This window comes from Sus scrofa, chromosome 17, assembly GCF_054392235.1.
Source record: "Sus scrofa isolate SSC_HxYL_T2T_F1_AM1 chromosome 17, Sscrofa_HxYL_maternal_Yorkshire_Landrace_v2.0, whole genome shotgun sequence".
Taxonomy (NCBI): Eukaryota; Metazoa; Chordata; class Mammalia; order Artiodactyla; family Suidae; genus Sus; species Sus scrofa.
Genome location: NC_139399.1, coordinates 69372090 through 69490047, shown reverse-complemented (window position 1 = coordinate 69490047; position 117958 = coordinate 69372090). Strand labels below are relative to the sequence as shown.

General features: G+C 63.5%; 3 protein-coding genes and 1 long non-coding RNA gene across 12 annotated transcripts; 2 read left to right on the top strand and 2 right to left on the bottom strand.

Annotated features, from left to right (window-relative positions):
- The first annotated feature begins 5246 nt into the window (after positions 1 to 5246).
- Positions 5247 to 54563, top strand: LAMA5 (laminin subunit alpha 5). Of its 2 annotated transcripts, XM_021078218.2 has the most exons (80): positions 5247 to 5595; positions 9869 to 10021; positions 18358 to 18475; positions 19177 to 19295; positions 19380 to 19550; positions 19701 to 19798; positions 23578 to 23693; positions 24038 to 24156; positions 24282 to 24372; positions 24591 to 24725; positions 24924 to 24983; positions 30124 to 30264; positions 30341 to 30478; positions 30573 to 30707; positions 30786 to 30920; positions 30995 to 31132; positions 31542 to 31594; positions 32121 to 32220; positions 32367 to 32419; positions 32509 to 32614; positions 32957 to 33056; positions 33179 to 33335; positions 33486 to 33624; positions 33831 to 33973; positions 34083 to 34189; positions 34284 to 34437; positions 34842 to 35002; positions 35091 to 35199; positions 37016 to 37113; positions 37198 to 37399; positions 37492 to 37618; positions 38155 to 38294; positions 38830 to 38945; positions 39061 to 39272; positions 39609 to 39813; positions 40023 to 40167; positions 40361 to 40501; positions 40611 to 40772; positions 40962 to 41063; positions 41153 to 41236; positions 42086 to 42316; positions 42840 to 42953; positions 43129 to 43256; positions 43500 to 43580; positions 43654 to 43868; positions 44081 to 44181; positions 44305 to 44485; positions 44560 to 44712; positions 45056 to 45207; positions 45287 to 45397; positions 45535 to 45646; positions 46257 to 46427; positions 46591 to 46787; positions 47328 to 47444; positions 47558 to 47712; positions 47959 to 48100; positions 48189 to 48291; positions 48734 to 48844; positions 49072 to 49251; positions 49342 to 49490; positions 49580 to 49750; positions 49849 to 49985; positions 50101 to 50254; positions 50388 to 50521; positions 50593 to 50755; positions 50835 to 50957; positions 51043 to 51191; positions 51263 to 51395; positions 51473 to 51619; positions 51705 to 51835; positions 51945 to 52115; positions 52199 to 52337; positions 52425 to 52573; positions 52645 to 52837; positions 52914 to 53078; positions 53172 to 53331; positions 53453 to 53586; positions 53666 to 53759; positions 53949 to 54068; positions 54174 to 54563. In XM_021078218.2, exons 1-80 carry the CDS (start codon positions 5302 to 5304, stop codon positions 54311 to 54313), a joined length of 11088 nt encoding a protein of 3695 aa, XP_020933877.2. In that variant the 5' UTR covers positions 5247 to 5301; the 3' UTR covers positions 54314 to 54563. The 2 variants fall into 2 exon arrangements, 1 of the variants encoding a protein (XP_020933877.2); XR_014832032.1 differs by lacking the exon at positions 52425 to 52573.
- A 232-nt stretch (positions 54564 to 54795) lies between these two features.
- Positions 54796 to 59994, bottom strand: ADRM1 (ADRM1 26S proteasome ubiquitin receptor). Of its 2 annotated transcripts, XM_021078219.2 has the most exons (11): positions 59912 to 59994; positions 59432 to 59541; positions 58955 to 59168; positions 58170 to 58286; positions 57001 to 57124; positions 56650 to 56736; positions 56121 to 56202; positions 55727 to 55959; positions 55391 to 55548; positions 55192 to 55294; positions 54796 to 55029 (listed from the first exon to the last, which is right to left on the bottom strand). In XM_021078219.2, exons 2-11 carry the CDS (start codon positions 59440 to 59442, stop codon positions 54923 to 54925), a joined length of 1236 nt encoding a protein of 411 aa, XP_020933878.2. In that variant the 5' UTR covers positions 59443 to 59541; positions 59912 to 59994; the 3' UTR covers positions 54796 to 54922. The 2 variants fall into 2 exon arrangements, with proteins under 2 accessions (XP_020933878.2, XP_020933879.2); XM_021078220.2 differs by lacking the exon at positions 59432 to 59541.
- A 10002-nt stretch (positions 59995 to 69996) lies between these two features.
- Positions 69997 to 115097, bottom strand: OSBPL2 (oxysterol binding protein like 2). Of its 7 annotated transcripts, none has more exons than XM_085003331.1 (14): positions 115068 to 115097; positions 95393 to 95597; positions 91066 to 91210; positions 89130 to 89205; positions 84352 to 84486; positions 83661 to 83758; positions 80954 to 81136; positions 79200 to 79307; positions 77842 to 77931; positions 75876 to 75999; positions 74136 to 74264; positions 72505 to 72628; positions 71458 to 71548; positions 69997 to 71198 (listed from the first exon to the last, which is right to left on the bottom strand). In XM_085003331.1, the coding sequence occupies exons 2-14, from the start codon at positions 95427 to 95429 to the stop codon at positions 71096 to 71098; spliced, it is 1443 nt and encodes a 480-aa protein (XP_084859457.1). In that variant the 5' UTR covers positions 95430 to 95597; positions 115068 to 115097; the 3' UTR covers positions 69997 to 71095. The 7 variants fall into 7 exon arrangements, with proteins under 7 accessions (XP_084859457.1, XP_020933873.1, XP_020933874.1 ...); XM_021078214.2 differs by lacking the exon at positions 115068 to 115097 and adding an exon at positions 109701 to 109779 and having other exon boundaries at positions 95393 to 95556; XM_021078215.2 differs by lacking the exon at positions 115068 to 115097 and adding an exon at positions 109701 to 109779 and having other exon boundaries at positions 91066 to 91174; positions 95393 to 95556.
- On the top strand, positions 109042 to 115249 carry LOC146395422 (uncharacterized). The gene is made up of 3 exons (XR_014832038.1): positions 109042 to 109092; positions 111155 to 112750; positions 113421 to 115249. It is a non-coding gene; the product is annotated as an uncharacterized LOC146395422 (long non-coding RNA).
- The last annotated feature ends 2709 nt before the right edge of the window (positions 115250 to 117958 follow it).

Genomic DNA, 117958 nt, shown 5'->3' with positions numbered 1-117958 from the left:
ATGACGCCACGGAAACGTCGGCCCCCCCTACCCCCCCTCAGCCTCCAATCCTGTGCAGGGAACGCAGAGACTGGTGTAAATTTGGCTCTTGGGTCACCCCACGTGCTCCCCACAGACCTGGGATCCGAGACCTGGACCCCCCCCACCCCTCCCACCCCGCAAGGTGCCAGGCGGTGCCTGGATCTGGGGTCCTAAGAGCAGCCCCGTTACTGAACCACCCCCCCTTGCTCTCTGGAGATGGCTGGATTGCCCCCGAGGTTCCAGACCCCTTCCCAGGGGCTCCCAAGGCCCCCTGCCCTGTACCCCAAGGATGGGGTCTGAGATTTGTCCCCAAGCTAAGGGCGGGGTGCAGGGCAGGTGTCTAATGAGCCAGGGAGGAAGGTGACTCTCTGCCAGGAAGCTGATGCCTGGGCCCCGCACAGGCCACGGCCTCTCTCTGCAGCCCCCTCCCCAGCCCGCGCTGCCCCTTCTTCCTGCTCACAGACCCTGGGCTGGGAGGGGGCCCCGGGGCCCAGCAGCCAGGCTTCTCCTGGGAGCTGGAGGCTTCCTCTAAACTGCTCCACAACCTGGACGGACCTGCCCCTGCAGCCGGTCCACAGAGGGTGTCTGTTCCTTCATGCAGGGAGCACTCTGGGCGCCTCCTCGCCAGGCCTGGGGGTGAGGGTTCGGCAGGGTGGGCAAGAGGGCCGCAGGCGGGCTTTCATTCACAACACGAACCCATCCAAGAAATCAGGGCAGGTGCACCACCGCTGGCTCTCTGGGGCGGTGCCTAGAGGCCCAGATGGTCAGGCCAGGGGACAGAGGGGCTCTGTCCCCTCCTGAGGGAAGGTGACAAGGCCAAAGGAGGTCTCCACGCGACAGAGGGGGAGGCAGCGCCTGGAGGGTGTGCCAACTGACCAGAGAGCCCCCCCCCGCCGCCACCCCGGGGCTTGGCGCTGCAGTCAGGGGTCTGGCTTTTATCCTCGGACAGGCAGAAGCCCTGTTTGGCCTGGGAGGAGACGGGCTGAGGCGCGTGTGCCAGCCCGGGCCCCGGGGCCCAGGGCCCAGGGCCCAGCAGGTACAGCACCCATAGCTATCATTGCGAGGGTTCCAGCCCTCAAAGTGACCTGGTCTGGCACCCCCATATCAGCGGGGGAGGGGATCCCCAACACTCAGCTGGCGATGAGGAGGCTGCTGGAGGGGGCATTCAAGCTGGACCCTAGACTCTGGACTCCTGCCCGGTCCAGGCTCTGCGTTCTGTGTTCATTGAAAGCACGCCGCCCGCCCCGTGGGAGAGTCGCTGAGCCCCGTTTCCGAGCATCCTGGCTCCGTGTGCTTTTTCTAGGCCTGCCGGTCAACACCAGTTGGGAGGGAGGCGAGCTGAGCAGGAGGAAAGAGCTTTGGGGAACCTCTGCGGAGAGCCCAGGACCTGGGGGCCCGGCAGCTCAGGTCCATGCCCCCAATATGCAGTGTCCCCATAGGACGCCTGTGAGGGGCAGGCCTGCGATGGGCACCCTGGGGCCTGTGCCCTAATAGCCGGGCACAGAGCAGACAGAGGCAGACCCTCCGGAGCTCCGGGCAGAGGGCTCCCGAGGAGGGGACTTGGCTGGCAGGATGTGGCTCAAAACCATCTGTTGCTGGTTGGGACCAACCCAATGCCTGGCATCCCTGAGGGTTCCCAGGGCCACATACCCTGGAGGCCAGGAAGTGCCCAGAGGTGGTCCAGCAGCCTGACCCAGATGCTCCCTGTGCTGGAAATGCTGGGACTCCAGCCTGGCCCTACCCTTCTGGTGCCCGCTGGCCTCCAGCCCCTCAGCTCCCAGCGCTGGGCCGGCCGCACAGTGGACCATGCGAGCCCAAGGCCAGGGGAGGGCTCCGGGCTGAGCAAGGGCTGAGAGCCTGGGAGCTCCGGGGCCAGACCTGCTGGGTCTACCACCTCAGGAGGCCTCCCCTCAGCTGTGAGAGCTCAGAGCACCCAGCTGGTCTGCATCCTGCCCCACGCACTGGGCTGGACCAAGGCTGACGCAGCAGCCACCGGCATCAGCCCTGCGCCTGCGCCCCGCCCCTCTGTCCGATGAACGGCCCACGTTCTCGCCAGTCAGGCCTGGAAGGCCATGGGGGCAGCCCTGGGGGAGGGAAAGCCACCCCACATATTCCAAACCACAGCCTGGCTTCTCTGAAACCTCATCCTGCTCAAACACTCCCAGCAAAGAGCAGCTGAGAGTGTGCAGCCTCCCTTGCACGCAGGCCGAGGCGCGGGCCTCCTCCGCCTCATGCAGCACTGCTCACACCCACTTCAACTGTGGGCTTCTCCCAAGGGTACAGCGCCCAGCCGGCCTGAGAGCTGGGCTCCGGGACAGGCAGTCCAGTATCCATGACCCATTCTGATGCACGGATGCTACAGAGGGAGCACAGAGTAAGGGGCGCCCCACACGGCTGCTCCTGGGGCCGCTGGGGCAGGTGTGTCCCTCGTGGCCTGGCCTGCTGGTCTCCACAGCTGTCCCGCAGATGGGGCACCCCTGGGGATACCGTCGGAGTCGGCAGGGGGCAGCTCAGGTGAGGGTTGCTGTCCTGAGGGCAGGCTCCCTGGTCCAGGCCCCACGGCAGAGGCCACATCCTGGGGGCTGAGAGGGAATTGGCTGGATGCCCACCAGGGGCCTGGAGCATCTGCTCCCCACTGAGGCTGCCACCTGCTGACTTCCCTCAGGTCCTGGGGCTCCTGCTGCCCTGGGGCTGTGTGGGGAAGGGCTCTGAGCCTGGGGTCAGCCCGTGGGGGATGGCCAGAGCCTAATGGGACAGAGAACAGGCCACCTCTACGGCCCTCTAACCACCTCCCGGCTCCCAGGGCCAGGCACCTCTCTCCTGTGGGGCAGCGCTGGGAAGCGGGCACTACATCAGGGACCCGAATATCCCCCAAAGGTGCCCAATACACGTGGGGGGGAGAAAGTGAAGGACAGACCGACTCCCTCCCCCTGTGCTCTTGACTGACCCTGGACCTTCGTTCCCAGTGTCCCGGTTCATAAGCAGGATGGGCGGCTGGGTGCCCAGGAGTCGGAGCAAACACGCCCTGGGCCGTTTGGAAAGGAGTGGCTGGACATGGGACATGGGCAGCAGGGGTGAAGGTGGGCAGAGATGGGCTCCCTCCCATGAGGCCACTGGGTAGCCCTCCTCCCTCCTGCCCAGCTGGGGCACAGCAGCTGGCACGGGGCGGGGGCAGAGAGCGGGGACTTCACCCAGCCCCTTTCGCCACATTCTCCTCCTCTGCCCACTCCTCCCACGCCCCCCGCCCCCCCAGGCCTAGGCCACCAGTTGCTCTGGGGCAGCTGTCAGCCGGGGAGAAGCTAGCCCGGGATTAACCCTCCTGCTGGGTTGACTCAGCGCATTCTCGGCAGCCGCCCTCCCTCCCGCCTGCTCTGTGTCCTGGACGGTGGAGGCCCAGAGGGTTCCCACTCTCACCTCAGCCCGCTGGCCCCTCCCTCGACCTGGGGGGTGGAGGGTGGGAGGGTTCCCAGCTATCAAGGGGGTGCCAGGGCCAGAGGGCCCTGCCATGGTATGTTTGCAGGGGACCTCCGGGCAGTACGAAGGGCTGAGGGCCGGCAGGTCAAATCCCCCGTCTGGGGACCCAGCAGCTCTGCGTCTGGTCTGTCCCTCCCAAGGGATCATAAATTAGCTGGAGAGCTGACCTGTCTGCACATTCCTGCTGGTGTCCCCCTGCCCCCCCACCCCCATCCCCCGCCTGTCCCCCCTGCCAGTCCCTCCCCCACTCAGGAGCTTCCCTGTCTTGGGGAGCCCCCTCTTCTTGCCCGCCTCCAGGTGGAGGGAGAGGGGAGGGAGGGGCCCCCATTGCTTATTTCTCAGCTCCCGAGAGAAGCGGCCCTCCAGCCCCTTGAGACTCAGGATCTGCAGGAGGCCAGGGACAGCCAGGAAGCTGTGGCCTGTGGTGCAACCTTCTGGGAACAGCTGCTGGAGCAGGACCCCCACTGCCGGGACCAGCTGGCTGCCACTCCAGGCACTTACTCGGCTCCAGGACTGTCCAGGGGGTCCCACGTGGGACAGACACCCGGCTGGCCTGGCTCACAGAATGGGGGCAGCCGCCAGCCCAGCAGCTGCGCCCGCCCCACCCCATCAGGGCTTCCCTTGAGGACAGCGTGGGCCAGGAGCCGGAGGGGAGGAGACCCAGTGGCCGAAGTCACCCAGACGCAGAAACAGCTGGGCCTCAGGCCTCTAGGTCCAGTCCCATCTCCCCAGTGTCCTTGAGCTCCTGTCCAGAGTGGGAGGGTTTGACTGGCAAACAGAGATGGTGGAGTCCAGTGCCCCAAAGCAGGGCACCCCCCAACCGCCCTGCAAACCATAGGTACTTAATAATTGTCCTCCTTCGCACCCGTGGGGCTCTGAGCATCCTCCCTTCAGCTGCAGGGGGCCCCACAGGTCTGATCCCTCCTGATCCATTTCCCAATTTCAGAGTATTTATACGCCGAACCCTGGGTAGGGGGGAGCCAGGTGGGGTTGAATCTGACCTGGCCTCCTCAGGGAAGCGTGGAGACCCCAATCCAGGTGTCCCTGTCCCTCCGCAGATGGGATCTCCTGCAGGGCCCCCACCCTCCAGCACCGGCAGAGCACATCTTCGCGCACACCTGCCAGATGGGGCAGAAGCGGGGGCCAGTCTGAGGGGAGAAAACCCGAAATCTGCGAGGGGAGAGGGGGCAGCGAGGCTGCGCTCGCAGCTCACCCCCTCAGTCCCGGGGACCCAGGTCTCCAGGGTCTGAGATCGCTCGGGACTCTGGGCTGGTTCTGGGGTTGCGGGTGGGGACGGCTGGGCCGTAGATGCGGCCGACGCCAGGGCTGGACCCCGCGCTGGACTCTGGGCGAGCGTCTCCGACTCCTGCCCGCGGCGCCTGGGCCGGAGCCGCCGGGGGCGCTCGGCCGCCGAGGTGCCCGAAGTTCGGAAAACAAAGAGCGGAGCCTCGAGACCGCGGAGAGCGGGCGGTCGCGCCGGGGGCCCGGGACCGGAGGGCGCGAGGAGCCGCCCGCAGCCAGGACCACGCCCTGGGGGCCGCCGCCGGGCCCCGTTCCCACGGCCTGGCCCGAGGCCAGCAGGTGTCCCTTCCGGGCGGCCGGCCGGGCCGGGGTCCCAAGGGTTAAGGCCGCCGGCCGCCCCTCCCCCCTGGCCTCCCCCGCCCCCTCCCCGGGGCGCGGGGCTCGGGCGCCCGGGCGGCCCGGGGCGGGGCCTGACGTCCGCGGGCGGAGCGAGCCGAGCCGGGCCGGCCGCCGCGCGCAGACCCGCCGGGCTCCCGCCGCGCCCGCCGTCCCTGGAGTTGGAAGATGGCGAAGCTGGGCGCGCGGCCCCGCGGCCCCCGGAGCCCCGCGCCGCCGCCGCCGCTGCTGCTGCTGGCCGGGCTGGCGCTGCTGGGCGCGGCGCGGGCGCGGGCGGCGCAGGGCGGCGGCTTCAGCCTGCACCCGCCCTACTTCAACCTGGCCGAGGGCGCCCGCATCGCCGCCTCGGCCACCTGCGGCGAGGAGGCCCCGGCGCGCGGCGCCCCGCGCCCCACCGAGGACCTCTACTGCAAGTTGGTGGGGGGCCCCGTGGCCGGCGGGGACCCCAACCAGACCATCCAGGTGAGCGCGGGCCGGGGGCAGGGGCGCGGGCGGGCGGGCGGGGACGCCGGCGCGGGGGACGCGTCGGGCTCGCGCTGCGAACTCCAGCCCGACTCGTCGGGGGGCCCCACGCGCCGCGGAGAGCCCGGACGCCGACCGCAGCGCCCGCGTCCCGCCCCGCCGCGGGTTCCGCATTTCGTGGGACCGAAGGGACCCCAGCTCAGCCGTTCTGGCTCAACCAAGGAAGTGCGCGTCGCTCCCGGCGGGCGCAACGCGGCGGCCCCGGGCGAGTTCGGCGGCGGCGGCGGCGGCGGGCCGGTGGGGGGGCGGGGCGGGGAGGGTGCCTGGTCCCTGGCGGCCCCGAGTCCCGGGATCCCGGCGAGGGCGGAACTTGGCCTCCGCGGCCGGCTGCCTGTGGGGAGGGGGCGGACCCGCTCCGCCTTCCCCCGGGACAGGCTGGAACCTGCTGGCGACCGGCTGGGACGGGGATGGGGGCGGGAGGGGCCAGGGCGCTGCTCTTTGGGGCCAGATTTAGGAGACTCCCTCCTGAAGGGGAGGCTGGAAGCTGTGCTCGGTGGGGGTTTAGCCAGTGGGTGGGACCCTCAAGGTGGGAGGGGGACAAACGGATTTTGACCTGGGGAATCAGGGGCAGCCTCTCCGCCGCCCCGCAGGTCAGCCGTGGGGACATCCAGGGTGTCCAGGAGCTCTGCTTAGCCCATGCTAGGCCCTTCTTCCCACTCCTGCCAAAGCTTAGGGAGAGTCTGGGGGCCCCAGGGCTGTTGTAACCTGAGCCTCAGCCTCCAGGGACCTGCCCGGCTGCCACCTTCCTGGTAGGAGAGGCTGGGGGAGGGAGGAGGGAGTTGGTGAGTGGAGTGATGGGCTGGGTGATGAATGGGGCCGCCTCAGCTGGGGCCCCTTCCCTGCCCTCAGCCTCTGCCTGGCCTGCCTCTTTCCCTGGGCCCTGGGGGGAGGCGGAGGGGCTGGTGCTGAAGAGCCATCTGGGACAGCAGGTCCTCTCCCTTGGGCTCCTGGACACACCTGGACTCTCCTCAAAGCTCTGCACAGCTGAGCAGCAGGTCTCAAGCCCACACTTCAGATGGAGAAGCTGAAGCCTGGGAAGCCCTAAAGCCAGGCCAGGATCTGGCTGGGGTCAGAGGGGGACCTGGGTTCCCCAGCAGCAGCCCTCAGTGCACCTGGGCCAGGTCAGGGGAAGGGGCGGGGTGGGGGGCTCTGGCTGAGCCCCCCAACCCCCACTTCCCGGCCCAGGATGCTCAGCTGGGATTCTGCTGCTCAGCAGCCCAGGCTCCAGGCTCCAGCTCCGGGTCACTGCCTAATTGCCCCCCTGTGCTGCCCGCCCAGGCCCTTGAGTAGGGGCAGCTGCGTGGATCCCTGAGGGAGGGGCCGGTCCTTGCCCCCTCGTGGTGCTTAAAGGAGCAGCGCAGGAGCTGGTGGCCCGGGATCAGAGCCCCTCTCCTTCGCTGTGTGGCTTCCCTTCCTGAGCCTTGGGCTCCTCATCTGTAACATGGGCACAACGCCATGCCCGCCTCGCCTGAAGTTCCGAGCTTTTGACCTGAGGAGCCTGGGGAGCCCTCTGCCACACAGGGACCTCTTGGCAAGTGGCTGTGGCCATGGCGTTGTGGGAGCCCTGAGTGAGAACGTCAGCCCTGCCCCGACCCCCCAGCGCACAGACTAGCAAGTCAGAGGCAAGACATCCCTTTGAAAGTCTGCACCCTCGGTCCTTAGCACCCTGTGCTGGGGCTGCCCATGTGGCAGAAGGACCAGCCAGAAAGACTGATGGCCAACAGACATGACCTGAACAGTCTGGTGACCTCGGGCGAGTTGCTGTACCCCCTGGAGCCTCTGCCGTCTCCTCTGGGGGCAGCCAGTCTGCACACCGCCCTGGCCGCCCCCGGGGTTGGTGATAGGGCTCTGTCTGGGGCCGAGTGGCCGGGCACAGCTTCCCGTCCCAAGACCCAGTCTTGTGACAGCAGGATGAGTGGGCCAGGGAGGATGGGGCGGAGGCCCAAGGCTGCAGGCTAGCAGCTCCCAGGGGTCCCGTGGGGTTTGGCTGGGGGGTGTGCCAGCCGGGGCCTGGGGTGAGCCCTGCTGGGCCTCTGGGCCAGGTGGTCCTGTGGGCAGCTGGGGTGGGCAGAGGGCTGCTTGGGAATCTGGCCCTGCGACTTCAGGTGGGCATCAGGGGAATTCTGAGCAGGCTGCAGCCCTCGGGGCAATTGGGGGCTCGGCTGCCAGCATGGTGACTCACTGGGAGGGGAAGTCCTTATCACCCCTCCTTGTTTCCTGGCTCTGTTCCCAGCAGGACCCTCTGCAGCCCAGGGCGGAAGGAGTCGGGTTTCCCGCCCTGTCCACTGCGAGCCCAAGTCAGGCAGAGAGGGCGGCAGGGCCCACGTCACCGAGGGGCCCTGCTGAGGCCACGCGGGGCGTTGACCTTTGGCGCCTTTGACCCTTGACCCAGGCAGCCTTTGGAAGTCCCCACCCCAACCAGGTGGCCCTCCCCACCTCCTCCGAGAAGCCTCCCAGCCCCTCCAGCCCCAGGCGGCCCACCCCCATGTGGCCATGCTTCCCGTGCGCCTCTCGGACCCCACCTCTGCCCTCCCTGGGAGCTCCCACAGGTCTGCGCGCCAGACCCCGGTTCCAGTTTGGGGGTCACCATTTGACCTTGGTGGCGTGGCCTGTACAGATGGTGTCCTTTTCTGGGTGTCCTCTTGCGGTAGCCCCTTAGTATGATGGCTCTGGAGGGTGGCCTCAAAGACACAGTTAAGAATTAGGCAGGTGCACCCCCCCCAGGGAGGCGGTAAATGGAGCCGATTCCCCAGCTCGTGTGGTGGAATAAACACAGGGGGGTTGTCAGGTCAGCTTCTTGGGTGGTCTAGAGCTGGGGGGTGCTTGCTGAGAAAGTGACATCTGAACTGAGATGGAAGGCAAGAGGCCAGGGTGCCAGGGCCCCAGGCAGGAGCCGGGTCCGCAGGGGTCCTGGCAGCTGGATGGGCGGCGTGGTGCCTGGGCAGCCGCCTCCTGGCCTCGCCATCCAGGTGCCCTGTGGAAACCTGCGCAGAGGAGCCAGGGAGGGGGCACATCCTGGTGTGGGGAGGCCTGGGGCTCTGAGCTGCCGTCCTGGGGGTGGGGGGCAGGGCAGTTCCCACGCTCCCACCTCCAGCTCCTAGGAGAGGTCTGGCCCCCTGGGAGGCTGGAGCCCCATGTCCCAGACACGGCCTCTCTTGGCCTCAGTCAATGCCAAGTCTCGAGGGCCTTTGTGCGCCTCTGTGTGCCAAGGGAGGGCAGGTCTGGTTTCCTCTGGGTGGGGGGTTGGGCCTCCACTGAGCCAGCAGCCAGGGCCCAGCTCTGACCCCCGCCGCCCCCCGCTTCCAGCACCTGCTCCTTCCTCAGGGGGACAGCAGGCTGGGAGATGCTGGGAGCCTCCTCTGTCTCCTCAGAGGAGAGGCCCCTGGCAGGTGGCTGGACCGTGACAGAAGCAGCTGCCGAGCTCCACAAAGCAGGTGGCAGCATTGCCCCCACTCTGCAGATGGGGACACTGAGACTCAGCGGCTGCTGTGACTTGGCCATGTCCCAGACTCAGAAGCGGCAGAGCCAGGAGATCCAGGCCTCGTCTGCCCACACGTGCTTACTCTGGGGCCTGTCCCCACAGGCTGCCGGAATGGCTTAATTCCATCTCTCAGGAGACCTTAATCCAGCTGGCTCTGGGCGAGCCTGGCTCTGGGCGAGCCTGGCAGGGAGGTGTGGGGGATAGGCTGGTGGAGGCGGGAGGAGTCTTCCGTCTACAGCCCCACCTCACTCCTCAGGTCCTGCCTGGCTCCATCCTTCCCGAGCCCTCTGAAGCCCCTGCAGCGGCCGTGGGGGTGGGGGAGTAACGTGTGCCCTGCCCCCTCAGCTCCTGGCCTTCTTGCTGTTTACGCCTCGGCTCTTCCTGCCCCAGGGCCTTTGCACAGGCAGCCCCTCTGCCTGGGGAACCAGCCCACGCCTTACTGGGGAGTCCTCAGATGCCACCTCCTCAGAGAGGCCCCTCGTGCTTCTCCCGCCTAAAGTGGGTGCCCCTCTGCCTCCCCCCTCCTTTCCTCCGTAACGGGTGCGGCTGTCTCTCACACGAGCCACGTCCCGGGTTGAGGATGCTGTAGGCACTCTCCCGCCCTGAGAATGAGTGAATGGTGGGCCAGGGTCCTGGATGGGAGGTGGGGCCAGCGGGGGCGGGAGGTGACGGGGCAGGGGTAGCGTTCCCAGCCCTTCCCTGCCATCTGACCGCCTCTCCCTCCCCCCACAGGGCCAGTACTGTGACATCTGCACGGCAGCAAACAGCAACAGGGCACACCCCGCGAGCAACGCCATCGACGGCACGGAGCGCTGGTGGCAGAGCCCACCGCTGTCCCGTGGCCTGGAGTACAACGAGGTCAACGTCACGCTGGACTTGGGCCAGGTAGAGTCCCTTTTGTGCCTGCCGCAGCCCGACCCCCCTGTGCCTGGAAGAAGGGCCCCCCTGGGGCCCGGACTGGAAGCTGAGGTCTCCAGCCGGCGGCCCGGAGGCTGGGAGCAGAGGCTGGGGCAGAAGGCGCGGCAGTGAGCACCTCGTGTTTGTTTCTCAACGTCCTTGCTGTGCGCGGGGACGGGGGGCTGCATGGGGGGCCAGGAGAGGTCACAGGGAGGGCGAGGGCGAGGGCGCCGAGCCAGGAGGACACCGCACGAGGGGGGACCACATGCTGCGAGCCCCTGGGGCCCCTGGCCAGGCGCCCTGGTGTTTGCTCAGGAATCCTCTGCGGGCGGGAGGGGAGGGGCCCGGGAATGCGGGGGAGGCCGCGGAAGTGGACATTCCTGGGATACCTGTGCTGCACCGGGGAGGCCACCGAGGGGTTGGGTGTGCGCAGGCAGGAGCGGGCTGGACGCCCACGGGCCGTCTCGCGCCCCAGGTGATGTCGTGAGGGCCTGGCCTTGGTCTCCCGGCCTGTGAAATGGGCCCGCAGGCCCGTCGCCTCCCTGGGTGGGGCGGGGCGGGGGCAGGTAGATGGGCCGGCCTGGGAGTCGGCTGCGAGGTCCATCCTGCCCACCCCATCCCTGTTCCCAGGGGCCCGGTGGGGGCGCTGGACGGCAGGTCCAGGCAGGCCTTGCCACTATGCTGGCGTGCCACCTGGTGGGGTCTCTCCCCCTCGCTGAGCCTCTGTCCCGCTGTCTGAGGAGAGGTGGCCGGAGGAGCAGGCCCTGCGGGGAGGTGCAGGGACAGTCTTGGGTGCTTCCTGACCCTGGAGGGCAGCTGGGCGGGGGGGTGGGGAGTGGGTTCAAGTCCCAGTGAGAGACCTGGGACTTCCGGGGGGGCATGGGTTAGCTGTTAGGGCCCGGGGCTGGCGGGGCCGCCTGGCCCACGTCTGGGTGGGCCTGGGTCTCCTTCCCTTCGGCTCACAGGGCTTGCCCCACGTCTGTGCTCTCCTGTCCCTGGAGCCTGGGCACGACCTCAGGGACAACCCTGTGTGCCCTCTGCCCAGGTGCGGCCACGGGGCTGCCGAGCTGCTGGGCTCTTCTCGCGCCACCTCTGGGGACAAGCCTGGCCAGACGAGGGTGGGGCAAGGGCCCTCGCTGGGTGCACGATGGCCAGGTCTCCATGAGTGGCCTGGGCTGGGTGGGGCTGGCGGCGGGGGAACTCGGCGGCCCTGGGCTGTGGCCCCACCTCCCAGCCTCGGCGTCCACACGTGTGAAGTGGGCCGGCGGCTGGGCCTGGGCTGTGTGTGCATCCTGCCGCTCCAAGCCTCAGTTTCCCCAACTGAGACGTGACACAAAAGGGGACGGGGCCACCCCCAGCGCTGTTTGTGGGGAGATGGACCAGCCCGTAAGCTGGCCATTCTCTTTCTCCCTTCCCCGCCCTTCCTTCCTTTGGGGCCTGCCCACCGCTACCCAGCTACCCAGGCTCCGGCTCCCCACCCCACCCAGCCAGCCACCCACCCACCCAGTTCCCAGCCGCCCACGGGAGGGGGGTGAGGGGGCAGCCCACCTGAGCGCCGTGGAGCTGGCTCGGGCAGAAGAACACGGGTCCCAGCTCCTTGCGCAAGGGCACCCGCTTCCCCGCCTGTTTCTGAGCCCCGGTGGAATTCCACAGGAAGCGCCCGCCTTCACCGCGGGCCCCTTCAGAGAGCGGCTCAGCGCCCCGTCCTCCCCCGGCCGCTGCGCAGTGACTGGGTCCTTTTGGGGTGCCCTGCTTGAGGGGGTAGGGGACAGAGGCCTGGACCTGCATTGGCAAGGGAGCCCCACGTGGGGTCGGAAGTGGGGACTCTGGAGGATGGAGGTGACACGGCTAGAGTGCTGGGGGGCCTCGTGGAGTGGGCCTGAGATGCGTCCAGCCGACCTTCACAGTGACGCTGGGCTCTGTGCCCTCAAGTCCCCCCAGGTCAGGGGATGGGAACGGCTGGGGTCCCAGTCAGGCGGAGGGTGTCCCCAGGGCGGGGCCCTCTGGGCACACTCCCTGGTGCGGGTGGGAGGGGCCTGGCGCAGCTAGCCCGGCCCTGGGGGCGGGGGTCCTTTGAGGCGCAGGTCCTGGGGCCGAGAGGGCAGTGGGGCTGGGCATTCCCCCTGCGGTGGCTGCCAGTGGCCTTTGTTCTGGGACCTGGAGCGGATGCCCCAGGAAAGGGGGGTGCAGCCGGCCCTGGGCATCAGGACTTCCTGGCCTGCAGCCCTTCTCCTGCCCAGGGGTGGAGCCTGCCTGTCCCGCTGTCCTCGGCTCACCCTCATCCCCTCTGACCTCCCTTGCCCAGGGTGGAGTGGGCACCGTCGCACCCTCTTCCTCCCATTTTGCAGATAGAGAAACTGAGACCCAGGAGCTGAGTCCTGGCCGGGGGGCGGGGGGGATATGGAGACGCCCAGCCCTTTGCTCCCTGCCCCGCACGCCACGTGGGCCTCGACCAGGAGCCCTCAGACCCGCGAGAACGAGCTGTAGGACTGACCCCTGTGGGCTGCTCGCCTCAGCTGGGGTCCTCTAGAGTGGGCAGCCCCCCCCCATAGCTGGGGACTAAGGGGACAGTTTCTGGATCCCCAGCAGGGATCCCCCCCTCCCCACCTGCACGCTCTTGCCTGCTTCCTGCCGGAGGAGCCTCACCCAGCCCTGTGCCCAGGTGGTCTCACGGAGCTGGGCAGGGCGAGTCCCCCACCCTCTCCAGGCACCCCCGGTGGCCTGGCCTTGGGGATGGGCTCTCCCCGCAGCCCCCGCCCCAACCTGCAGGCTGTGCCCTTGTTCCCCAGATGCAGCTGCAGATAAGGAATGCGATTCCCTCCTGGGCCCTGGGTGGGGCCCGGCCCAGCCCTGGCTCTCAGGGGAGTAGCCTGGAGAGGGGGAGGGGCGGGGGAGGGGCGGGGGGTGCGCAGCGGAGGTAAAGGTGGGGTGTAGGCTGCGGGGGTTGCATGTGAGGCCAAAAGTGTCGGTTGGGAGACTAGAAATGGCAGGGCCAGGGGACTCTGCCCCGGCCCCCAGGGGACAGCAGGGAGGCGGGGAGGGCGCCAGCTGGGCCCCCACCAGCTGGCGGGTCAAGCAGCAAAGCTCTGAAGCAGACCACCATCCGAGGGCGAGACCCCCGTAGCGCCGCTGGGGAGGAGGGGCTGGGCCTTGGTCCCCCTCTGCACGTGGGCCAGGGCCCCGGACACCCCGGCTCCCCGCGCAGCTGCCCACCCCAGTGCCCCCCCGCCCCAGACGGGCCAGCTCGGGGCTCCCTGGACAGGCCTCCTGGTCCCGGCATGCCCGCTGGCCTGCCGGGTTATGAGGTCATGGCCACTGGCCTGGCTGTCCAGGCCCAGCTGGGCAGGTGGCCAGGGCCCCAGGAGGGTCAGCGGGCTTGTTGGAGGGAAGGGACAGGAAGTACGGCTGAGGCTGGCCAGGCTCCGGTCACAGAGCCCAGCGGCCTGGACAGGTGCAGGGGCTGGTTCCCTGGGGAGGACAGCGTGAGGCAGGGTGGCAGCCCTGCACAGCCCGCCTCCCTGCCTGAGAACCTCGAGCTCCTGCCTTTGCTGGTCCCTTTGCTCAGAGGACATGGGGTCCTGAGGCCGCCCGTGGCGGGGTGAGGTCTGCACCCCCAGCTGCCCTGCACGTGCCGCTGCCGCCTCGCCCACCCGGCCGTTCTGGCACACTCGGCTCTGCTCGCTCTGGGCACACATGGGTGCCCCACCACCTCACACTGGCCTCCCCCAGGCTCTGGGGGCCCCAGGGCTCCTGTCTGCGGTCTGTTTTTAAACAAATGCGGTGGCATTGGCCTCTAGTGATACCGCTCACAGGAGACTAAACTGTTTGGGTGTCGGGATCCCCTTGGGATAAACTCCGCTTCCTGGGGCCAGGGTTGACCATCTGGCCTGAGCGGGGCCTGGGCTGCGGGCAGGGAGCTCTGGGCCTCAGCTGGGAGCCATTCTTGTTTACCCAGCTGGGGGCCTGAAGGGGCCTCCAAGACAGACCTTGAGTGCTAGGGGGTGGTCTCTGAACCCCCTCAGGCGCAGCTCCGTTGAAGTGCTGGGCCACACGGGGCGTTTGCTCTTCACTCCAGCTGGCGAGCTCCTGCACAGCCGTCAGAGCCCTTCCACCCCTACCCATTCCCTGAAAGTGCCCACCTGGCTCTGCGCTGCACCTGCGAGTGCTGCCCACCCTGCCGTGCACAGTCAGGGTCCCCGGGGCCTCTGCCTGCCCTCTCTGTGTTTCCATGTTCTGTTTTTCTTCCCAGCAGGGGCTTTTCCATTCCTGGAGCTGTGTCCACATGTGGCCTGTTTGGGGCTCCAGTCATGGAGATGGCCATTCTTATTTACCCAGCTGGGGGCCTGAGGAGACACGCCTGCCGGGCCTTTGCCCCTGCTGTGGCTTATCTTTACCGAGGTTTCCAGATGGGGTCTCTGTCCTGGGCAGGAGCACTGGAGAGACGGCAAACTGGGGGGTCCTGGCCGTGGGATTGAGGGGAAGACGCAGGTGGATTCAGTGCAAGGGGCCTCGAAGGCTGGCCCAGTGGTCGGGGTGCCCCGGGGCTCACCCTGGGGTGCCGATCAGAGAGCTGGCCGGATGCCTGGCCTGGGAGGGGCTTCCGCCCCCGCCCCCCCCCCCCCAGCCATGGCCTGGGACCCTGGCCTGGCCCGGGGCCCTGTTTCCTGCGGGGCCATGGCTGAGTCACAGGCTGCCTGGTGAGTCATGCTGCCGGGCCCAGCAGGGGGGCGGGGGGCCCCCTCCTTCCCCGGACAGGGCACAAGGCCTGGGTGCCCCCACCCCGAGATGGGCCGGGGCAGAGGGGCAGCCTTGGGCTCACAGGAGTTCCAGCCTTAGCCCTTTCTTGGGACGTGGGTGTCTGAGCCCAGGAGGCTGCTGGCCCGCTGTCACCTCTGACCTCCATCCCTGGGGCTCCAGAGACCCTGGTGGGGTCTGAGCCCCAGGCTCCTCTCCTGCCCTCCCTGTGTTTCCTGGTTCCGGCTACAGCCCCAGCTCCCTCCCCTCCCCACCCTCCCCTCTGGACACGGAGCATGTGCTCTGGCCCCGGCCCACCTCCGGGGACAGGTGGCATCTTCCCTTTCAGGGCTTTCAGAGCCTGCACACCATGGTGAAAAGCCCTGTGCCCTGACCCCTGGCCTTTGACCTCAGCTGTGTTTGTCCCACTGCCCTGTACCCACCCAGGGCCATATAGCCACCAAAGCCTGGGTCCCCAGCCCCGGTCTCATGCTCGCCAGGCCTCATTGCCCCCCCCACCACCAGGCAACGGTCACCAGGGCAGGCCTTCGGAGTTCAGGCTGGGTGTGGGGGCCTTTGGGGGTGGCCATGGCCGAGAGGCGGGTCCGGCTGCTGTCCTGGAGACGTGCCTGCCCCAAAATAGCCAGATTTTTAAAAATAACTCAGGAGGCTTTTGTTTGGCTTTTGCTTTAAATGACTTTTTTTTTTTCCTTTTGCAGAGAACTCTAGCAGCAGGGAAGGGCGGCCAGAGTTGGCAGCTGAGCAGAGCAGAGCTGAGCGGGTGGGGGCCGGGGGATGGTGTGGGCAGAGCCATGTCCAGGGAGGCCGGGGGTCGGCACAGGCTCCCAGGCCATGCCCAGCGTGGCTGTGTGGCCCTGGGAGCCGGGCCCAGGCTGGGGACAGGTGGGGAGAGCCGATCGCATGCTTCCCATCTCTGCAGCCCAGGCCGGGGCCCCTGTGTGACAGCCAGATGACCGGGTGGACACACGGACAGAAGGCAGGGGTCTTTCTGGAAGCACAGCCAGCGTGCCGGGCCTGGGGGCGGAAGTTTCCACGCTGCCCCTGTTCTGCCTGATTGGTGTCTTCAAGTCAATATTTGTGCAAGTGCGCTCAGCTGGGAAAAATGCGACCGGCCTGCCGACCTGGGGGAGGGACAGGCTGGCCAGCAGAGGGTGCAGCCTGGTGGCCTCACTCAGGGAAAGGCGGGGGTGGGCCCTGGGGGGCCTGGCCAGAGTGTCTAATCTCCGTGGGGGCCGTGCTGCCGCCCCCAGAGCAGTCCATGTTGCTGGCCAGTGCCCCCTACCCGCCACGCCCCCTCCTGCACCAAGACCCCTCCTGGCAAAGGGGCCAGCCGAGGTCCCCAGGGCTTCCTGGAATGCCTGAGGGTCGGCCAGGGTGCCTGCCGGGTGTAGGGTCCATCCCCCCGAGGCCTGAGGGCTCCCTCCCCTGACCGGGCAGGGCCGAGTGAAAGATGACCTCAAAGCCTGGCTGGGGATGAATAGGCCTGCGCCGCCCCACCCGGGAAAAGGCCACTCTTGGCTTGATTTGGGCCCCTCCCTGCCAATGCCAGGCCTTCCAGGAAAGCAGGACTCACTAGCTGCCTCTCAGGGTCCTGGGACCTTACGCCCCTGCCCCCACGGCTGGATTCACAGCAGCCTGGCCTCCCCAGGGCTGGGGCCAGGAAGGGTCCACAGCCCCTCTGCTGTTCTGGGGGACATGCTGTGGCTGCAGGCTGACAAGGGGTAGAGGGGTGACTCCTTAGAGGGGACCCCAACTCTGCCCCATGTGGGCCTAGGCTCGGGGCCCTGGCCAGCAGGTCCCTGGGGGGCAGGGTGGGCTGGGGGCCCCCTGGGGGCAGGCGCCCTCCACACGATGCATGCTCACTGGCTGTGTCTGCCCCCGTCTGAGGCCTCCACTCTCCCCGTGTGCAGACTGGGTGCTCGGGGCCCCTGCCGGCCCTGCCCGGGTCTCCCTGGAGCCCAGGCCTGGCGCAGAGACCAGCCTGGACAGCGGCCCTGTTCTGCTTTGGGGCCAAGGCGGGGTGGGGGGTTGACTGGCCCTGAGAGTGGCGAGGTCTGAAGCCACAGTCCTCCCCCGTGCCACCGTGCAGGGCAGGCTGAGGCGGGGGTGGCACCGGGTGCCACCCCCAAAGGTACGTGTGCGGGGGCACAGCCGACATGCACTGTGCTTGGGTGCCCGCCCTGTCGGGGGTCTTGGTGGCCTGATCATTGAGGCCACTGGCCAGGCACTGCCTGAGTCCACGGGCTGTTCTCAGTGGCCCCAGAACCCTTTCCTGGAGGCTGGTATCCAGGGCCGCCTGCTCCAGGTGCTGACATGGGGACCTCATGCTATGTCTCTGTGTCTATGAGGGGGTGCCCTTGGCAGTGAGAGCCCAGCTCCCCAGCCTGGAGGGGCCCTTCAGCCTCCAGGGGGCAGCTGCCTCTCAATTAGCCACCCCCCAGGCCTCGGGTGCTGGGACCCTCGGGTCAGTGTGGATGGGCTGCAGTCGGGAGGGCTTCTCAGAGGAGGTGTCTGAAGTGCCCTGTGGGGGCTGTGCTGGAGAGTCGGGCGCTGGGAGCCCAAGACCGGGGGCAGTCAGCCAAGGAGGGGCCCCACGGTGCCCTCAGGACCCGGGACGCCCAGGAATGCTGACCCCCGACCAGGAGGACCAGAGCAGTGGGGGAGGGACCCCTCTCGGGGGTGAGGTCAGGCAGAGACCGGGGAGGGAGCAGCAGAGGTGGGCCTGGGCCACCTGGGGGTTCTGGGTGCCTCTGGAAGAGCAGCCTCCCCCGCCCTTGGCCAGGTGCTGCCCTTGGGTGCCTGGTGCCCAGCAAAGCTCCAGCCTCTGACTCCCGAGTGGGCAGGGTCTCCCCAGCCCAGCTTTGCAAAGGCCATGTTTTCCAGTCTGTCTCCCCTCTTGGGGCCTCCTGACAGTGGCAGGTGGGGGCCGAGCCCTGGGTGCTCCGTGCTGCCTGCTCCGGGGGCTTTTGGGTACAGGCCGGTCAGTGGGTGAAAGGGCAGGGCTGAGTTGGCTCTGATGACGACGGAGGGTGACCAGGGTGGGGCTGGGACAGGGGCTTACTGGCCGGCTGTGCCAGGAGGCCAGGCTCGGGGGGCCTTGGGGCACTGGCTCTTCCCAGGCCAGCCGCCAGAGCTCCGGGGACGGCGGGGTGAGTTCCTGTCTTTGCCTGGCCCAGCATCACCACCTGGGCCCGGTGGTCAGGGTGTCCGAGTGGGCTCTGTCTGACTCCAGTCCCCGTCAGGCCTGCGTGCAGCCCCGGCCTGAAGGACAGCGTGGCTCTCTGAGCTCCTGGGGCTGGGCTGGGCCCTAAACCACCCCAGGCCCAAGAGGGAAGCCCTCTAGAAATGCTGGGTTCTAGGGTCATCTCTGCCCCCCGGTGCAGGCTCCGGGGCCGCGGGCCGGCCAGCAAGCAGGGGGGTGCTGCTCGGGGTGTGCTCTGGCTGCTCCTGGCCTTTGGGGCCACACCCACAGATGTCCGCCTCAAGCCCCACCTCACGGGGTGGGCGGGCACGGGGCCGCGAGCGGCAGGGAAGGGGTCTCGGGGTGACCGCACACTCCCTGCCCCCAGGTTTTCCACGTGGCCTATGTGCTCATCAAGTTTGCCAACTCCCCTCGACCGGACCTCTGGGTGCTGGAGCGCTCCACGGACTTCGGCCTCACCTACCAGCCATGGCAGTACTTCGCCTGTGAGTCTCCCGGAGCGGGGGGCTGGCCAGGGTGCCCCTGGGGTGGGCTGCCATTGCCGTGGTCTCTCAGGATCTGTGGACACCAGCCCCGCCCTCACGCCTGGCTTCTATGTGGGTCAGGATGGAGGGGCTGGCTGTGCCCCGAGTCTCTGGTGCCGTCTCCCGGCTGGCTCTGGACTGGCCTGATGCCCTGGCAGCTCCTGAGCCGGCAAAGGTGGCTCAGCTACCCGGTCAGGAGAGCACAGGAGCTCTGCACCCCTGCTCCCGGGGCAGCCCTGACCAATCATGCTGATGGGGAAGCTTGGATCAGGCGGGCCTGGGACACAAACTCCGGGGCCCAGAGCGAGGGCGGGCAGTGCTATGAAGGACAGTCAGGAAGGGAGGGCTGCAGAGAGGGGACAGGCACAGCAGAGACCCCGAGGTGTCAATTCAGGAAGCCTGGGGAAGTTCAGAATCAGGAGGCACGGGCAGGGCAGCCCAGGTCGCGCAGGTGCCCTCGGCGCCCGTGTCCTCTGCAGGAGGCCCTGGTGTCCCCCAGAGCGCCACGCTCAGCAGAACCCTGCCTCCAGGTCGATCCTGGCGGCTCAGAAAGAGCTGAGGCCGTGAGGCTCTGGGAAGGCAGGGGGCGGTGGCCGTAGGGCCGCTCTGGGGACTCTCCAAGCCCTGGGCCCTCGACCTCACCCCTCGGCCGCTTCCCCCAGCCTCCAAGAGGGACTGCCTGGAGCGGTTCGGACCGCGGACGCTGGAGCGCATCTCCCGGGACGACGATGTCATCTGCAGCACCGAGTACTCGCGGATTGTGCCCCTGGAGAACGGCGAGGTGGGGCGGCGGCGGGGGGCGGTGCGGGCAGGGTCGCAGCCGGCGGTCCCCCCCCCCCCGCCTGACCCTCGGCGTCCTCCGCAGATCGTGGTGTCCCTGGTGAATGGGCGCCCAGGGGCCATGAACTTCTCCTACTCGCCGCTGCTGCGTGACTTCACCAAAGCCACCAACATCCGCCTGCGCTTCCTGCGCACCAACACGCTCCTGGGCCATCTCATGGGCAAGGCGCTGCGGGACCCCACGGTCACTCGCCGGGTGAGCGGGAGGGGTCCGTGGGGAGGGAGCTGCCGGGGCCGTGGGGGCGGGGCTGCAGGGACCACGTGGGCGGGGCCGCGTGGGGCGGGGCCGCGTGGGGCAGGTGCGGGCGCCTGGAGCTTAGCGCGCGCACGCGCACGCGGCGTGCAGTACTATTACAGCATCAAGGACATCAGCGTCGGCGGCCGCTGCGTCTGTCATGGACACGCGGATGTCTGTGACGCCAAGGACCCCGCAGACCCCTTCAGGTGAGACCCGAGGCCCCCCTTCCCACCCTGACAAGGAGGAGGCCTGGTCCCGTTGCCCACCATGCCACCGGCCCTCGTGACCTGCACTGGCGCCTCACCCGCAGTCTCATTCCCCCGCGTGCACACTAAGGTGGAGGGGCGGTGCCCTGTGCAGCCTCGCAGGAGCTCCCTGAGTGGGGCGCAGGCGACCTGGCTCCTGGAGCCCCCACCCTGCGGGGCACCAGCAGGGAGCTGGTGGGCTTCTCCTGCTGCTTCCCTGCCGGGGAGATCATGCAGCCCCTCCTTCTGGAGTTTCCTTGCTCTGCCCAACCGCAATTGATAGGAGAGGCCCTGAGGCCCAGGCAGTGCAGAAGCTCACCCCGGTTCTCACAGTCCAAACCCTGCCAAGGGGTGAACCCCGGGCCTCTTTAGGTGTGGCTGAGAGGTGTGAAGGTGGGAGGGGTGGGGTCCTACTTGCTGGAGAGCTCAGGGAGGCCCTGGGAACACCCTCGGCCCAGCCAGCCAGAGCACAGCCCGGGGCGTGGGTTCCTGCCTGCAGCTGCAGGCACTGAGCTTGGGCGCAGCGAATTGCTCTGGGAAATTACATGCCAAGTGGGAACAGGTGATGGTTGGGAAGGCGCCTGCCGGGCAGCCAAATTGGCCTCGGAGGAGAGGAGGGCCTGCCCTTGCCTGCCAGCCGCGCTTTGGCATCCACCGTGACTCAGGCACCTGGGCGCGGACGCCGCTGCTCAGCTCCCCAAGCAGGGCGCCCGGCGTGGGGGTGTGTCCCCAGAGCCTCACACCCCAGTGTCCTGGAATGTCAGCCTGTGTTTTCTCCCCGCACCCACCCCATTCCTGCCAGCTGGCGTGTCCTTGCCCCTCGGCCTCCATCACCATTGCCTGCACCTGCATCCCCTCTCCCACCTCCGTCCCGGCGCCATCTTTCTGCAGGCTGGCTGCCCGCCCGGTCTGTGCTCAGCCCCTTGCTCCCTTTGCCCCGTCCCTCGATTGGGAAGTCACCTGCTTTGTTTCTGTTGGTTGGTGTCTTGGGCTGCTCGCGCTGCCACAGGTTGGGTGGCTTCTAAACCCCAGAAGTGAGTTCTGGAGGCTGCTGAGGGCCCCTTCTTAGTTCGCAGATGGCCTAGTGGGGGTAGGTCTTCTCACTGTGTCAGTGGGGGAGGGGAGGGAGCTCTCGGGGGTCTTATGAGGACGCTCGTCCCGTGAACAGGGCTTCACCCTTATGACCTAATCACCTCACTCGCAGGCACTGTCGCGTGGGGGGGGGGTTCACACGTGGATTTGGGGCCGACACAGACACTGAGCTGCCAGTTGGCCGCCCTCGCGTTTCTCTTCTGGGTCTGTGGATGGCGGTGGGAGCCCTCGCTCTTCAGCAGGTGCGCCGACTGCACCAAGTCCGGATCTAACCAGCTGCCTCCCTGGGGACCCGGGGCCCCAGAGCACTAACCCCAGGCCCAGCCCCTGCCCCCAGCAGAGGCATCGCGCTCTGCCCTCCCTCGCCCCCGGTGTCCTCCCGGGGGCTGTGCAGTGCCCCCGCGTGGATTCACCCTGCTGTGTTGAGGATGAATGTGTTTCCTGGGGCGCGGGAGTCGTGCTTTTTGAAAGTGTGTGTCTCTGTTCATTCACGACTGTCCCGGCCCCTGGCCCTCTGGGACTGTCAGCTCTGCCTCCTCCGTCTCTTTCCTCAAACGCCTGTGACGTCGGCAGGGACGTGTCGGCTCCTTGTACTCCCGCCTCGCTGCCCTCTGCACGGCCTCTTCAGTTCCCTGAGCCTCTCTTCAGCCGGGTCTGACCTGCCATCTCGTCCACACTTTGAATCTTAATTTTTTTTTTTTCTCTCCACACGGAAGTTCCTGGGCCAGGGATCGAACCCGAGCCACAGTAGTGACAGCACTGGGTCCTTTAACTGCTAGGCCAGTGGGGAACTCTTCCTCTGAATCTTTTTTTTTTTTTTTTTTTAATTAAGGCTACACCCCTCGCATGTGGAAGTTCCCTGGCCAGGGATTGAATTCAGGCTGCAGCTGCAGCAACCCTGGATCCCTTAACCCACTGCCCTGGGCTGGAAATTGAACCTGTGCCTCCTCAGCCACCCAAGCTGCTGCAGTCAGATTGGTGTTTTCTGGGGGGTTTTTTTCTTTTTTCGCTTCTTAGAGCCGCACCTGCAGCATATGGACGTTCCCAGGCTAGGGATTGAATCGGAGCTACAGCCACAGCAACGCCAGAGCGCTGACCCACTGAGTGAGGCCAGGGATCAAACCCACATCCTCATGGATACTAGTTGGGTTTGCTTCCACTGCGCCGCAGCAGGAACTTCCGAGTCTTTAACTTCAAGAGTTTTATTGTTTACGTAAAGAGGCTGTGATTGGATTTTTGGTCACGTTTTCATAGCACCACAGTTTTCATCCCATCTTCCTCTTTTGGTTGTAACCTTTAAACACTCTCTTTTTATGGTTCGCACTTTTCTTTAAGTTTCCTTTGTATCTTTTTTGTCTTTTTTTTTTTTTTTTTTTAATCTTTTCTAGGGCCGCACCTGCGGCATATGGAGGTTCCCAGGCTAGGGGTCTAATCGGAGCTGTAGCCACCGGCCTACGCCACAGCCACAGCAACGCCAGATCCGAGCCGTGTCTGCGACCTACACCACTCCTCACGGCAGTGCTGGATCCTTAACCCACGGAGTGAGGCCAGGGATGGAACTCACAACCTCTTGGTTCCTCGTCGGATTCGTTAACCCCTGTGCCACGGCGGGAACTCCTCTTTTTATGGTTTGCACGCGACTGCTCCATCTCATGACGTTCCTGGGTGGACAGCTGCTGCTGGTTGCGTCAGCCATCCTGCTGGTTTGCTTCTCTGTCGGGTCTCCAGCCGGGCTTCCTCTGTGGGTGAGAGGCTGTGCGCCCTAAATTGGGAAGAATCCAGCGTGGTTTCTCGAGGGCTTTTGCCAAACACCCTGCTTTCTGTGTTAACTTGGTTTAGTGGTGCCCTGACTGTGGATTCTTGGAAAATCAAACAGCCGCAGGGCCCTGGGTACGGATCCCTGGGGCTTCTCTCGACGACCTCGCTGCCGAGGGCATTCGTGCTTCCTGCCTGGACACTGACTCCCAGGCCCTGCAGCCCCCTCGTGGGGGAGTAGCTAGAGCGTGATTCGAGGCCCTGGGTCTCTCTGTGGCCTGGCTCCTGGGGGGTCTGCATGGGGATGCCTGGCACCGCAGCTGTGCCCCTGCCCGGGGTGCGGCTCTGACGCCTGCCCCCTTGGCTGAGTGTGGAGCTGTGTGCGGGGAGCGGGGCTCTGTGTGGAGGTGGCTCAACCTCAGTCCTCAGCTGGGGCCAGCTGTCCCCCTGCCCGCTGAGCCAGCAGGAGCTGCTCTCCAGGACGCAGGCAGGATCCCAGCCTCTGACTCTTCCACCCCCCCGCCCCCCCCGGCTGGAAGAGGAAGCAGTTTTTGGCCACTTGCCCCTGGGGAGGTGCCCTGGCTACATGGGGGGGTCTGGCTGAGCTCAGGGCTGCCTGCCGTGTGAGTCTGGACTCAGAGCTGGCCCCGGAAAACCATAGACTTGGCCTTGGGTCCAGGCCATGGTTGGGGGAGGGCATGGCTTGATTCGAGAGGGCCCAGGGCTCCAGCCTGACCCGCAGGCAGGTCCACCTGCCTGACCGCTCAGCCCCCACCCACTAAAACTTCCCTGCCGTTCCCACCCTCGAGGGCCCTACATGGTCCCTGCCTTTCTCACATGCCTCTGGACCCTCGGGGGGTCTGAGCCCTTCCTGTGCCCATGTGTCCCCACAGGCTGCAGTGCGCCTGCCAGCACAACACATGCGGGGGCTCCTGTGACCACTGCTGTCCCGGCTTCAACCAGCAGCCATGGAGGCCAGCAACCATGGACAGTGCCAACGAGTGCCAGTGTGAGTGCCCCCATGTGCACGTACCCTGGCTCAGGGCTCCCACGTGCCCTCCATGCTCACACACACTCAACAGACTCAGACACGTTTGCACAGCACCCCTGCTTCCTCAGGACGTGCCCACGCTCCTGCAGGTGGAGTCTCTCAGCCCATACCACACTCAGGTACGTTCACACACATACGTACACACACCCTTACACAGGCTCGCACACCTGCCGTTGGCACACTCGGGCAACCTGGCACATTCCATCATCTGGGTTTGTGGGATGTCCCCAGGGGGCCCGGTCAGGTGGGGTCACCGAGGCGCCCTGACGGCTGGGCCCCCCCCCCCCCCCCCCGCCCTCCAGCCTGCAACTGCCACGGCCATGCCCGCGACTGCTACTACGACCCCGAGGTGGACCGGCGCAATGCCAGCCAGAACCAGGACCACGTCTACCAGGGTGGGGGCGTGTGCATCGACTGCCAGGTGGGTGGGGCTGGGGCCGCGGCGCCTGCACCAGGGATGGGGGCCTGGGGGGATGGGGCCTGGGGGGATGGGGCCCGGGCTGGGGGTGGGGCTGCGCCTGAACTCACAGCCCTGCGTCCCCCCAGCATCACACCACTGGCATCAACTGTGAGCAGTGTCTGCCCGGCTTCTACCGCTCCCCGGACCACCCCCTGGACTCGCCCCACGCCTGCCGCCGTGAGTGGGGTCAGGCTGTCTGGGGCAGCCTGGGAAAGACATCCTGGGTGTCCGGGAGCAGGGTCTGTGGGTCGGGGCGGCCTGGGGCCCGGGCAGCTCTCTGGGAGGCCCGGCCACGGCTCTCACCCCCCCTCCCAGGTTGGGGAGGCAGACACTGCCCCCCCGCCCCGGCCCCACAGCCCCAGGGTCACCTGACTTCCCACCCCCGACGCCCGCAGGTTGCAACTGCGAGTCAGACTTCACAGATGGGACGTGCGAGGACCTGACAGGCCGCTGCTACTGCCGCCCCAACTTCACCGGGGCACGATGCGACGCATGCGCCGATGGCTTCACGGGCTTCCCGCACTGCCACCGTGAGCGCGAGGCGGGAGTTGGGGCGGGGAGGGGGCCGGGCCCTGAGCCCCCGAGCATCTCCGCTGCTGGCTCAGACCCGGGGTGTGGTGGGGGGGGCAGGGGACACCCTTTCGTCCTGCCTGCCCTCCGGTGGTGCAGAGAGAACCCCCGGCTGGGTGCCAAGCCCACCGGGCTGACGGGTGCTGTCTCCTCCTCAGCCGTGTCCTCCTTTTCCAACGACACTGGGGAGCAGGTGCTGCCAGCCGGACAGATTGTGAGTAAGTGTCTCTGAGGGCCCCGTCCTGCTCCTGGTCGCACTGGAGCCGTGGGGCAGGGGCGGCCACACCCAGGCCCAGAGGGGAGAGGGCCGTTTTGCTCACCTTCGTCTGGGGTTCTGTTGTTTCTGTGCAAATAATACCCATTCATGCTAGAAAGCCTTCAAACGGACGGGGAAGCAGAACGCTGGGCAGAGAGTGATCCAGAATCGGCCCCTCCCTGTGCGGGCCGTGTCTGTAAAGCCCACCGCCCGCGCGCCTCCCGCCCACACCGGCCTATAAACACCGCGTCCCGCGCTCTGCGTTCCGCGGGCACGTGCAGCTTTTATGTGACCAAAACCCCCAGTTCTTGGCGAGTTAGGTTCTTTCCAGATGTTTTTCAAGAACGTTCTAGTAAACATCCTTGAAGCCCAAGCTTTCCATGGATTCTTAACTGTTTGTGTGGGATGCTTTCCTAGAAGAAGGCTCTGGGGCACCAGACACGCGTGTTTGGGGACATTTGGGGCGGCAGGTTGCCAGACCCATCTCCGAGCGTCAGGCCGTCTGCTGGGGTGGCGCGGAGTTGGCAGCGTCACGTGTGTCAGTCAGTCGTTTCTGTCACTGCACCTGGTGGTCGGCTCTGTCCCAGAAACATTCTTGTCACCATGCGTCCCCTTTGCGGTCTTCCTGGGAACAGGATGTGCCTCTCGGCCGGCAGCTTGGCGACCGCGGCCTGGTCCTGGTTTTCCTTTCCTGGCGGCACCAGATCCAGTGTGTCCTGCAGCTGGTGGTGTCTTTGATTAGATGCCCTTTGGTTTTTCGTTGTCTTTAGCTGTGTCGCTTTGCCTGGTTTGCAAGGTTGCCTCTTTCTTGTGTTTCTGTCTTTTTTAAAAAGTGGAATATCCTTGCTTTACGGTGTTCTATTCACTTCTGCTGTACAGCAAAGTGGATTCCGTTGTACATACGCATACCCTTTTTTTTGGCCACCCCCGCAGCATGTGGCGGTACCCCGGCCAGGGATGGAACCGCACCGCCGCAGGGACCGGCGCTGCTGCAGCGACCATGCCGGGTCCTTAATCCGCTGCGCCACACGAGAACTCCCATCCACTCTTCTTAAAATGTTCTTTTCCACGATGGTGTATCGACCCTGGGCCGAGTCCCCTGTGCCGGGCGGCAGGACCTGGGCCTGTGGTGTTTCTCGACTGTTGCCGTCCCGTGTCAGTTGCCACTCGGAGCTTGCCCACCACTTGTTTGCTGGTTCCTCAGGAGTCATGGTTTCCTTCCAAGGGGTGGTCGCCCCCACTGGTACTTTTTGCCTCTGCTTTTTGTCTTTTCTGGCCGCCTCGCAGCACATGGGGTTGCCAGGCCAGGGATCAGACCGGAGCCACAGTTGCCACCTACGCCGCAGCTGCGGCAACGCCGGGTCCTTTAACCCGCTGAGCTGGGCCGGGGATGGAACTGCGTCCTGGCGCTGCGGAGACGCTGCCCATCCCGTCGTGCCACCGTGGGAACTCCACTTTTTTTCTTGTGACTCTCTGGGCCTCATTCTTCCTGGTCTCTGACGCAGTCATCTTTCCAGGGGGGTCCCTGAACCCGACCATTCTCGTACCTTTTGGTCGTTTGGCAGTTTTCTTTTTCACACGGATATGTTTAGTTCTTCATCGATGGGGTAAAGCGGGAGTCGGCAGCCCTTTTGAGAGAAGGGCCGAAGGGTAACTTTTTAGACACGGAGGGCCTCGCGGTCCCTGTTGCAAAGCTTCAGCTCTGCTTTTGTACGTGGCAGCTTGAAAGTGGCTGTGGACCAATAAAGCCTCACTTACAAACCAGGCCAAGGAGCCTTGGAAAGAAGCTTGCCAGCCCCTGGTGTCCTCACTGGCCTTGGTAACTGCAGCATGTCACGTTGTGGGGGGCCGCACCCGAAGCACATGAAAGTTCCCAGGCTAGGAGTCGAATCGGAGCTGCAGCTGCCGGCCTGCGCCACGATCACAGCAACGCCAGATCCAGGCTACTCCTGCGACCCACACCACAGCTCACGGCAACGCCAGATCCTTAACCCACTGAGTGAGGCCAGGGATTGAACCCAAGTCCTCATGGATACCAGTCAGGTTCATGAACCGCTGAGCCACAACGGGAAGTCCTTTTTTTCATTTATTTTTTTGTGTTAATTTTCTCTCGCACCTTAAGTTAGTCTTGGTTCTTTATATTTTCTTAGCAAATTGTGTATGTCATTTGAGTTTTCAAGTGTATCGGCGAAAAGCCATGCACAGAAATTCCCTGGTGGCTCAGTGGGTTGAGGATCCCGTGTTGTCACTGCCGTGCCTTGGGTCTCTGCTGTGGCACAGGTTCGATCCCTGGCCCCAGAACTTCCACGTACCATGGGTACAGCCAAAGAAAAAGAAACAGGCACAGCATTCTGTGCTTGATTTTTAAATTTCCTTTTATTCTCTGTGTCTATTTTTCTCTTCTTTCTTTCCTTTCCTACCTTCATTAGAGCTAACAGAATCTTGTTGAGTTTTGGGGGGTTTTTAAAGTGCAGCTTAAGGTTATGTTGATAAGATCTGCTGGAGTTTTTCTCTGCTCAGTTTGGGAGAGAGATTTTACTTCCTAATATAGAAAATTTGGAACAAAAAAATCTTTCCTCCGTTCCCTCGTTCTTCCATCAAGCTGCAGTTGTCACGCACTGTTGTGTTAGTTTCAGGTGTATGACACGGTGATTTCGGGATTTCTGTATATCGTGAAATGATCACCACAGCAAGTCTAGTTAACATCTGCCCAAAAATTGTAATTTTTTCTCACGACGAGACCTTTCAGGGTCTGCTCCCTTGGCGCCTTGCAGTCATGTAGCATATGTTATCATGAGCTGTTGTCACCGCGCTGCTCCTTACAACCCCATGACTTATCTGTTTTATGCTTGGAAGTTGGTACCTTTTGATACCCTCTGCATATCTTGTCCAGCCCCTAATCCCTGCTGCTGGCAGCTGCTGATCCGTTTTTTATATCCATGAGCTCAGTTGTGGATAGGTATTTTTTTAAGATTCTGTATATAAGTAAATTGTATGGTTTGTCTTTTTCAGTTTCCTTTTCATTTATTACCATTTTTATAACTTTTTGAATTAATTTTAGTCTCTCTTGATTATCAATGAAAAGATTTTTTTGTTTGTTCGTTTTTTTGTTTTTGCTTTTTTAGGGCTGCGCCCGTGGCGTATGGAGGTTCCCAGGCCAGAGGTCTAATCAGAGCTACAGCCGCCAGCCTCCACCACAGCCACAGCAATCCAGGATCCAACCCACCTCTGTGACCTACACCACAGCTCGCAGCAACGCCAGATCCTTAACCTGCTGAGCGAGCCCAGGGATCAAACCCACAACCTCACGGTTCCTCGTCGGATTCATCTCTGTGCCACGACAGGAACTCCAACAAGAGGTTTAAAGCGTGGTTTCTCAACCAGGGGTGATTTTAATCCACAGGAAAATGTCTGGAAACATCTTTGGTGGCTATAGCTGGGGTGGGGGGTGGGGTCGGGGCCTACAGCACCCAGGACAGCCCCCACCCCCCCACAGGGAAGAGTCCTGCCACCCAGAATGTGCCTGGGGCCAAGGTTGAGAAGCGCTGGGTTGAAGCGGTAAATTGGCTTCAGGCTGTGGCTTTGCCCAGGCGCATCCCACGGGGCGGCGTGCCGCGTTGTCCCCGCTCGTCCTTTCTGAGTCTCTCGTTTCAGGTCTCCCTTTCCTTGCGGCCCAGGTTGCTGGGGACAGTGTCGTGCCAGGCGACTAGACTGCCTCTCCGTCTCTTTGCGGCGGTTCAGTCCTAGCTTTGCTGCCTTATGGTCAGATTCGGCAGCCTGATGACGTCCGTTTTTTGGCTTTGGGGTTTGAGATTTTTCTTTCTCACCGTTTTGGATTTTGTCCCAAGAACGTTTGACGGGAGCGTGTGCGCTCTGTCGGGCGTGGCTTTTTACGTGAACAGCCGCTCTGTTCTTGATTTGGGGCGCCTTCCGGGAACAGTGTGTTCAGTCTTTCTGACCATGCGTTTGCCAGATCCTCCTCGCCGCTTCTTGGTTTTAGCTTTTGGCCGTCGAGGCCATACTTATCCTGCTCGCAGGGCTTTGAACTCGCTGCGTCTCTTGGGGGCCGGTGCCTCCTCTCAGCACGCAGCGGCTGCCTCGTCTCCACCGAGCCCGGGTCCTCAGCCACGCTCCCTCGTCCGTCCCTTCCTTTCTGCCCGAGTGGTTGGTTCAAGGTGCATATTCTCTCAGGAGGATGTGACTGGGTTCTCCTTCGAGGGTCAAGCCGCCCCCTTTGGGTCTGTCCCTCGAGCGGAGCCGTGGCCTGGCCGAGGGCCGGGCTGCTGGCGGTCTGGGGTCGCCCCTGCCCTGATGGCATCAGCTCTTCCTTCTGCTCAAGTTTTTCCTGTGCTCACGGTGCCGGGTGGCCCAGCAGAGTGTGTTGGTGTGTGCACGGCCTTCTCGGAGCGCCTGCAGGCTCTCGTCCTGGCGCCCGCTCTGGCCCGGGGTCCCCCTAACGCCGTGCAGCGCGCCCAGCGCTTCCTGCCACTCAGCCGCGGAAACCGCAGCGAGGTATCCTCCGCGCATCCGCCCAGATGCTTGGCGCTGTCTCCCTCGCCAGCCCAGAGCTGCTTGGACGGAGTGCGGCCTTCTCTTCCCCTTGGCACGTGTTGTTTCTGCATTTTCTCTGGTCGAGTCAGCACCGGCCACTGACGCGGAGCCCCACTGCAGACGGCTCCCCATGGTCCCGGCCTCTCGCGAGCCACCGTTGTCCTCAACACCGGCTTTCCTGTCTTGGGATTTTTTTTTGGCTTTTCAGGGCCGCATCCGCAGCACATGGAGGTTCCCAGGCTAGGGGTTGAATCGCCAGCCTACACCACAGCCACAGCCACGCCGGATCCAAGCCGCATCTGCAACCTACGCCACAGCTCACGGCAACGCCGGATCCGTAACCCACTGAGCGAGACCAGGGATCGAACCCGCGTCCTCATGAATGCTAGTCGGGTTCATGAACCGCTCAGCCGCGACGGGAACTCCTGTTGGGATTTTTAGATTCTTTTTCATTCTTCATGGGTGTACAGACGGGAGCTGGGGGAGGGCAGATCTCCGTGGGGAAGGCTGGGGTCTGCAGGGCCTCTGAGACCCCCACCCCCACCCCCCAGACTGTGACTGCAGCGCAGCCGGGACCCAGGGCAACGCCTGCCGGAAGGACCCGCGGGCGGGACGCTGCGTGTGCAAACCCAACTTCCAGGGCGCCCACTGTGAGCTCTGCGCCCCCGGCTTCTATGGCCCCGGCTGCCAACGTGAGTCCCGCCTGGTCCCGCCCCCGCCCGTCCCCGCGAGGGTCCCGGCCCCTCTGACCGCAGCTCCTCCCCGCAGCGTGCCAGTGTTCCAGCCCCGGAGTGGTGGACGGAACCTGCGACCGAGACTCGGGCCAGTGCACGTGCCGAGCAGGCTTCGAGGGGACCGCGTGTGACCGCTGTGCTCCTGGCTACTTCCACTTCCCCCTCTGCCAGCGTGAGCGAGGCCTCCCCGGTGGGCAGGGTGGGCGTGGGACCCCGGCCGTGGCCTGCCCGGCTCAGGGACCCCGTGCGCTTCTTGGCCCCCGCAGTGTGTGGCTGCAGCCCCGCAGGGACTCTGCCTGAGGGCTGTGACGAGGCTGGCCGCTGCCCCTGCCGGCCTGAGTTTGACGGGCCCCGATGTGACCGCTGCCGCCAGGGCCATCACGGCTACCCTGACTGCCATGGTGAGCAGTGGGCTGGGGTGGGGTCCGCGCCGGGTGGGGGGCCACACCCTCAGGTGCCTGAACCCGAGTCCTTTGCAGCCTGCGCCTGTGACCCCCGGGGCGCCCTGGACCAGCTCTGTGGCGCCGGTGGGTTGTGCCGCTGCCGCCCCGGCTATGCAGGTGCCACCTGCCAGGAGTGCAGCCCCGGTTTCCACGGCTTCCCCGACTGTGCCCGTGAGTGCCTTGTGGGGGCAGGAGGGTGGCGACCCCACCACGTGCTCGTGCCCATACCCTGTCCCCGCCCCCAGCCTGCCACTGCTCCGCCGAAGGCTCCCTGCACTCAGCCTGCGACCCCCGGAGCGGTCAGTGCAGCTGCCGCCCCCGAGTGACGGGGCTGCGGTGTGACTCGTGTGAGCCCGGCGCCTACAACTTCCCGCACTGCGAAGGTGAGGCCGGCGCCATGCGTGTGCCCTGTGCTGTGTGCTCGCGCGCATGCATGCACGGGGATCACTCCCTACGTTCCCGCGAGTGTCCGTGCGCCGCTACCCGTGGCTCGAACGTGCTGTGTTCGTGGGCCTTGTGCACGCGTGTGCACACATGACTGTTCACACGCGTGTCTGTGTTGTGTGTGCTCATGGCACGTTCATAGCCTTGTGCTGGATGGTGCGGCGGCACACGCCCTCGGCCCCGGGGACCAGGGCAGGGAGGCACACGTAATTTCACGCCTGTTCCCATGTGTGGGACGTGTGTGTGCTGCCTCCCAGGGAGCCTCAGGTCCTGGCAGGGCCTAGGGAAGCCCTTGGCCATCCGGGTCCGTGACCGCCTAGTGACTGGGGCCTGGTCATCTCTCTGCAGCTGGCTCCTGCCACCCCGCCGGCCTGATCCCGGCCGATCGCATCCTTCCTGAGGTGAGCCCAGGGCAGCCCTCTGGGTCCAAGGCCACCACCTCCCGAGAGGCCACCACGTCTTCTACTGCTCGGTTGCCACGGCAACCTCAGGGCCCACTCGTTCCCCCGGCTGGTCCTCTGTCCCCACTGCAGGGTCATGCCAGAGAAGAGACAGGGCTCCAGGGCTGAGGGCTTGTGGGTAGGAGGACAAGGACCTACTCTGGGGAGTTCCCGTCGTGGCGCAGTGGTTAACGAATCCGACTAGGAACCATGAGGTTGCGGGTTCGGTCCCTGCCCTTGCTCAGTGGGTTAACGATCCGGCGTGGCTGTGAGCTGTGGTGTAGGTCGCAGACGCGGCTCGGATCCTGCATTGCTGTGGCGGCTCTGGAGTAGGCTGGTGGCTACAGCTCCGATTGGACCCCTAGCCTGGGAACCTCCATATGCTGCGAGAACAGCCCAAGAAATAGCAAAAAGAAAGAAAAGAAAAAAAAAAAAAAAAAAAAAAAGGACCCACTCTGACCCTCCCTGTCATCCCTCCCGGGCGCAGGCCCCCTGTTTGTGCCGGGCTCACGTGGAAGGGCCGAGCTGCGATCGCTGCAAAGCCGGCTTCTGGGGGCTGAGTCCCAGCAACCCCGAGGGCTGCACCCGTGAGTCTTCTCTGCGTTGGTATTGGGGTGCTGGGGGATCCCGGGTGGTGGGCAGGTGAAGGTTGGCCCCATAGCGTCTGAAGTCAGGGGAGTCCGGGCCCTCCTGCCCCTCCCTGGCTCTCAGGCCTGCTCTGCCCCTCCCCCAGGCTGCAGCTGTGACCCCAGGGGCACCCTGGGCGGAGCTGCTGAGTGCCAGCCGGTGAGTCTGAGGGCAAAGATGGGGGGGGCATGGGAGCAGCGTGCAGGGACCCTCCCCTATCTGGTCCCACCTTCTTTCTCGGCCCCCAGGGCAACGGCCAGTGCTTCTGCAAGCCCCATGTGTGCGGCCAGACCTGCTCTGCCTGCAAGGAGGGCTTCTTCGGGCTGGACCAGGCTGACTACTTTGGCTGTCGTGGTCAGTGCCCACTTGGCCCTTGGACCATGTCCTGGGGGAGGCCAAGGCCCAGAGAGAGTCGGATGGGGCAAGGACCCAGCACAGGGGAGCCACAGGAGAGAGGAGGCAGTTTGTGCTCCTTCCCCCCATCCGTGTCCCTGGCAGGCATCACTAATCAATCCCAGTGCCCTTGCCCCAGAGCCCCAGGCACCCCCAGCCGCAGGTGAAGTTGGCTTCCCAGTCTGTGCTGCGCTGGATGGAGGGTGCATGGAGCAGAGCCCTGAGCCGGGGGCGGTGGGAGGAGCACCCAGGCCGGGTGGGGCGGGGGCTGGGCTGCACTGACCCTGCTCTGTCCTGTGCCAGGCTGCCGGTGCGACGTGGGCGGTGCCCTGGGCCAGGGCTGTGAGCTGAGGACTGGCGCCTGCCTGTGCCGCCCCAACACCCAGGGCCCCACCTGCAGCGAGTGCGTGCCCCCACCCTGGCTGGGCGGCGGGGGGGGGGCAGCAGTTGTCACTGGACTTCTCCCTGGGGACTGCCCTGCCCAGACTGTGTCACGGCCACTCTGACTGCCCTTGCCGTGGCCAGGCCGGCTCGGGGCCACTACCTCCCTGACCTGCACCACCTGCGCCTGGAGCTGGAGGAGGCGGCGACGCCCGAGGGCCACGCCGTGCGCTTCGGCTTTAACCCCCTGGAGTTCGAGGGCTTCAGCTGGAGGGGCTATGCGCAGATGACACCCATCCAGGTGGGTGCCGTGCTCCCTGACCCCGGCCCGGCTCAGAGTTCCCGGCGTGGCAGGCAGGGTGGGTGGCAGGCAGGCCCCCAGGTCACGGGGCTAGACTGGAGACGGCCAGGGAGGGGCAGCCCCGACCTTCCACGCGCACCCCCACCCCAGCCCAGGATTGTGGCACGGCTGAATGTGACCTCCCCTGACCTCTTCCGACTTGTCTTCCGATACGTGAACCGCGGGCCCACGGGCGTGAGCGGGCGGGTCTCCGTGCGAGACCAGGGCAAGTTTGCCACCTGCACCAACTGTGAGTGCCGGGTTTGGCGGGGGGCGGGGCGTGGAAGGTCCACCCCACAGCCCCCTGCCCACGGCTCCCCATCCCCCTCATGCCCCTTCCCACCCCACCTCCATCACTCAGCCCCTGCCTCGCCCCCATGCATGAGGGGGGCCCTGGGGGAGGCGTAGCCTGGGGTGGCGTGCCCATGTCCGGGAGGTCACTGTCCCTGCCCCCAGGCACAGAGCAGAGCCAGCCCGTGGCCTTCCCACCCAGCACGGAGCCCGCCTTCGTCACCGTGCCCCAGAGGGGCTTCGGGGAGCCTTTTGTGCTGAACCCTGGCACCTGGGCCCTGCTGGTGGAAGCCGAAGGGGTGCTCCTGGTGAGATGGGGTTGAGCGGGATGGGGCAGGCCCTGGGCTGGGGCCGGGGCTGGGGCCGGGGCTGGGGCCAGGACGTCTAACCCCCACTCCCCCCCGCCCCACCCGCCAGGACTACGTGGTCCTGCTGCCCAGCGCCTACTATGAGGCGGCCCTCCTGCAGCTGCGGGTGACCGAGCCCTGCACGTTCCGGCCCACTGCCCAGCGCTCCGGGGAGAAGTGAGGGCTGGGGGCGGGGGCAGGGGTGGGGGCCGGTCTGACCCTCATGGCGCTCCGGCCGCCTGCCAACCACGGTCTGTGCGCCCCCACCCAGCTGCCTCCTCTACACCCACCTGCCCTTGGACGGCTTCCCCTCGGCCGCTGGGCCCGAGGCCCTGTGTCGCCATGACAACAGCCTCCCCCGGCCCTGCCCCACGGAGCAGCTCGGGCCCTCGCATCCGCCGCTGGTTGCTTGCCAGGGCACAGACGTGCGTGTCCCCGGGACCCCGTGGGGGCGGGCAGGGTCGGGACCTGGGGAGGTGTGACGTGGGCAGAACATGGTCACTGGAGCGAGTGCTCAAGGCCAGCTCGAGGGCCTCGTCTGTAAATGGGGTCCCAGTGGCCCAGCCCTCCAGCTGGCTGGGAGGAGGTGTCGGGTCCCTGGTTCGCTTTGGATACCCGGCGCTCTGTGGCGATGAGGCCACAGGTGGGCAGGGGAGGCTGCGTGGCTGCAAGAAAAGCACCCTGAGCAGCAGGCTGGCGAGGTGCACAGGCCCTGAGCCCGGGGGAGAGGCTGTGCGGGCAGAGGGTGCGAGGACCATTCCAGGAGCACCAGGTTCTCCAGGTGGGGGCCGGGGCCGGGGCCGGGCCTCCCATCGCCCTGTCCCCCCAGGTGGATGTCCAGCTTCAGGTGGCAGTGCCGCAGCCAGGCCGCTACGCCGTGGTGGTGGAGTACGTCAACGAGGACGGCCGCCAGGAGGTGGACGTGGCTGTGCACAGCCCCCAGCAGGCCCTCCAGCGGGGGTCCCTCACCCTCCACCCCTGCCCGTACAGGTGTGTGGGCGGAGGCTTCAAGTCTGGGGGCGGGGTGGGAGGGCTCGGGGTCCCAGGGCTGCCTGCTGACCACCCGCCCCGTCCCCAGCACCCTGTGCCGGGGCGCTGCCATGGACGACCAGCGCCACCTGGCGGTCTTCCTCCTGGACACAGAGGCCAGCGTCCGGCTCATGGCTGAGCAGGCCCGCTTCTTCCTGGTGAGGCCCCGCCCCTCACCTGCACACCAGGGGGCGGGCTGGGCGGGACTTGCCCCGGGCTCAGGTCTTTGCAGCGTCTTTAGACAGTCACAGAGCGTGTGATGCACTCCCGTGTCGGAGGTTAGGGCGGGCCGGGATGGGGCTCTTCCAGCACCCGCTTCACCTGCAGGAGCTTTGCCCTGTGGGTGTAAAATGCACATTTATAAGTAATGCCCTCGCCACGTCAGGGGAACTCTGAAGCGTTGAAGTCAAAGTAGAAAGAAATAGCCATCTTAGTGAAAGGCCGCTTGTTGGTCTAATTTACAAAAACAACACCGTGCGAGCAGGGCCCCTCCTCTGGGTCCTGTAACTTGGAATTCACTGGCGTCATGAACTCGCTTCTGTGTCAGCCTCACAGGGTTGAAAATTAAATCCCAAGACTAAACGCATGCAGACCTGTTTTGTAATCGCTGAACTCTGTGCAATATTAACCTGGTTCCGATGCCCAGAACCCGGCATACGTGGTAAAGGGGTGTGACAGGTGATGTTTGTTCTCATCAGAGGATTATACAGCCTCTCCACGTTGTGTCTCCTAGGCCTTTAAAACTTCTATCAGAGTAACGTATGCCTGCATTTTTTTTTTTTTTTTTTTGGCTTCTTAGGGCTGCGCCCGCAGCGTATGGATGTTCCCAGGCTAGGGGTCAAATCGGAGCCGTAGCTTCTGGCTTATGCCACAGCCACAGCAACACTGGGTCAGAGCCGCATCTGCAAACTATACCACAGCTCATGGCAACATAGGATCCTTAACCCACTGAGCAAGGCCAGGGATCGAACCTGTGTCCTCACGTGCTGGTCAGATTTGTTTCCGCTGCCATGACGGGAACTCCCGTGCCTGCGTTTTTATAAAAAGCATCAAACATTGAATGGCACAGCAAGTTAAGGATCAGGCGTTGTCATTGTAGCAGCTCGGGTTGCTGCTTTCTGGGGCACAGGTTCAATCCCTGGGCTGGGAATTTCTACATGCCACGAGTGAAGCCAAAAAAAAAATACTGAATTGCGACAAAAAACGTGATCCTCTGTCCCATCTGTCATGTCTCCTCGTTCCACTCTCCAGCCCATTCCCTCCAGGTCGCTGAGTGACACCGTAACACGAATTACGTTGCTTTCCCTGGTTTCTCGGTGTCAGACCCCCTCAGGCGCACACAGCACTGCAACTGGGGACTAGGTCGTGTTGGGTTTTTTTTAACTTTCCACGGAGCTGTACCCACAGTGCACAGCCCGGCGCGTTCCTCCCACCTGCCTGGAGCTGGGTTAGGCAGTGACATGGCTCCACCCCAGACGCCCCTCGGGCCCCCAGGGCAGCCCTCTCCGGACATGGGCAGCTCCGCCTAGTTTGCCTGTTCTGGAACTTTCCGTAGCCAGGGTCACACAGGTGTTCTTTCTGCTGCTTTTGCCGATGCCATTTCGGGGGTGGATGGTGCTGTCCCCGTGGTCACGCGGCACTGTGTTCACTGTAGGGTTTTTGGGACGTGCCGTGGTGGCGTGTGACCAAATTTGTCACACGTGTTCCTGCACGGCGGCAGCCGGCTCAGGGCGGAGATGCCTGCTGAGCTCCTGCCTGGGCCGGTCCCGCCCCTGTAACCACAGAGGGTGGTGGGTGCACGGTGGGGGCGGGTGGGGGTGCCTCAAAACCACAGGCACGGGCCGGGTGTGTGCAGCCGGAGGAGGCGGGTGGAGTGGGAGTTGGGGGTGTGGTGTGAAGCGCAGGACCAGGCTGGGTGCGGGTGTGGACGGGCTTGGCCTGCCCTCTGCATGCACACCTGTCCCCTGCCTGCAGCACAGCGTCACCCTGGTGCCCGTGGAGACGTTCAGCGCGGAGTTCCTGGAGCCCCGCGTCCACTGCATCAGCACCCACGGCACCTTCGGCCCCAGCAGGTAGTGGGGCTGGGAGGGCCCGGAGCGGCTGCCAAGGCCCCACCCGGGACCCGGGGACTCACCCCTGCGCCCCCCACCCCCCAGCACCGCCTGCCTGCCCTCCCGCTTCCCGAAGCCGCCCCAGCCCATCGTGCTCAGGGACTGCCAGGTACTGCCACTGCCGCCGGGCGTCCCGCTGACCCAGGCGCAGGAGGTCACCCCCGGCGCACCCCCCTCCGGGCCCCAGCCTCGGCCCCCCACCGCCGTGGACCCCGAGGCCGAGCCCACCCTGCTGCGCCAGCCCCAGGTGAGGGCCCAGGGGCACGGGGTGGGGCTGGCTCTGCCCCCGGCCCCCAGCGTCCCCGCAGCCGCGCCCGCTCACCGCAGCCCCTCCCGCAGGGCGCCGTGGTCTTCGCCACCCACGTGCCCGCGCTGGGCCGCTACGCCTTCCTGTTGCACGGCTACCAGCCGGCGCACCCCGCCTTCGCCGTGGACGTGCTCATCAGCGGGGGCCGCGTCTGGCAGGGTGAGCAGCCGCAGCGGCGCGGGAGGGCCGGGCCCCGGGCCGCGGCCCTGGGGGTCTCATCCACGCCCCCCCCCCCCCCCCCGTGTGAGACCACGCGCGACGTGGCTGCACAACTCCCGTTGGCTGGCTGCGAGTGACGGCCCTGCCCCGTCCTGCCCGCGGTTCAGGAGGTGCCTCGGGTTCGCAGACCCCGCTCCTCACGTGTGTCGTGACCCAGACACCCCGTCCCCCGCTCGGTGATCGAGGGCTCGCTGCGGCGCCCGTGTCCCCACGTGTCTGCCTCAGTCTGCTCCGCCGAGCCCAGGGACCCACGCCCTGTGGGCCGTCGTGTGTGACCACGGCTGGTGGATGTAGCGGGAGGGGCCACGGGCGGGTCACACAGTCCAGGTCATCTTCACGGGGGCGGGCTCCTCGGGGGCCGGTGCTGCCCGCAGGCACCCCCTGCTCCCTGGCCTTGGCCTCCCAGCCTCGTCCCTGGAGGCCATGGGACAGTGGGGCCTGTGGGGGGGTACTGACCTGCCTCTCCCCGTCTCCAGGCCACGCCAACGCCAGCTTCTGCCCACACGGCTACGGCTGCCGCACCCTGGTGGTGTGTGAGGGCCAGACTGTCCTGGACGTGACCGACGGCGAGCTCACCGTGACCGTGCGTGTGCCCGAGGGCCGCTGGCTCTGGCTGGTGAGTCCCGAGACTGGTGTCCCTGTGTGGGGGCGTCCTGCACCCCACCCCCAGTCACCGACAGAGCGTGTGCTCAGCCTGCTGTGGCCCAGCCCTGTGCCGGGACCGGGAGCAGCAGCCTCTGGGGTCCCCCAGGCCCATCACACGAGGCTTCTGAAGGGCACCAGGAGCCAAGATGTTGCCCATCAGCTCTTGGGGCCCTGCTGGTCAGAGTGGCCTTCCTGGAGGAGGCGGGGCCCGGAAGGATGGAGAGAGGCATTGGCGGAAAGGGAGGGCCCCAGGGGGGCAGGCCACCCCCTCATGCTTCCCAGGTTCCACTGGGTCGCAGGGGCAGCCTTCCCTCTGGGTCCCCGACGCTGTACCTGCTGGGGCCCAGACCAGGCTGTGATGCTGCCCTGCCATCTTAGCTGCCTGGCTGGCCCCTGACCAGTCGCAGGAAGGCCCTGGTGACAGGCCCCTGCCAGCAGGTCCTGGCACCTTCACCCCGGGCTCTTGGCTGGGCCCGAGGGAAGGTGACCGGGCCCTGACACTCTAGGACTACGTGCTGGTGGTTCCCGAGGATGCCTTCAGCGCCAGCTTCCTCCAGGAGGAGCCTCTGGACAAATCCTACGACTTCATCAGCCAGTGCGCCAGCCATGGTTACCACATCAGGTGGGCCAGGCTCGGGGCTGGCGGGGTGGGGGGCTGGGGGCAGGGGGCAGGCCGGGCTCGGGGCTGGCGGGGTGGGGGGCCGGGCGGGTCAACTCACACCTGCCCCTCACCCCAGCCCCACCAGCTCGTCCTCGTTCTGCCGCAATGCCGCCACCTCCCTGTCTCTCTTCTACAACAATGGGGCTCGGCCATGTGGCTGCCATGAAGTGGGCTCCACGGGCCCCACGTGTCAGCCCTTTGGGGGTCAGTGTCCCTGCCGTGCCCATGTCATCGGCCGTGACTGCTCCCGCTGCGCCACTGGCTACTGGGGCTTCCCCAGCTGCAGGCGTGAGTACCCCAGTCCACAGGAGCACCCATGGGGGCCTGATCCCGCGTGGCCCCCCAGGAAGGAGTGGTCAGCATGCCTGGGAGCCCGGAGGCCCAGCCTTGCCGCCTCTGTCTCTGGGACCCCAGGCCTTGCAGGCTTGTCCAGAAGGTTTTGGAGACTCTTCAGCACAGCAGTTCTGACCCACTGACCCCACACAGAGGCCCTGCCCGGAGCTGAGGGCCTAGAACTGGGTGGTCAAGCCGGGGTAGGGTGGGTGTCGCAGCCCTCACCCCCAAGGGCAGTATCCCGGTGGCTCCGTAAGGTCCCCTGACTGGGGCCTGTCCCTCCTCCCTAAGCCTGTGAGTGCAGCGGCCGTCTCTGTGACGAGCTCACGGGCCAGTGCGTCTGCCCCCCACGCACCATCCCGCCCGACTGCATCGTCTGCCAGCCCCAGACCTTCGGCTGCCACCCCTTAGTCGGCTGTGAGGAGTGTAACTGCTCGGGACCCGGTGTCCAGGAGCTCACGGACCCCACCTGTGACGTGGACAGTGGCCAGTGCAGGTGAGAACAGGGCTGGGAGCCCCTTTGGCCTCGGGGTCCTGGTCAGGATGCGTTTCCACCTGCCAGCACGCGCGGAGCCCACATGCCCGTTGGCTCTCCCTGGGCTCCCTGCAGTTCTGGGCGGAGAGGGGCTGGCGCCACCTGGGTGGGGGGCACATTGGGTCTCTCACTTGGCTGAGAGCCCAGCCAGCTTCTGAACCCTGCGGCAGGTGCAGACCCAATGTGGCCGGACGCCGCTGCGACACCTGTGCCCCCGGGTTCCATGGCTACCCCAGCTGCCGCTCCTGTGACTGCCACGAGGCTGGCTCTGCGCCTGGGACATGTGACCCCCTCACGGGCCAGTGCTACTGCAAGGTGAGGGCAGTCAGTGGGCCAGGCCTGCCTCCCCTACCCCCGTCTCGACTCACCTTTGCAGAGGTGGTTCATCCTTTTGGGGAGCATGGGGCTTCTCAGAGCCTTTGGGGACGGTCAGGCCATTTGTGGGCTGACGGCCAACACAGACCAGGCCCCCCGGCACACGCTGACTGCCTTGCCCTCCTGCCCCCAGGAGAACGTGCAAGGCCCGAGGTGTGACCAGTGCCGCCTTGGGACCTTCTCCCTGGACGCCGCCAACCCCAAAGGCTGCACCCGCTGCTTCTGCTTCGGGGCCACGGATCGCTGCCAGAGCTCCACCTATACCCGCCGGGAGGTGTGTGGGCAGGACAGGCTGGGATGGGGGGGCGCGTCAGCCCCCAGCCAGTGGGGGCCTGTGACCCGTGAGGGTGTCCCCCTGTGTGACCCACCCGTGTGCCCTGCAGTTTGTGGACATGGAGGGCTGGACGCTGCTGAGCAGTGACCGCCAGGTGGTGCCCCACGAGCTGCAGGCGGAGGCGGCGCTGCTTCGCGCGGACCTGCGGCCCGTGCCCGAGGCCTTCCCCGAGCTGTACTGGCAGGCCCCGCCCTCCTACCTGGGGGACAGGGTGAGCAGCAGGCCGAGCGGCCCCTGGGCGGGCACCTCGAGGTTGACCAGGCCCCCCCGGGAGGCCTGGGGGCGGCAGGGAGGAGGCTGGTGTCCGGGGAGGGGTGGGCTCCGTGCGGGTGCCCAGCCCCCAGCCCCAGGGGTGCCTGGACGGGTCTGGCCAGGCCTCATTCCTCTGACTGGCCTCTAGGTGTCGTCCTACGGCGGGACCCTCCGCTACGAACTGCACTCAGAGACGCAGCGGGGGGACGTGTTCATCCCCGTGGAGAGCAGGCCGGACGTGGTGCTGAAGGTGGCCGACGGGGCGGGCTTGGCAGGGGGGGCAGCGGGGGCAGCGGGCAGCCAGGCCTCTGGCCCTCATCCGCCCACCTGCTTCCCCAGGGCAACCAGATGAGCATCACGTTCCTGGAGCCCGCGTACCCAGCACCCGGGCACGTTCACCGAGGGGCGCTGCAGCTGGTGGAGGTGAGTGGTCCCTCCTGGCCCCCGAGGCCGCGTGCCGGCTCCGGGGATGGAGGCCGGGGACCAGGGGCACGAGGCGGGGACACTCGTCGCCACGCCTCTTTTCTGGCTCCGTGTCGGGGTGACGCTCCTGGGCCGCGAGCTGGCTCGCGAGCCCCGATGGTTGAGCTCCGCTGACGCTCCGCCCTGTGGGTCCCTCTGCAACTGCCTGCTGGCGGCTCTGCCTGCCTCTTTTCTGAGTTCCATGTTGAACGTGACACTTGCCCGCGTCCTGACTGCGGGGTAGCAGCTGTTTCTCTCTTAAGCTGTATCCTGACGCACGGCACGTTGTGCATTTAAAATACTCGAATTGAGGAGTTCTCGTTGTGGCTGCGCAATAAGGAATCCAACTAGTAACCACGAGGATGTGGGTTTGACCTCTGGCCTCGCTCAAGGGGGTCAAGGATCGGGCGCTGCCCTGAGCTGTGCTGTAGGTCGCAGGCGCGGCACGGATCCCGCGTGGCTGTGGCTCTGGTGGAGGCCGGTGGCTGAAGCTCTGATTTGACTCCTAGTCTGGGAACTTCCACATGCCACACCTGCAGCCCTAGAAAGACCAAAAAAAAAGAAAACCAGAAAAAAAAAAAAACCCACAACAAAATCCTCGAGTTGACGGATCCCCGGGTTTTTCATTTGTCGTTAGTCCACTTGTGTCGGAGCTGTTTCTCTCTCAGATGGGAAACCGCTCCCCGCGCCGCCCAGGAGCCCCTTCCCCGCGTGTGATCTGCGCCCCCAGCCGCCACGGGAGGGTCTGCTCTGGGCTCCTGCTGTGCACGTGGTGGGTGGCCCCCCTGAGGCTCTGTCCTGGCCGCACAGGGGAACTTCAGGCACGTGGAGACGCACAACCCCGTGTCCCGCGAGGAGCTCATGATGGTCTTGGCGGGCCTGGAGCAGCTGCACGTCCGCGCCCTCTTCTCGCAGACCTCCTCGGCCGTCTCCCTGCGCAGGGTGGCGCTGGAGGTGGCCAGCGAGGTGGGCGGGGGGCCTCCGGCCAGCAACGTGGAGCTGTGCATGTGTCCTGCCAGTTACCGTGGGGACTCGTGCCAGGTGAGGCGCGGGGGTGGTCGCCCGGCTGCCAGGGGCCCCCAGGGGTCCGTCTGCCCCATGCACGCACGTCTGTCCCACCCGGAGCATCCCCGCCGGCCCCCCACGCCCATCGCATCCCGCCCACCCTCCTACCTGCTGGGCGTCACCCTCCCTCAGCCCAATCTCCGGTGGCCGCTCGGCCGGCTGTCCGCTGGCCTGTAGTGTCCCCCCGCCATCCTCTGTGCCCTCGGCTGCTCTTCATCTGTCCCCCGCCCGCTGTTCACCCGAGAGCATCCCCCAGCCACCTCCCCCCACCCGCCAGGCGCCCCTCCGCCCGTTGGGACGGGAAGAGGTGTTTGGAGGAGAAGAGAAGCTGGCCCTGTGGGAAGGGCGCGGTCACCTGAGCCAGGCCATCCGTGTGGCATTGTGTGCGGACCCAGTGCCTTGGGCTGGTCAGGGTCAGGACCCTCGAGGGGCTGACCTCTGGGCATGGTGACCTGTGGGCGGGCTCGGTCTCTGGTCCTCATGGCTGGTTCCCGCCCAGGAATGTGCCCCTGGCCATTACCGTGACGTCAAAGGTCTCTTCCTGGGTCGCTGCGTCCCCTGTCAGTGCCACGGCCACTCCGACCGCTGCCTCCCTGGCTCGGGCGTCTGCGTGGTGAGTGGGGCCCTGCCGGGGGAGGGGTGGGCACAGCCTCTGGGTTGGTAGTTAATGACCTCGCTGAGGTCCCAGGAGGGGAGGTGCCCTGGGCAGGGCTGGGGGGAAGCCGACTCAGTGCTGCTGGTGGGAAGCGAGTGTCCTCCGTGGTGCTCACCTGTCCCCTCTGCCCCAGGGCTGCCAGCACAACACTGAGGGTGACCACTGTGAGCGCTGCCAGGCCGGCTCCGTGCGCAGTGGCACCGAGGACCCCGCAGCCCCCTGCGTCAGCTGCCCCTGCCCCCTGGCCGTGCCTTCCAACAAGTAAGCTGGGCAAGCCCCCGCTCCCAGGTTCCCACCTTTGGCTGGTGGCCAGAGGTCCTTAGGGACCCCAGTGAAATGCCACTGTGCCCTCCCTGGCTGTATCAGCACTGCCCTCTGTGGAGGCTGGGGTGGTGGGGTGGGCTCAGGAAGTGAGGGTCCCTGAGCCCCGACGCCTGGCCCCACCCGAGGACACACGTGCTCCCCTGGAGCACAGGTGTGTGACAGCCACCTCCGTCTTTGCAGTTTCGCCGTGGGCTGCGTCCTGCGAGGTGGCCGCACTCAGTGTCTCTGCAAGCCTGGCTATGCGGGGACCTCCTGCGAGCGGTGAGCGGGGCGGGAGGGGGCCTGAGCGGCAGGTCCGCGTGCAGCCCGGGCAACTGACCCTGCCCTCCTCCAGGTGTGCGCCCGGCTTCTTTGGGAACCCCCTGGTGCTGGGCAGCTCGTGCCAACCCTGTGACTGCAGCGGCAACGGCGACCCCAACATGCTCTTCAGCGACTGCGACCCCCTGACGGGCGCCTGCCGGGGCTGCCTGCGCCACACCACCGGGCCCCGCTGCGAGAGCTGCGCCCCCGGCTTCTACGGCAACGCCCTGCTGCCTGGCAACTGCACCCGTAGGCGGGCAGGGCAGGGCTGGGGGGCTGGGTGTTCCCCAGAGCAGGCCGTGTCCCCTGCTGGCCCCAGGGCTCTGGTCTGGACCCGGGAGGAGCGGGGGAGGCAGGGGAAAGGGCAGGTCTGGGAGCTTCATTTGGGGCGTGGAGACCCCTGTGGAGTTCAGGGAGGGCTTCCAAGGGGTTAGGGTATCGTCACGGTTCCCCCCTTGCAGGGTGTGACTGCTCCCCGTGCGGGACGGAGGCCTGTGACCCCCACAGTGGGCATTGCCTATGCAAGGCGGGTGTGACCGGACCACGCTGTGACCGCTGTCAGGTAGCACGGCCTAGGAGGGGGCGGGGCCTTGCTGGGGGGCGGGGCCCAGGGCAGGAGGGGCGGGCCCTTGGTGGTGGGGGGCTTCGGGGCTGGGCAGAGCCGTGACCCCACTCTTTGCCGCAGGAAGGACACTTTGGCTTCGAGGGCTGTGAGGGCTGCCGCCCTTGTGCCTGTGGACCAGCCTCCGAGGACTCCGAGTGCCACCCCCAGAGTGGGCAGTGCCCCTGCCGGCCAGGCACTGGGGGGCTCCAGTGCCGCGAGTGTGCCCCCGGCCATTGGGGGCTCCCCGAGCAGGGCTGCAGGCGTGAGTGTGGGTGGTGGGGCGGCGAGTACCCCAGGGCTCCAGGCCAGCCACTCACCCCACCTCTCCCACGCCAGGCTGCCAGTGCCGGGGGGGCCACTGTGACCTGCACACGGGCCGCTGCACCTGCCCCCCTGGGCTCAGTGGGGAGCGCTGTGACACCTGCAGCCATCAGCACCAGGTGCCTGTGCCCGGAGGGCCTGGGGGCCACGGCGGCGTGCACTGCGAAGGTGTGTCTACCCCTGCCCCCAACACACCCAGTTCCACTGGTGGGCGGTGGTCCCGGCTTTTGCCCACCGGGTGCCCCCACACTAATCTCATTTCCAGGGGATCCTGGAGGCCCAGCTCTCCCTCTCAGGTTCCCGAGAGACCCCACACCTGCCCTTGTGTTGACCCCGCGCCCCCAGGCTGACCTCTGGGCACCGAGTGCCTTGTCGCCTTCAGTCCAGCTCCGTGCCCCGTTCCAGCCCTCTGACCCCCGGTGCCCCATCCCCACGCCACCCCTCTGCCCCGCACCCCCGCCCCTGGCCCCACACCAGCCTTCACCCTGCGCTGACCTGGCCCTGCCCGCAGTGTGTGACCACTGTGTGGTCCTTCTCCTGGACGACCTGGAGCGGGCCGGAGTCCTCCTGCCCGCCATCCGGGAGCAGCTGCGTGGGGTCAACGCCAGCTCCGCCGCCTGGGCCCGGCTGCACAGCCTGGACGCCTCCATCGCCCACCTGCAGGTGCCGCCGGGCCCGGCCCAGTCCCCCTGCCTCCCCACTCCTGGGTCACGGGCTCTTACCTCCCTTCCTCTCCCCCCAGAGACAGCTCCAGAGCCCCCCGGGCCCCCGCCACGAGACGGCGCAGCAGGTGGATGCACTGGAACAGCAAACCCAGAGCCTCGGGCAGGACACACAGCGGCTGGATGGCCAGGCAGGCCCCTGGGGACCCCTGCCCCTGCCCCGGAACCCCTCCCTCTCAACAGATTCCTCCCCGAGGGGACCCTCCCCAGGGCCCCAGCCACACCCCAGCCACTGGGCACTGAGGCCTGATGGGTCCTTCTTCCGCAGGCCACAAGGGCCCGAACCCAGGCCAGCCAGCTGCTGGACAGCACCGAGGCCGCTCTGGACAGGGCGCGGACGCTGCTGGCAGCCATCCAGGCGGTGGACCGCACCTTGAGTGGTAGGGGCTGGCCCTCTGGGCTGGGGCGGCCGGGTTGAGCAGGATGCTGTTTGGGCTCGAGCAGGGGCCAGGCCTGCGGGGCTCGGCCTTGAAGCGCGGGCAGGGTGTGGGTGTTTAGACGGAGGTGCTACCTCGGCCGTGCGAGCAGCAGGTCCGAGCCGGGAGGTGCAAGAGGGTTCTTGTGGCCAGAGTGAGAGGAGAGGGCAGGTGGACCCCGCGAGGTGGGCCAGTCCCCTCCGCCCGCAGGCACCCCGCCTCCCCGGGAAGGCCTGTGGGCGAAGGCTTAGTTACAGCCTGAACCGTGTCCCCAAAAAGTCAGTGGGAGCTCACGGTCCAAAAGAGGTGAACCTTCAGCTGAGCCTGGGCTGGGAGGAGGGGGCAGTGGGGCGAGGAGGCTGCGAAGCTGGCTGAGCAGATGGGCGTCAGGGCGTCGGGGTGGGGGCCGTGGGAGGTGGGGGTGGGGGCGAGAGGCCCTTGAGCTGGGGGGTTCTGTGCGGGTCGTCTGCAGATGCCTGGCTGGGGTTTCCTGGCTTGGACGCTAGTGAGCTGAGGTCTGGCCACGCACCAGGCCAGCCCTGGGCCCTGACCGCCCCCTCCCCGGACCCCACAGAGCTGGAGTCCCAGACGGGCCGCCTGTCCCCGACCAATGCCTCAGTCCCATCAGGCGAGCAGCTGCGCCGGACGCTGGCCGAGGTGGAACGGCTGCTCCAGGAGATGCGGGCCCGTGACCTGGGGCTCCCACAGGCAGCCGCCGAGGCCGAACTGGGGGAGGCCCAGAGACGTGAGTGGTGTCGCCCGAGCAGGGGGCGGGTGAGGACTCAGCCGGGGCTGCGGGGCTGCCTTCCCCTCGGATAGCCTCGTGTCACCTTGGGAGGGCAGACGGGGGCTGAGCAGGCACCGGGGTCACTGCCCAAATGACCATTCCTCTACTGGGTCTTGGCCAGTGCTGGCCCGTGTGCAGGAGCAGCTGACCAGCCGCTGGGAGAGGAACCAGGCGCTGGTAGCTCGTACCCGAGACGAGCTGGCACGGCACGAGGATGGCCTCATGGACCTGCGGGAGGCTCTGAACCGGGCGGTGGGCACCACGCGGGAGGCCGAGGAACTCAACAGCCGAAACCAGGAGCGCCTGGAGGAGGCCCTGGTAGAGAGCTTGGCCCTGCCCCCTTCTCCCCTCCCCCTCCCCCCTCCTCTTCCCCCCCTTCTCCCCCTTCTCCCCTCCCCCCTCTCCCCTCCCCTTCCCCCTCCCCCTCCCTCCCCTCTCCCCTCCCCCCTCTCCCCTCCCCTTCCCTCCTCTTTCCCCCTCCCCCTCCCTCCCCTCTCCCCTCCCCTCCCCCCTCTCCCCTCCCCCTTCCCTCCTCCTCCCTCCCCATCCGCCTCCCCTCCCTCTTCCCCTCTCCCCTCCTCTTCCCTCCTTCTCCCCTCCCCCTCCCCCTCCTCTCTCCTCCTCTCCCCTCCCCCTCCCCTCCTCTTTCCCCCCTCCCCCCCTCCCCTCCTCCTCCTCCCCCCTTCTCCCCTCTCCCCCCCCTCCTCCTCTTCGCCCCCTCTCCCCTCCTCTTCCCCCCCTTCCCCCCCTCCTCTCCCCCCCCACCATCTTTCCTTTGACTCTCATGCTGTCCACCATCCTGTCGCCCCCACCTCACCCTCTGTCCTGTCACCTCCTCCCACTCCCCATCGACTCCAGCAACGGAAGCAGGAGCTCTCCAGAGACAACGCCACTCTAGGGGCTACTCTGCAGGCCGCCAGAGACACCCTGGCCCTGCTCTCGGAGCTTCTGCTGGGCATGGACCGGGCCAAGGAGGTGAGCGCCACGCCCCCCGGGGCTGGAGCCATTTGCATGCAGAACCCGGCGCGGGTCCCAGGTGGGGGCAGTAGAGGGTGGGGCGAGGGTCCCACCTCAGTCCACACCCCCAGGAGTACGAGCACCTCGCCGCCAGCCTGGATGGGGCCCGGACGCCGCTGCTGGAGAAGATGCGGGCCTTCTCCCCGGCGAGCAGCGAGGTGGACCTGGTGGAGGCCGCCGAGGCCCACGCGTGGCAGCTGGACCAGCTGGCGCTCAACCTCTCCAGGTATGGGGCCCGGAGAGGGTACCCAGGGGGCAGCCAGGACTTGGAGGAGACGCCGATGCTCCGGAGGGCTCCTAGGAGGAGAGGCCGTTGTCCTGCAGGGGCTGGCGGAGCCGGGGCCCAAGTCGACAGGAGAAGCACAGCAGGCAGCAGAGGGGCCTGCACCAGAGTGGGGCCCTGGGGCCGGCGGGGGCCCGCCCAGCAGCCGAGCCCCCTCACACCCTTGGGTCCCCCCACCTCCTCTCACAGCATCATCCGCGGCGTCAACCAGGATCGCTTCATCCAGCGGGCCATCGAGGCCGCCAACGCCTACAGCAGCATCCTGCAAGCCGTGCAGGCTGCCGAGGGCGCCGCCAGGCAGGCGCGGCAGCAGGCGAGCCACACGTGGGCGGTGAGGCCCTGCCCCTCCCCGCAGCCTCCAAAGGAAACCCACTCCCTGCCGGACAGGTGTCAACTGTGCCGTGTCCCCGTGTCCACAGATGGTGGTGCAGCGGGGCCTGGCGCCCCAAGCCCGGCAGCTCTTGGCCAACAGCAGTGCCCTGGAAGAGGCCGTCCTTGGGGAGCAGCGGAGGCTGGGCCTCGGTGGGTGCAGGCCCACCTGGGAGTCGGGTCTCTGGGGACCCTCTCCCTTGGGCCACTCCGTATAGGGTCTGCATGAGGGTGGCGGCGGCCCCTGGGAGTTTTTTCGCCCTAGGAGTCCTGCCTGGCCCACCTCCACCGTGGTTTTGTGATGGGCCCCCAGGCCGTGGGGACGGGCTGTGCAGGGGGGCGCCAGCGGGGGTCGGGGTGGGACGTTCCCTCTGTGGCTGGCACCTCAGGTGCTGGTGGTTGTGAGCAACGGCTTGGCCCTTCTGAGCTTCCGTGGTTTCCCCCATAAAGCGGTGACAACCATGCTGGGACCAGGGGGCCCTGAGCCAGGACCCATCTGTGGGGGGCATCCAAGTACCCCAGTTAGGAGGGCTGAAGTGGCCGCACCTGTGCCCTGGGGCGGGGCTCCCTGCGGCTGAGGCTGCCTCCCCCACAGCGCAGGCCACCCTCCAGGGCGCTGGAGCCCCACTGCGTGACGCGCGGGCCAGGAAGGAACAGCTGGCGGCCCGAGTCCAGGAGGTGCAGGCCATGCTGGCTCTGGACACAGGTAGGGCCTCCTCCCTGCCCTCCCGTCACTGCTCGTCCAAAGCTGAAGGGACACTGCTCCCCCAGGCATCCCCGCAGCCAGCCCCATGCACTGCTGAGGCGGGTTCTCAGGCAGCTGGAGGCGGGGGGTCGCCGTCCCTGTTGCAGGTCTGGGGGGTCTCCTCAGATGGGGGGAGGCCAGGGTGGTCCTCGCTTGCCTGCACGGAGCCTGCACCCTGCCCACTGCAGACGAGACAAGCAAGAAGATCGCGCACGCCAAAGCCGTGGTCGCCGAAGCCCAGGATACGGCCGCCCGAGTGCAGTCCCGGCTCCAAGACATGCAGAAGAACGTGGAGCAGTGGCAGGGCCAGTACGCGGGCCTGCAGGGCCAGGACCTGGGCCAGGCGGTGCTGGACGCAGGCCGCTCAGGTGGGCCCTGGGGCGCGGTGGCCCTGCTGGTGGGCAGGTGGGGCGGGTGGGGTGCCAGGCTCTCAGCATCCCCCACTCCCTTTCCCACAGTGTCCACCCTGGAGAAGACGCTGCCGCAGCTGCTGGCCAAGCTGAGCCTCCTGCAGGACCGTGGGGCGCACAATGCCAGCCTGGCCCTGTCTGCCAGCATCGGCCGCGTGCGGGAGCTCATTGCTCAAGCCCGAGGCGCCGCCAGTAAGGTGGGCACGTGTGCCGGGCAAGGCGGGCATCTGGCAGCCTGGCGGGTGGGATGCTGATGGGATGCTGATGGGCCGAGCCCTCCCCGCAGGTCAAGGTGGCCATGAAGTTCAACGGGCGCTCGGGGGTGCAGCTGCGCGCCCCGCAGGACCTCGCCGACCTCGCCGCCTACACCTCCCTCAAGTTCTACCTGCAGCACCCGGAGCCGGCGCCCGGCCAGGTCGCAGGGGACCAGTTTGTGCTCTACATGGGCAGCCGTCAGGTACCAGGCGGGCCTGGCGGCCGGGGTGGAGCCAGGCGCCGGGATGGAGTGGGTGGGCTGCGCTGGGTCGCCGCCTCACTGGCTCTCCCGCCGCACAGGCTGCCGGCGACTACATGGGCGTGGCTCTGCGTGACCAGAAAGTGCACTGGGTGTACCGCCTCGGGGGCGCGGGCCCCGCCACTCTCAGCATCGACGAGGACATCGGGGAGCAGTTTGCCGCTGTCAGAATCGACCGGTGGGAGACCCGGCCCGCCCCCGCGGAGGGTGCCCGGCCCCCCACCCCCCATCCCCCCATCCCCCCGCTGGCGGGGCCATCCGGCCACGCCTCACCCCCTCCCTTCTGTCCTCAGGATCCTCCAGTTTGGCCACATGTCTGTCACGGTGGAGAATCAGATGGTCCAGGAGACCAAGGGGGACACGGTGGCTCCTGGGGCCGAAGGGCTGCTCAGCCTGCAGCCTGACGACTTCGTCTTCTACGTGGGGGGCTACCCGCGCAGCTTCACGGTGAGCCTGGCGCCGCCGCCCCTCCCGCTGGCCCTGCCCGGGTCTGGCTTCGGCCCATCCCGCGGCCGTGCCAGGTCCCCCTCGGGCCTGCCCTCGGGCGGGGAGGCGCCCTGACCGTGCGCTGCGCCCACAGCCCCCCGAGCCCCTGCGCTTCCCCGGCTACCGCGGCTGCGTCGAGCTGGACACGCTCAACGAGGAGGTGGTCAGTGTGTACAACTTCGAGAAGACCTTCCAGCTGGACACGGCCGTGGACAAGCCTTGCGCGCGGTACGTGCGGCCGGAGCCGACCTCCTCCCGCCTCGCCTGCCCTCGGCTGACCCGCACCCTCTGACCCGCAGCTCCAAGTCCACCGGGGACCCGTGGCTCACTGATGGCTCCTACCTGGACGGCTCCGGCTTCGCCCGCATCAGCGTGGAGGCTCAGATGCTGCACACCAAGCGCTTCGACCAGGAGCTGCGGCTGGTGTCCTACAGCGGAATCATCTTCTTCCTGCGGCACCAGGCACGGGCACTGCCCGCCCACCGACCCCGCCGCCCGCCCGCCCGCCCGCCCCGTGCTGACTCTGCCCCGCTCCCCCCAGGACCAGTACCTGTGCCTGGCCGTGCGGGAAGGCGTCCTCGTGCTTCTCTACGACTTCGGCGCCGGCCTGAGGGAGGCTGACCCGCTGCAGCCCTCCCAGCCTCTGACCGCCAGCAGCAAGGCGGTAAGGCCGGGGCGGAGGCGCCGGGGCGGGGAGGGCTGCCGGGAGGGAGCACGCTCCTCCTGAAGCCCCGCGCGGGGCCTCCCAGATCCAGGTGTTCCTGCTGGGGGGCAACCGGAAGCGCGTGCTGGTGCGCGTGGAAAGGGCCACGGTGTTCAGCGTGGAGCAGGAGAACGCGCTCGAGCTGGCCGATGCCTACTACCTGGGCGGTGTCCCCCCCGACCAGCTACCTCCGAGGTGAGCACCCGCCCGGGGGGGCGGGCTGGGCGGGGGTGCCCCTGATGCTCAGCCGCCGGCGCTGTCCCCAGCCTGCGGCAGCTCTTCCCCTCCGGAGGCTCGATCCGCGGCTGCATCAAGGGCATCAAAGCTCTGGGCAAGTATGTGGACCTCAAGAGGCTGAACACGACCGGCGTCAGCGCCGGCTGCACAGCGGACCTGCTGGTGAGCCCCGCCGCCCTCCGGCCCCACGCCCGCCCCGGCCTCCCAGCCGCCCTCACTGTCTCCCTCCCTGCCCGCAGGTGGGACGGGCCATGACCTTCCACGGCCACGGCTTCCTGCCGCTGGTGCTCCCCAGCGACGCCGTGCCCCTCACAGGCGACATCTACTCGGGCTTGGGCTTCCGCAGCAGCCGGGACAGCGGGCTGCTGTACCACCGCAAGTCTCCGGTGTGTGGCCCGCGGTGTGGGCCTTGGGGTTCTGGGGAGGTGCCTGGGCCCCAGGCCGGGCCACTGACCCGGCCACTACCCCCAGGATGGGACGTGCGAGGTGGCCCTGCAGGAGGGCCACGTGACACTCCGGCTCCTGAAGACCGAGGTGAAAACACGCGGGGGCTTTGCCGACGGCTCCCCCCATTATGTCACTTTCTACAGCAACTCCACAGGGTGAGCCCGGCTGGGTCCCTCTCCAGGGAGGGGGCGGCAGCAGAGCTGGGGGCCTCAGGGACCACGTGCTGCAGGTGGGGGACAGGACAGGGAACGCTGTCTCCCCCAGGGTCTGGCTCTATGTGGACGACCAGCTGCAGCAGATGGAGCCACATGGGGGGCCCTGGCCGCAGCCCCAGCCCCAGGGCCCCTCTCGGCTCCTCCTGGGAGGCTTGCCCGATTCCAGCTCCGACTCCATCGGTAACTTCAGTGGCTGCATCAGCAACGTTTTCATGCTGCGGTGAGCTGGGCGGGCGTCGGGGGAGGCTGCGGACCACCGCTGAGCCGCCTCCAGCTGCTGACCTCCGCCCCCTGCCCTCACAGGCTCCTGGGGCCGCAGCGCGTGTTTGACCTGCAGCAGAACCTGGGTGGCATCAACGTGAGCTCGGGCTGCGCCCCGGCCCCTCGGCCCCAGACTGTGGAGCAGGCCCCGCAAGGGCTGCGGGCCATGGTCTCGCGGAAGGTGGGCCGCGAGCACAGCGTGTGGCGGAGCCGGGGGCGGGTGGGGAGCGGCCCCCAGGCATCCCCGCGTGCCCATCCGGTCCCGCAGGCCTCCCGCCGCAGCAGCCGGCACCCCGCCCAGGACCCTGCCTGCTCACCGCTCCAGTCCCTCAGGACCAGCCGAGACGCCTACCGGTTTGGGGGACCCCTGTCCAGCCACCTGGAGTTTGCAGGCGTCCCGGCGCCCCCTGGGGACTGGTAAGGCTGGGTGGGTGGGAAGGCAGGTGGCGAGGGGCCGCCCCGGGCTGACCACCCTGCCTGGCTTCCAGGTCCCAGCTGTCCATGCTCGTCCGCCCGCTCGCCCCCCGCGGCCTCCTGCTCCTCGCCGTCCCCCTGACGGCCAGCAGCCCCTCCCTGGCCCTCTTCCTGAGCCATGGACGCTTCATCGCTCAGACGGAAGGCCCTGGGCCCCAGCTCCGCGTCCAGAGCCGCCAGCGTGCACGGGCTGGCCGGTGGCATACGGTGAGGGGTGAGGAGAGGGGACGTGGGGGGGGGCGCCCGGGAGCCCCGCGGCTGACCAGCCCCTTCCCTCCGCCAGGTGTCTGTGCGCTGGGAGAAGACGCGCATCCAGCTGGTGACGGACAGAGTTTGGGCCCAGAGCCAGGAGGGGCCGGGCCCGCTGCTCCAGGGGACGGGGGGCCCCCGGCCCTTCACTCTCTTTGTCGGGGGCCTCCCTGCCAGCGGCCGCAGCCCCAAGCTCCCAGTGAGAACCACCTCCCGGCCTGCTGCCCCTGCCCAGCTGGACGCCTCCCAGTCCCCGGGGACCTGACCCCCACCCACCCCTCTGCCCCCACAGGCCGCCGGCAGCTCAGGGTTCAACGGTTGTGTGAAGAGACTCAGGTTGGATGGGCAGCTCCTGGGGGCCCCCACGCGGATGGTGGGGGTCACGCCCTGCTTCTCGGGCCCTCTGCAGAAGGGCCTCTTCTTCGCAGGCAGCGGGGGCGTCATCACTCTAGGTGTGTCCAGCGCTGGTGCCCCCCAGTCCTGCCCGGGCTGGACCGGGGTGGGGTGGGAGTGAACCGAGCGAGGGAGGGCCCTGGGGCCGAGGCCCTCCGCCTTCACGGCCCCTCCCTGCAGACACTCTGGGGGCCACACTGCCTGACGTGGGCCTGGAGCTGGAGGTGCGGCCCCAGACAGCCACTGGCCTCGTCTTCCACCTGGGCCGGGGCCAGGTGCCCCCCTACCTGCAGCTGCAGGTGTCGAAGAAGCAGGTGAGCAGACTGCGTGGGCTGCAGCCTCAGGGTGGGACTTGGGCTGGCAGGGCCCTCCTGACCCCCCGCCCCCTCCCAGGTCCTGCTGCGGGCGGACGACGGTGCAGGCGAGTTCTCTGTGCTGGTGACGCGCCCCAAGGCACTGTGTGACGGGCGGTGGCACCGACTGGCAGGTGAGCTGGGCCCTCCCCTCCCCAGCCAGGACACACCTGAGCCCCCCTCCCCACTGCAGAGCAGGGCCCGGGGGGCACTGGGCTGGGCGCAGCTGCAGACCCCCAGGCAGGGGACTCAGCAGGGCACAGAGCCCCACGCGTGGCTGGCAAGGTGCCTCCCGGCCGGCCACAAGGAAGCTGTGTCCCTAGTGACCAAAGGCGGGAGCCTGCTCCGGCTGGAGGTGGACCTGCAGAGCAACCACACCCTGGGCCCCGTGCCAGCAGCCTCGGCCAACACCCTGGTGCCTCTGCATCTGGGCGGCCTGCCTGGTGAGTGGGGCCTCGGCCTGGGGGGCGGGGGGAGCTGCCCCCCGGGAGCAGGCTGCTGTGACAGGACGCCAGCCTCTGATCCAACCCGTCTCCCCCCCACCGCAGAACCCACGGATGCACAGGCCCGGCCCCCAGCCTACGGCGGCTGCATGCGCAACCTGCGGGTGAACCAGGCCCCGGTCGCCCTGCCTCCCACTGCGGGCGTGCAGGGGGCAGTGGGGGCTGGTGGCTGTCCAGCCACGTAGCACAGCTGCCCCTCTGGGTCCCCAGCCCCAGCCACCATGCGGGGTGGGGGTCTTTAGGACACCCAGAATTGCGGGGTTCTGCCCCTGGGGTCCCAGCCCCTCTACACACCCTGCCGACAGCACCCCCTCAGCCTGTTCTCTTAGACGAAATGTGTCTCTCGGCCCCGGGTTCCACGGGTGGGGGGGTCTTATTTCGGGAGGTGGCTTGAGTTCTGTCTGACTTTCTCAATGAAAGGGTCAAATACTGTGAGTGGGATTTTTGCCTTCGTCGTCCTGCGTTTCCCTGCTGTGGGCTGGAACCGTGCCGGGGGTCTGCCAGTCACTGGCCCCCGCGTCTTAGACGTTAATTAAAGGCACTTCCATGGGGACTGAGTGTCGACCTCGAGTGTGAGAAGAGCGGTCGGGGCTGGCAGCGCGGGCAGAGCCGGGTGCCGCCCTACGACGACGGGCCCCCCGCAGCCGGGCACGCACAGAAACCAGAGTTGGCAGATAAAAGAAAAGACCTTTACTGATTAGCAAGTGGGGACAGAGGTGTGGGGGGCGAGGAGGGCAAACGCCGCTCCCGGGGCCGCATGAGCGGGGCGACACCCCCCCCCCGACGCAGGCGCCTCAGTCGAGGCTCATGTCTTCCTCCTCGTCCTTCTTGTCCTTGCTGTCCCCCTCCTGCTGCTCGGGGCTGGCGCTGCTCTGCATGGCTTTGGCGAAGGCTTCCACGTCTAGAACGCAGTGAAAAGCACGAGGTGACCTTTCTGGACCCCAGTCTGGCACTGCTGCCCAGAGGGGACAGAGGCCCAGGGCCCCGGGACGAGCCAGCCCCAGGCTGCACGTGGGGGAGGCCGCCCAACGACGGCGGCGCCAGCCGGAGGGTGGGTACTCACCGCCCTTGTTGGCGGCCTCCACGGCCTCTGCGGGCAGCCCGAACTGGCACATGAGGGGGCCCAGCTGCCCCGAGGCCAAAGCCGCGCTGAACATGCCCAGGGCCTGCAAGGAAGAGCCAGGTGCCTGAGTTCCCGCTCAGCACGGATCCGAGGGGGGGGCCTGGGCTGGGGCCGCGTCGGGGGGCGGGGGGAGCTGTACCTGCTGGAACTGGGGCGAGGTCAGCGTGTTCTGAATCTCCTCCGCCGTCTGCGGCAGCGACTCCCCGGAGGGCAGGTAGGGCAGCAGGCGTTCCTGGACGTCCGCGTTGGCGAGGATGGGGGCCATGATCTCGGGCGTCAGCACGCTGGCCAGGTCAACTAGGGCACGACGAGCACAGGGCCGTCGGCGGCGCGAGGCCAGCCACGGGCTCCAGGCCAAGGAGCTGCCGGGCGCGGCGACAGGGGAGGCAGCTGGGCCCGGGGACGCGCTCGGCCCCTGCCCGGGAGAGCCAGCGGCAGGCACCCGCCGCCCGGCCTGGGCCGGAAGCGCGGTTACCTTGCTGGCCGCCTCCGGGCCCGGCCGGCACGTTCATCGTGGCGAGAATGCTCTGCAGGTCGCTCAGCTGGATGGGCTGCGTCGGGCTGGCGGCCGTGCTGGTTCCATTCCCTGAACTGGGCGCGGGGCTCGGGCTGGTCGCTGAGGCAGCTGCTGGGGCAGCGGGGGCTGGGGTGGCGCGGGTGGACGAGGTGGTGGAGGATGGGGTGACCGCCGCCGACTGGCTCCGGGAGCTGCGAAGAGCGAGGCTGGCGCTGGAGCGACGGCCCGCGGGCCGAAGCGCCCCGACACGGGGCTCCCACCGCAGGCGTCCTCGTGCTGCGGGGACCCGGGTGCCTGAAGCGCAGAAGGACCCTCCCGGGACCCGCTCCGTCCTCCCGGGAGGAAAGCTCACCTGGACGAGGAGCTGCTTGCCGGAGGCCCGCCGCTGCCCAGTAAGCTGGCCAGGCCCGGCCCAGTCAGGGCCCCCAGCCCCCCTGCGAGGAGCAAGGAGACAGGGCTCAGCTGTCACCCGGCCAGACAGCCCACCCTCCCCGCCAAAGGAGCAGGAACGCGCGCACCAAAGCCCAGGGACAGGCAGGGGAGGTGGTGACCACGGCGGGGCAAGGGGCAGCTCTTCCCGCCAAGCCGGACGCTTCACCCCCCTGCTACCAGGGCACTGGGTCCTCGTGACGTGGAGCCCAGGCCCAGGACGAAGTGACAAGCGTTTCCTGAGCGCCACGCCAGCCTGACGGGGCGGCAGCGCCAGGGCCACCCAGAGACCAGGCTCCTCCCCGGGGCCTCGCCTCCCTCCGCCCAGGGCTCCCAGCTCCCGCCTCAGGCAAAGCAGGCCCTTCCCCGGGAAGCCTGCACGCAGAACAGAGGGCTCGGAGCCCCTCGGAGCGCGGGGACACGGGGGAGGGCCCGGGGCCGGGGCGCGTTACCCAGTCCTCCGAGGCCGGCGGGTCCGATGAGCTGCATGAGCTGGCTGTGGCTCATGTTCCCCAGCAGGCTCTGCAGGCCGCCCTCGCCTGCAAGACAAGGCGGTCAGCCCGGGACGGCCACGGCCGGGCCTCCCGCTGCCCGGAACTGCGCGGCCCGCCTCCTCCAGTGTCCCCGCCAGGCGGGGTGGCGCCGTCTCATCGGGCGCCGGTGGGGGTGACCCCGGAATGGGGGAGGGGGCTTCTAACGAGCAACCCTCTGCGTCCGCTTAGCAACAAGCGGGCCCCACTCAGGGGCCACGTCACCTGAAACCCACCGCGACCTCCCGGCACACCCGGGAAGGGGACGGTTACCGCCCAGCGCCGACAGCTCGTGGCCTCCGCTGCCGCTGGCCCCCAGGGCGCCGGGCATGGGCGGGTTGTTGAGGTACTCGTTGACCTTCCGGCAGTGCTCCTCGTCCTGGTCCGTCTTGGGCTCCTGCGGGGAGGACGCGGCACTCGCGCGGCTGAGCGGCCCGCCCGCCACGGGCCGCCTTAGAGGCGAGGCACCCGAGGCCTGGACAGGCGGAGTCACCTGTCCGCAGTCACCCGTTTCACAGAAGGGGACCCTGACGTGCCAGGAGCACTGGGGGCGCAAAGGCACCGCCTTGTGACCCTCTGGGACCGGCCCTTCACACGGCAGGCCAAGGCCACACGTGTGACACCCCCACTGACCCTTTCATCGGAGCACCGCCCACGGACCAGCGCCCCCCGTCAGCAGGGCGCTGACATGAGCACCAGGTGTGGGGGGTCAGGCAGCGCCGCCCTGTGAGCACCCCCAGAAATGCAGGACCAAACACCTTCGCCTCTTATCCAGGAGTCACTGAGCATGTGCTGTGGGCCTGCAGGGTGACGCGGGGAGGGGGGACAAGACACAGTCCCCAAGCTCAGGGCGGAGGGAACAGAAAAGGCACCACGTGGGGTCAAAACTATGGAGAAACAAGCTCTACGCCAGTGGCTGACACACCACAGGCCTGTTTACAAATAAAGTTTTACTGGAGCGTGGCTACACCCGTCTGTTGACCTGTCCTCGGCCACTGTCACACTACTCAGCGGAGGTGAGCTGGCATGACACGACCGTCCTGCCCCGTTGCACAGAGTGCCGGGGGCGCGGCGGGGGCGGGGCGGGGGATCTGTCCAAACTGCAAGCACACAGGCTCACCTACCGCAGGAGCACGTCCACGTCCCCTGGGCAAGAGGACCCCCAGGGACCCCGGGGGCGGGAGCGCTGGAGGAGCGGACCACAGGCAGACTCTTGCTGGTCAGCCAGGGACTGCCACACACAGCGGGCACCCGAGGCCCAGCTACAGGTCCAGACCCTGGGCAAGCCCGCCCCCAGGCCCCTGCGCCCAGGTCATACCCTGGACTCCTAAGGTTCCAGGGCAAGCAGCTTCGGTCAGCGAATTCTACCACCCAGGGAGCAACTTTCTAACCTAATTTCATGACAGGAGAAAAAAAGATAAATGCTGACAAAACCCATGTACCTGCATCCAAAAGAAGAGCCGCTTGGAGCCAGCCTTAAACTTGAGGACGTAGACCCTGCCGCTGGGGCACTGCGGCACACGCTTGAACTCGCAGTCATCAGGAAAGATGATCAGATCCTACAGAGAGCAGCAGGGAGGAGAGTCGGCTTCATGGGCACAGCATCGCTGAGCCCCGGAACCTCCGGGAGAACACGCTGGGTCCCGTGTTAAGTGTGGGGGCGTGGGGAGAGGACACGGAGACCACGGGGTCTCTGGGGGGCAGAGGCACCACACGGCGGGCACGAGGGCCAGGAGGGGCTTGGTACTAAACAGAGAAGGGGGGCTTCTGACTCTCGACGGATTTTCAATAGAGACACTTGGGGAAGCAACATTCCAAGATGAGTCAAGAGGCGACTCTGACCGGCTCTCGAACCTAACAAGAAATGATTTGGTCTGAAGAACAAAGAACACCAAATAAAATGACCGCTCGAGAACGCTGTCGAGGATGCGGTAAGTTCAGGACTTTTATACAGTTTCTCCAATTCAAAGCACCTAATTAATCTTCAAGTTTAAAGGACACACAGGCAACGGGAGAATCTATAGACCCCCCGAGGCTAGAACGACCCACAAGCAAAAGACCCACAGTGCCCTGATAAGGGCACCAGGCCAGGGGCTCCGGGCCTCCCAAGACCTTCCAAAACGGAAACGGCCGCTGTGCCCCCGGGGCACCGGTCCTTCTGTGAAAATCGCCCCGCGCTGACAACCAGGCGGGGGTCGAGATGAGATGGAGGCCACCAGACACTTACGTCTTCCACGTTCCCAGATGTCCTGTCTTTCCAGCAAAAGTGAATGAGGGAGTCATCTGTCTGTTGAATGTACACGAGGCCTTTCCGTTTATCTGGGGTGACAGTAGTTCCTTTTAATGACATCTTTCCTGCCCGAAACTCCACCAAATACTTGTTGGAGGACCCGCGGGAGCCTGGCACCAGGCTTGGAAACAGAGCGCCTGAAGTCGTCATCCTGAAACCGGACCAGCAAGCGGACCCAGTCACTGCCACGGAAACCCTAACTTCCTCCTCAAATGTTCGCTGGCGGCGGAGTGAAAGCCCCTCTCTCTGAACCGCGGGCTGCCACTGTGCTGGGAGCAGGCGGCAGGCCCAAGCCGCCCAGCACCTGCCGCCAAACTCCTCCCGGGTGGACCTGGGCCCGCAGTACCTGAGCCCAGGGAGCCAGGTTCCCTGCTGCTTCTCGTGTTTCTAAGAGAAGGAAATTTACCCCCGCACCTGAACTGCATCACCGCTGCGGACCCTCGTCACCACCACTCTCCGTACTTTTTAAATCTGCAGCTCCGAAGGGTTTAAAACCGTGAGCTGGGCAGACAACCGCTAACACACTGGATAGGAGACAAGGCTGTGGCCTAAAACCGAGTTTCTGCGCGATACGGGCAGGCTCGCTGCCTTAGAAAAAACCCGAGCACCCGGGAGAAGCGCAGCAAGCCCCGCGGCGGCGCTGCATCCTCTGCGGGGTGACCTGGCCATCCCCGCCCGCAGACCCCGCCGCCCGACGCCCTCGGCTGCGCTGCGCGGCGGGCGGGGCGGCGGCTGGGCTGGCCCGGGAGCCGGGCCCCAGAACCCCGGCCCGCGCCGGCCCCTTGCCCCTCAGGCCTCCGCCCCCCGGGCGCCCGCCCGCCCGCAGCCGCCGACGGCGCAGACCCCGCCCCCTGCCGCCCCCGTAACCGTCCCCGCCCCCGGCGCCCCCTGTACCTGGTCCGCGCCGAGAGTCGGCCGAGAGGCGCTGTCCGGGATCGCTCTTCCTCCTCGGCGCCTGCCGGGCCCCGCCGGAAGTCCCGCTCGCCCCGCCCCCCCGCCGCTCTCGCCGCCGATTGGGCCCCGTCAGGAGAGGGGCGGGCACTGGCCCGCGGGCGATTGGCCAGAGCGGCCGCCCATTACCCGGCCAGACCCGCCCCCCCGCCTGCGGCTCCTTCCGGCGGAAGCGCGGGCCGGCGGCGCGCGGGCCAGAGCGGCCCCTATTGTTGCTGTGTCATAGGGGCGCGGCGGCGGCCCCTGGCGGCGGCGCCTGGAACGGCGAGGCGGGCACGGGCCGGGCGGTGGGCGCTGGCCCCGGGACCGCCGGGCCGCGCCGGGCCGAGCCCCTGCGGGACGCTGGAGGCTCTCTCAGTTTCGCTGTCAGTGCGAGACACCGGGTCCCGAGACGAAGGAGAAGAAGTCGCTAGCTCAAGGGAGAGGATGGCCTAGGACGCGGGGGCCGGGGGCCGGGCGCGAGGGTTTCACATTCCGGGGGCAAGGTGGCAAACTACAGCCCCGAACCCCGTTCCATGGCCTCCACCCATCCTCCTCGATTACAGTGACGACCCGGCTGCCCCCCATCGCCCCCGTACCCCAACAGCAGTGATGGCACAGTCCTCCCCATCCCCCCCAGCACCCCAGACAGCAGCGTTGGCACGGCTGCCCCCTCCCCCTCGTCTGCGGGTGCAGCGTTTCCAGAGGCTGGTGGGCAGTCAGGATGGAGGGAAGGCCAGACTAGATAAACGGAAGGCGCTGCCCTCCCACTACTTTTATTTCCGCTTCATTTACACCCAGTCCTGCAGAGAAATGGAAAAGCGGCCCACGTGCTAGGTGCCCCCAGCCGCACACCCCACCAGCGCCGCCTGCCTCCCGGCGCCAAAGGCAGGGCCGTCCTGAACTGTGTGCCCACTTTCCTGTGTGCTGGGTGATTTTCTCTCTATGTGTATGGAAAACTTGTTTTTAAGCTTTTCATAAAAGGTATAAAGGTGAAAAGTATTCTTTCACTCAATGTTTTTAAGATTTATCCACCTTGACACCTGTGGCTCTAACCCATTCATTTTAACTCCTGTACCCTCTTCTGGTGAGTTCCATACCCCTTGCTTTGTGATCTAAAGAGTCACTAATTTTTTTCTTTGTTTTGGAAAATATGACTGTTTTTCATTTTAAAATTTTATTTGTGATAATAAGTGCCTTTGTTATTTTTAAATTAGTTAATATTTATTTTTTAATTTATAATAATGGTAAATATCCACAGATTAAAAACCCATATAGACAAAAGCTCTGTGGGGTCCTGGATAATTTTTGAGACTCTCAAGGGTTCCAGAGGTGGGCGGGGGGAACAGCCAACTTGAGGCAATGCTTATGGGAGTTCCCTGGCGGCTCAATGGGTTAAGGATCCGTCATTGTCACTGCTGTGGTGCCTGTTCAGTCCCTGACCTGGGAACTTCCACATGTCACAGACGCAGCCTGAAAAAAAAATTCTAGTACAACGTGATGCAATTTTGTGGCCTCTGATGCGGTCACCACCCTGCAGACAATGCCATCCCATGGCCTGTGAAACCAGGCAAGAAATCAGTGAAGCAGCACCTGTCGTGGCACAGCAGAAACGAATCCAACTAGGAACCATGAGGTTGCAGGGTCGATCCCTGGCCTCACTCAGTGGCTTAAGGATCCGGCGTTGCCATGGGCTGTGGTCACAGAAGTGGCTCAGATCCAATGTGGCTGTGGCTGTGGTGCAGGCCGGCAGCTGTAGCTCCAATTAGACCCCTAGCCTGGGAACCTCCATGTGCCGCGGGTGTGGCCCTAAAAAACAAAAAACAAAAAAACCCACAAAGCTTTATACACTTTCAATAGTTTCTTTGAAAAATCTGAATAAGGAAGCAAGCTACAGGTAAACGGGCACCACGGAGGCCAGTCCATGTGCCCACCCCAGCCTTGGGCTCGGGGAACCCGGCTGCACGCATCCGAGCACCTGGCAGCCTCGGCCAAAAAGCAGACCCAGCACGACCCCCTGAACTTCACCACATCGCCCAGACCAAAGGCAGGGTGCGCGGTGGTGGCGGGCACAGGAGGGGCCGACAGGGACCTGGGCCAAAGACGTGCCCAAATGTTGCCCAAGGAGGCTGAACGGGGCTGACGCCAGAGGAGAGATGGTCGCCATGACTCCTGAGGGAAAAGCCAGTTAAACCCCGGCGCCCAGAAGGGCTGAAAAAAAGAAAGCAAATCGAGGAAACCAAGTGCTGAGGAGTGTCTGGCGTCGGGAATGCGACACTGCACACCCGCGTGAGAAAACAGCTTGGCAGGTGGCTTTTGCTTTGTTTTCTTTTTCCTTTTTAATCACAGACTTTCTTTTTTAGAGGAATTTTAAACTGAGCAGAAAGTACAGACTTTTTACACACCGTCTCCAACAGCTTCCCCCACCAGCCACCCCCCACCAGCCACACCCCGCCATCCACACCCCCCACCATCCACACCCACCATCCACACCCACCATCCACACCCCGCCATCCACACCCCGCCATCCACACCCCACCATCCACACCCCGCCATCCACACCCCGCCATCCACACCCCGCCATCCACACCCGCCATCCACACCCCACCATCCACACCCGCCATCCACACCCCGCCATCCACACCCCGCCATCCACACCCCGCCATCCACACCCCGCCATCCACACCCCGCCATCCACACCCGCCATCCACACCCGCCATCCACACCCGCCATCCACACCCCGCCATCCACACCCCGCCATCCACACCCCGCCATCCACACCCCGCCATCCAATCCCCCACCATCCACACCCACCATCCACACCCACCATCCACACCCACCATCCACACCCCGCCATCCACACCCCGCCATCCACACCCCGCCATCCACACCCCGCCATCCACACCCGCCATCCACACCCCACCATCCACACCCACCATCCACACCCCGCCATCCACACCCCGCCATCCACACCCCGCCATCCACACCCACCATCCACACCCACCATCCACACCCACCATCCACACCCCACCATCCACACCCCGCCATCCACACCCCGCCATCCACACCCCGCCATCCACACCCGCCATCCACACCCCGCCATCCACACCCCGCCATCCACACCCCGCCATCCACACCCACCATCCACACCCACCATCCACACCCACCATCCACACCCACCATCCACACCCCACCATCCACACCCCGCCATCCACACCCCGCCATCCACACCCCGCCATCCACACCCGCCATCCACACCCCACCATCCACACCCCACCATCCACACCCCGCCATCCACACCCCGCCATCCACACCCACCATCCACACCCACCATCCACACCCACCATCCACACCCACCATCCACACCCCACCATCCACACCCCGCCATCCACACCCCGCCATCCACACCCCGCCATCCACACCCGCCATCCACACCCCACCATCCACACCCCGCCATCCACACCCCGCCATCCACACCCCGCCATCCACACCCCGCCATCCACACCCGCCATCCACACCCGCCATCCACACCCCACCATCCACACCCCGCCATCCAATCCCCCACCATCCACACCCACCATCCACACCCACCATCCACACCCACCATCCACACCCCGCCATCCACACCCCGCCATCCACACCCCGCCATCCACACCCCGCCATCCACACCCGCCATCCACACCCCACCATCCACACCCACCATCCACACCCCGCCATCCACACCCCGCCATCCACACCCCGCCATCCAATCCCCCACCATCCACACCCACCATCCACACCCACCATCCACACCCACCATCCACACCCCGCCATCCACACCCCGCCATCCACACCCCGCCATCCACACCCCGCCATCCACACCCGCCATCCACACCCCACCATCCACACCCACCATCCACACCCCGCCATCCACACCCCGCCATCCACACCCCACCATCCACACCCACCAACCACACCCCACCATCCACACCCACCATCCACACCCCACCATCCACACCCACCATCCACACCCACCATCCACACCCCACCATCCAATCCCCCACCATCCACACCCACCATCCACACCCACCATCCACACCCCGCCATCCACACCCCGCCATCCACACCCCGCCATCCACACCCCACCATCCACACCCCGCCATCCACACCCCGCCATCCACACCCGCCATCCACACCCCACCATCCACACCCCGCCATCCACACCCCGCCATCCACACCCACCATCCACACCCCGCCATCCACACCCCGCCATCCACACCCCGCCATCCACACCCCGCCATCCACACCCCGCCATCCACACCCACCATCCACACCCACCATCCACACCCACCATCCACACCCCACCATCCACATCCCACCATCCACATCCCACCATCCACACCCCGCCATCCACACCCCGCCATCCACACCCCGCCATCCACACCCCGCCATCCACACCCCGCCATCCACACCCCGCCATCCACACCCCGCCATCCACACCCCGCCATCCACACCCACCATCCACACCCACCATCCACACCCCACCATCCACACCCCCAACATCCACACCCCCAATTCACACCCCCCACCAGAGCAGTGCATTTTCTACAAGCCAGGCTCCTACATGGACACATAATGTCATCAGGTGTCCAGAGATTTGATCAGTTTCATGCTTCATCTTGTACACACGCAGCTTCAGAGATGCTCACCAGCATGATTCTAGCTTTGTAGCATCATCCAGAGTAATTGCACTCCCCCGAAAACCCTCCGTACTCTGCCTAGCCATCCCTTTCTCTTCCTTAAGCCCTGGCAACCACCGATGATTTTTTTCGTCTGTTTTTAGTGTGGCGAAACAACGCAGAACAGAAATTTTACCTTCTTAATCATCTGTAAGTGCCGAGTTCACTGGTGGTAAAAATACCTTCACGGGGTTATGCCAGCACCACCAGCATCCATCTTCAGACGCTTCGTTTCTGTCTCCGTTAGACCCCGACTCCCCGCTCCCCTCTTCCCCCAGCCCCAGCACCCTTTACCTTCCGCCTCTGTGAGTTTGACTATGCTCGGTAGCTCACATATGTCTCTTTTGGGCTGGCTTTTCCACTCAGCACAACGTCCTCAGGTTTCATCCATGCTGTAGCCTGTGTCAGAATTCTCCTCCTTTTTAAGGCTCAGGGATCTTCTGTTGCGTGGACGGACCACATCTTGCTTATCCATTTATTCATCAGTGCGAGGATGCTTGGTTTGTTTCCACGACTCAGCCGCGGTGAATAACGCTGCTGTGAGCGGGACCAAACAGATATTTCTTCAAGACCCTGCTTTCAGTTCTTTGGGGTAAATACTCAGAAACGGAATTGCCGGATCATGTGGTACTTCTGTTTTCAATTTTTGAGGAACCACCACACTGTTTGCCACTGTGGCCGTATCATCATATTCCTACCAACAGCGCACAAGGGTTCCCGCTTCTGCACACCTTTGCCAAAACCGATTTTATTTGGATTTATAAAACCGCAACCATCCTAATGCGTGTCAGGGGTACCTTGTTGTGGCTTCGACCGTCACTCCTCTGACGATTAGTGGTGTTGAGCATGTTTTCAGGTACTTGTTGGCCATTCGTACGTCTTCCTGGGAAGAACATTCATTCAAGTCTTTTGCCATTTCTTTTCTTTTCTTTTTCTTTTTAGGGCCACACCCACGGACTACGGAGGTTCCCAGCCTAGGGGTTGAATCAGAGCTACAGCGGCCGGCTTACACCACAGCCACACCAACACCAGATCCTAGCTGCGTCTGCGACCTACACCACCGCTCATGGCCACACTGGATCCCTAACCCACGGAGCAAGGCCAGGGCCTGAACCCACAACCTCATGGTTCCTAGTCGGATTCATTTCTACTGCGCCACGATGGGAACCCCAAGGCTTTTGCCTATTTTTTTTTTAAATCAGGTTGGGTTTTTTGCTGCTGTTGCTGTTGAGTTTTCGGAGTTCTCTATGTATTCCAGATCCTCACCTGTTTTCAGATGTGTGATTGGCAAGTATTTCTCCTGTCCTGTGGTTGCGTTTTCACGCTGATGATAGTGTCTGACACACACACACAAAATGCTTAGATTTCCATGAAGTACAGTTTGGTCTGTTTCTTTTTTTTCTTTTGCCTACGCCTTTGGTGTCATGTCCAAGAAATCATTGCCAAGTCCAAAGCTGTGGCTTGTGCTTCATATTTTCTTCTAAGAGCTTTATTGTCTGGGTTTCACATTTAGGCCCTGGGCCCATTTTGAGTTAATTTGGTACATGGTGTGAGGTGGGGGTCCACTCCATTCTCTTACGTGTGGGCGTCTGGTTTTCCTGGCACCTTTTCTTTCTTTCTTTCCTTCTTTCCTTTCCCTTTTATTTTTTTTGGGGGCTGCACCTGTGGCATATGGAAGTTTCCAGGCTCAGGGTCGAATTAGAGCAGCAGCTGCCGGCCTACACCACAGCCACAGCAACGTGGGATCTGAGCCGCATCTGCCACCGCACCACAGCTCATGGCAATGCTGGATCCTCAACCCGCTGAGCAAGGCCAGGGATCGAACCTGCGTCCTCATGGATACTAGTCGGGTTGGTTTTCCCAGCACTATTTCTTGAAAAGACAGCCCCGTCCCCTTGAATGGGCTTGACACCCTTGCCGTTCAACGACCTATGTTGGCTGCGGCGATGGTTACGGATGCTACGAATTTGCCACCTGCACACGCGGGCGAGCCTCACTGTACATCGAGGCTTGAATTCCACGTTCCCACTCGCCTGTGTGAAACCTCAGCACCTCCTCCCCCTCCTCTGTGCGTTGGTCTGGAAGGTAAGCCTGAGGATTAAGCACCCAGGACACCAGGTCCGGGCTCTGGCAGGGCTGAGTGCCCTGGGGTCCCCCCCGTCAGACATGGTGGCCCTTGGCGGAGCCCACATCTAGGCACCTGAGCGTTCCAAGGGCCTTAAAATCGTGTGGACAGTCTGTCCCTCTGCCCAGAGCCACCGTGGCTATTGGGAATCACCGCCTCCACTCAGCTCACCCTCCTGACAGGGACAGAGCTGCTGGTCAGACACAGGGACCCGAGTCAGGCGACACTGTGTTCTGGGCATCTCGCAGCGCCCAGCGATGGCTCCAATTCCGCAGGAAGAGAGGCCGTCAGAGCTCCCACGGGCCCAGACTCCTCCATCCGTCACACGGGCCCGCCTGCTGGTGTCACAAGGGCCCCGGGTCCTTGCTTCGCCGAAACAAGCAACAAGCAGTTTCCTGGAACAATCCATCTTTGGGCCAGTCTTGCAGCACATGCCATCCAAGCGCCCGGTGCCTGGTCTGGAGGACAGCGCCGCGGCCGGTTCGCAGTCCCTCCCAGAGAGGCCAGCGCAGTGGACACAGTGAAAAATTGTCCCGTGCAAAACAAACGTCATCCACCCCCCAGTTTCAAAGCATCTTTATTCGGGAGCTGGGGTTGAGCATTTCTCTCCACACCTCTGTCTGGTCCTGCAAGAAATCTGAGGACCGGAGATTCTCTTCACACAGATGAGTGTGGACAGTCACTACATGTTTTACGAAATCACAGAATAAACCCGTTGCACGAGGGCGTGTTCTGGCATCACGTGCACAGGACGCACGGTGCTGAGGGAGACCAGCCGAGCTCCCGGGCAGGACGGAGGAGGGACCCGTCCCTGTGTCGTCTTCCTCTGCAGGGGCCAGGCTGTGCGTCTCCAGTCCGCCCAGGACGGCTGGTCCCCAAAGACGCAAAGGGCAGTGCGTCCAGCAGGAAACCCAGGGACCCAAATGGCACTCGCACGCTGCAAAACCCTCAGGCCCAGACGGTCGGAGACAGCGAGGCTCGGCGAAGACGGGGGCCGAGGAAACCACCACCTGACGTGCTGGGTTTGCTTCCAGGCTCTTCGAACAGTGGGGACCCCAGTCTTCGCACCACTTTGTTTTTTCTTTTTTTTTTTTGGCTGAGGAAGTTCCGGTGCCAGGAGCCGAACCCCCATCACAGCGGTGACAGTTCCGGATCTTCAACCCACTGCACCACCAGGGAACCCCAGGAGAGGCTTTCCACTGACGGAACTGTCCCACGGGGCTGAGAGCTCTTCACCGAGCACCCCCCCCCCCCAACGCGAGGGCCAAGGGTCGACCGGCTGAGGGCTCTTCTCGCTTCTGAGTCTCGGAAGCTTATTAGCATTTCCCGCTCTGTCTTCACTTCATTGCTCCGCGTGAACAGGTGCGACCTGGGAAGCTTGTAAACCCCACCCCGCGGGGAGCAGGTGCACTGGGAGGACGCTTCTGCTGGGCGAGCCGGACGTCCGGCTGGTCCGCAGGGAGCCCCCGGCCTTCCTGTCGTCCAGCTTGGATTTCCTGGCCTTGTGTCCTGACGAGGCCCCAGCAAGCAGAGGGCCAGGGGATGGCTGGCCCCTTGTTCACGCGGGGCCACCTCGCTGGATGCCTCCCGTGCGTCGGGAAGATCCTGAGCACAGCAGCGTCCTGGAGACAGAGTCGGAAAGGGACGTGGTGGCCGCACAACCATCAGCGCTGCTCTGGCTCCGGTTCATCGTGGAGGCTGTGACAACACACGGTCACGGCCAGCCTTGAAGGCTTCTGGTTTTGCCACAGCCCGGAGGGCAGACACGGGGACCCCGTGCGGCAGGGCCTGCTTCTCCGCTACGTGTCAGGACAAGCGAGGAGACTGCCAGGGCTGCTGAGGCCCGACCCCTGACCCCGCCTGGGAGAGCGGCACCCCGCCCGGGACAGACCTGGGGTTCAGTGGCCCAGACCCGGCCATCGGCACCAGGTAGCCTGCAAAGCCTGGCTGGCGCCAGCGGGCAGTGACATTTTCGTCTTCCACGAAACGTGCCCTGAGGTGTTTTCTGCCCGGCTCCTCATGGCTCTGGGGAAATGGTGCCAAGTCCACGGGCGTGTAACTGACTCCGAGCTTCAGGGGCCCCAGAATCAAAGGATGATGAAGTGTGTGCTCTACTGTCCAGTCCACAAGGAGGTTCTGAGCGACAGGACTGCTCTAAGAAGCACCAGGTCCCAGTCAGAACCAGAGTCACAATCTGGGGGCCAACGACCAGGCCACCACTTTCCACAAGGGGCCAAACCCAAGGGCCATGGAGAGTTATCCTTTAAAAGCATCTGCTGGGAGTTCCCCTTGTGGAGCAGCGGAAACAAATCCGACCTGCATCCATGAGGACGCAGGTTTGATCCCTGGCCTTGCTCAGTGGGTTAAGGATCCTGTGTTGCTGTGAGCTGTGGTGTAGGCCAGAGGCTACAGCTCTGATTGGACCCCTAGCCTGGGAACCTCCATACGCCATGGTTGTAGCCCTAAAAAGACAAAAATAATACAGCATCTTCCAGAGGTGCTGCTGTGGCACAAGGGGGTGGGCGGCATCCCTGGAGCACGGGGTGCAGACTGGACCCCTGGCTGCAGCGCCGGGTGTTAAGGATGGGGCATTGCCGCCGTGGCGGAGGTCACAACTGCGGCCCAGATCTGACCCCTGGCCCAGGAACCCCATAAGCCTCAGAAAAGAAAGAAATAAAAATAAAAAACATCTTCCACTGAAAAGTCTTTATGAAAGGGAACACGCTGACACACCGGGTGTCAAGGTGATGGAGCCGAGGCGGCGGCTTTCCCGAGCGAGCAGGCACGGTGGCGAAAGAGTCGTGGTGACCGTGCTTTGGTGTCATCGGCCGTCCTGCCCCTGAGTTGGGCGCATCAAGGCCCCGTCTGTCTCCAATGGAGGACGGGGCTGGGGGGGGGGCTGGAAACGCAGACCCCGCGGCGAGAAAGGGGCTCATCCCTGGACTGGTCGGACCACCTGGGGCCTCCCGAGCCCCCGCAGCATTTCCAGCCCCGCCCCCTGGAGCGGGACCCACCCCCAGGCGCAGGGCTCGCCAGCCCAACGACCAGGCGGCTCAAAACCTCTTCTCTGCCCAGAACCGTGCGCCTCGGGGCCTCTGCCCGGCGCTGGCAGCCCCTCGGGCGCCACCAGCAGGTGCTCTTGGACTCGACCCTGACCCCACACCTCCAGTTTCCAAAGCCACAGAGCCAGGCTTTCAGAACAAAGATTCACTTTTAAAAGGGTTTTAATTACAAATGTGATGTGGAAGCTGGACACGCAAGGATGGCCGCTCGCGGAGCCCCCGCTCCATACAGCTGCGTGCGAGCACGACGGCACACGCGCAGACTGCCTTCCCTTCGGGGAGCTCTGCCACGGTCGTGGTGTTGGCGTGACTACAGCAGGAACCAGTCACCGGGTGTAGACGTGTGCAGAGGGACCCACACAGCTGACATCCCCACGGGGAGCAGGGCGCCCAGATGTGGGCCCCGCGCATCTCAAACATGCAAGACGGGGACACAGGTGCTGCGGGCACAGGCGCGGCCCGCAGTGACAGCAATGCCCTGGGGACCAGAGGCGCAGACGTGGCCAGAGGCGGCTCCCGTCAGGGTCGGGAGCCGTCTGGGGACTTTGGGTCAGTGTTTCCGGTCGCCCTCGGCTGGCTGTCACGGGGACGCGTCGTTTTGGACCGTGTGCCCGTGGCGATGAATGCATCTCTCGCTCTTCAGCAAAATATTATTCAAGCAGCTTTAACTTAAATATGTTAGAAGCAATCTTTACATTACGGGAGGTTTGGTGAAAAACCCAGAATCTGACAACTTCCCACCTCACTCAATGTGATGCTTTGCAAATCTTCGCTTTTGTGCTCCTGTGACTTAGAAGCCATTCTTGGCCTTTCTAAAGCTCTTTGAGGGATTTTTTTTCAAGATCCACCTTTTCCTGCTGCTGGTTCCGAGTTAAAACACTTTCAGAAACCCTCTGCCCCACACGAGAGGAGCGGGCCGAGCCTCTCCTGTTGCTTCCCTTGTTTATACTCAGATGCGGAGGCGCTGCTGGCCCGTTCAGCCCCGGCCCGGCCTGTCACACAAAAGGGAATCGCAAAGAATTTTCCTCTTCAACCCTTAACGGAAACACGATGACCCAAGCGAAGCTGTATGAAGAGACCGCACCAGTAGGAAAATGTTTGGCAACCACAGGTTAATTAGAATGAAGTCCTCAGCCAGGGATGGAGCCCCGCCAGCAGCAGTTTCTGCCGTGACCGAAGCTCAGAACAGCCGCTCGGCCGAGTCCAGCCTCTCCGTCCCCGGGTCCGGGGCCAGTCCGGGCCCTCAGTAGATGTCTGGGCAGCCTGAGAAATCCCGCTCAAAGTAGCCCCCTGTGTACAGCCAGTCGGGGGTCCCGGTGTGGGGGTTAATGCCTCGGTGAAACCACCTACGACAGAGGAGGCGGTCAGGGAGCCAGTGGCCACGGGGACGAGACAGGGCCCTCGGCCTCTCTTCCCCTTAGGACGGGGGCCTCTCATTAGGTATCGGCACATCGCAGGTCATTTTAAGGGCAGCTCAGGGCTGCTGGCCACCACCTCACGGAACACAGAGATCCCTTCTGCTCAGCCCAGGTGCGCACTCGGGCCCCACCCCAGGGTGTGTGTGCAGCCCCCCCCCACTGCCCTTGTGGCCACTGGGCGCCTCACCTCGTCTGCCACTCGGCCTCCTCCCTGGCCCGATCCCTCCGCGCCTGCCTCTGCTTCTCCTCCAGCCGCTCCTTCTCCTGGCTCGCTAGGTCTAGGTACAAGCACAGGGGTCCGGGTGAGGGATTGGGGTGACAGGCAGCCCGTGCACGTCCAGCAGAGGTGACAGCCAGAAAGCGGAGCTGGGACACCCCCCCCCACCCTACCGCACACGCAAAGTCACTCAGGTTAGCAAACCACAGACAGTCAATTCTACCAGCAGGAAAGCAAACCCAGGCAGGAGTGCAGGGCTGCGGGTGAGGCTCAGGCCCGGGGAGGGGCCCCACCCAGGGGCCTCCCTCAGGCAAGACAGGCGTCTGGGGCCCTTCTCGCTGGGACTCTCAAATAACAATGTGTCCAGCTTGTGGGAAGTAACCTTACAGTCTGCTGAGCCTAATAAGAAATTAGCAGGAGTTCCCGTCATGGCACAGGGGTTAACGAATCCGACGAAGAACCATGAGGTTGCAGGTTCGATCCCTGGCCTTGCTCAGCGGGTTAAGGATCCGGTGTTGCCGTGAGCTGTGGTGTAGGTCGCAGACGCGGCTCGGATCCCGCATTGCTGTGGCTCTGGTGTAGGCAGGCGGCTACAGCTCCAATTCGACCCCTAGCCTGGGTACCTCCATATGCCGCGGGAGTGGCCCAAGAAATGGAAAAAGACAAAAAAAAAAGAAAAAGAAAAAGAAATTAGCAGACCTGCATTTTGTATGTATTCTTTTTCATTTCTTTTGGCTACTAATTTAATCCTATTCAATTTACAAAGAATTGGTTTGCAAACCAGCTAGAGATTTTTAAAATCTTCCCCCACAGACAGTCTGAGAAGCACTTTTCTGTTTCGGTTTTTTTTGGCTGCACCCACGGCACGCGGAAGTCCCCGGCCAGGGAAGGAACCCAGGCCACGCGCACAGCAGCCCAAGCCGCTGCAGGGACGACCCGGGATCCTTGAGCGCTAGGCTTCCAGGGAGCTCTGAGAAGAGCTTCTCTAGAAGACCTGAGGTCCGGCCGGCCACACACCCATGTTGCCGTTCTCCATGCCCCGGATGTCGGGGCGCAGGCGGCAGTCCGTGGGGGCCAGGGTCTGCTCCATGCCCGTCTCCAGCTCGTTGAGACTCACGGTGAAGCTGGTGAAGTTGTACATCTGTGGGGACAGCACACAAGCCTGTCGCCGGCAGGGACACGCCCCGCGCACACCGGGCGCAGCTCCAAGCAGCAGGGTGTCAGAAGCTCACTGGGGACGTTCCTGCCAAGGGCACGGGGGCTGGGGGGGGGTCCTTGCCGGCCCTGAGAGGCCCTCTCCGGGGGGCTCCTCCTCTCCAGCCCATGGGGGAGCCCGGCCTCCGCCCTGACTTCACCTCGCCATCCCAGGCGCCTCTGCGGAGGGCTGGAGCTGCTGCCCAGGCCTGTGCCCCTGGCCCTAGGCGCCCCCTCCCAACAGCCCAGACCCCGGGTCTCCCCTCCCCTGCCCCCCCGGTCACCTCAATGCTCCAATGACCCCTGGGTGCCCACATCCTGCAGAGCAACCGTGGAGCCCCGGAGAGGCTGGACTTGGCCGCACCCCTGCCCCCGTTCAGCCCCCCTCCCTGCTGCCCCCAGGTTCTGCATCCCTGGGAGGCCCGCTCAGCCCCCCAGCACGGAGGCCAGCACGCCCTCCCCCGTCAGGCCACTGCTGTCGCTGAGACCTCCCTGCCCTGCACTCAGCTCCGCCCCAGGGGCCTGGGCCCGCCTGCACCAGCTCACCCACCGCTAAGGAGCCAGGCGGGGAGGGAAGAGCAGGGCTTTTTAACCTGAGCTTTTTCCCGATTATTTTACACTATTCCGCACTCTACTAAAGTGGTAACGGCGGCTGTGCGGAGGGAATGCATTTGTCCGTGAACTTTTGGTTGTGACTTTGCACAGGCTGTGTTTTCTTTACAGGTTGAGACAATAGAGAATGCTGAGTGCACAGTATATGAATTTTATATGGAAATAACATAAAATTATATATTAAAATATGACTTATACCATGTTATAGTCATAATTATTTTTATATATCATACATCACTTACGTAATAAAATAAACTTATATGTAACACAAATTATAAATAAGTGCAATTTTCAGAAATAAATATCAGAGTTCCCATCGTGGCTCAGTGATTAACAAGTCCGACTAGGAACCATGAGGTTGCAGGTTCGATCCCTGGCCTTGCTCAGTGAGTTAAGGATCTGGCGTTGCCGTGAGCTGTGGTGTAGGTCGCAGATGCAGCTCGGATCCCAAGTTGCTGTGGCTCTGGTGTAGGCCGGTGGCTATGGCTCCGATTTGACCCCTAGCCTGGGAACCTCCATATGCTGTGGGTGCGGACCTAGAAAGAACAAAAAACATAAAACAAAAAAAAAAAAAAAGGAAAGAAAGAAATATCAAAATGCGATCAAGCACCTCACTGACAAGCCAGAAAGACGATCTCTCAAAACCCGTTGGGAGACCCTTCCCGTAAGACGCAGCTGGTGCAGACGCAGACGTGGAGGGTTTGAGGCGTAACCGGGTCGCGTGCTAATGTGTCACCCCGGGTCCGCTGGGGGTGGGGCGGGGCTCGGCCCTGGCTCCTCTACAAGGGCAGGGGCCCTCAGGTGATGGGGACGGCGGGGGGCGGGCCGGGGCGGGCACGGACCTGGGCGGAGTTGGGGGGCCGGGCGTTGACCCTCCAGAGGAGCTTGCTGCCTGGAATGACCTGCACCGTCTCCTGAGCCCCGGGCACGGTGTCCGCCCCATCGCCGTCAGCCTTCTCGGGGTCGGCATCCTGAAAGACAGCGGCCTGCTTTGGTGGCTGGAGGGGGGCAGCTCCCGGAGCGCCCCCAGACCAGGCTTGGGCCCCCGGGACAGGGCAGCCGGGCCCCGCCGTCCTTGCGGGGGAAGCCTGGCAGCTGTGGGAGGCTTCGGGGTGGCTTTGGGGTGGCTTCGGGGTGGCTCAGCCATCCTACCCTAAGCCCTAACTGGAGACCCCGCTGCAAGAAAAAGATACACCTGCTACCTATTCTTCCAAATCGGCAGGACCTGGAGGAAGAGGAGAGCGGTCCCTCGAGCGGCCGTGGAGGGAGCCACCTCAGTGACGCCAAGCGCAGCCCAGGGACTCCGCCTTGACCACAGGAGCTACGCGACAGCACAGGTGGCAATAAGCAGCCACACAAAACTCAGCGTGAGGCTCCCCAGAGGGACAGCGGAGCTGAGCCAGCTCACGAAACCCGTCACTAAGCGGACCTAACACTCCACGGTACGGCTTTAATCGCAACTTCACTTTTTCTGAAGTCGAAAAGCGCACTGTTAGAAAAGAGTGTCTAACAGTGAAATATCACAACGTAAAAAACACGAGGAGTTCCGGGAGTTCCCGGTGTGGCGCAGCGGAAACGGATCTGACTAGAAACCAAAAGGGTGCAGGTTTGATCCCTGGCCTCCCTCAGCAGGTTAAGGATCCAGCATTGCCGTGAGCTGTGGTTGTAGGTCCAGACGTGGCTCGGATCCCGTGTTGCTGTGGCTGTGGTGTAGGCCGGCGGCTACAGCTCCGATTGGACCCCTAGCCTGGGAACCTCCATATGCTGCAGGTGCCGCCCTAAAAAAAAAAAATACCAGGAGTTCTCACTGTGGCACAATGGGTTAAGGACCGGCGTGGCTGCAGCTACGGCATAAGTCACAGCCGAGGCTTGGATTCCATCTCTGGCCTGAGCCCTTCCATATGCCCTGGGTGTGGATTTAAAAAAACAAAACACTAAAAATCCAAGTGAAGGTTGAATATTTTGTTAAGCAAATTTTGAGCACGTCAGGTTTGGTCCACTCTAAGTTATCATCTAGAAAGAGACAGTGCCTCTTTTGAAGGCTCACGTCTAGTTTGAGCTGGAAGAACCAATCTGAAGAGAGCCAGGACTGCAGAGCTCCGAGGGACAGCCTCCGTGCCCCGCGTGCCCTGCTGCCGGAGGTCCTGCCTGGTCCTCAGACGGCCAACACGGAAGCGACATCTACCTGCCAGTTAATGGGTCTAAGCTGGTGAGGGTGGGGGAGCGGTGGGCGGGAGGCAGATTAACAAGTACCCAGAAGAAAGCCGAGGAGCCCCGTGACTCTGCCGGACGCGGGGACAGAGGCTGCAGCACGAGGAAGCTGGACCGCGTGGGGCCGCGGCGGCCTCACTGGAGCAGGAGGCAGGTGAGCCCGCGCCCGCCTGGAAGCCGGCAGCCAAGCAGGTGCGAGACAATTCCTGTGATCCACCCTCCCCCTCGGGGGCCACGAGGCACCTCCATCCCCAAGCCTGCAGCCCGCCTGCGCCCAGGCTTCCGGGCTCGCCCCCAGCAGCGCGGAGGTCCCTGCCGGCCCCACCGGCGCAGCCCGCCGGGGACACGCGCTGGCCGGCCCAGCCCCTTACCGACTTCGCCTTCCTCGGGGGGTCGCCTCTCCGCTCCTGCTTCCTGAAGGCCTCGTAGGCAACCGGGTCTATGCCCCACAAGCACTCGGTCCACTTGCCATAGATCATAAAGAGCTTCTTTTTGCTGGAGTCAGAGGGGATTTTTACAACCAGGGTAACAGCCATTATAAACCACCCATTCAAAGGCGAAGCGCCTGCCTTTGACCATCGGGTAAACTCCCCCCGGGCATGTCTACTGAGACATTTGGAATCTTGCTGGACACAAACGCAAAGGCGAAAGTTCCATTTTATCATCTCTGCTCATGGCATTTGCAACTAGCTGTTCACACGCCTTAGCCCACAGCAGAGAAGAGTAAACGAAGGTAGCGAAGCCTGAAGGGGGCAGGACGGGCTGCAGGAGACGAGAGGGGCTGCGGACGGTTAACTCAGTGCCCTCTGGGCCTGGCATCAAATGTTCATGGACCGTGGGTCCCCCAGCCCTTCCGCTAGGAGGCGTGCAGACACCCTGCCGCCGTCCGCGGATGCCGTCTGCTTAGCCTCCATCGCCCGACCCAGACACGCCTCCATCGCCGCCTGCATCCCTCCTTTAGCGAGAACCTCGAGAGAACTCTCCAGAGCAGCCCCTCCCAAAGGAAGGATGCCAGCCACGCTGGACCCCTTGCTTTCCTCTGCTTCTTCCAGCCGGGAGAGACGCGGCTGGCCACGCGCTCCCTGGAAACGCTACCCTGCCAGGCTCGGGACGTGCTGGGAGAGCCCCTGTGTCTCGCAGGCTCAGCCTGGAGGCCCAACAGACGGGGACAGGCAGCCAGTCCCCCACCAGCAGGCAGCTCAGTGGACTCTGCAAGCGACACGGGGTTTGCAAAGAGCTCAGGCCCGGCTGGGATGGAAAAACAAGGCGTCCCCTTCCGGCAGGAGCCGACCACGGTCTCTGTGGGTCCAGTCTGCAGGGGGCGCTACTCAGCGCTGGTCACTGCTGCTCTCACAGCAACCAGACTGCTGTCCTGCCCGCGGCCAAGCCCAACTTATTCCAACAGGCCAAGTGTCAGCGTCTTAGTCTAAAGGCGTTTGAAGGGCTCTGAACAGGTGAATTTCTGGCACCCAGAGGAGTGGGACAAGCAAAAGCGCCTACTGTTTCACCCTGGAAACGAGTCTACGTGAAAGTGTCTACATTTTAGGGAGTTCCCGTTGCGGCTCAGCGGAAATGAATCTGACTAGTATCCTTGAGGCTGTGGCTTCGACCCCTGGCCTTGCTCAGTGGGTTAAGGATCCGGCGTTGCCATGAGCTGTGGTGTAGGCCGGCAGCGATAGCTCCGATTCGACCCCTAGCCTGGGAACCTCCATATGCCGCACCTGCGGCCCCAAAAAGCAAAAAAGAAAAAAGTATACATTTTTAGGATCTGGGAAGAATTTTCAGGCCGTGATGTGGCCCAAATTACTTCCTGACAAAAAAGAGCCTGCAGGCAAGCACCTGAGGCAATGCACCCAGAGGGGGACCCCCACAAAGGCTGCTGCCACACTCCTGGCCACTTCTCTGCTCACAAACACCTTAAAAGCCCCCAATTTACAGACTGGAATGAACAAGTCACAGGCGCATGACACTCGTAAGCTTGGGTTTTGCCGGACAACTCGTGGCAGACGTCAGCATTGGGAAGGAGACTCGTGGGCAAGCTCTAAAATTCCAGCCCTGTTTGTGCGACTGCAGGGCTCTCACGTCCACGTTCTCAGCAGAAAGCACGCTCGCGTCTTTACCGTCGGGAAGGGACGGCCGGGCCGCCTCGCCGCCCCACGGGCATCACGCTCCCACGGCACCCTGCTTTCCCTTTGTGCTCGGTAACGAAACGTTTTTCTAAACCAGAAAGGGTCGTGAATTGCCCTAGGCGGGCACATGTCACGGGAACAACTGCATGGTGGGCGGCGCTGGCAGGCGGCGGACGGCACCCGGGACCCACCCCCCGCGCGGACCTACTTCTTGTCTTGAATGTGACCTTCCACTTTGTGAAGCTCTTTTCCAAACAGTCCGCAGGGTTTGAAGTGAAGTATACACTTGTCTCCAGTTCTGCAGGGAGAGCAGACACAAGCTACACAGCGGCACGAGACATCCCCCAAAGGCAAATCCAGAGAGAGTGAGCAGACTAGAGGCTGCCCGGGCGGGGGCAGCGCCAGGGCCAGGGATGGGCGTCTCCCAGGGCAGCCCTGCAGGGCTGGTGCACTAGCCAGTAAACCCACTTCAAACCACTCAGGTGTCCACTCTGACTAGCTGGATTTTATGACTTGCAAAAATACCTCGATAAGGCTGTTAACAAAGCCACGAGCTCCCGCTGCGGCTCAGCAGTAACGAAGCCGACTAGTATCCATGAGGATGCGGGTTTGACCCCTGGCCTCGCGCAGGGGGTTAGGGATCCGGCATTGCCATGAGCTGGGGTGTAGGCTCAAGCCGCAGCTCAGATCCCATGGTGCTGTGGCTGTGGTGGAGGCTGGCAGCTGTAGCTCCGATCTGACCCCTGGCCTGAGAACCTCCATGTGCCAGAGGTGTAACCCTAAAAGACAGAAAAAAAAACCCCAAAATCCCCCAAAATACAAAGCCACACAGGGATTTCCCTAGTGGTCTAGTGGTGAGGCCTGGGCGCTTCAACGGCTGCGGCCAAGGTTCAATCCCTGGTCTGGGAACTGAGGTGCCACATGAAGCCACATTAATGAATCATTTATTTATTGTCTTTTGTCTTCATAGGGCCGCACCCGCGGCATATGGAGGTTCCCAGGCTAGGCGTCAGATCTTATTTTTTTAAAGTCAACCAGGGACTCCCCACTGTGGCTCAGTGGTTAACGAGCCCAACCAGCATCCGTGAGGATGGGGGTCGATCCCCGGCCTCGCTCAGGTGGGTTAAGGATCCCGCGTGGCTGGGGATGTGGCTGTGGTGGAGGTCGGCAGCCACAGCTCCGATTTGACCCCTGGCCTGGGAACCTCCATAGGCCGCGGGTGTGGCCCTGAAAAGACAGATTAAGTAAACACATCAGTAAAGCCAGCGAGCTGTGAACGTCCAGGAATCAGCACGGCAGGCGGGACACCGGGCCAGACTGCGAGGGTGTCACCGTGTCTTCAGCGGCTGATGGCCTTCCATGGTGGCCACGCACGATTCAGGAGCGCTGACTGCAACGCCAGGGAAATTAACTCTCGTGCGGAAACGCAAAGAAACAGCAGCGCGGGGCCTGAAGGACGACCTCCACCGCAGCCGACCAGGGCCGGTCCGACCCCGGCCCGCGGGCCTCCTGGCGGCCCAGAGCTGCGGGCCAGGCGGGGCGGGGGGGCCCGAGGCGCCCGGCTACCTGTGGTTGAGGATCTCCACCGTGCCGTACTGCTCTATCCACAGCTTCCCGATGATCACGTTGTGGACGCAGCAGGTGGGGTTGGTCCACGTGTAGGCTTCCTTGTGCCTGAAAGACGCGGGACGCTCGGTCAGAGGCCAGCAGCCCGGGACGCGCGTGACCTCGAGAGCAGACGCCAGACGGAGTCCAACGTGACCGACTGAAACGCTGCCGAGGGCCGGTTGCTTTGAACTCCTCGACAGCGGCCGCTTCGTTAGCATTCGTTTGAAATGCCCTGCTTCTCTCCTTTGTAGCATCCACAAGGCTTTCCACTTAAATGTCCAGACAAGTTAATAAGTAATAAAGGCTGAGACAAAGCCAAGAGGTTCCCTGTGAAGCTGCCAGCAGAACGGCCCCGCGCCCGCACCTGCCACCCCCACCCCCCTCGGCCCTGGCAAGGGGAGGGTGCAGGGGTTCGACCCCCCTTCCTGCCCATCTTCCCCGCTCCCCAGGGGCCCTCCCCAAGGAGAGAAGAGACCCCAGCATCATGCAGAGAGCAGACTGCCACCGCGTCTCACCGGAGGCCACATCAAAGCACCACAACTAGGGCAAAAAGCAGTTCAGTGCCCAGTTCTGGTGGTGAATATCTGGGAATTCCTGCATTTCCCAGGAACCCAGAGGCGCTCACGGATGAGGTCTGGGGGTTTTCAGTTCTCCGGGACTCACCCCGAGAAAGCCAAGGGTACAGAGGGACGGCCCTCCCGGCAGAGGGTGGAGTGGAACTGGGGAGACCACGCCCCTCCAGCCTCGCGGGGCGCACACCTCAGGGCGCCTGCTGTGCCCGCAGCCTGGATGGTGTCTGTGGCAGTTTGGCAGCACTGAATGGATTCTGCTTTGAAGTTCTCTGAGCAGCAGAGTGGGCGCATTTAGATTTTTTTTTTTTTTTGTCTTTTTGCCATTTCTCGGGCCGCTCCCACTGCATATGGAGGTTCCCAGGCTAGGGGTCGAATCGGAGCTGCAGCTGCCAGTCTACACCAGAGTCACAGCAACACGGGATCCGAGCTGCATCTGCAACCTACACCACAGCTCACGGCAACACCAGACCCTTAACCCACTGAGCAAGGGCAGGGATCGAACCTGCAACCTCATGGTTCTTAGATTCGTTAACCACTGCACCACGACGGGAACTCCAAGATTTTTTTTTAATTCTATAATTTGGGGGGGGTGCGTTTAGATGTAATAGTGGTGGGCAGCCTTGAGAGGCCAGCCTGCCCTGCCCTCACCTCCTGGAGCCCAACCCTATGCCCCTGCCCTGCTCCGCACCCCCCCACCCCCCAGGGCTGGTCTGTGACCAACAGCACATGCGTAGAGGTGGTAAAGGCTCTGGTTACTCCTGAGATCTGGGTACGGAAGCCATGGCGGCATCGGTGGCACCCCACCCCCCCACCCCCCGGTCCTGGCTCTGGGCGATGCCTGCCTTGTCTGTGTAGCTCTATGGGGAGGCCCCAGAAAGCTGCCAGGGAAGACAGCTGGGGACAGACGCTCCATCCGGCTGTGCCCACCGGGGACCCAGATGGAGCCCCAGCCCCAGGCTCTGATTCCTCGTGCTCAGACACCACAGACGGGTCCTTTGAAGCCGCTGAACTGGGGCTCCCGCACAGCAGGAGATGCCGACGCGACGCTGGGACCCGCGGGAGAGAACGACCAGCCGTGAGACCTGCAGAGCGCTCTCCTCGGGGAGGGCCACCCCCCGGCAGGCGCCTCGCCCCACTTACTTGAGAAGCTCCAGCGTGATGGTGCCGCGCGGCTCGGCCTCCACGCTCTTCCCCCAGAACTTGAGCTTCGGGTAGATGGAGCCGTGAAACAGGAAGTCCTGGCGGAGGCCCTCCGAGTAAAAGGCGCTGATGGGGGGGTGGTGGCTGACCTGCTCGGATATGAATCGGAACCCTAAATCCTCCCTAGGGACACAGACAAGGAGAAGAAGGGAGCAGGAGGGAGGGTGAGGGCCTCGCGCATGACAGCGAAGCCCAGCGAGGCCGGCCAGCCGCCGGGCCCGTCGGTGACCCACACGCAGCTCAGGGCACCCGCGGGCAGGGCTGAGTCTGGGAGGGGCGCTGGGATCAGGGGACACGCATGCTGCCAACACTGCTCTCCGGGGTCTCATGGGGCCTAACGCTGACCCCCCACACACACAGCACGCCCCGGGGCCAACGTGACACACAGGACAAGCCAGAGGGTGGAGCCTTCCACCCGGACCTCTGAGAACCAGCGACCCGGAGGTTGACAGCGGAGCGCCACCCTAGTCCCGCAGGAGGCCAGCTGGCCGCGACCCCCGCGCAGGGCCTTCCCACCGCCCGGCCTCCCCGCCTCCTTTCAAGGCTCTTTCAAGGCTCTTGGGATTGTTGCGACGCAGGGTCTTACGCCCCAAGATATTCCTGGCCAGGAAACAGGAGTTTCAGCACACTCCCGTTTTCAACAAAAATGTCAGTTTTTAATTGTTCCAGAACTATGAATACACCCACAGCTGAAGTCATTAAAAATGATAAAAGCTAAACCACATAATTACTAACTTAACTGGAATCAGAATTTCTAGTCATTAGAGAGGAAGAAAAGTTGAAAAATTAGGTTTTGAAAGGCTGCCTACCGAGGTGTGTAATCTACAAAATGAACACTTGTCTAACAAAAGAAAGCGCTATTTTTAGTTATCCAAGAGCAATCTCGGAGGACAAAAGACGCTGGGGAAGGACTAGACTTGGCGTCGCTCCCCAAACAGGAAGACGGCTTCCTCTCCGCACACGCCCGCAGCGCGCCCGGGACTCGGGGCCAGACTCGCGAAGTCCGCCCGAGTTTAGGGAGAAGGAACCTGAATGACATTCCGGAAAAAAGATGAAGCACTGCCGGGGGCGGGGGGGGGGGGGGGGACACGCTGCCGCCAGCGTCTTGGGTGGTCCATACACTTGTAATCCCCTTGCTTACACTGTGCCATCTAGAACTTCATCGTATGATGCTTTGATTTCTGATTTTTCAATGATGCTTTCTTTTTTTTTTGCTTTTTAGGGCCGCACCCGCAGCCTATGGAGGTTCCCAGCTGGGGGTCAAATGTGGTGTAGCTACAGCCACCAGCCTACACCACAGCTCATGGCAACGCTAGATCCTTAACCCACTGAGCGGGGCCAGGGATCGAACCCGCAACCTCATGGTTCCTAGATGGCTTTGCTTCTGCTGCGCCATGGCGGGAAGGCCCAAAGGTGCTTTTAATAAACTGAAATGCTAATGACTGGCTCACAGCTAGACCAGGTCGGCATCTCGCCCACTGGCCTGGAGGCGTGCTGACGGGTGGGGGGGCGGGCAACTGCTGCTCAAGGGAAGCCTCTAAGGAAGAGGAAAACTGAATTCACGACGAAATGGCCCCGTTAAGAGCGACTCCCGGGCACGTTCGTGAGGAACCTGGGGCTCAGCCATCGGAGCCGACCTGCTTCTGGGTCCGGGTTCAGTCGTAGCAGAGCAGCCCCCTCGCTGCGACCGACTGAAAGCCAGCCCTCGACACAAGGGCTTGTGAAAAAGAAGAAAAAAGAAAAAAAAAAAAGTGACTCTCAGGGCAAGTCCTTCCCTCACCTGGGCCTCCGCTTCCCGCCTCTAAACTGAAGAAGCAGGGCTGCGCTCTGAGGTCCCGCTCGCGGCGACTCATGCCACAATCCACGGCCACCCCCTGAACCCGTCCGTCCTTTACAAAGAAGCCCGCGGGCAGCAGGCGTCACGCCCTCTCCCACCCGCCCAGCCTGGCAAAGGCAGCAGCTCTGGGCACGGCTACTCCACCCGCGGTGCCACACTAAGCGGCCGCGGGGAGTTGGGGAGTCGCGCACTAGGACGGGGAGAAGGGGCCAGCAGCCGCCCGTCCAGGACGAGCCGCGAGGGGCAGAATCTGAAGGCGACACGCATGCGGCTTTCCCACCCGCCAAGAGGCCGCCTGCAGCGGCGCGGGCCGCCCGCCTCGCCAGGCTGGCGATTCCTCCGCGAGGCCAAACCCAGTGCCGACACGCAGGCCTTGGCACACACTGGCAACCCTCCGCTCCGCGGCGGCTCCGCCGGCCCCGGGCCCACCGCTCCCTCCCCCGGGGCAGCTGCAGCCCGCACAACACTCGGAGACCACGGGCGGGAGCGCAGATCAAGCACGCTCCCCGCTAGCCCGGTCCCGCCGTCCCACTTACGGAGGAGGAACGATGCTGCGGGTCCAGCCCCGCGCAGAAAGGCTCCAACTCAAGCACCCGGCGAGCAGATGCCCGTGCGCTCCTCTCGGCCCGGACCGGACGTGCCCCTGGGTTTCCAGCCCGGCTTCCCCCAGGGCCCCGCTCCGCCAGTCACACCCGGAGCGCAGCACCTGCCCTCCTGCAGCGAACGCCTCCGTCCCTGCGGCCCGACTCGGCGTGGAGGACCCAGCGGGGGCACAGAACCCGCATGCCAGGCCACCCCCAGGCCCCTTACCTGATTAACTCGTAGGTCTCTCCCAAGAGCGGGTTGAACGGCTTGCCGGTCCTCTCCCACTGGGATGCCACGGCCGAGACGGCGAAGGCAGCTACGGACTGGACAGGAGCGCGGGCCGGTGAGAGGGAGCCGAGGGCGGCCCCAACACTCACTCTGCGACGTGTCCGTCTCCCAGTGGGGACACGTTTAAGCCACAGAACTTCTGGGGAAACGCTCTGTCACCCACACTTCCTCGGGGTCTCCGAGCTCAGGACTCTGCTCTCTGCCCCCAGCCGGGGCCTTCCTCGCAGGCCTGTCACACGCGCACACACACAATGCACACACATGCAACACACACACACGCAATGCACACACATGCACACAATGCAGTGCATACACTCAATGCACACACACACACACACGCACGCACACATGCTCACGCACGGGCAGTGGCGCCGACAGGACCCGAGAGCTGCGCCCCCAGCCCCTGCAGGTGCAGAGGCTCAAGACGCCTGAGGAGGACGTGCCCCCGGGGACACGTGCCTTAGCTGTGGGCAGGACAGCGCCCCAAGGTCAGTGTGAGCTGTGCCGGGCCCTCCCCCAGACGGCCCTCGGCTGAGCAGCCCAGGCCCTGCAACCCCGTGGCAGCCGGGTGGTGGCCACTCACTGAGAGTTACAGGCGGAGCAAGCGAGCGTGGCGCCCGGCGCCCACCTGCATCCTCTCCAGAGGCTGGGGCTGGCGGGAGGCCCTGTGGACGAGGTCCACGTGCTCCATGTACTCGGTGATCCGCTGCAGGAAGCTCAGGGGCTCGTTGAAGACGATGGGCATGGTGATTCTGGACAGTTCCTGCGGGCGGCAAATGCCCGTCACCAGCAGGCTCCCCGACACCAGGCCCCGCCCGCTCCGAGCAAACTTCTGGGGCAGCAGCTGCTGCTCTGGCTACGATTTTAAAGGCCCTGGGGGTGAGCCCTGGCTGGGGGTCGGGCCGCCACCCTTCCAGCAGCTCCACTTCTGTTGCCAGTGGGAGAGGATGCCGTGCCCACCACCCAACTCCCATGCTTGGGGCACATAAGCCTGCAGGAAGCACCCAGACCAGCCACTTGCAGTGCCTTCTTCATGCAGCCTCTGGGGTCCTAAGGCGTCGCTGGAAACCATCCCCCAAGGGCGAGGTGGGTGTCCTACTGCGGCCCTGCTCTCGGGTACCGGGTGGGCAAGGCCAGCGTGAGCCCTGCCTTCACACAGCTCACGGTGCAGGGAGAGCCAGGGAGGTGCTCAGGGGCCCCTGAGAGCTGGGGCTGGCGGCTGGGGCTCTAAGGGACTGGGAGAGGCAGAGGTCCTTCCCAGAAGCACGGCTGAGCCGCGCTGGACAGCTTGGCTTTGCTTTGTTTTGGTTTTGCTTCTCTTAGGGCTGCAGCCACGGCATATGGAGGCTCCCAGGCTAGGGGTCGAATCAGAGCTACAGCCGCTGGCCTACACCACAGCCACAGCAACGCAGGATCTGAGCCACGTCTGTGACCGACACCACAGCTCAAGGCAACTCCAGATCCTTAACCCACTGAGCGAGGCCAGGAATCGAACCCTATGTCATGGAAGCACCAGAGTGTGAAGGGGTGGGGTGGGGAGGGAGGGAGAGGGAGGGAAAGAAACTGCTGGCCTTGCTGGCGTCGGCAGAAAGGAAACAAGAAAGCACACGGAGATTCCACTGGACACCCGCTCAAGCGGCAAACCCCCAAACCTGCAGCCCCCGCCCCACCAGCGCGGCTGCCGGAGCCAGGCCCCGCCACCTGCTGGTGGGAGTAAACACGGCGCAGGTTTGGGGAGGGGGCCATCAGCAACCCTGCACGCCCCCTGCGTCCCACGTCCGGGAACCTGACCCACAGTTCCTCCAACAAGCCCAGCGAAGGGCGAGAAGTGACCCAAACATCCGACAGTAGGGCCGTGGCTCGTCAACCAAAACGCAGTGACCAAGAGACCGGGAAGCCGCTCACACGGGGCTGCGGTGGAGCGGAAAACAGACAGAGAAGCCTCTGGTTCCCGGCGGAACGGAGGAGACGAGGCGGTCAGCCCTCTGCCACACAGAGAGAGCAGCTGGAACGAGCGGCCGGAATGCTTTGTCACGGTCGCCTCGAGGGGAAGGGAGACCGCAGGGAGGGCCCGGGGCGGGGACAGACTCTTGGAATTTACCTCGTTGCAGAGGTCTGACTTTGGACCTGTCATTTTATTTATTTATTTATTTATTTATTTATTTTTGTCTTTTTGCCATTTCTTGAGCCGCTCCTGCTGCATATGATGGTTCCCAGGCTAAGGGTCGAATCGGAGCTGTAGCCACCGGCCTACGCCAGAGCCACAGCAACACGGGATCCGAGCCGCATCTGCAACCTACACCACAGCTCACGGCCACGCCGGATCGTTAACCCACTGAGCAAGGGCAGGGACCGAACCCGCAACCCCATGGTTCCTAGTCGGATTCTTTAACCACTGCGCCACGACGGGAACTCCTGTACCTGTCATTTTAAAACAAAATTCAATTTAGAACAACCTCTGGGGCAAATCACCAAGAGCAGAGCCTCCACTGAGGATTTAAAGCACCGTGACAAGGACAAGCACCAGGGACAGGCTCGGGTCGGCGACCCCGTCTGTGGTGCGGAGCCTGCTCTCCCGCACCGTCATGCGTCGAGCCCCTCATCTCCTGCGTCCTAGAAACTGCGGCTGTCAGTGTGGGAGAAAAGGGACGCGGACAGGAGACGGCAGAGACTGGACGAGTCCTGGCGTCCGAAACCAGAAGCATCGCCGTCTCCCCGGGAGAGACCTAGAAAGAAGACCACCAATCCAGTGGCCTCCCTGGCAGAGCTGGGCCCTGAGCTCTCTCCCTGGACCAGCAAGGTACGGGATGGGCACGGGCATCTTCTGAACGGAACCCGGGCCAGTCTGGAGAGTTCTCCCTGCCCAGTGGAAACCTGTGGACTGGGCACATCCCAGGGGCCGGACCCTGGGCTGGCTGGACATCCAGTCATGCTGGGCGACGCCAGGGAGCCAAGGGGAACCTCTGAGTGGCCCCGACTCTTACGCAGACCCCACTCACAGCAGAGAAGGGCACGTTCTCGCGACGGAAACATTCCCGGCCACCATGGAAGCCCTGGTGGACCACTGGGTCCCCACGACCCTTGGCAGCTCCAACTCAGAAGAAGGTGACGAGGGGTGTCGTGAGGCAGGATCCAAGCAAGCCCCCCACAGACACGGCCCACACAGGAGGACACGGAGACCACTGGGCATGAGCCCGGGGTGGATACTGCAGGATGTCGAGAGTAATGCTACCTTTAAAAGTAGGAAAACAGTACATTGTGACCATGCTTCAAAAGAATCCTCATCCTTTAGCCACAAGAAGAAATACTTAGGAGCTCCCGTCGTGGCGCAGTGGTTAATGAATCCGACTAGGAACCACGAGGTTGCGGGTTCGATCCCTGGCCTCGCTCAGTGGGCGAAGGATCTGGAGTTGCCGTGAGCTGTGGCGTAGGTCACAGATGTGGCTCGGATCCAGCGTGGCTGTGACTGTGGTGTAGGCCGGCAGCTACAGCTCCGATTCGACCCCTAGCCTGGGAACCTCCATGTGCCATGGGAGTGGCCCTAGAAAATACAAAAAAAAAAAAAAAAAAAAAAAATTACAAGTGAAAAGGTGTCTGGAGGAGAGCGGTGAAGGGTAAGCAGTGGAGGTGAGGCGGTGGAGATGTGGCCGTGACCGTCAGCAGTGGGGGCTGTGGTGGGGCGGCGGGGGCAGGGGTCCTCTCTGTGTTCAGCCTGTGGCCGTCCCAGCGAGCTGGGGAGTGCTGAAGAGGGGCGCGTTGCCTCCCGGGACGTGTGGACGGCCGCGGGACGGGGCTGCAACCCTGCAAGCTGAGGACGGCCAGCCCCGACTGCTACAGCTGAAGCCAGCCCCCGCCGGCGGCCCCTGGGGAGCCCGTGGAACCACATCACTGCCAAAGGACGTCTTGGTTTTCGACCCTGGAGAATTAAGACCCAGTAGCTTTCTGAGCCCATCATATCCCCAGAGAGACTTCTGTCACCACCGGAATCGTGCACAGAGTCAAAAGCTAAGAGGAGAGAGCTCCAGTGCACACGCCCGAACATGGCGCCCTGAAAAGCCACAGCCGTGCACAGATCCCGGACGGGTGCGGGCAGGGTCAGGTGCACAGCGAGGTTTTCCTAGAGCAGGGACGCTGCGGCAGCTTCACGTCCACCCAGCGTCCACATCGGGTCTCTACACGCCCTCCTCTAGGGAAAGGTCCCCGGGGAAACCGGGAAAGCCGGGCCCCGCGCGCCGGGTGAGCAGCAGCGCCCCGGGTGAACGCCGTGCTTCACACGCGCGATGTCACCGCTACAGGAAGCTGGGTGGAGGGGTCAGGACTCACTGCCCGAGTCTGCGACTTTACATAAAGTTGTTTCAAAATAAAAGGGTGACCGAGTTCCCGTGTGACACAGCAGTCTAGGGATCTGGCATTGCCACCGCGGTGGCTCGGGTACTGGTGTGGTGCAACTTGATCCCCGGCCCAGGAACTTCCATATGCCGCAGACGGAACCAAACAATAAAAAATATATAAATGAAAGTGCTGAAATTTCCTCTGGGGAAATGGGTTAGGGTGAAAAATAAATGCGTTAGAAGCCTGGGCTGGAAGCTGCCCTGTGGGGCACGTGCCGGGTGAAGGGTTCAGTGTCGCCACGGCTGTGGTGCAGGTTCTCACTGCAGCCCAGGTTCAATCCCTGACCCAGGAATTTCCATATGCCGCGGGTGCGGCCGGAAATAAACAAAACAAAATCAATGCTTCTCGGCAGGGCTGGTGGGAGGGACCCATACGTAAACGAACGGCACCCGGGCTGAGGACCGTCTGGGAAGGGGTGCAGCGCACCTGTAGCCCACAGAACCCGAGTCTGAGTCCCCAAGTGCTGGCCGGGGACAAGGACGCCCAGACAGCTGGCAGGAGCACGCCACCCTCCTGAGAAGGACCAGCTCGGGCTCCCAGTCCGGAGGGACCATGACGGAAAGGCCTGCAGCATCTGGACACTAAGTATCTGACCAGCTCTCCTGTTAAGGCCCAGGCTGGGTGGCTGGGGGACTCGGAGCCTCGGTCCTGTGGGTCCTGCAGGCCCGCCCTTGGCTCAGTGTGGCCAGGAGCCCTGGCAAAGCCCCCCCGGCAGGTGGATCATCCGAAGCCAGTGATGACAGCACGGCACGGAACACGGAGGGAGGCAGGGGTGAGCCCGCGTGACACCCCTTCCGTCAGAAGCCGACCTACACAGCGGGCCTCCCGCTGCCCACGAGGACTCAGCTCCCTTCGCCACCTCCCTCGCCCGCTTGCTCCGCCTGTATCATCGTCTCGCCTTCCCGCAGCCGACAGACACGCAGAGCGCAACCGAAACCACCAGCAGTGCCACCAGTCCGCAGGCGCTGAAAGCGTTTAAACTGCCCGCTTCGAAGCGAGTCCACCCCAACTCACCAAGCCAATGCATTTTTTCAATATGCTCCACACACTGAAGTCGCTTCTCGTGAACATCGGGGCGGGCAGGGACGTCCTGCGAAGGCAACCAGAGGGGCACAAATGTCTTCGGCCCACGCGAGACGCTCCCGCGGCCGACGGATTTGCTCAGGGACCATTTTCGTCCAGGTTTCCTCTTCTACCCAAGCACCAGGCTGCTCTAGGCTGGCGGCCGGGGAGGAGCAGAGGGCCAGCCTGCTGCCGAAGCCCAAAGGGAGGCCTCTGCGTGGGGGGTCTGCAGGGCCTCCGGGAAGGACGACTTTCCTCCACGGAGCTGGGAGACGGGCCGCCCCGCCCCGGGCAGCCAGGTGCCAGCAGCCTGGGGCAGCAGCAGGACCACAGAGGTCGGACACAGGCTCTTAAGCCCTGAAGCATGGGCTCATCTTCCTAAGGGGGGGGCTCCTTCTTGGGGGTCTTCTGCTGAAACCAAGACCCCTGATCACAGCCAGCTGGGCTGGGGCCACACCAGTGCGAGGCACTGTCTCTGCCTGGGATGGAGCTGGGGCAGAGGGAGGCAGGCTGTACGGAGGCCGCGGGAGGCCAGGGCACCGCCATATGGGGCCTGCATTCCAGAAGACACCCTGGCGTTTCTCTAGCGTGTCCCAGCCTCGTGTCCGCTGCTCTCGGGTGGCTTCTGACTTGCGGCAGGATGGCCCTGGCTCTAACCCTGGTCCCCAGGACGAAGGTGACCTGAGTGCTCCCCGAGGGTCACACGGGGATGGCAGGGGAGGGGCGTGCTGTGTGTTCAGGGGTGGGAGGGAGTGGAGGGCAAGGCCGCAGAGATAAAACAGGAAAGCAAGCGGCCACGAGAACGAGGAAGCTCGCCCTGAGGGGTGGGAGAGGCCCTCGGATGACCTCTTGGGGAGCGGGGAGGGGAGGCAGGAGCCGAAGGGGCGCAGGGCGCAGGACAGACAGGCCCCGGCGCAGGGACGGCTGGGGGCACTGAGACCACAGAGGGGCCGCCCCCCCCGCCCCCCCGGCAGAGGTGAGGATGCAGGTCCCTGTCCCGAGGCGGCCTTAGAGCTCGCCGCCCAAACCAAGAAGAAAGGGCCACAGAGATATGGCTGGGGCGGGGAGCAGCAAGGAAGGAGGACAGGGGGCTCAGGAGGGGTGGCCAGGCTGTGACAGAGGACAGGAGAGCTGAAGGCACGTCTCAGAGGCCAGCGCGTACGTCTGGGGGACGGGCAGGAGACGGGGAAGGAGGGCGACGATTCCTGAGGATGGGGGGGTCCAGGCCACGTGAGCAGGCGGCAGGTGCTCTGACACTCTGAGCACCGGGCCGGGGGATGGGGTGGCAGGCGAGTCCCCAAGTGGGAACAGGAAGCAGACACTGGGTCTAAGCACAGGGCCCAGGTCTGGAGTGAGGCTGGGCTCTTCAGAGCTGAAATGCAAACAGCATGGGGCGGACAGCCACTGCCACCACCCTGGGGCTCCACCTGCCTGCCTGTGTCCTCCCTTCGGCTGGCGAAGGCGCGGTCCCACCTGTGCACAAGGGCAGCACAGCAGGAGGAGAATGGAATGCGGTCCCGCTGCCCCGAAGGCGCCACCCGGCCTCCCGGGTGAGAGGGCGACTCGGCCAAAGGGAAGGCAGCTCTGCGCGCAGCCGGCAGAAGCGCTGACAACACCGCGCTGGCCGGACGCCAGGCCCCGGGCAAATGCAAGGGCGCCCAGCAACACCAAGGCAGCCCCTGCCACTGGCGGACGGGGGTCAGGAGATGAGGACGCAGGGGCCACTGCGTCTCGGAATCTGGCTGGACAGGGCCCTGCTCCCGTCCAGAGGGACCCGTCCAGAGGGACCCGCCCCGAAGACGCGGGACCGGATGCCCCTCCGCTCAGGGCTCCTGTGAGCCGAGGGGCTGCCCGAGTGGGTGGGGGGAGGCCACTGTGGGTGACATACCTGCGCTTCCGAACTCCGTTCCCCTGCGGAGGCCTCTCCCCCACTTTTCCAATCCCATTACTTTTGCTGGTGTCCACATGAACCACTCCAGTGACTCTCTGATTCGCCTCTGAAAATTCCCCAGAAGAGTTATCAGAATCCAAGCCTGCACGAGACAAGCAGAGTGGTCATTTTTGCAGGACGTGAACACGCACAAGCCCACCTCTGAGAATTCGGACTCGCCTGCAGCTCTAGGCGCCGCGACACACTCAGAGCCATGAGCTCCGCCTCCCAAAGACCCAAGGCGGCCAACAAAGCGCGAACATCCGCAGAGGCCACGGCCCGGCCCCTTGCGGGCAGCGCTGTGCCCAGCGGATGTGGCTTCTCACCACCGAGTCGGCCCTCCCACCCTGCAGGCGGCGTTCACACCTAACTCGAGCTGCAGCACGTCCTCAATGCGCCCTGGTCCTGGGTCCGAGGACACCGCACGGCGCAAACGCCCCCGCGGAGCCTGCCAACCCTGGCCATAACCGCACTGGGCAGAGCTTGGGCAAAGCCTGTGTGGCTCCCGGCCCAGCCGGGCCCCCGAATGCGTCTCCCCACAGGGGCGGTGCTCAAGGCCCCTTCTCCACCCTGACGGCTTCCCCAAGGCCTCAGGGGCCTAGAGCCAACAGGAGGCTGATTCGCTGGATCAATCACTCGAGGAAAAGGGGGCCCTGCAGGGAGGGCCTGACGCCGGGGGCGGGGCCTGACGCCGGGGGCGGGGCCTGACGCCGGGGCGGGGCCTGACGCCGGGGGCGGGGCTCTGGACCACAGAATCCCAGTGCGACCGTGACTTCATCAGGGAGGGCAAGTGGCCCAGGAGGAGCCCCTCACTTCACAGAGAGGAGGGTGAGGCCAGGAGGGTGACTGTGGTCAGACACAGGACAAGCAAACCTGCTGAAAATAAGCCCCCTTGAGAAAAGGCAGAAACACCTCTTTCACCTTCTCCTCCACTGACAGATTCACAGAGTGTAGCAGAGCTGAGAATTACTACCCCAGGATTTGGAAAGGGCACATTAAAAATGAACCTCCTGGAGTTCCCACATGGAGGACTAAGAATCCAATGGCAGTGGCCAGGTTGCTGCAGAGGCACGAGTTCGATCCCTAGCCCGGCACAGTAGGTTAAAGAATCCAGCACTGCCACAGCTGCAGTGCAGCAACTGATGCTCTGACGCAATCCCTGGCCCAAGAACTTCCATATGCTACGGGTGTGGCCATAAAACTTTTAAAAAGAAAAAAAAAAGAATTTCTTAAATGATTGAACTTTCTTTTTCCTTCTTTCTTTTTTTGGTCCCCTTGCAGCATGTGGAAGTTCCTGGGCCAGGGGTCAGAGCCAAGCCACAGCTGCACAGCTGCAGCAATGCCACATCCTTTCACCCACTGTGCCGGGCCGGGGATTGAACCTGTGTCCTGGTGCTGCAGCAGGCAGAAGTCCCCAGGCCAGGGTTGGAACCTGTGCCACGCAGCCACCCAAGCTGCTGCAGCGAAAATGCTGGGTCCTTAACCCGCTGCACCACACAGGAGCTCCCGATACTTTCCGAAATAGCCTGTCACCTCTAGTTTTTGCTATATATCCCAAAAGCAACACCCCCTACTCCCCAGGCTAAAAGCCTGAACCGCTCCCAGCCTGAGGAAGCTCAGTCCCAGGCCCACGTGTTCCCTGCACCGGTGTCCTGTCCCAGGGCCTTCCTCGGAGCTGAGACTCTGGGCCAATGCTGCTAGAAAGTTCATTCCAGTTACAACCCAGCGTGTGGCCAGGAAAACGAGGCAGCTCCCCCGCCCCCGCCCCGACAAGCCCGGAAATCTTGTCTCTGATGAAGCCAACGCTGCTGCGTAAGGTTAAACGTTTTCATACAGAAAAAGAAAACGCAGACCAGCAAAGGAAGGACTTGAATCACCCCTAATCTGATCCCTCGGAGACACCCCCCTGGAAAGGTCAGTCTGACGGCTTTCTTTGGCCGTGCCTGGGGAATGCAGAAGTTCCTGGGCCAGGGGTCAAACCCACGTCACAGGAGTGAGCCGAGCCACAGCGGGGGCTCTGTTGGACCTTTAACCCACTGCATCACAGGAGAACTCCCAGTCTAGCTTCTCACAGCCCTTACTCTGCTCTTATTTTTCAGGTACTTTAAACCTTTTGATTTAAAGGTACCGATTCTTGGGAGTTCCCGTTGTGGCGCAGCAGAAACAAATCCAACTAGGAACCGTGAGGTTGCAGTTCAATCCCTGGCCTCGCTCAGCGGGTTAAGGACCCGGCGTTGCCGTGAGCTGTGGTGTAGGTCACAGACGCGGCTCGGATCCCGCGTTGCTGTGGCTGTGGTGTAGGCCGGCGGCTACAGCTCTGATTAGACCCCTAGCCTGGGAACCTCTGTATGCTGAGGGTGCAGCCCTCAAAAGATAAAAAGAAAAAAAAAAGACAAATAAAAATAAAGGTACTGAGCCTTGCAAGAAGTAACTGCCCACTGAAGTCATTCAATTAATAAGTGCTGGGCCTGACTCCTTTTTAAATTGGAGTCACAAAGTCAGGCCGATTCCACAGACAGTGAGGCCGTCGGGATCACTGCATCGGCAGGACAGGCTCCCGTCTAATCTCCGTATGGGAAGCAAAGGACTGAGGTGAGCGCTTCCTTCCACCTCCACACCCGCCCTGCGCCTCTGCCTCGGGGCCTCGGACGGCCAGGCGTGCGTCGCCTCTGCGCTGCGCACCCCGGCTCAAGTCCTCCTGGGGAAAGGCCTCGGGGAGGAGTTCAGAGACACGCGGCGTGTGGGTCACACCGGCTCCAGGTGGCAGGCATTTGCCAGGAGGCTCCCAGGTGAGGGCCACGCGGAGGCCGGGCTCTCCTGGTTTCAGACGCGGTCACCCCGGGGCCTGGGCGGCCGAAGGCGGACCCCCTGGCCAGCCCCCCTACAACTGCTTGGTGGGAACGCAACCGACGTCCGAGGGCCACGGAAACACGCTCCCCAGGAAAGCCCATCGACCAGGAGCATGTCGGCCCAGAAACGGCGGGAGATGACGTGGGAGTCAGCCTCTGAACAGCAAGGGCTCCGAGCCCCCTCCTCCCCGGGTTTCAGACAGAATCTGCCAATCATCTCAGGCTGCCGGTCCATCAGCCAACTCCGACCTTACGTGGGGAGCAGCCGGCCCAGGAACGCGCCCAGGAGCACGGGGACAGGACCCCGTGAGACAGGAGCTCTGGCAGGGACAGCAGTGGTGCCCGGGGGACAGTGTCATCCCCCAGGAAGGACTGGTGTGCTGGCCCCGCATCCTTGGGCACCGACTGCAGAAGCGCCCCTCTGCTGGCACTCGTGGAGGTCATGGCTGAAAGCCGGGCAGCAGTGATGTCTCTGAGTGGCTGTGTCTGTGCTCCGACCCCCGAGGAGGGGGTGGACCGGAGGGTCTCCTGAAGCCCCTGCGCACCAAGCACAGCGTTCGGCAGAAGACTCAGCCATGCTCCTTGGCTGACGAGGGGCAATGGAGGGCAGATAATGGGGGGCCTCTTGAACTTAAGAGTCTGGGGACCCCCGTGGTCACCTGTCCCGCAAGTGTTCACGGAGGAGAAGGGCCTGTTCTAGGCAAAGGGAAACAGCCCAGCCACCCACCGAGAGACGCCTGCCCCGCCCCACACTCTGCACCCCCCGGCTGGAGGCCAGCACCCAGAGTGGTGTGTCAAAAGCAAAACAGGAGTTCCCGCTGTGGCTCGGCGGGTTAAGGGCCCAACACAGTGTCCGTGAAGATGGGGGTTCCATCTCTGGCCTCGCTCAGTGGGTTAAGGATCTGGCATTGCCGTGAGCCACGGCATCGTTGCAGAGGCAGCTCAGATCTGGTGTAGGCCGGCAGCTGCAGCTCCGATTTGATCCCTAGCCCGGGAACTTGCACGGGCCGCGGGTGTGGCCATAAAAGGAAAAAAAAAAAAAAAGAGAGAGAGAGCGAAAGAGAGCGAACGTGCGTGAGAAAGAAACAGAACTGAACTTAGAGTCAGTAAGCGCTGCTGTGAAAACAAACACATTTACTGTCTGGGGCCGCACGTTATCAGCGCAGAAACGGGGCAGTAATTTTTGATTGTTAAGTACAGACGCTGTGAGAATACTGCCCACCTCGCTAGGAGCCAAGTGCAAACGTTTACACCCAGGGCCACTCTTCCACACACTGAGGTCCCGTCGTCCTTTCCCTGGTCTCCCCGGGCCAGACGATGCTGTCCCCCAAACGCGGGGCGGGCGCGTGCGTTCACTTTTCCTCTCCCCCGAGGCGTCCTGGGCCGCCCCCTGTCCCCGGCGGCGCGGCCCCCCCGGGGCCGCCGTCCACCCTCACCTGTGACGGCATCGAAGAACTCCTCCTCTCCGTTCATCCTTCGGCAGCCAGGCTCCTCCGCGCCGAGGTCCGGCTTCTACGGAAGCATCGTGTGGGCTACATGGACGGTGTAAGAAATGCCACGCGACCAACGCTTTCCCGTAAACTCCACCAGGCACGGGGATCTAAGGGGGGAAAAGCACTCTGGTGACTGAGCTTTCAGAAGCTGTACGGTTCCGAAATATCCTGAAATTCCCACTGGCCCTTCCTGAGCAAAGAGGTAAAATGAATATGCGCTCACACGAGAGGAAACGTTAGCCGAAGAGTCACTTTCAAAACCACTGTCCAGGGAGTTCCCTGGTGGTCTAGTGGTTAGGGTTCGGCGCTTTCATCACTGCCGCCCGGGTTCAATCCCTGGTCTGGAAACTTCAAGCCGCTGCACACCACGCACCCACCCCCCAAAAAGGACCCCTGTCCACAGTTGCAAAGGGAGCGGGAAACATTTCCCGGGGCGTCGTGTGGACCGTTCCAGAGGCAGCCCCACGCGGGGGCCCCACAGGCCTCGCTGACAGTCACTGAAAATCTTTAGCAGAAGCTGGGACAAGGGGTGTGAATAAATGCAAATTTACGCTCAAACATCTATTTCACACCAACTGTAAACCGATTTTCAACCCTAGAGCATTAGGACTGCTGTGTAAGTTGGCCGCTCGCAGCGTAAACTGCCAGCAACTCAAATTTGCTCAGTGTGTTAGCAGAACTCAGGCAAAGGAACTTCTCCCGTCGCAAAGAGCCACATCTCGCAAGGGACAAGAGGCCAAAGGAAAAGGTCAACCTTGCCCCCAAAGGTTCCAGCTCTCATGAAGATAAGCGGAGACCTCTCTTCGCTGTGGGAGCCGGGAGCCAGGGGACCAGAGCCCCCCCAGCTCTGAGGGCAGCGAAGGCACAGCTGGTCCCGAGGGCACACGTCCTCTGCCCCGGGAGTGGCTGCTCGGCGCTGGGTGGCACCTCCAAAGCGCTCCTCTCCGGGCCCGTCCCGAGCACACGCACGGCACAGCCGACGGGCGTGAGGCCACCGCCTCTTCCGTCCCAGGATCTCCTCTTCCCTCCCCGCCTTCCCAGCCGCCCCGGCAGAACCAGACACCTGTGCAGCCTCTGGAAACACCCACACGAAGCCTTGCTCGCTGGCCCAGAGTTAGGGGCTTCTTTGCAAATTAGAGAAGCTGTCACTGCTTACTGCAGACTCCTCTCTGATAAGCCACTCAGAGAAACCGGGCTTCCCTGTGGAGAAGCGGCTGGGGGCAGGTGTGAGACGCGCACGGGCAGAGGGAAGCTGGCAGGACCTCGCGGTCAGGTCAGACGAACCTCCGAGGCTCCCACCGCAGCAACGGGGCCACCCGAGCACATCCCACACCCGAGAGCCTGCCGGCTCCCAGAGACGCTGATCAAGGACTGGTCACCACTGGACAGTGCCAACGCATTCTTCTGAAAACTAGGACACGACAGCCCAGGAGCCCTTGAGCTGCTTCCTGTGCCACTTTCTCGAGGCCTCCCTGCCGATCCACGGAGGAGGCAGGGTCTGTGCCTCACCGGGGCCAGCCCTGCAGGTTCCCGGGTCCGGGCACGGCCCACCCAGGCCACGCCATCGCAGGCCGGGGCACAACGCGCCTCCTCCAAAGGGGTCCTGCCGGGGACATCGGGCCAGAACCCGGCCCTCCTCCCCTTTCCCGCCTTAAGAAACAGAGGGGCCAGAGGTACATGCTGGACTCCACCACGGGGACACGGCCGGCAAACCCAGCCCCCGGGAGAGTCTACGGGGCCAGACCCCGTGTCTCCAGCCAGTAAGGGCGGGGGGCGGAGGGCGGGGCTGGCGCGGGGGCGCTGGCGGTGCACAGCGCGCAGGTCACGGCCGCTCGGGTCAAAGTACCTCGTGGGGAGCAGTCGGCAGCAGCCTGGCAGGACAAGACCTGATTTCGTCAGCGAACGAATTCGAGACGGGGGAAGGGAGTGGCAGAGGTGAAGGGACATCTCACCACCTCCACTGAGGGGGCAGTTTCCCAGGTGTAGACGTGTCAAAACATATCTATGTCAGTTACACCCAAAAAAAGCCACTTCAGAAGGCGGCACGGGTGTCGTAATCGCATTTCAGAACTACACACCCAAACGCATCCGGATGACATGGTATCGGGCCTGGAATTTTCCTCAAAGTGACTTGCGAGGGGCCAGAGGTGATTAAGGTGACAAGATGGGCCATGAGCTGGGAAACTGGAGAAGCTGGAAACGGGCCCACAGGGACCACTCTGCTGTTCTGCCTGCTTTTCTGTATGTTTAAAATCTCCCATAAGACAAAGCAAGCGAAAGCCATGGTATTTTCCATTTGTTTAATTAAAAAAAAAATTTTCTTTTTGTCTTTTTAGGGCTGCACCTGCAGCATATGGAGGCTCCCAGGCTAGGGGCTGAATCGGAGCTAGAGCTCCCAGCCTACACCACAGCCACAGCCATGCAGGATCCGAGCCACATCTGTGACCTACACCAGAGCTCACGGCAACGCCGGGTCCTTAACCTACTGAGCGAGGCCAGGGATTGAACCCGCATCCTCATGGATGCTAGGCGGGTTCATTCACCACTGAGCCACGACAGGGACTCCGGTATTTTCCTTTTTCACATGCCCCTCACCCATAACAAAAGTCCTACGGTTAAAAGAAACCAGTCAAAATGTACGGAAAGTCTTTAAAATGAGGGAATAGGATATCAGGTTGGACGGTGAGGACACAGGCTAGGCTAACAGCTGGGACGGTGACTCGGCTGCAGCCCGTGCTCCTGCCATGGGAACCACGTGGCCTGACCAAGCATCTGAGCCCACCTGGGGAGGCCTGTCCCTTAGACACCAGCCGCGCCGCACCCAGGCGAGGCCAACGCCTACACAGCAGCACCAGGCTTGCTGACATGAGTGAGTTCAGGCATTAAGTCCACGCAGCCTCCAGGAGTTCCCGGGCCACTCATCTTTATCCTCTTCGTCTCCCCGCCGAGACAGCCCGTGATCCCGTGACCAAAGCCAGACAGACACGACGAGAAAGGAGCAGCAACGACATCCCTGGCAATACGAGGCAACAGTTCTCAATGAAATACTGGCAAAGGGGAGAGAGCAAGACGCATTCAGCAACCCGCCGAGAGGACCGTGTGCCGTGACCAAGTGAGTTATTCCGGGGGTGCAAAGACCATTCGATATACGAAACCCACGGAGGTAGCAGGTCACACGAACAGCACAAAGGGGGAAACACACACACCATCACCTCAATCCACATGGGAAAGTCACCTGGCAAAAGTCAACACCTTGTCATGTCAGAAACTCACGACACACCAGCAAGGGCGGGACAAAGCAACGAGAGCCACGCGTGGAAAAAACCCACGAGCTACCGTCCTCCTCAGTGGGGAAAGCTCAGCCCTAAGACCAGGACCGAGCCGAGCATGTCCACTTGCTTTATTCATCAGGGTACCGAAAGTTCCCACCCGAATCACTAGGCAAGACAAGTCGGCCAAGTTGGAAAGGAAGAAGTAAAATTATGTTTGCAAATGATATGATCTTATATAGAGAAAACCCTAAAGACTGCACCAAAAAAAGCCCATTAGAATACATGAATTTGGCAAGGTAGCAGCATACAAACTTAACATGCAAAAATCAAAAATCAAAAATGCGTTTCTTTCTTTCTTTTTTCCTTTTTGGCTGCACCCACGGCATGCGGAAGTTCCCGGGCCGGGGATCAAACCCACGCCACAGCAGCAACCCGAGTCCCTGCAGTGATAATGCTGGATCCTTAACTTGCTGCACCACAAGTGAACTCCGGGTGCACTTCTATACACTAACACGAACGGTCCGAAAAGGAAATCCCCAAAACAATTTTGCCTACGATACCGTCTAAGAGAATAAAATACTCGGGAATGAATCAGGGAGGTGAAGGACTACAATGAAAACTGTAAAACGCTGCCAAAAGAAGTTCAAGACAGGAGTTCCCGTTGTACAGCAGTGGTTAACAAATCTGACTAGGAACCATGAGGTGGCAGGTTCGATCCCTGGCCTTGCTCAGCGGGTTAAGGATCCGGCGTTGCTGTGAGCTGAGGTTTAGGTGGCAGACGCGGCCCGCATCCCGAGTTGCTGTGGCTCTGGTGTAGGCCGGTGGCTACAGCTCCGATTCGACCCCTAGGCTGGGAACCTCCATATGCCGTGGGAACAGCCCAAGAAATGGCAAAAAGACAAAAAAGACAAAAAAAAAAAAAAGTTCAAGACAGAGTCCAAGGGAAACACACCCCATGTTCACGGATTGGAAGACGGGCTGGCACGACGTCAATGCTCCTCAAAGCCACCCACAGACTCAACACGATCCTGCATCATAACCCCAGCGATCCTTTTGGCAGCGACAGAAAAGGCCGTTGTAAAATTCACACGCAACCCCGGGTGGCCCTGGACAACCACAACACCCTTGAAAAAAGGAGAACAAAGTCAAAGGACTCTCCCTTCCTGATTTCAAAACTGAACTGCGAAGTGACGGTGATCCAAACAGTGTGGCACCGCACAGACCGACACAGAGACCGCCGGGCGGAGTCGAGAGCTCAGACGCACAGCCTCAAACACGTGGGCAAGTGACTTCTGACGAGGGTGCCAGGACCATCCAAGAAGGAGAGGGCTGTCTTTTCAAAAAGCGGTGCTGGCAAACTGGACACCACAGGCAAGACAATGCCGTTCGACCCTAACCTGCCCCGTGTACAAAACCAACTCAAAACGGATCAAGGACCTAAAGGGAAGACCTAACATCAAAAACTCCTAGAGGAAAATATAAGACAAAGCCTTTGCGATTTTGGACTTGGCAATGATTTCTTGGATAAGACACCAAAGGCAGAAGCAATTAAAGAAAAATTAGCCTAACTGGACTTCATGAAAAATTTAACAATTTGAGGAGTTCCCGTCGTGGCGCAGTGGTTAACGAATCCGACTAGGAACCATGAGGTTGCGGGTTCGGTCCCTGCCCTTGCTCAGTGGGTGAAGGACCCGGCGTGGCCGTGAGCTGTGTAGGTTGCAGACGCAGCACGGATCCCGCGTTGCTGTGGCTCTGGCGTAGGCCAGTGGCTACAGCTCCAATTAGACCCCTAGCCTGGGAACCATCATATGCTGCAGGAGTGGCCCTAGAAACGGCAAAAAGACCAAAAAAAAAAAAAAAATTAACAATCTGTGCATCAGATACTATCCACAGAGTATAACAGCAACCCCAGAACCAGCGAAAATATTTGCGATTCATATATCTGATAACAGATTAATGTTCTGAACATACAGAGAACACCTAAAACTCAGTAACCAAAAACAAGCCAACTGATTCAAAAACAGGCAAAAGCCCTGAACAGACATTTCACCAGAGAAGACACACACATGACCAATAAGCACACGCAAAGATGCTCAACTCACTAATCATCAGACACACACAGATCAAAGCTCCAACGAGCTCCAACCTCACACCCGCTAGGATGGCTCCATCAAAACCCAGAAAATGACACGTTTCCTGAGGATGTGGAGAAACAGGAACCTCTGGGCACTGCTGCTGTTTTCGTTGCTGGGGCAAATATAAGACAGTTCCTTAAAAAATTAGAAATAGAATTGCCATACAGTCCAGCAACTCCACTTCTTGGTACAGACCCCAAAAACGGAAAGCAGGGACTCAAGGTTTTTTTTTTTTCTTTTTTGGCTGTGCTCATGGCACATGGACATTCCTGGGCCAGGGATCAAACCTACACCACAGCAGTGACAACACCAGATCCTTGCGAGTTCCTGTTGTGGCTCAGTGGTTCACGAATCCGACTAGGAACCACGAGGCTGTGGGTTCAATCCCTGGCCTCGCTCAGTGTGTTAAGGATCCGGCGTTGCCGTGAGCTGTGGTGAAGATCGCAGACACGGCTCGGATCCCGAGTTGCTGTGGCTCTGGTGTAGGCCGGCGGCTACAGCTCCAATTAGACCCCTAGCCTGGGAACCTCCATATGCGGCGAGTGCCGCCCTAAAAGACAAAAAAAAAGACAGAACAAACAAACAACAGATCCTTAACCCACTGCACCACCAGGGAACTCCTCAAAGAGATATTTAGACACTTGTGTTCATAGCAGTATTACTCACAATTGCAAAACATGGAAGCAACCCAGGCGTCTACCCACAGACAAAGGATAAGCGAAATGCAGTCCAGACGCCACAGAAGATTGTGCAGCCTTAAAGGAAGGGAATCCTGCCACAGGTGACAGCAGAGCTAAACCCTGAGGACGCTGTGGCCAATGAAATCAACCAGACACACCAAGACAAATCCTGGGTGATTCACTGAGAGCAGGTCCCCAGAGGAGGCGGGTTCCTAGAGACAGAGCTAGTGGAAGGCGGCTGTCGGGACGGAGCAGGGGTGGGGACGTGGGGCCTAACAGGGAAAGGGTTTCCATTTGACAAGACGAAAGCACCATGAGGACACACAGTGGTGCCAGCCGCACAAGGACGTGCATGGTACACAGCCGCTGAGCTGCGTACCTAAACACGGTCACCACCGTTTTGTTTTCTTTGCGGGGGGTGTGCCTGCGGCACGAAGAAGTTCCCAGGCCAGGGATCAAAGCCGAACCTCAGCAGCAACCCGACCACAGCAGGGACAACACTGGATCCTTCACTCGCTGAGCCACCAGGGAACTCCAAGACACTAATTTTTCTGTGTATTTCACCACAATTTTTTGAATTGGGAAAAAATACATTAGCAATTGGGACAAACAAGAAATGAACAATTACACACGGAACTCCCTGCACTGGGTGCCAAGCCCACGCATCACCACTCCCAAAGAAAGCCCCCACTGTTTCCAGGATAGAGTCCAGCTACGAAGGCCCCCAGGCCCCCACCCCTCCCCCCTCAGGGGGCGCTTCTCCTTCAAACAGCTCCAAGCAATGCCAGGAACGACCCTGCCAGCCCTTCCCCCAGAAAAGGTGATGCGGAGACTGCAGAGCCGCCAGGGCAGCGCTGGGGGCGGGCGGGGGGCACTTGGGAAACTGAGGAAGGAGGTGAGAAAGAACCAGCCAGGGAACTCGAAGAGAAGATTCCGCGAGGCTTAGTCCCAGCCCTTCCCCACAGAGCCCCCAGCGCAGGTGAGACCTGGCCAGGGCCTCGGCTGAGAGGCCAGCCTCACTGGTGGGACACAAGCTCAAACCACCAGAGGCATGAAACTGGGTTTCTGTCGAGAACAAGTCAGAAACAGAAGCGAGGGAGCTGCAGCCACACGGCCACGCGCCCTGGGTACCCACTGCTCCCCCTCCAGAGCGCGGTCCATCCCAAAGGCTCTCATTGCCCTGCAGCTCTTCAGGTCAAGGCCAAACCCCTCCCGGAAACAGACAAGCCTCGGGCCAGTGCCGACGAAACCAAAGGCACGGGCCCACCCCCGAGGGACCGACCTGGCCACGTCCCCCGAGACCGGCCTGTCAGACCCCAGAAATAGGCTACAGTGTTGCTCACATCATCCCAGGGCACCAGGCTGTTCCCTGGGCTGCCCCCGGGACGCGGGAGTGGAGTCCCGCAGATGCGAACGCCGCGAGGTTTAAAGGTTTAACACGGACAGCTCGCACCAGGAGGAAGTAAGGAACGGAGGCTGGAGATGGAGAAATTCAATCCGGGCAGCGGGACGCCAGCCTGCGGCTCCAGGGACCCACCCTCCCGCCGCTCTCGGGAAGGCGCGAGGGGGCCACCCGACCTGGGCCCCGGGAGACCCCACCCTCTCCACGCAGCAAGGCCATTGGGGGTGAGCAGTGCTGCGTGGCCAGCCGCCTCTGTGGCCACTGACTGTTTCAGGGCTTTCATGTCGAGATGTCCGCTTTGCAGAGGAAGACCACCTGTCACCTGGACGCTTAAGGACCCTTGTCCTGCTTGTGGCCACTGGGCCACAGTGCCTGGCTTCTTTCTTTGGTTAAAAAACCCCAAAACTTGGGAGTTCCTGTCGTGGCTCAGTGGTTAACGAATCCCACCAGGAACCATGAGGTGGCGGGTTTGATCCCTGGCCTTGCTCAGTGGGTTAAGGATCCGGCGTTGCCATGAGCTGCGTTGTAGGTCGAAGATGTGGCTCGGATCCCACGTTGCTGTGGCTCTGGCGTAGGCCGGTGGCTATAGCTCCAATTAGAGCCCTAGCCTGGGAACCTCCATGTGCCGCGGGAGCAGCCCTAGAAAAGGCAAGAAGACCAAAAAAAACCAAAAAAAACAAAACAAAAAAAAACACCCAAAACTTAATGGAAACAAAGACTCCACCTGTCCAGCTTCCAGAGCCACGAGAGAAGCTGCTAATGTGCTCTGTCCGGTGCAGTGGCCGCCGGCCGCAGGGGCCCGAGCACGTGAGATAATGGCTCACGGAGAGGAAGGGGATGCTTCCTAACTGCATCCCTTCCACTCAGGTGGCCCAGTGGCAGGTGCCGTCCATTCTGGACAGAGGCTCCAGGGCCTCCCTGGGCTGCGGCCCACGGGGCCCAGGAAGCTCTGGAGACCCCGCCAAGCAGAGGGAGGATGCCGGAGAGAGCAGTGAGGGCCTCAGGCCACGCCTGCTCTTCTTCCGATGTCCAAGACCACTTTGGCTCTGTCGCCTGGTACCTGCTGACACATGCTCCTTGCTAACTGCGAACTGCAGGCGGAAAGACCAGGCCTTCCCGCGCCTGGGGCTGTAAAACCCTGGAGGTCGAATCGGGTACACGCACCCGCGCTCCAGACAGCACAGCCTCTTCACAAGGTGGGCTGTGGTCTGCAGAAGCGACCCCACTCGAGTCCCGGTGACCACAGGGAGGAGCCGAGAGGGCCCTTTTGAACCCGGCTCAGCCCCGCTGTGCGCAAGGCTCCGGCAGAGCGCCGGCGGAACAAGCAGGTGTGTGTCTTCCGTCCACGGAGCGCAGTCCCGGCCTCCTGGGAACTTAAAGCCTCTTCCCGAGGGCGGCCGGCCCGGGCCCAGGCGGCCGGCCCGAGGAGCCCCCGGCTCGTCCACACCAGCGAGCCCACTCACCACTCAGCTCGGGACGGGCCCATCTGGTTAGACGTTCAGGCAAGAAGCCGCGCGTTCCCAGGCTGGAGGAAGGGGAACGCACCCTCCTGCGACGTCGACCACGGCATTCACGCCCGCCCTCTGTCTGCCCGCCCCGACCAAAGCGCTGCCTGCTCGACACGCACTCGGAGAGCAGCTTCCACGTCCAGCACAAGCGGCTCCCAAGCGAGCTCAGCCCCAGGGGAGCGGACGCCCTCGGCTGCAAACGCATCCGGCTCAATGACCCTCGCTCCGGGACACAGTCCGGCGGCGCAGTCCGGCCGCAGCCGGGACGGGGGTGCGAGCTCTGCACAGGGAGCGCCGTCCATCCCTCGGGGCCGTGGCCACGGGACCCACGGGAGCAGCGGTACACTGAGCGCAGCCGACAAATCAGACTGTGCGGACGAGACAGGACCCAGGACCTGGACGCGCGGCCGGGGCGGGGGCAGGACGCTCGGATGCCACCTCCATCCAGGTCGGGCCGGTCTGCCGTCCTCGCCCTTGGCCGGCTTCCCTCCCCCATCCGGGCCCCTCCCGCCGGCGCATGCCAAGCAAGACCTGCTGGGGCCCCTAACCAGTTTCGGCCTGGGGCGAGGTCACTGCTACCCACACTTCTGAGCACCCACGGGTGGGAATTTGAACCAACGTCGGGGAAGGGCACGACTGTCTAAGCCCTCCCAGGAGAAAAAAGAGACACAAACGCAGAGGGAGAAAAACGCCCAAATTCTGCTGCTGTTCACTTCTCCCCCCTTCAGGCAGCTCTCAAGGTGGGGAGGCTCCTTGATCCTGAGCAGACAACGACACCGTGGCAGCCCCAGGCTTGAGCAAGCGCGCCAGCCGTGCTGGTTTCACGGGGCGTCTACACACATGTGCCCGGGCCCCTCCAAGAAGCCTGGACCAGGAGCTCTGGGGCTGGTCCTTGAACCCACACGTTTCAGAGTCCCACGTGGCTTTCTGCGGTGAGAGGCCAGGACAGGCCCGCCCCCCCCCCGCCCGCGTTACCTGCCCGCTCCCTCCCTTGCGTGTCAGAACCTGCTCTGCGATAAGCGTTCTTTGGAACACAGGCACTGGTGCCGCCTGGCACGGAGTCAGGGACAAGACGGCCCTGGTCGTCCTGCCTCTCGGAGTCTTGCAGGGCGACCCCATGCCCTGGGTTACATCTGTCGCCTGGAGCTCTGCCTGGTGCTCCTCCCTCTCCAAAGCTCCCCAGTTTGGCCAGCAAGTCACACGCTTGCCCTGGTTTAAGGCAACAGCCTGGACGTCACCTTCCAGCCAAGCTCAGCGGCACAGGCGCCAGATGACAGTGGACCTCTTCTCACCAGCGGCCTTGCGTTTGCTCCACAAAGCACAGCCTCTCTGTCCCTAAGGCGGCCGCCGTTTCTTCCAGAACCCGGATTCAACAACTGCCTACAAATCGTGCCTCATGCCAGCCTCTCTTCCAAGAAGGCCACAGAAAAGGCACCTGTTAGGGCCTGCGGTCGCCCCTGCCTGGGAAAGGTATGAGCTCAGAGTCAGACAGGTCAGCCCACCCCAGAGCCACGCAGACATTCCCACTGCCGATGTGACCCGAGCACCCAGGGGTGCAGGGGCATCCAGGGGCGTGGTGGCTGCCTGAGCAGACAAGGCGGCCTGGGGGTGATGCCCAGGGGAGGGTGCCGGGCCCGTAAGCCCACCTCGGTGTGCGCCCTCCTACCAGGCACCCAGGCCAGGGGCCAGGGGCAAGCCAGCCAGCCCGGCTGCAAGAGGCAGACCATGCAAGAGCTCCAGTGAGGAGACAACAAGCAGAGGGACACGTGGGAGGGCAGGCGGAAGCCCCAGGCCTGCGTGTGTCCCAAGCACAGGCCCTTGCGAAGGCTGACGGCCGCTGTGCAGCCCATCGCAGAGCTGACAGTCTCTGTGCCACTGGAGAAGCAGCTGGAAGAAGGTCATGCCTTGAAATTCTCCCAAATGACCCTGAAGACTTTCTGAGTTTCGAAGGGAAAGGAAATAAGCGCCTCAAAATTCACAGACCCCAGCGTGGCCAACGCAACACAGGTTTATTAACGTGAGCTGCAGGTGCTCCGTGTCTGACCGGAGTGAGACCCGCCAGGGCCGGGGACTACCAGCAAAAACACTCGGACACGGTAAACACGGCGGCAGAGACAGAAATTCATCACCGTCCACAGAAACTGCACTTAAAGGGCCAAACTAGAGCCTTAAACACGAACACTGCTTAGGATCTAGGTACCCGTGACTAATCAACGCTGTTCCAACAGCAGCTTCCCCACAGTCTCAACGAGCTTATAAAATACCTCAGGAGCATCAAGTGTCAGAAGTCACACCTCACCCTGGGTTGGCGCGCGGCCCCGAGCCCTCAGGTGAGGGACCACGGGAGCCCAGGGTCTTTTGGAAAGTCCACCCCCACCTGAACAGCCCTCACTTGAAAGCGTTCCCGCGGCGCGTTCCAGCAGAACTGCAAACCCACCTTCCAGGACTGCCTCGGCCTCGATACCCTGCATCTGTGTCCCTGCCTGGAGGCGGGGGGGGGGGGGGGGTCGATTCCCACGCCCCGGGGGCTGACGGCGCTCTGAGCACCTACACCGCGGGGTCCTCTTGGTTCCCCCCATACCCCTCGCGACGACCCATTTTACAGGCCAAGGCCCTTGAGGCAAGAGCAGCTGAGCAACTTTCCTCCCATCAGAGCCAGAGAGACGCTTAAACTCTCCAAGGGAAGCCGTCGGCGCCGCAGGGCCATCACCTCCGCTTTGGCCCGCAGGCCCTGCACACCTTACACCTGCTGCCGCCCACCGCCCCGGGCGAGGTGGGCCCCCGGCTTTTCCCGGGGATACGAATGACAGGCCCTGCAAAAGACAGCAAAGCCACGGTCTGCAGACAGCACACGAGTACACGAAATGTTCCCCGAATTTCCCCACCAAAAAAAGCAATGCCGCTCTGGCGACCGCAGCCGAGTGTCACGGGACTGTCAAAGCCAAGCCAGTTTTAAGTCCCTGCCCGGGACTCACTTGCTAGCACTTCCTGGAAGGCGCGGGGGCGAGGCCAAGGGCGGCGCGTTCACACACACGGGCATAACAAGGGCTCATCCAAGGGTTAACCCGGAGCCGGAGCCGGAGCCGGGCCGCCGGGTGCGCTCGCAGGGAGAGAGGACCGCGCCAGGCGTATGGGTCAGGCCTGAAGCTCACAGCGCTAAGTTCACTCGGAGTTGAATTCAACCCCTTGATCTCCGTCCATCCTCAGCCCTGCTCCTCCAACCCGCGGCTTCGCACGGCCAACAGCGACGGGGCAGCAGGCCGGGTGTCCGGCAAAGTCGCGGCGAGCCAGCTGGAGAACTACCTCTTAATTTTGGAAGAAATAAAACGGTTTCATAAACATTCGCGCGCACAAAAAAGGAAAAGCTATCCATTATATGTGCTGCAAGAAGGAAAGTTCTGACCCAGTCACGAAGCACTAGTCAGCGTTGTAGAGAAACAGTGTGAGGGGGGCACTGTCAGCGAACATTCTGGTTTTAAAGGGCAGTAGCGAGAGGAATGTAAGAGCGGGAACTCAGAGCCAGGGTGCCTGGGCTGAAAACCCTGCTCCATAACTCAGTCCTGGGTGACTGAGAGGAAGTTACTTAACCTCTCTGTTCCTCAGCTTCCTCAAGAACAGACTAAGGAGAAGGGACCTAAGGATACGTCTTGGAGGCTGGTGTGGAACCACCGGAACAGAGGGACTGTAACGTGCTTACAGCGGGTCTCAAACAACACGCATCAGGTATTATCGTCGTCACCTTAGATAAGAGCTGTTACTAAGGGGAGGGCAGGTGAGGCCAACAGGAAAGGTAAATTCTAAAGAGAGTCACTCAGTCGTCCATGTGCTCAGGGCCACGTTTTAAATGGCACCACGCGAGGCACCGGGCTGGACGGGGAGGAAGCGCAGCGGACGGTTCCTGTCCCATCAAGGGGAAGGGAACTAACAACCTGGTCCCTACTCCAAGCTGGGGACGACCATGCTCCACCTGTGGGCCCTGCCAGGTGCATGCCACATGTCGCAGAGGAAGGAACTGAGGCAGGAAGGGCCCTCGCTCTGCCCCCGGGGCAGGGAGCAGCGAGGCCGGGGGTCCCAGGACACCTCTGCTCTCTGGCTGTGCCCTTGCACCAGCTCTGGAGGATGGAGAGGTCCTGCAGCTTGCAGCCCTGCGTGCCGTGGGTACCCCAGAAATGTCCCTGGATCTGACCCCAAGGAGACCAGTCTCCAGACCTGCGCAGGCAGCCCCAGCCAAGGGACAAATGCAAATGCTGCTGGCGGCCGGTCCAGAGCGTGTCCTAGGCTGACCATCAGGATAAAAACCCCAAGGACAAGAGCACAGCGTCTTGGGAGGCGACCCTCACGCTCCAGAGCGCCAGGAACATCCTACCAACCGCCCCACCCCCGGCTTCTTCCCCCAGAAACACGGGGCAGAGTGACTTGTAGTCACCCAACAGTCTTCTTCTGGGCTTATCAAGTCTCCAGACTTAACTCTGCTGATTTTTGAAAGGTAACTATGGAGAAGGAGGAAGCTTTTAACATCAGATTGCATGTCTATTTTAGCTCACACGTGTGTCAGGTAAAGAGTGGACAGTGATGTACAGTCCTCTAAGGCGGACATAACAACAGAAGGCAGCAGAGGGGAAGGGCAGACCCAAGCACACGACCAGGTAGGCAGCCGCAAACCCACAGGTGGTCGCCAGGGAGGGGAGGCCGCACCGCCAGCGGGGACGCTGACTTTTCACCACGTGCCCTCCTGACTGGTGGATCACGGGCGCCCGCGGGAGACTCAGACACAAGGGGGTGGGGATCCTAGCGCCCCTGCCCTGCGCGCCCACCCTGACTCATCCCTGCGGGCGGAGAGGGGCTGGCGGGCGCCCGGCCCCAGCTCTCCAGCCCCACTTCCGGGTGCAGCGGCCGGCAGTCCGGTCCCGGGGCCGCAGTTGCCCGGCGACGCGGGGTCTGGGCTGCCGCCCGGGACCCAGGCCCGCCGCCCTCGCTGCCGGCCGCCCCCGCTCCCGGCCGCCCCAGCCGCAGGCGCCAACTTTCCTCCCAAGTTTCCTCGGGGCCCGGACGCGGCCGGCGGCTGGGGCGGAGGGAGGCCCGGCGGGTCGCGGCCGGGGTCCGGGCCTGGCCGGCGGGCAGGGGGCGCGGAGTTCCGGCCCCCCCGGCCCGGCCCGGCCTCCCCGCCGCCCGCGGCCCGGCCCGGGCCCGCCCGCCAGATGCCGGGCGCCGCTCCCGGACGCCGCGGGGTCGGGGTCCCGGCCGGGTCACTCACCTGGACTGCGGTTCCTCCGGCGCCGGCCGAGCCCAGCTGCCCGCCCCGCCCCCGCCCCGCAGGCCCGCGACCCACTGACACCGAGGCGGAAGTGCGGCCGGCCGCCCAGCGGACTGACAGCGACGCCGGCCACTCGCTGCGCCCGGCGTCGTCGCGTCGGCCGCCGCCCGCCCAATCAGCACCCGGCCCGAAGGCCGCTCCGGGAGGCGGGACTAGGCTAATCCCGTCTCCGGAGTGGACCCTCCCTCCGCCCCTCGAAGGTCCCGCCCAAGTGGAGGAGTGATGAGGCGGGAGAGCAATCGGGGAATGGGGAGGCGGGGTTATGCAGATATTGACCCGAAAGGGGCGGGAGGGAGGAAGGAAGGGGCGTGGCTGGGCGAGGTGAGTTTACAAACAGCAGGTCAGGTGGCCCCGGCGAGGATGCTCTGCAGGCTGAGGCCTCTGCGCCGGCCGCTCCCAACCCCTGGGGACGGGCGGAGGCGGGAGTCACCCTCCCAAAGCTGCTTCCCTCAGCTCAAGCATCTTGCAAGGCTTCCCACCTTCCACCCTCTGTGCCGTGCCTGTCACCGCTCACCAAAACCCGGCGCCAGTTTACCCTGAGGCTGCATTCCTGACTCTTCACTCCCTTGTTTAAAACCTTTGGGGGCTCTTACTGACATTCACTGGCTCCATGGTTAAGTCCAGAAGCTCTGGAGTCAGCCCCGGGCTACCATCCTTACCAGCTGTGTGGCCATGGGCCAGTAAACGAAACTTTACGAGCCTCTGAGTACCGAGATTTTCCTTTGAGGAGTCCCCACTGTGGCAGAGTGGGCTAAGAATCCAATTGCAGTGGCTCAGGTCACTGCAGAGGCGTGGGTTCAATCCCCTGCACCTGCAGTGAGTTAAAGTCTCCTGTGTTGCCGCACCTCCGCGAAGGTTGCAGCTGCGGATTGGCTTCAGTCAAGGTCCCAGGAATTTCCACATGCCATGAGCACAGCCATTTAAAAAAAAAAAAAAAAAAAAAGGCTTTCCTTTCCAGACCATGTTTCTCCCACCCTCATCCCATTTAAGTCTTGGGTGTGGTTTGAGGTCGGTGGAATAACATGAATCAGGCTGGATGCTCAGAGTCACAGCAGTTGGTTGCGGGGGGAGTGAGTGACCCTGTCCTGGCCAGTAAGGGTCAGCCCTGGGACTTTTGCTGGGCGTCAGAGAGCTCAGGCCAGAGGGAAAGCTAAGGTCAAATGACTTTCCCATCTGCCCACAGCCAGCCACAGCACCGGGCTAGGTGGCAGAAAGATCCAATCTGGGGCTGCTGCTAGGTATCTTGTCACCAGGTGGGGAAAGGGGCACCTGGGAATGGAACCAACCCAGAGGAAAGCAAGAGCAAATAGCCTGGGTCACCTGGAACCAGCCGCACCTTCAGCCAGCTCTATCCTAGGTTTCTCAGTGAGTTCGCATTTTCTTTCCTGCTTAAGCCAACTCAAAGCCAAAGAATCACTGCAACCCTGGACCCACAAGAGTTCGGAGAGACCTCCTCCCGTGGAGCACATGCTGAAATTCCTGCTCATCACTGCCCCTTCCGCAAAGCCGGCCCCAGCTGGGCCTCTGCGCTTTCTCCTCAGAACACGTCTGCCCATTTCCAGCCGGGGTGCAGGGGGTTGGACTGTGGCTGCCTTGAGGGCAGCGGCAGGCCTTGGCCGGTACAGATGTGGTGCCTTGGTCAGGAACGGGGCATCGGCGCATGCAGCAGGGCTGGGGCCCAGGCTGCGTTTCTGGGCCCACCGAGCCAGCCAGCCCCATCCCAAGGCCGGGCCCCAGCTCCCTGGTGGGCCCACTGTCGTCGGGCGCCCGAGACGTGCGGGGACTGAGAAGGCCCTCTCCCAGCCTCTGCTGAGGAGGAAAGCCGGGAGGGAGGCGGGGCCCAGCCTCAGAAACAAAGGCATTGCCATGGTTACCTCTGAAGAAACCGACTGGAGCAGGAGAGGCAAGGGTGCAGCGTGAGGCTCCCAAGCCAGGACAAGGACAAGGCCGGTTGCCACGGAGATGCTTGGCGGCTTCCTTGGGTCTGGCCGGAGTCCAGCGCAGGGTCCTGGAGCCAGTGCCCTCCACGTCCCTCACCCTGACAAGCCTCTAAGACGCTGCCCCGCTTGTAGAAGACATGCCCCTAAGGGGTTCAAGCTACGCGCCCACCCCCGGCCGTGAACTCCAGAAGTGAGAGTGGGGTGTCAGAGCTCAGGCCGGAGGAGAGGCTGAGGTTGGATGAGCCTGCTGTCTGCTCACAGAGCACCCTGGGGCCGAGCAAGGCCGTCTCCGCCCTTAGGGCTGAGAATGGGCTCTGATCCCACATGGATCCTGGGGCTGGGATGTCAGTTTAGCCTCTTTATGTATTTATTTTTTGGCCACGCCTATGACATGTAGAAGTTCCCGGGTCAGGGATGGAATCCGGGCCATGGCGGCGACCTGAGCCGCAGCAGTGACAATGCCAGGTCCTTAACCCACTGAGCCACCAGGGAACTCCAGGTTAAACCTCTTTAAAGAGATGCAATAACCTGGGTTCTGAGGGTGAGCTGCTGCCTCCTCTGTTCTGGTCCCTGCGGCCAGGATTGGACGGACTCCTCCCTCAGTTAGAGGCTGGAAGGCCAGCGCCTTGGGACCAACTCAGGAGTGTTTTCGTCGTCTTCACTAGGTCAGGAGGCCAATCCCAAAGGCAAAACCTTCCAGGAATGGGATGGAAGATGAGAGCAGAAAAGCAGACAGAGAGGGTTTGGGGCCAGGCAATCACGACAGCGATGGTGGTGACCGCTGACGTGACCCGCTGGCTGGTGACTTACAGGCCTCATCCGGTTTCCGATTTGCAACAGCCAACCAGTTAAATAGATACTACGTGTCATCATCCCACCTCCCAGATGAGCCAGCTGAGCCTCAAGCAAGGGAGGCGGCTTACCTGAGACCTGCAAGGAGGAAGTGTCCCAAATCCGTGCCTGCGTTCCCGCCGCCCGGCAGCCCGGCACGCCTGGGAGCTCGTCAGAAAGGCAGGGCCCTGCCCAGACCAGGATCTGCACCCGAAATAGGTGCCCGGTGTTCCTGGGAACCGGGGGAGACGGGGCGGCCCGTGGCCATGACGAGAGCTGATAGCTGCCCCGCGGTGGGGGTTGTCTTGTGGCCTCCGTCCTGAGCCCTGGGACCCAGCGCGGCCCCAGAGCCTTTTCAGGACCCGGGGGCCCATCCCTGTGCGCAGTCAGATCTGAGAAGTGCCAGGCTGGTAGAAAACTTTGGTGGTGGGAGACAGGTGGGGATCTGGTCTCACCAGAAGTGCCCTCAGATCAGGCCAACCCCAGTCACATCTGCCTGTGGCCTCCCCACACCCGGGACCAGGGTGACTGGAGCTTCCCTGGCCTAACTCCTTCTGAGCAGGATCAGGGCTGCCGGGGGTCCACGAGCCTCCCGGGGGGCCGGTTGGCCCCGCTGGAATGAGTGTGGCGTCCTGGGGTGGGGAGGTGCCAGCCGCCCAGGAGCACCTACCCGAACTTGACCCTCGAGAGGCATTTTCCTGGCATCAGCCTCCTTCTTGCCATCACGTCTCGAGGAGGCAGAACAGGGACCCCTGCTCCCCGGCTCCCCAACCCCCATCCCGGCAAGATGGAGGCCCGAGCAGAGGAGCTGGCCAGGGCGGTGCTGCAGAGCGGGCAGCCTCGCCCACGGCCCCTGCTCTTTGCTGACCCCTCTCTCCATCCCCCGCAGGTGTCTGCGCCTGGGCGGATCTCTTGATCACAGTCTGCCGCCAGAGTTGCGGCAGAGTGGGCATCCGAGGCTGCTGGGCACCGGCATTGCTGACCTGGCCTCTGTCCCGGGGGAGGCCCAGCCTGAGGCTTTACTCCTCTCCTGCCCCCCCACCGCCCCCGTCCACGGAAAGGATGTTTTCCCACTCGCTTCCATGGAATGCTGGGGAATCTTCCATCTGGAGACAACCTGAGCGGCCAGAGGGCGGCTGGCCACTGGGACCTGGCCCCGGCCTTCCCGTGGCCCAGGCCGTCCCTCCCCACACAGCTTTCCAGTTTCCTCTGCAACGTGACAGTGCTCCGTTCCCTGCCGTCGGAGAAGAGTATTTTTAGTTTTGAACCCACCACGTGGAGAGAGACGAGTTATCAATAGCAGCGGCAAAGGGCTTTTTTTTTTTCCCCGTGGCTTTGGGACCTGAGCAAGCTCTGCACCCGTTAAATTTCTGCCAAAAGAGAAAAAATGTATTTCTCTCCTAAACTTTTTACCCAACGCCTTCCTCGCTGCGGCAGCTTTGCCAACCAACTCTTCCCAGGGGAACCCCACCGAATTCACAGTGCAACCCCCCCCCCAGCCCCCTGGCCTCTGCAGGAGGAAAGGGGGCACAGAGACCACTGCCCCCTGGGAAGGGCCGGGCAGGAGCAAGCTGACCCTGGGGAGCCCAGGGGAATGCAGGGCTGAGGCTGCACAGCCCAGGGACAGGCAGGAGAGAGGGTGGGAGGGGCAACTTCCACGCTCAGAATTGATGTGGGCCCCGCTTCCAGCTTCAGTAGCATTTATTGGGCACTTACTCTGTGCCCAGCACTGGCTGAGTTCCTTTGAGCGCGCTATCTCAGTCAAATGCCCCAATCACCCTCTTGAGAGTTTTTCGAACAAGGTACCATGGATGCTATTTTTTTAATTTAAAAATTTTTTTTTCTTTTTAGGGCTGCACCTGCAGCATATGGAAGTTCCCAGGCTCGGGGTTGAATGAGAGCTGCAGCTACCAGCCTCCACCACAGCCACAGCAACTCGGGGATCCAAGTCTGATTTGCGACCTACACCACAGCTCACGGCAAGGCAGGATCCCCAACCCAGTGAGCGACACCAGAGACCAAAGCCGAACCCTCATGGCTTCTAGCAGGATTCGTTTCTGCTGTGCCATGACGGGAACTCCTGGGAATGCTATTTAAACAAAGCCAACAAGTGCCCCCCTTCTCAGGGCCGTTCCTATACTGGTGTGTATGGGCCCCTCCAGGACACAGAAAGACCCAGGATGTATTGGAATTGGGCACTGGGAAGTTTTTCCCCTGTGGAAGTTCTTATGTAACTCCCAAGCGGCCTCCTACCTTGCAAGGCATTTGGGCCCTGCTCGGCTGCCTGCTTTTTAGGATGAGTTAGAGCTGCATAGAAGAGAAAACCCGGAACAACAGTGGCTTCCACAAAGTAGACATACACTTCTTTCTCACATGACACAAGCCCAGGCTCTCCAGGGCTGGTAGGGTACCCAGTTCCTCCCCTATTATATCTCTCTTCTAATGCCAGCTTCCATTCTTCATGACCCAAGACGGCTGCTGCTGCTCCAGTCATCGCATGCATACTTGACCAGGAAGAAGGAGTGAGGGAAAGAACAAAGGCAGAAGTGCTGCCCCGCCCGGAGAATCAGCTCCCTTTGAGGATCTGCCCCTCAAGACACCCCAGGCACTTCTGTTCGCATCTCACGAGCCAGAACTTCATCCCATGTCACGCTTGGTGGGACAGTAGCATTTCAGCTGAGTGCACTGGCAGCCTGAATAAAACAGCCCAGGGAAGAAGATTACGTGTGGCCACTTGTCAGAGGACCTGCCTGCTGGCCTCCCCTGGGGGAGGGCCCTGAGACCACCCAGGCCCGGCCGAGGCCCCCAGCACCCTCGTGGATTCGCAGGGAGGTATGGGCTCACGACAGCTGCCCGGAAAGAAGGGGCAATGCCAGGTGCAAAGCAGAGCTCTCAACTCACAGTCCCTGACATGCCAGCCACCCACAGCCTGTGTGCCTACTGTGTGCCCAGCGTGGTGCCATCAGAGAGCCTCAGCCTGGTCCCTGGACAAGGAGCCTCAGTTTCTCTCTTTCTGGCTGTGCCCTGACTGCTAAGCACCTGGGGCCCTGCTGGCCCTGCTCTGGGTGCCAGTTGCCAACACAAGTAGGCGCCAGGGGACCCCAGAGAAGCAGGGGGTGGCCCGGTCCTTCTCTCCCCCGCCTTCCCAGGGGGCTCACGTGGAGCGGGAGGGGTGTGGGCGCATCTGTGCGCAGGGGACCAGCAGGGCGGGTGGAAGCTGCGGGGAGAGGCAGCTTGGGCTGGGCTAAATTTAACTTGTCAGAGCTGCTGGCCCGGCCAGGGGAGTTGCCAGGCATGGGGGTGGGAGGGGGCAAAGTTTAAACATGCCCAGGGAGCAGGATGGGGGTGGCCCAAGGCAGTGTGATTCACTCATCTTCCGGGGCACAGCCAAGGCCAATGGGGAGGGGGCCGGTGGCAGCAACCCCACCTTGTTCTGGGCACCCTTGCTTGATGCTGGGGGTGGGGCTGGGGGCCTTGGGTAGGCGAGCAGGCCCTCTGGGCTTTTTGGAGGACAGGCGGGCTCCCCGATTCCATCCCAGGAGAGGAGGGCAGTGAGGGAGAGGGGGGACCGGGAGCAGTCTGTGCCCAGCAGTCCTAGCTGGCGGGGGCAGCCCATGGGGTTCCCAGGGGCACGGGTGGGAGAGCAGTGGTGCAGCCTGAATCCTGCTGCCTGCTGCTGAGTGGGTCTCTGTGCTCAGTTTATGGCTCTCCTATTGTCATCTGGAAATTCTTAACCTCTGAGGCGGGGGCCCACAGTTCCATTTGGCACTGGGGCCCACAAATGCTGAGCCACCCCGAGAAGGGCTCAGTGCAGGAACTGGGGCCCGCAGGGTGTTGCCTGCCCACTTCCAGGGCCGCAGGAGTCGCGTGCAGCCAGCCAGGTGACTCCATCCCCTCCAGGCAGGGGGAAGGCTGGCCGGGAGTGCCACGGCCCAGGGCTCTGGCCCTGAGGGCTGGGGGCCTCTCTGAGGCACCCCTGGAGACAAGGCAAGGCTGGCACCTCCAGCCATTCACCAGCCTCCGCTGCCTTCTGGGCTCCCAGCCAAGCTGCACACATCGTAGGTACTCTATAAAATCCCTGGAGGCAAGCAGGAGGGGGCTGGGAGGGGTGGCGGGGGGTGGGTGGGCGGACAGCAGTGTGGGGAGGGAGTGGGGGATGGTACTTGCAGCCCCACGCCAGCCCTGGCTCTGCCACCTGCTAACAGAGGACCTCTCCGAGCCTCAGTCTCCCCAGGGTGTCTAAGGTCCAGAGGGGGCAGGAGAGCACAGGCACGTGGCCCCGTGACGAGCGTCCGCGGCTCTGTCCGGCTTCACCGGACCCCAGATCCTCCTGTGAGGCCAGAGGCTGATGCCACCTCTGGCCCCAGTCAGTGACAGGTAACTAGAACCTGAAACATCAGTCCCTCACTTTGAGATGGTCAGGCTGTGGGCTTGCTGCCAGGTCTGTGGGCTGTGGGATGTCAGGCTGGAGGTACCACACCAAGGGATGTGGCCGAAACATGGCGGGAACAATGAAGAAGGAGGAAGGGAAGGTCAAGGGACGGGTAGGTGTTCGAGTCCCGTGACGGAGGGCAGTGAATCCCTATAGGTGGTTAATCTGTGCTCCACATTCCGGGAAGGGGTCAGATCTTGTGCTGGGTGGTACCCATGTCCACAGCAGGTCGCCAAGGTCAACAGTCACATTTATGAGGTGGGGTGTCTGTCTCCATTCTCCTGGGAACCTATCAGCTGCCTGAGAGGAGAGCAGGGTTGGGAGACAGGGGCTCCTGGATCCAGCCACGCCTGAAAGAGGTTCACCACCAGTGACCTGTCAAATATCTGCTGCCCTGTTGAGCTAAGATTTCCACGCCCAGTTCTCCACACATGGGAAGGACAGCTGCCTGTCAGGACAGGCCTCAGGACTTTTTCTCTGCGTCAAGGTTTCCCAGTGGAGAGCCCTCCAGTGAGTCTCCTTACCTGGCACCTGAGTGTCTCCAGCTCTGCATGAATCAGCTGGGCTGCTTAGAAAATGTGAGAGGATTATGCAATGCCAGGAAAAGGTGGACCAGACTGAGGTCTGGCAGGGGCAAGGGGCGTGGGCAGGGGTGGAGGAGGAGGCTGGGGAGCGTGCCGGGTGTGAGGGAGTGGGCGGGGGTGGGCAAGCGGGCAGGCGCTGGGGAAGTGGACAGGGGTCTCACTGGAGTAACAAGTACCCAGGGCCGTGAGGACAACCCCAGTGGCCCAGCTGTGCCCCTGCAGGAGGCACGGCTCTTGGACTCAGGCTGAGACTTCGTCCTTCTGAGTCAAAGCCCTGCACTGCCACTTTGTGCTTGTGGCCAAGGTCAAGCCCTTTTCCCAGCTGGATGTGGGAACAGCACACACGGGGCTGGGCGGGGCCCAGGCAAAGCTGCCGAGGGGGTGTGGCTCCGGGGTCCCAGCTGCTGCCCC

What these genes read in the sequence shown, in the direction of transcription:
- LAMA5 (XM_021078218.2), top strand. Translation starts at nt 5,302, where the DNA reads ATGGCGAAGCTGGGCGCGCGGCCCCGCGGCCCCCGGAGCCCCGCGCCG. An exon ending in CCGATCGCATCCTTCCTGAG is followed by an intron (nt 31,595 to 32,120) that starts GTGAGCCCAGGG and finishes TCCCGGGCGCAG; the next exon opens with GCCCCCTGTTTGTGCCGGGC. An exon ending in GGGCTGGCCGGTGGCATACG is followed by an intron (nt 52,838 to 52,913) that starts GTGAGGGGTGAG and finishes TCCCTCCGCCAG; the next exon opens with GTGTCTGTGCGCTGGGAGAA.
- OSBPL2 (XM_085003331.1), bottom strand. Translation starts at nt 95,429, where the DNA reads ATGAACGGAGAGGAGGAGTTCTTCGATGCCGTCACAG. An exon ending in GAGACCTACGAGTTAATCAG is followed by an intron (nt 81,137 to 83,660) that starts GTAAGGGGCCTG and finishes CTGTGTCCCTAG; the next exon opens with GGAGGATTTAGGGTTCCGAT. An exon ending in CATGGAGAACGGCAACATGG is followed by an intron (nt 71,549 to 72,504) that starts GTGTGTGGCCGG and finishes GCTTGTACCTAG; the next exon opens with ACCTAGCGAGCCAGGAGAAG.
- ADRM1 (XM_021078219.2), bottom strand. An exon ending in GCCCGGAGGCGGCCAGCAAG is followed by an intron (nt 55,549 to 55,726) that starts GTAACCGCGCTT and finishes GTCGTGCCCTAG; the next exon opens with TTGACCTGGCCAGCGTGCTG. An exon ending in GGAGGCCGCCAACAAGGGCG is followed by an intron (nt 55,030 to 55,191) that starts GTGAGTACCCAC and finishes ACTGCGTTCTAG; the next exon opens with ACGTGGAAGCCTTCGCCAAA.